This window comes from Adiantum capillus-veneris, chromosome 19 (assembly GCF_014529385.1).
Source record: "Adiantum capillus-veneris isolate H3 chromosome 19, ASM1452938v2, whole genome shotgun sequence".
Taxonomy (NCBI): Eukaryota; Viridiplantae; Streptophyta; class Polypodiopsida; order Polypodiales; family Pteridaceae; genus Adiantum; species Adiantum capillus-veneris.
In genome coordinates this window covers 146,526,084-146,640,957 of record NC_140949.1, presented here as the reverse complement: position 1 = coordinate 146,640,957, position 114,874 = coordinate 146,526,084, and the positions used below count along the sequence as shown (strand labels likewise).

General features: G+C 42.2%; 1 protein-coding gene across 1 annotated transcript; it reads right to left on the bottom strand.

Moving 5' to 3' along the window:
• Nucleotides 1-40,654: 40,654 nt before the first annotated feature.
• On the bottom strand, nucleotides 40,655-78,743 carry LOC147435032 (putative methyltransferase PMT11). Its single transcript, XM_086491388.1, has 9 exons — nucleotides 77,998-78,743; nucleotides 44,016-44,165; nucleotides 43,671-43,941; nucleotides 42,580-42,690; nucleotides 41,977-42,136; nucleotides 41,641-41,898; nucleotides 41,357-41,479; nucleotides 41,184-41,261; nucleotides 40,655-41,060 (listed from the first exon to the last, which is right to left on the bottom strand). The coding sequence occupies exons 1-9, from the start codon at nucleotides 78,610-78,612 to the stop codon at nucleotides 40,853-40,855; spliced, it is 1,974 nt and encodes a 657-aa protein (XP_086347514.1). The 5' UTR covers nucleotides 78,613-78,743; the 3' UTR covers nucleotides 40,655-40,852.
• Between the last annotated feature and the right edge of the window lie 36,131 nt (nucleotides 78,744-114,874).

Here is a 114,874-nt window from a genome sequence, read left to right as displayed (position 1 = left end):
CTCTTGGGCCTGAATTTTGACTAAGCGTGATTTTTTTGGCCTTATCTATAAATATTGACCGAGTGCTTCTAAAAGGGATTAAGTTCAATCAATTTTCTTTTGTCTCATTGTTTCATTCTAAGGTCGAATCATATTTTTGCTCTTATAGCATTTGTATTTATCGTATATTAGCTCATTTTTAGCACAAGTCTTGTGGACAAGAATTGCTTGGGCTCCTACAGTGGCAGATGCCAGGATTGTATTAAATTTTTGTCGCAATTAGATCGTTAAGAGGCTTATTTGAGCATGGGTTAAATTGTAGAAAATTTTGAGGGCCATTTTTGCATCAAAAAATAAACAATTCTCTTCTAGAAATAGCAAGTGTGTATCATATGATTGAGTAAGATGTGTGTGAACCTCCTCAAATCTAGAGAGTATAAGCATCATGTGAGTGTATTTTTGAGCCATTTGGGAAGCATGGAGAGTGCGTGTCTATGCCTACATTTATAATCTCATTTCACAATGCATAATCAGTTCCATTAGAGTAAGTCTACATCGTCTCTCTCTCTCTCTCTCTCTCTCTCTCAAGTGTGCGCACGTGCATACACACACACACACACACTGTAGTCAACGACAAATAAACTATAGTACGACCATATTTTGCTATGATCTTTGAACGTGGACATATACGCACACAGCATAGTCAGACAAAATTTAATGTTTATGGAGCTTTCTAACAAATAGGAAGGATACTACCTCTCTTAGGAGTTTTACTTAAAATGAAACTCAGATAAAAACCCGATTTAAAAAAAGAACAAACACACACTTCTTTTTATTACAAAGGAAAGTCCTCATAGGATATAAAGCCTCGCCATAAACTACAAATCTAGAGTTCGCAACTTCGTACCAGTTTTTAACAAACATTCTAAGTTCTTTTTCTTGAAATTACCAAAAGGAAATTTTTGATAAAGCACTAATTTGGGGGCGAAATTTCTCCCTTTCCCCTTAACTGCATTGGCCATTTTTGAAATATTAAAGGACACTATATTAAGCTGATACACAGTGGGAACCAATACTTGCCATATTGTGGTGTACACGGGATTAGGACCAAACTAGGCTTGCCTCTTGCATCCGAGAGCAGCTCCTTATATTAACTTGAGAGGTAGTTACAACCATAACATGTCCGACCACACTAGGTGGCCGGACTCTACCTGCACGATCACACACCACACCTCCCCCCTTAGGGAGAAAAAAGATGGACATCTTTTTTACAATTTGGGCTGAGAATGGACTCGACAGGAAGGGATCAACTCCAACGCCTCATCCGGGGGGAGTGATCATACAATGGCTTAGGGGCTAGAAACTGAACTTGGGGGCTAGACTCGACATCATGCCGATCATCGTCAAGGCACGGAACTCATACATCTCACTTATGCAAACATTAGGTCGCTATCCCAATGTAATGGACAAGACGAGGAACGACTAAGGACTAAATCCTAACAAAATAAATTTTTCGCGACATACATCCCTTCCCGAAGGAGTTTGGTGTGATGATAATGGTCATTCAACAAAAACTAAATTGCGACATGAACTAAAGATGAAAAGACTATCACTAAACACATAATGAAAGCTTGAGCTTCACGATTGTAGCACTGCTTCATGACCAGCAAGACTAGAAGGTCGGGCACCTCTGCAACAAAGCTGCAGCAACTCTCTACGATTCGAGCATGTTGAAAACAAGAACAACTGAAAAGCATCCGCAAACCAAGACATCATAATATCCCAAGAGAGTGGGATGCATAGCGGACTTTGACAGTACATTGTTGTACGAAACATTGACGAAAATCAAGGCATGATAACCAGTTAGCAACTCCTTGGCAAAGGGAAGCAGCAGGAAAAATTAGTCCAGCTTTAAGATTGAATTTCTCCTCATCCACTTCTTCGACTTCTTCCACTTCTTCAACTTCCTCAACTTCATCAACATCTAATGTTTCGTCTCCTTCCAAATCGTCTGCAACAGCATCCTCCTGATCAGGTTTGGCTTCTTCCACAATAGCCACCTGGTCCTTGGCCTTAGAGGTGTCAAGCTCAACTGAGGGGGTTTCCTCGTCCTTGGACGCTGCTTCTACAATTGCATCTTTGCCCGCGTCATCGGGGGCGGACGCAACAGCTTCACATGCTTCTTGAGTAGCAGCGGCATCGTTTGGCTTTTTCTCTTCCGCCTCTTTCACGACAACTTCCTCCTGCTCGACCTACGGCTGCTTCTTAGGAGCAGGGGAATCCTTCTTGACAGCAGTGACAACAAGCTTCTTTCCTTTCTTCTGCGCAACAGGGGTAATTGAATAGGGATGTTAATCAAAAGCAGAGGACTTGGAGGCAACATAAAGCTGTAGCGTGACAGATTTGAAGGAAAGAAGCTACGAGTAGCTAGAGTAAATGATGACTTGGCTCGGTGCTGCAAAGGCTCAACAGAATCGATGGCGCATAATACGAGCAGAAGGGGGATTCCTTGCCGATGGGGTCTCACACACTAGAGGTCTTTCATTGGTGATGGCGGGAGCAGAAGCGAGCAGAGGCAACAAGATTCTGCCCATAGCCTAGCCAGGGTCATGGGAGAGGAGCAACGCCATCACTACCAAAAAGCCAAGAAGCTAGTGTAACTACCAAGAAGTTGTGCCCGTCTCCTCCACCAATGTGGTGTACACGGGATTAGGACCAAACTAGGCTTGCCTCTTGCATCCGAGAGCAGCTCCTTATATTAACTTGAGAGGTAGTTACAACCATAACATGTCCGACCACACTAGGTGGTCGGACTCTACCTGCACGACCACACACCACAATATATATATATATATATATATATTTCATTCTATTGCTTGCGCTAAGTCTGAAATATAGAACTTAAATCACAATTTGCATCGAGTACAACTTACAGGATCCTGTAGGTTAGCAACCTGTAGAAAGAAACGGCTTGCAGGGGATTGCTTGTCTCTACCGGCTGCAAAGTAAACTACAAATGAAACGACCCTTGTCGTTTTACTTTTCTCTCTCTCTCTCTCTCTCATGTAGAGACACACAGTTCGGCTATATATTGGGCTTTCAATAACGCCTACTACACTTGCTATGTTGAATGCATTCTCTTTACACACTATGGGTCAAGGTCGCTTGTAGTTGAGCCTTAATACACACAGTTGACTTGCATAATTTCTTGCACAAGCAGCTTCTGTATAAACCCTTTCACACAAGCAATAAGCCTTCATAACTCTCGATACTTAGAAGCAGTAGTTTTTTTTAAAATTATTATTATTATTTTAAAGCTAGCTTTTTTTCCTACTCAACTTACTTATTATACAGTTGACTCAACTAATAGTATATACATCGTGCTGTTCAGAACATAGCAAAATTGTTGGTGGGGACACAGTTTTGCGGCAAGCAATATACATTTTACGTTGGCTATCATGGTGGATAAAAGGATGGATGCCGAGGCCGTGATTTCTTCCTCCTCTAATCAGGTGGACAAATATATATTTTTCACATTAATTTTTTGTTCTTCTCAGAACTTAGAAAGTAAGTTAATCAACTTAAGTATATTCAAATTACACTAATTTGGGATGTATTTAATGTTGTTTGACATAAAATACATAGTAGTTTTTTGTTTTTTCTTGCTTACCTACGGTCATAACAACTAGTTTGACAAAGGATAAACTATATACTAACAATTTTTTTACTTTACATAAAGAGTAAAAAATATATATACATCCTTTCTTCTAAAAATAACGTTGCATAAATAAAACAAGACCCTAAGAATGTCTTTTTAATGTAACTCTTCAAAAGTAGTTGTTAAAGTAACTTTTATGTGGTTATAGACAAATTTTTATAACTCTGCTAGACAATATGGTGCACTTGAGTTTTTCTATTAATAGAGGGATATGACATTTCTTACCTATACTTGACTAAATTATGAGGGAAAAACATTTACTTTTTTATGCTTTTTCAGTGCTTTAAGAATCCTCTCTATCAAGTTTTAATTGGGTTAGAGTAAATTAACCTTGCTATCATAAGTAAATAGAGCACTAAATAGAAATTTGAACAGTTCTGAATGCATGGATAAAAGGGACATGGATGACAACTGTCGGGTCCGTTCTATACGTGCATTCCATGACTAAACAAAAATACTAATGATTTTTTTGTTTGCATGATGGTTGCAAGTAAGGTTCCGACTTCTTTTATCTTAGAATTCAAGTGCTTTTCGAACAATTTTTGGCGGGGATACTTCTTCTACTGCTGTTACTACATTTTTATTTCTTAGATGTAATACAATTTCCAAATTTCATTTCACATTTACATAGTTTTTTTTAATAAAAATTATGTATGCAATCACTTTTATTAATCTTTGTCATATCTCTTTTTGAATTTATTGTCCAAATTGTGAATAAAGTATATAGATTAATATTCCAAAACACACACACACACACACACACACACACACACACACACACACACAGACAAATCTGCCTCCCTAGACACAAAGGGTATAGGCACACAAGACATCAAGGTGTAGACATACACACAAGCCTCCCTCGGCACAAAAGGGTAATCACAATCTTCCAAACACAAGGGTAGACACACAAAGCTTCCTTAACACAAATGAGAGCGACACACAACTGAGTGCACAAAGATTTATGTGGTTATTGTGTTGTTGTTTGTTTTGGAGGATTTTCTCCCCCGGAAAAATCTGCAAAACTTGCTGTACTTTGTTGTTGTTGTCTTTACCATATCTTGATGTTGTTGTCTTTCATTGGTCCGATTCGTTGAGGATGTTGCCTTCATGGCTAGTGTTATAATGCACACAAACATGTCAAATGTAGTGCTCATCACGTGTGTGCTCATGATTATGGGCGGTCTTACCATATACATAATATATAGGAAAAGTCTAGAACCCGTGTACATGGTGCTTTTGGATACAAATGTTGCGCACATTTCATAACGGGCTTTTTGCTAGGGAAGAATTTTTGACTCTACTCTTCTTTTGTGAAGCACCTTTCACCAAAAGAAAGTTTTTACTTATGTCTTTGCCTTTGCTTCGAATTTAGTGTTGTTGAGCAACTTGGCTTTTGCCGATCTCCTTCTACTTGCTGGATTTGGAGGCTTTGGAGCCTTAAGGCCTTGAGCTTGAAGCCTCTGCTCGCGGGGATTTCCCCTTATGACGGTGCTTGGAGCCTGCTTCTCTCGTGTAGTTTTGGTCTTGCATTTGGGGCATCACATTCAACTAAATCATCAATTTCTATTTGTTGGCACTTAGGATGCATGTACCAGCCATGAACCAACATGCCAACATTACACCACATAGTAGTAGAAGAAACTTTGCCATTGGTATGCACAACTGATTTGGTGAGCAATGTGTCGTTTGCTTCTCAAAGGCAATATTCATGATGGGTGTGTGACCTGGGGGTGATTGCATGGCTATAGCAACTTTGTCTCTATATGTGGATAAATTTCAAAATTTATAGGCTGGATTGCACTCAATCTAGCTAGCATGTAAGGCGCATATTGTTTGTTTGTGTACATCTGGGCACCATTGGCACCTTAAAATGTGAGGGCAATGAAAGCAAAAAAGTTCACTCAATCGTTTCTCTTTACAAGAGTTTTAGGCATCATGCTAAAAGAAAGAGCGTGCTGCAAAACACACACACACACACACACACACACACACACACACACACACACACACACACACACACACACATACACACACATGGAGTACACATGCACGTTATTCTTTGAAAGAGAAGACTGTATTCAACCATTCACATGCTTTCCCTTACCCATCTTTTATACCATAGCAGCCATTTGGCTTAGCTCCCACTCCCTTAAATGTGAGATAGAGCATTGAGGCACTACAGGAGAGTCCCTTTTTGTACGCGAATTATATCCCTTAACTATTTGAGAGTGCGACCATCATACCCTACATGAGTGCTCAGCTTTTGATCACATCAAACTTGCTTTACCCACATTTTAGCCCATACCATGGCCTACATACCTTTCTCTCCTAGCCACCTCATGGATTCAACTTGTTAGTGGCCACCCTTATATCCATAGTCTTCAAGCAATTTACATGTGGTACTTGGTCCCACAGGTCAATATGACCTTTAAGGATAATCTCTCTCTCTCTCTCCCCCCTGTTAACCTTTGAGGTCACTGTGATTGTTTCTATGATATTAAAAGTTATGTCCCCCTCTCCTTGTATAAGTATGTGAGCATGCAAGCCCTTGAGTTCAAGAATCAACGTTGGTCGGCTAAAATTTTTAGGTCTCTTGTGATATTCTTCTTCTTATTCTTCCCTTCTCTCTCTCTCTCTCTCTCTCTCTCTCTCTCTCTCTCTCTCGCGCGCGCGCCCGCTATGCAGCATGATGACTTGTTGCCAACAATGTTTGGATTGGATAAGGTTTGCCTAAACTTAATAGCTAAGAGTTGGGATTAGGTGGTCTCAAGAATAACGGGTCTCAAACCACGTCCCTATGAAGAAATCTCTCTCTCTCTCTCTCTCAGGCTGCATGTCTAGTTTGTAGTATTAAAATGAAGCATGTGAGAGGCTAAGAGCCTGGTCGCGTGTACCAGCAAGCCTGCTTTCTGCCCGGGCAAGAGCCAGATCTTCTCTCTCTACCTATCTAATTGTTGTAGTTAAGAGCCTCGAAAGAGACATAGCCTTTCACATGGTTGACTTTTGAGGCCCTCTCGGCTAGCAGGAACCTGCTCAAGATCTATCTCATCACTCACTCAAATCAAGCATTTATCTTTGAAGCCACTGATTTTCTTGACTTGCAAACAAAGCTGGAAGGCTATTTAGCCGTTCCAAATTGATCAGGCTCTAAATGAAAGCAAAATGACATGGAGACAGTCCTACAATGGAGGCACATGCATGTAGGCAGCCCTACAATAAGAGACCGGAGTCATCATTTCTAAGGGGAGGCAAAGGGCTCACATTAGGTATGCAACACCAAGGACGATTCAAATGAGTAAAGGATTGCTAACTCCAAGACCAAGGCCAATACCCTCGACTGACAATGATTATCCTCCAATGCAATCACATCAGTGTTTTGGAAAAATAATTTTTCAAACATACAAATTTGCTTTCCTTTAATTTTCCAATAGGAAATTTTGAAAATTAGGTTTATTTTGCAGGTTTCAACACTATTTTTCTCTATTTTGGGACATAATTTCTCCTTTTCCCCTTGCCCTCAACCGGTATTTTTGAAATTAAAAACGGCATGATATTAAGCTGAGACACATTTTTCCCAAACACTGAATTGAAGACCCGCCTTGCACGACTGTTGCCGTGAGCACTGTAGCATAGGCAATGCCACCTGTCCCCTTGCAGAACCCCTTTTTTCTTGCCTATGTCAGGAGTTTGAGATGTAAAAACTTGGGAAAGCTAAAAATCTTAGATGTTCACTTTGGACCTCTCAACATTGTAGCATCCGCTGACTTGCCAAAAAAGATGAAGAAAGTGTGGAGACGGATGTGGGACTCTCTCTCTCTCTCTCTCTCTCTCTCTCTCTCTCTCTCGGTGTGGAGGGCCGCAACTATACAAAACTGGAGTCCGTCGGGATCAAGGGTGGTGGACAGGCAGCGGTAGAGGAGTAGGTGGCTCAGCAAGCGCTTGTGACGAGTGGGACATGTATTGGATCCAAACTCTTGGCGTCCTGGCCAACAGAGGATTGAGGTTGTATAAGGGTGTGGGGCTTGTGGGGGATCAGCTGTTGGCAGCCAGGGGTGTTGATAAAGGATACTACATGAGGCTTGTTGCAGCAACATTTGAGAAGTTGTACATGAACTAAGTGGTGGGTTGTGTTCATGATAGAGTTTGGGGAAGGGGGGGGAGGGCATTCTCTGTCAAGCGCTAAGGCCAATCAATGGCACCCTCTCTCTCTTTCAAACAAAAATAGACACACACACTCCTCAGCATGACTAAATGGGATTGGTCCTCTCTCTCTCTCTGTGACACACACACATACAACTGCAACAAATAACGAAGATGTCTCTCTCTCTCTAAGATCTACGATCCACACGACAATGCCATAGAAATGAAACATGATCTCTCTCTCTCTCTCTCTCTCTCTCTCTCTCTCTCTCACACACACACACACACACACACACACACACACACACGCATGTTTGAGATGGACCAACTTATCGATGCGTGACATAGCTCGCTGCTTATTATTTTTTCAAGCTATAAAGTAGAGTCACCCTTTACAAAAACAAAAGTAATCACCCTCCAAAATTGAAGGCTAGCTTGCTAAAAAGTTTGCATACTATAAATATATATGTTTAGTACTAAGTATTGTGACTTTTTGTAAGAAGTAAAAAATAAGTCTTTTCATTTTCTACCATCCCAATACTTGCTACTTACCCTTCACTTTTACATTTCAAACCAAATGTTTCTTAAGGTTCTTGAAATGAAGGAGAGAGTGACACATGGATGCCCTCTCCTACCTTCCTTCACTTTTACATTTCAAACCAAATGTTTCTTAAGGTTCTTGAAATGAAGGATTTCAAACCAAATGTTTCTTAAGGTTCTTGAAATGAAGGAGAGAGTGACACATGGATGCCCTCTCCTACCTTCCTTGAAACTTTTAAGCTCAATTATATATAGTATAGAAGTATAGATATAGATGAAGTACTAAGGTTTTTTGACTTTTTGACATGACTCAGAAGTCAAAACTATGTCTTTTCATTTTCTACCATTTTCTACCATCACAGTTATTAGTACTTACCACTTAGCCTTCACTTTTGCATTTCAAACCAAAAGTTTTTTAAGGCTTTCTTTGAAATGAACCACAGTGGGACATGTGGATGCTCTCTCCTTCCTAGAAAATTTTAAGCTGTATTATATATTGTATAGATGACTACTTGCTGGCATAATTGGCACTAAGATTCTTAAGGTTGAGATGTTGAAAGTGTAGGTGCAGTCTACAATTTACTCGGGCATTGCCAAGTTGAAGGTTTTTCCCTTCTTCATAGATTTCTGAAGTTGTTAAACGTTCAACTTGGCAATGCCTGAGCAAATTGTACACCACACCTACACTTCAAAAATCTATGAAGAAGGGAAAAACCTTCAACTTGGCTTTTCTGTTTCACAAGAAGTTTTGGACAGATTGTCACAATAATTCCTACATTATGACTTAACTCAACATCATGAGCTTTCTGTGAGGGAGGCACCGCATACCTAGCTAGGTACGATTGGGGGCAAGGGACCGCCGACCCGGTGGGGGGGCTGATGGTCCCCTGCCCTCAATCGTACCTAGCTAGGTATGCGGTGCCTCCCGAGCAGAAGCTCATGATGTTATGCATTGTGTGATAAACACTGAAAAGGCTCCCTTTTCCTACATGAGAAAGTTTTTAAATCTTCTTGTGTTTCCTCACCTCCATTGCCGCACCTACCTTCACCTTATGTAGGCTATTGTGTGATTACCTCACCTTTTCCCTCCATGATTTTTTAAAAATAATAAAATGACTTTGGAATTTTGGTAAACCCAAAAGCGTCAAGCAATGCTATGGCCTTGCCCTTTGGGGAGGCAAAAAACATTCACTCATTATGTGCTAGGGAAAATTTCATTTGAATTTTTACTATCAAGTTAAAAAATGGATGCACAAAGGGGAAAAAAAACTTTTTACACTATAAACTTTTTTTGTTTAGCAACAATCAATTCAAGCCTAAAATAGGATAAACTTCATTTTTATATTAGCTTATATAATACACCCACCATTGTGAGTTGCCCCCCCCCCCCCCCCCCCCCAACAAAAAAAAAAAAAAAAAAAAACCACAAAAATAAAGAAGATGAACTTCATTTTTTGAGCACATAGGCAGAATATTCTTGAGCATAAATTCATACCTAGTTAGACAGGAATGTATGTAACTACATTAAAAACAACAACACTACCAATGAATGCACATTATTCAAGATCTACATGTATGACTTCAGCTTTATCCTTGTGTGTCGATGTAGAAATGGAAACGTATGCAAAGAATTGGTCGTGGGTGCTTCATTACACGTTGCATGGATGCTTAACTAGGTGAGGACTCATAGGTCACAGATGCATTCTTAAAAGAGAGAGAGAGTCAAATGGCACATAAAATGTTTAGAGAGTCCTTTGCACACTAAAAATACACACAAAGATGCAAGGGTGGAAGAAAGTTTCAGAACAAAGCAATCTTGGAATGCACACAAAGTGCTAGGTATCATTACCTGAAGCAAATTTGGAAAGCAAGGAACATTCACATGTTCGAGAGAAACTTTGTGGTAGCCCAATTCAAGGATATTGTGAGTGAAAGCAAATAACTTGTATTTAACATAGGGTCAAGAGTAGGGTCTACTGTGCAAGGCGATGAATGGAAACATGCACTAAGTTGTATTAGTGGTTCAAAATGGTGAATTCTACACCCCTTTTGTGGAAATGTTGTCCCCTCAAGCCCTCAAGGCACATGCATTGATTGAGGTTCATTGTACACTTTTGATTAATTAATATATAATCTCCACTCACAATTGTGAGTACGATCCAAAAAAAACAACAACACACACACACACACAAGTTGGCACGTCTATCTCCCTTATTCTCTAAGGCATGTTTAAGCATGTGAGGATGTCACATAGAAGGTGCAATAGAAAGATCCATTTAATATTTTAAAACAGAAGTAACATCTAAAGTAAGTCTCAATCATCACTATGAAAACATTGAAAATATGCCTAACTCAACACTCCTCTCTCCAAGGCTTTTTTTTAAAAAGAAGCCAAGCCAAAAGATTCTTATTTTCATTGAGCATATTGGGAATAACTTGGACAGCGCTTTGATTTGAGTTGCTCTTGATTTTGGGGAGTACAATTGAAATTTGAAGGATGTTGTTGTTGGGTATCGAACCTAGGTCTTTACCTTAACCCACTAGCCTACCTTGGCAAAGGACACACATTTCCTAAAAGGACTAAAGAAATACCATACATACATAGATACTTCAAGGGGGGAAAAACGTCAAGAATATAACTTTTGCATTTGAGTGCTCTACACATAATTGCACGCTCTTTTTGACATGGCTATATAAAGTTCAAAGGGCTTTTTTTTTTGGATGTTTTGATTTGCACACACAGCCTCAGCAAAAGATGAAGCAACTCCATCATCACAACAGACTGCTCCAAATATCCGCCTGCATTTCTTTGATGGTTGCAAGCCTCATTTTTCCGACGGCCCACGCAAAAAAATACACGGTCGGGGGCTCTCAAGGATGGAACCTTGGTGTGGACTATCAGAGCTGGGCTTCTCAATTTAACTTCCAACAAGGAGACACCCTTTGTAAAGTAACTCACCTTCTTTTGAAAAGTGAAATCTTTCTCTCTCTTTTCTTCCCTCCCCCTTTGGTTTTAGGAGCAAGTGTCAGCTACGGTAGCAATAGCCTAGTTCATGCACCTCTTAACAGAAATATGAAGGAAGAAAGTTTGGCATCATTAACTTGCCATCTGGCACTTATCGATGAGTTTTCTCCAACGGCCCCATAGTTGCTCCCATGAGTTCAATGCTTAGCTAAGGCCCTATTACAGTTGATTTCGGATGAGCACCCTTGCCCTTCAAATTCCCCACATTTTATGATTTTTGTGGCATTTCAATGTACTTTTTAAAGGATAACTCTCATTTTATCCCTAAAGAAAATGTAAAACACCCCAAAACGGGCAAAAATGCATGTCTAAAAGCAACCCCCAACCCCCCAAAAACACACACACACACACACACACACACAGAGTGTTCGAAAAAACCATTTTCGAACCTTACACAATTCCTCCCCATAGGTTTTCTAAAAGGAATTTTTGAAAAATTGAGCTAATTTTCAATCCTTTTACACTATTTATTGTCAAAATCTAGGCGGGAGTTTTCTTTTTCCTCTTGCTCTGCAAGGGCATTTTTGAATTTCAAAGCGGCACGAATGTAAGTTGAGACACACTTCTACCGAACGCTACACACATATTGCATTCATAGGCGACATAACACCTACTTGGTGCAAAAAAAAAACACTTGCTTTAAACTTGGAAAACTTGGCAAATTGATTGAAATGGATTGACTAGTTTGAAAGGTTTCTTAGAACTTAAGTAGATTTTCCAAAAAATTAATAGGACTTTCGAATTTATTTTCTCAAAGTTCAATAGGAATTTTGGAGGTAATTTGTGAAATTCTAATGTACACTAAACCTAGGTATGTCTTAAGCAATGACGTATATTTGTTGATTCCCCTTGCAATTTGTGCCCTTTTCATACATGAGCTCCATGGAATAAAATAAGCATCTTTTGGTATGAACAGACTTTAAGTACCAAGCGGGTGCACATAACGTCATGCAAGTTAGTCAAAGTGACTATAACACATGTACCTTCAAAACCCCCATAACCAAAGATGATGGAGAGGGGAATAGCACTGTTACTTTACAAAGCTCAGGATCCTTCTTTTACATTTGTGGAGTTCCAGGCCACTGCCCTGGCGGCATGAAGGTATCCATTTATGTGCGAGGCCAAACCGGTAATGGCAACTTGAGCAAATCAAACTCAACTAATTCAAGTAATTCCGGAAGCTTAAGCTCAAGCCTTGGCAACAATTTACCTCAACTGGGAGGTTTTGTACTTATGATGGCAGGATTGAATGCCATTAATGCATTCTTAATATAATGGCATGTGACAAAGATACTCGAAGGAGCACTACTGGCTATGTCTCACAGCTGGAGGTAGAGCACTAAGGGCACCAAATTAAGACTACGGTAAATTTTAAGATCTCTTTACCACGGTCGGATGGCTCCCATAATAGCAAATGTATACACTGTTGTATTTTGTCTCTGGGTTTTGGTTGATTGTCATATATGCTACCTTGATGCCTCGGCTCGGGTTGGTGGAGCTGTGAGTATTGCTTCAAAAATTAAAAAAAGACTACTGTAGATTTTAATATTGTTTCATGCTTTTATGATTTTACAAACATGGGCTATGCTAGTTAGTGCTTTGTGAATAATTTTGCTCACATATAAAAAGCATTTAATTGAATTTTCGTTATTACACCAAAAGAGTTTGTGGACGTTCCCAAAATACCCTAGAGTTTCAAAATTTCTCAAAATACAATTATCCTCGGATGTATTGCTCGAATTTGATTCCTTAAAAATAAAATTTGAATATATATATATCTTTCAGTGCCTTGTTCTCCAAGAAGCTCACAAGTTAGTGGCGTTTGTGTCTACAAAGAATAATTTTTTTCTTATTGAGATCCCACAACACCGTCTACAATCATCCATTCAAGGAAAGCCTAAATTAGATTCCAGCTACTGTAAAGTAGAAAAGGCTAAATTTTATAACTTTTCTTTCATAAAGAATCTAAGAAGATGCTTTGTGTAAAAGTTTGGGTGAAAGCTAAATTAAGTGAAAAGAAAGAAATGGATAAATCCATGAAACAATCTTAGAAACAAAAGTATGTTCAAACTTTACTTCCTCACGCACAAGAGTAATAGTTACATGATGCTTTGTTTACACAATGGCTCTAATGGGGTGTGGGTGTGTACACATGAAAATGTTTGTGTGTCTTGTATCAATGCAAATGTCCTTGCTTATGCAAACACCAAATGTATGTTGTGCATGGAGAGAGAGAGAGAGAGAGAGAGAGAGAGAGAGAGAGAGATTTGAAACTATTTGTGTTTGTAGTCCCACCAAGAATGCATGAAAACCTATTGGTATGCTCATAATTATTTGAAAAGGCGGTGGTAATGCGTGTGTTAGTCTCCACCCAACCGTGCTATCTTATAGCCTCCCTTTAGCGTACACACTGTTCGATCGTGCCGGTGACTTTGCCCATAGGACCCATGTCTTTACATTACCCCCTCTTTAGAGAATTGTTTTCGTCCTTGAAAACAAACGTAGGAAAACGTTTCTTAAGTGCGGAGACATTCTCCCATGTAGAACCTTCTTCAGGTCTATCTAGCCATTTTACCAACACCTGTCGTCTCATGATGTCTGGCGCGAAGCTCATGAGAATCCAAAATCTTTTCGGGCTCATGAGGGATGCTTGACGGTTCGATAAGGTCAACTAACACACCTGTGTCAATGACATTATCATTCTATCCTAGTTGTTTTCGTGAACGGCTAACATGAAAAACAGAATGAACTCGTGACTGCTCTGGAATAGCTAACTTATAGGTCACTTGACTTATACGTTTGAGAATGATAAACGGTCCACAATAGCGTGGTGAAAGTTTAGCAACTTTTTTTGTCTTCAGACTTTCTGAATGCTCCGAAACTTTGAAGAAAACCTTGTCTCCTTCTTCGAAAGTAGCAAGACGACGATGCTCATTTGCATACTTCTTATGTAAGGGAAATGGCCTATGAATTTTGAGAGTAGCGGAATTAGAAAATTAGATAAAACACTTTTGTGAGATTACTTTGTGAGCATAGCGGGTGAACATAATTGATGGTAGCAACATAAACATGGTACTTAGTTAACTTGGCATGAACAATACTTTTGCAAGAGAGAGAGTTTAGAGAACATGCCAATAGTTGACGACTGGATTCATATGGAGCCGGTCCCCCCTCCAATAGGCATTTGTATTATAGTTTCTCCCATCAAGAGAAACTTGGTACAATACAATCTTTGTGTTCCTTGTGACCTATGTGATACAATGAAGATGGAAAGCTTTATGCATCACAAGCATAACATAAACTTTGTAGAAAGTATTAACTATCCCAAGCCTCAGTTCCAAGGCCTCAAACACCTTCGAAGGTGGAGAGAGATAGCGCGGAATGAGGATAGGGAAGAGGAAGAAGAAACATTTCATAGGAGAAAGAAATAGTTCCTCACTTATCACCACTCTTCTTGCTAGCATACATAATAGGATAATAATGAAGATGGAGAAGATGGCAAGCTTAAGCATTGACGCATGGCTCTTGGTTGAATTTGCATTCCATAGCCAAGAGTGTTGGTGTAGGCTCTTACTTCTCACAAGCTTGGAGAAGGAGGTGGAGTTCCTCTACTTTCACCAAGTGAGAATAATCCACAAAATGAGTGTGTGTGTGTGTGTGGTGTATACCCCCCCAACACCCCCCTTGCTTGCTTGGGGCGAGTTGTAGCTTTTACACATGTTTCAAGCTCATTGGACCCCTCCCCCCCTAGACAATCACATGCTGCATGCATTCAAGTACATGGGTAGTCTTTGAACAAGTGTCCTCCTTACCCCTTAGAGAGAGAAAGCTTGAAAATATCTAGATATTTGTTGGATGGAGCTAGAAGCTCATTAGACCCCTCTTTAGCCCAACCAATAGCATTCAAGCACACCATGTGGTTAAGCATAGGGAGAGTCTGACATGTGTCCATGTACCCTTTGAGAAAAAGGGGTGCCCTTTGGGTCAGTGGAAGGTTAAGTCAAAGATTCCCCTAACTTTGGGACTTTTATGCACAGGAAGCTTCTGAAGCACCTTCCTTATTAAGTTTGTAGGGTTTCTTTTTGACTCAAGCACCTTACCCCCATGGGAAGCTTTTCAAGCACCTTCCTCATTAAATATGACAAGAGCCTCAAGTACCTTAGTCATCAAGCATGACAAGCACCTCAAGCATCTTAGTTATCACGCACGCACCTTAGTCATCAAGCACGACAATCACTCAAGTACCTTAGTCATCAAGTACGCACCCTAGTCATCAAGCACGACAAGCACCTCAAGCTTAGGTTGGGTTCCCACCTCAAGCTCTCCGCCCTAGCTTGTCTAAGGTCAAAGGACTTTTAACACTAACCATTGGAGGTCTTTAATGAAGCTAACCCTAAGGTATTTTAGGCTCCATTAGATGCACATTGCTCTTTGATAGAGTACCTCCTTTTGGACCCCTATTGAAATGTAACCATCTGTCCTCTTGGTTCCCTGTCGAGGTAAGTCTAGAAGCACTTATTGCATATTGCTCTTTGACATACCATCTCCTTTTGCGCCCCTATTGAGATGCAACCATCTCTCCTTTTGGTTCCGTGTTGAGAAAGGTCTAGAAGCACATGTCTCTATTCTAACTCTTGTTCCCGTTTATTCTCCCACATTAAATGATCAGTTTAATATGAGAAAATCATTTGGTAAAGTTAGATATTAAATTTTATGACATTACCTCTCTCTTGAAATCATAGTCTTCCTCGACTATGAGGTAGAGAAGATAAAGCCTAGTCATTAGTGCATGTTTCTTAGCGGGTAGAGGATCCCTTTTGACCCTACGACATCATTCTAAGATGGATGACTAGTCCATTTGGTGCTTGGAAGACGTAGCTGCCGCAAGCATGTCTGCTCTCTAGTCCATATCATACTTCCAAAGTAGAGTGACAAGTTCTACTTGGTGTTTGGGAGACGTCGTCACCACAAACATGATTCTAAGCATGCATACAATTTAAATTTTTGCGCAATAAAAAGAACCAATCTTATAAGACAAAAATATTTTTCATTTAAAATGCATTTTCATATGCTTACTCTAGTGCAACATTGTAAGCAGTGACAAGGTTTATATTGTCCTTAAGCTAGGTTCCTTGCATCCACTTAGCATCTTTAAAATGATAATTCTTTAACTGAATAAGATATTGTTAGATAATCTTACCGTTTCTTAATACCTTGTCTTCATGTCATAGGATGGACTTAGATTGAAGTACTTATTCTTGATCTTCGATTTTTGGAGGGTTTGCAACTATTGCTTCTTTTGATGGCGCTCCTTTGTAAGGGTTATGTAGGTTCTCATGGAAAACATTGTGCATGAGCCAATGGTTGGACAACTTCAATTGATTAGCCATCTCATTGACTGGCTTAATAATTTTAAGGACCATAGTATCTTTTTGATAGTTTAGCATCATACTCTTGGTGGTCCATCGGACTCTTGCCCGTAGTATGCCTCAGATAAGCCTTAGCAAGACCCAATCATTTTCCTTAAAGGCTAAGTCTCTTCTATGCTTATTAGTAGCAACCCTTTTTGCCTTTGCTTGAGATGGATATAACCTCTTTGATCTTTCGAAAAGATTCTTGTGAGTCTCGGCTATATTCATCAGTAGGCGAAGATCTTCCCATGTACTTTAAGTAGTAAGGGACTTTTGGATATTCCCTCTTTAACCTTGAAAGGTGCTTTCCTCATAGAAGTATGTACAATGTCATTGTACGCATACTCTATAAGAGGTAGGTACTTCTATCATTGAGAACATTGATCTACTTCCATGACGTAGGCTTTTAGTAGATTCAAGAATCGTTAGATTAGTTATTTCACTTTGGTCATCCGTTTGTGGACGATAGGCCAAAAGAGAAATTTAATCTATTTCCTAGATTCTCAAAGAGATCCTTCTAAAAATTAATGGTCATTCTAGGATCTTTGTTCGACACTATGGATGTTGGAAAGCCGTGATGCTTGATAATTTGAGATCTGAAGAGGGTTGCCATTTGATGTGCCTTAATAGTCTTTTTGACAGGCATAGAGTGTGTTTTCTTGTTAAGCCTGTCGAAAGAAACAATCCAAGTTGCTTTCCTCGATCAAATTTTAACTTTTGGTATACCACGCATTTTGAAACATACTCTTGTATGTTTACTTTTCATGGTAGACCAACAAAAATATATTTCTACTCCTTGAAGAGTAGATTATGGATTCCCTCTTTGCCCCCCATAAGGAGAAGTATGGGATTCATACATGACTTTCTTATCGTATGGGTGAGTAACACATAGCCTATTGCCATTTGGAAGATAACCATCCTTCAAGGTGAATGATTCTTTTTCCTTCCCTAATGCAAAGGCTCTAATTACATACTTAAAGTCTTGATCAGTAGCATACTCATCTATCATAAAAGATAGATCATTGTGAGTTGCTATAGACACCACATTTACCCTTGGTCGTTCTGAAAGTGCACCGACTACTTGATTGTGCTTGCCAACACGTGAGCAATATGAAGTTTAAATTGCAAAAGAAAAATTTTCCACCTAATTTGTTTGTCGGAGAGCTTGGTTTGCGTCATGAAGTTCTTGAGGCTTTGTGATCCATTTGTAGGATGAATGGAGACCCCAAGAGATAGTGTTTCCACGTGTTTAGGGCATATAGAATAGCTAGTAGCCTTTTTTTGTATTTGCCCAATACTCACTTATCAAAGTTGAGTCTTTGACTCACATATGCTATGGCATGCCCTTTTTGAAGCAAAACAACTCCAAGGCAATCACCACAAGCATCACATTGGACCTCAAATGGATTTGAGAGATCTAGTAGTGTGAGCACATGTTGAGAGATAAGCTTCTCAAAAGCTTCTTGCACTTTTTTAGTCCATGAATACTTAACGTTCTTTTTTTTATTAAGTCATGTAATGGGCCTGGTATTAGTGAGAATTTTTTCTATGAAGCATCTATAGTATGCACACATACCTATGCAGCTTCGTACCTCCTATAGATTCCTTGGATTAGGCCATCCTTTTATTATGTCTAACTTTGTTGGATCCATACGGGCGCCATCTTTAGAGATAATGTGACCTAAATATTGAATCTCTTGTAGGAAAAATTCACTTTTTTATATTATTAATGAAAAGCTTATTCTCTCTCACAACTTGAAAGATTACCTGGAGGTGTCCCTTGTACTCCTCAAGAGAATTTGAATGGCCTGAAGATTTTTGTCCATCATGAGTTTGAATGCGTCTTGAGCATTTGTTAGGCCAAAAGTTAAATGATCAAATAGATCTTCTATCCGTGGCATGAGAAATCTATATTTTATAGTGATCTTATTTAGTGCTCTATAGTCGACACACATGTGATATGTGTCGTCTTTCCTTTACACTAAAAGCAATGGTGAACAAAATGGAGAGGAGCTAGACCTCACCATTCCTTTTTCCACCAATTCATGCACTTGCCTCATGATCTCCTCTTGTTGAGTTTGTGAAACTCGATAATGAGGCTTGTTAGGCGGCGGTGAGCTTCTTGGTAGGAGCGCAATTGCATGGTCATCATCCCTCATTTTAGAGGTAGCTCACTAGCGATGTCATCAATGAGAACATCTTGGAATCCATTTAGAAAATTAGACAACTCTAATTCCTCTTGATTTCCTTTATTGCAGGGATAAGGTGTTCCCCAACTCATAAGCATCTATATACATGCTCTCTTCGCTGTAGGTGAAGTAGATTCTTCTTTTAGGGAGCTTCATGTTGGAAGCCATGCGGTTAAACCATGGCGTCCCAACGATAACATTCTCATGTTTTAGAGGGGAGATGAATAAATTATTTTTCTCCACATAGCTTTGGACATGAAGCCTTAATTTTCCAATTAAGGAAGTAACAGAGACGTCTTGTCCCTTGATATCTCCATTGGCTTTCAATGCATCTCCCATCTCATGGGCTTGTATGCCTAGCTTAGTGGTCAACTCCGTGGATATGAAGTTGTGAGTTGAACTAGGGTCAAACAAAATAAAGGCATCATGCTCTTCCATCTTTCCCCAAGCATAGGAAAGGGCAATGAGCATCCTCTTTTGGAGCTTCAAACATAGAGGCTCTAGGAGTCTCATTGTGGGCAATTCTCTTGGGGCAAGGATGATAACCATGGCCTTGCTTTCCACACTTAAAACATTTGTGGTCCTTATGAAAAGCTTCTAGCTCTTTAGGAGAGAGTTTATATTTACCTTTGTAAACTCCCTTCTCCTTGGACCGATTGTTGTTGTTGTTGGAATAGCTTTGGTAAGAATTTTGGGCATTGGTTTTCCTCTTGGCATCACTTTTGTCTTTATTTTACACGGGCTTAACATTCTATCCAGCCCCTTGTTGGAAATTGATGCACAAAGCAACCACGATCTGGTGGATTACTTCGGTGATGGAACCAGGCTGTTGAGAGTTGACATACTCGGCCATCTCTTTGGGTAATCTCGCATAGATTTGTTGCTTTTTCTCGGCGAAGTCTATCTTTTGAAAGACAATAGCCTTGAGATATAAACCCCAAAACTTGTCCACATATTTGTGGAAAGACTCATGAGAGAGAAGACTCAAACTCCGCCATTCGGTGAGCACTTTGTCCTTTGCATCGCTTGCAAGGAATTTCTTCATGATGGAAACTCATAGAGCTTTCCCTGTCTTTGGGCTTCGCCGTTGCCACGAAGGCTAGCCCACCATTGACCGAGTCAGTTTTTGGAAGTGCATAGATACATGGCGTAGCTTGGAGGACTCCGTGAAGCCCTCGTCTTCAAAGGCCGCATCAAATTGTTGGATGAAGGCCAATACTTTGTCGGTAGCACCAAAGGTGCCATCATAGGTGAGAAAAGAGATACTCTTTCCTCCCTCTTTGAACTTCTTTAGCTTTTGTGACCTTCGCCATGCAGGATAAGATTTGCGATGTCTTCCCCTCTTGTATTCTCTAGGAGAATAGCCATAGCTTTCATTGGTAGAGGAGGAAGGTGAAGAAGAAGGAGAAGGGGGTGACCTCTTTCTTGTCCTTTTCTTCCTTGGTTTCCTCTCTACCCTTTTAAAGTGACGAGGAGAAGGACTATGGGTTAACTGTTTCCTCTTAAGGAGTTGGTGATTGTTTAGTCCACCTTCTTCGTGGAGCCACATCTTCGGAGGAATTTAGGGATTCATTACTTTCTTGATCTTTGGATTCCTCCTCTCATATGGGAGAGAGTCTTATTTTGGGGTCTCATCAAGAGGCCTCCTAAGATCTCTCTCCTCTTGGAGAGGAAAGGAAATCCCATAAGCATGAAGTTGTTGAGTAACTTCGGCTTGCAAAGCGGGGTTGCCCATAGCTTGTTGCAACCTAGTGATAAGATAATTAACAAACATGGGGGCATCATCATTAGCACCTTCATGTGCAAAATCAAAGTTATCAATGTTCATTCTACTCTCTTGGTTATTGTCAGCCATGTTAACACTAGTTTGGTACTAAAACATGACACTTTAAGTGTCATTTTTTAACAAATTTAAATTAAATGCTACTTACATTAAACGGTTTATTTAAGAAAAACCTCTTGATATGCTTAAATATGTTAGCTAGAGGGTCTTTTAAAAATATAACTTTTCATTTTAGAATCTATCATGATCAAGAACTATACTCATCAAGTTAACCCTCGTAAGACTGCGATTGACGCTTTGAAGAAATCGCCTTTATAAGCTCAAAAAAAATTGAAGCGACCTTGTAGAAAATTTTAGGTGACTCTTCCACAATTTTGTTAGCGATAATTGAAAGTTTCATGTGCAAAAAAATTGACTTTGGAGTATATAAAATAATGGAAAGTTCTATGTGTTTGATATGGTCATTTCAAGCATATCCTTGTATACAAAGAAAAATATGTTTTTGATGTATTTGTGAGTTTTAGAAAGTGATACATTCTTTCCCTTTCCATTGAGCACTCAAGGTGGCAAGTAGAAGGGCTTTGGTATGCAACAATTATTGGATCAATTTAAATATTCAAAACTGCATAAGAGAAAAAATTCATATTTTCATTCTTGGCACATAAGCATTCAAAACCTCAAATAATATCAAACTTTCTATGTAGATCAACTAAATGTATCAAAGTAAATGGTACATACACAATTGGGGTGCCTAAAACCTTGGTTTCAATGTTCTTATGGAGGATTCAAGATTTTCAAGAGTTTTTGCACGATAAAAATTTCAAGATAGAGTTCAAGAAACGTGATTTAATTGAGTTAGGGAGCCCAAAAAATATGTAGTTTCTTGGTTTAAACATATAAAGTCATTTGTAATTGTCAAATTGCACTAGAATAGTACCAATTCCATGAGGGGACCTTTGGAAGACCAAACTTATGCTCTTATTTAGCACGTGCTCAAGTATGAAATATGTCTATAACCTGCATGTGACTTGAACACTTATCTTTGAAGTGCATTCCACTGCTTTGTAACACTAAATGCTAACACTTGGATTTTATAAACGTTAAAAAGGCCATCTCCATAAAAAGATATAATAGTTTTATGATCTTTTTGGCAAAACAACTTGAAATTTTACTAAAATTTATGTCTTAGAACTTAACCAAATTCTCTCGATACGGATTGTATTTTGATATGGAGAAAAATCCAGTGTTTTCTTTCCCTCATAACCAATCTATGGTCGAAGCAAGGTGTAAAAAACTTCTTTTTAGCTTGACAAATAAATTGCCAAAACTTGGTAGAAAAACAGGACACTTTAGTGTCTTGAGACACTTAAGTATCCAATTACAGAACTAGTGTTAATTAAACTTATGTGTTTACTTAGTGTATGCTTTGGCAATTCAAAACCCTAGTTGCTACTCCTCTTAGCCTTTGAAAATAGGCACTTAAGTATCTACACCCACAGCTCGAATTGGTTAATTATAGAGAGTAGTGGAGTGAGTCTAACATAGCGAAGTTGCCGAGAGATAGCTCCTTTCGGACTTCTTATGGTTCAATAATGGTAAATCCGTAGGCAAGTCTAAAAAGACTCCATTATTAAGACCAAATCTCTCGAGGTGTACACCATATCCCACATAGTGGGCTCAACAAAACCGATAATAGATCCCAGTCCCACTTACCCTATTATAATTAACAAAAACAAACATTAATAGGCTACTTAAGGACCTCTCTTCTTAAGCAAGAAAAGAGAAACCAAATGCTTTGATACCAATGTAATGGAAATGGCCTATGAATTTTGAGAATAGCGGAATTAGGAAATTAGATGAAGCACTTTTGTGAGATTACTTTGTGAGCATAGCGGGTGAACTTAATTGATGGTAGCAACATAAACATGGTACTTAGTTAACTTAGCATGAACAATAATTTTGCAAGAGAGAGAGTTTAGAGAACATGACAATAGTTGAGGACCAGATTCATATGGAGCCAGTCCCCCCTCCAATAGGCATTTGTATCATAGTTTCTCCCATTAAGAGACACTTGGTACAATACAATCTTTGTGTTCCTTGTGACCTAGGTGATGCAATGACGATGGAAAGCTTCATGCATCACAAGCATAACATAAACTTTGTAGAAAGCATTAACTATCCCAAGCCTCAGTCCCAAGGCCTCAAACACCCTCACAGATGGAGAGAGCTAGCGGGGAATGAGGATAGGGAAGAGAAAGAAGAAACATTTCATAGGAGAAAGAAATAGTTCCTCACTTATCATCGCTCTTCTTGCTAGCATGCATAATAGCATAGTAATGAAGATGGAGAAGATGTCAAGCTTAAGTATTGAAGCATGGCTCTTGGTTGAATTTGCATTCCATAGACAAGAGTGTTGGTGTAGGCTCTTACTTCTCACAAGCTTGGAGAAGAAGGTGGAGTCCCTCTACTTTCACCAAGTGAGAATAATCCACAAAATGAGTGGATGTGTGTATGTGGTGTATATCCCCCAACACCCCCCTTGCTTTCTTTAGGCGAGTTGTAGCTTTTACACATGTTTCAAGCTCATTGGACTCCTCCCCCCCCCTAGCCAATCACATGCTGCATGCATTCAAGTACATGGGTAGTCTTTGAACAAGTGTCCTCCTTAACCCTTAGAGAGAGAAAGCTTGAAAATATCTAGATATTTGTTGGATGGAGCTAGAAGCTCATTGGACCCCTCTTTAGTCCAACCAATAGCATTCAAGCACACCAGGTGGTTAAGCATAGGGAGAGTCTGGCATGTGTCCCATGTGCCCTTTGAGAAAAAGGGGTGTCCTTTGGGTGAGTGGAAGGTTAAGTCAAACATTCCCCTAACTTTGGGACTTTCATGCATAGGAAGCTTCTCAAGCACCTTCCTCATTAAGTTTCTAGGGTCTTTTTTTGACTCAAGCACCTTACCCCCCCATGCATGGGAAGCTTCTCAACCACCTTCCTCATTAAGTTTGTAGGGTCTCTTTTTGACTCAAGCACCTTACCCCCCATGCATGGGAAGCTTCTCAACCACCTTCCTCATTAAGTATGACAAGCACCTCAAGTACCTTAGTCATCCAGCATGACAAGCACCTCAAGCACCTTAGTCATCAAGCACGACAAGCACCTCAAGTACCTTAGTCATCAAGCACTACAAGCACCTCAAGCTCAGGTCGGGTTCCCACCTCAAGCTCAGCCCTAGTTTGTCTAAGGTCAAAGGAGTTTTAACACTAACCATGGAGGTCTTTAATGAAGCTAACCCTGAGGTCTTTTAAGCTCCATTAGATGCACATTGCTCATTGATAGAGTACCTCATTTTGGACCCCTATTAAGATGTAACCATCTCTCCTCTAGGTCCCTTACTGAGGTAAGTCTAGAAGCACTTATTGCACATTGCTCTTTGATAGACCATTGCCTTTTGGACCCCTTTTGAGATGCAACCATCTCTCCTTTTGGTCCCGTGTTGAGATATGTCTAGAAGCACATGTATTTATTCTTACTCTTGTTCTCATTTATTCTCCCACATTAAATGATCAGTTTAATATGAGAAAATCATTTGGTAAAGTTAGATATTATATTTTATGACATCTTATATCGATCTTGAGCTTGCTTAACATTCTGTTGAGCAACTCGAAGCATGTCAAAATGGTCTTGGAGAAAATCCTTCGCTTGTTGTATCTTCTTCTTAGCCAACCCCACCGAAACGGGCGATCTAGGTTAAAAATCCATATAAAAGCATAAATGGACTAACCCTGTAGTCACATGCTTTGAACTATTATAAGCAAATTCCAGTATAGGTAAGTAGTCTTTCCAATTGGTTTGCTTCTTGCTAACATACGCTCCTAGCATATCCTCTAGCACTTGATTAACTCTTTCGGTTTGACTATCTGTTTCTGGATGATCAGCCTTACCTAGATTAAGTTTAGTTTCCAACTTTTGAAACATAGCTCTCCAGAAGCGATTATCGAACTTTCGATCTCTGTCACTAATGATACTAGCTGGAAGACCGTAGAGTTTATATATATGCTCTACAAATAGCTGTGCTAATTCCGGTGTCTTAACCGTAGTCTTAGTGGCAATGAATCAACCCATCTTTGTGAGATGGTCTACAATTACCCATATGGCATCATGGACACGATTTGTAGTAGGTAGTCCTACTACAAAATCCATAGAGATACTCTCCCACTTACCTTGTGGACTCTCTAAAGGATGTAAAAGGCCACTACCTTGAGACGCTCTGCCTTATTAACTTTGCACTGTTGGCAGTTTAGTACGTACTCTTGAACATCATGATGTAAGCCCGACCAATAAACTGCCGTCGAACTAAGGCATACGTCTTACGAATTCCTGGATAACCAACACTTGGACTATTGTGACACGCAAATAAGATTTGGCGCCTAGTGTCTGATCCTTTGGCACGCATACTCTACCCTTGTGGAGTAAGTAGCCATCATCAATGGAAAAATTCTTCCATCGCTTAAGCTCTTCCTGAGTAGGGGTGGAGCTCTATGTGTTGGAGTTTTTATCTGCGCTTGCAAAGACATATGAGTTTGAGGGATCCCTTTTTAAAACATCACTCCACACTTTAGCATATGATTGATCACTTGCCACGTAATGACTCCAAAACTCCACTCTTTATTTCCATGAAAGCAAGTGAATTAATCTGAGGCATCCGACTCAGTGCATCCGCTACTACATTATATTACCCCTTGCGATATCGTAGCTTACAATCATAATCTTCAAGGATTTCTGCCCATCTAGCTTTACGGCCCTTCAAGTCCGTTTGAGTAGTAAACTACTCAAACTTGACACCATATAAATAGTGTCGACACTTTCGTAAAGCATGAATTATGGCATAGAGCTCTCTTTTATAGACATTATAATTCTGTTGAGCTCTATCTAACTTTTTACTTTCAAAGGCTATAGGTCTTCCCTCCTGGAGAAGTACCGCACCAATTGCTTTATCACTAGCATCTGTTTCTACCACAAACGGCTTAAGTGGGTCAATGATTGTTAGGATGGGAGCAGTGGCTATAGCTACCTTGAGCTGTTCAAAACTGGGTGTTTGGGCTTCTTCCCAAGAAAAGGTCTTACCTTTTGCTTTAAGTTGATCCGTCATAGGAACAATGATTTTGGCATAATTACGAATATATTGTTGATAAAATCCAGCCATGCCTAAAAATACTTGAAGCTCCTCAACCATGTTGGGATGTGGCCATCGAAGAATGGTAGTGACCTTGTCAGTTTCCATCTTGATGCCAGAATAAGAGATTACATTACCTCGAGAGATCACATGACCGAGGTAATGTATCTCAGTTTTAAAGAAATTGCACTTGCTTTGCTTAGCATACAATGCATGAGCTCGTAGCTGTTTAAACACTAATCGCAAGTGTTCTATGTGTTCATCTTCAGTCTTACTGTAAATGAGAATGTCATCAAGGAAAACCACAACAAATTTTCCAAGGTAGGGACGTAAGACACTATCCATGAGTGTCATAAATGTAGCTGGAGCATTGGTTAGACCAAAAGGCATAACCAAAAATTCAGAATGCCCGAACCGTGTTCTAAAGGCAGTTTTGGAGATATCTTGCAAAAGGATACGCACCTGGTGGTATCTTGAACGAAGATCTATCTTTGTGTAGTATCTTGCCCCATGGAGTTGATCAAACAACTCATCCACTCGAGGTAGAGGATACTTATTCTTGATGGTTGTGGATTTTAATCCGCGATAATCTATGCACATGCACATAGTACCATCTTTCTTTTTTACCAATAGAATTGGTGATGCCCAAGGCGAAGTGCTAGCTCTAATGAAACCACGGGCAATTTAGTCAGCCAACTGACTCTCAACCTCCTTGGCTTCTTTAGCACTCATACGATAAGGTGGTTTACTCACTGGTTTAGTGCCTGGCAAGACATCTATGCCATGTTGCACATCACGTATAGGGGGTAAACCTGGCGGTAAATCACTTGAGAATACATCACTATACTCCGTGAGTAAGTGAGTCAGCTTTTTCCGTGCAAAGGAGAAAGTAAACTACAGTTATGCTGGGATGGAGAATCTTGTAATTCCTGTAATGTTTGTTTTACAATAGTTGCACGTTGCTCTATAAAATTAAAATTGAGAGCACTTTGCCCATTAGATTTGTTAGCACTTTGTTTATCATTAGAATTCATTACACTTTGCATACCATTACTAGAATTCACTGCACTTTGCTCTTGAGAATTCACAAGACTTAGAGATAAGCAGTAACACAAAAAGACTTCATCTATTAAATCTGATTTCTGTAAAATAGAAAGATCGGCTGTACATATAAGAGGTGCAGATGGTATATTTTTCTCACCAGCAAAAGCACATGTGTTTCCTAAACCATGCAGCCACTTTCGTCCTAAAACTACATCAACACGGTCCATGTTCATAACTTGGAAGTCAAGGGTCATCGTATGATTTTGAACAATAAGCTCAACCCCTTGAACTACTGTGTCCCATAATTCTTTATCATTCCCAGACATTTGCTCCACCACATACTTGTGAGAGCAAGGAGTCTGTGTAAGCTTCAATTTCTTGACTAGCTTATAGTTCAAGAAGTTATGAGTTGCACCATCATCCAATAAAATACGAACACATTGTCCATTAATAGTACCATGCATGAAATCAAATCATGGGGGCCAAAGGTGGGATGCCACATTGAAGCAGGCACACAAAACTTGTGCTTTTCTTCCATATGAAGAACCTCTACAACACAATATTTAGGAGATAAATCTAATGTGAGGTGTTGCACCATGTGCATGGCCTTTTCTTTGCCTTGCAAAAGAGGCCAATATTTCTTGTTATGTTGGTCCAAAAGACATCTAAAACACAAATTGTGTTTCTTCGCACGCTCAAAATCAGCTCTGTTGAGAGACCCACGCGGAGTATTTCGTGATTGCTTAGGCTTCTTAGCCTCTTGTGGGCATGGAGAGGTAGATTGCCTCTTATTCCTCTTGGAACGTGTGGGAGATCTACCTCGCCATTGGCTCTTAGCCACAGCAAAACTAATCTTAGAGTAGGGAACATTTGCTTTCCTCTCTTGGTCATCATCATATCTTTGGGCATGATTGATGACTTCTTCCAAAGTTTTTGGATGTTGGGTCTTGACATGAAGACGATAGTCTTTGTCAAGAGCCCTATTAAAACCCCGTATCTTTCGGAATTCATGATTTTCCAATACTTCAAAAGGTACTCTGTGAGAGAGAGGCCAAACATGCGGCATGCATCCCATGCTAGCCAATTCTTATCTTTTTCATTGGAGTCCAAAAACTCTTTGGAGAAAGAAGCTTGAGATGCTGTCCAAGATGGAGGACGAGCATCTATTGGAGATGTCATTCACCATTTCTAGGCCTTGCCTTTAAGAGATAGACTTGTTTTCACAGCCGTCTTTATATCCAAGGTGTGTCTCAATCTATGAATATCACTCCATTTGTGTAAGAACGTATTGACCGCATTCTTGTTGCGATCACCCTCTTCCCTGTGAAACTCATGAATGGTGATATTCTTAAGTAACGCATTGCTACCTTTCGCATCTTCTGAAGCACTTGTCTCTTGGACTCCTTGAGTCGTGTGAGCTTGGTTCCCTTGAACCGTGCCACTTGTGGCTCCTTGAGCTGTCTGTGAATTCATAAATTTCACAAGTAACTCCGTAAGATTGGTAACATTTGCATTGAGTGCAGAGAGGTTGCGTTCAAGTACGCTTTGACGGTTTTCCAAAGTCTTGAAAGCAGCCATATCTACAAGGCCATGATCTCCTAGATCATCATCGTCATGCATATTAGTGTCAGCAGCACCTGTGGTGCCTTGATTTTGATCTACGTGCTCAAAATCAAAAGTATGTGTAGGTGGGATATCCTCAGTGGCCATGGAAACACACACTAATGTAAAGAGAAAGAAAAAAACGTCAACTTGTACCTTGTGAAATTGAAGTCTTTGTGTTTTGTATGCTCCACAATTTGCATTGCATGCAAACCTAGCCTTGCGAGAATTGTAGCGCTTCTTGTGTCGTTCGTCCGTAGAACACCTTTGTTGATTCTTCACAAAAACTCCTTGTTTTTGTGAAGGATTTTGTTCACTTTGAAGCTACTTCCTTGAGGGTGGTGGTAATGCGTGTCCAGCAAGTGTCCACCCAACCGTGCTATCTTATAGCCTCCCCTTAGCGTACACACACCGGCCTTGCCCATAGGACCCATGTCCTTACATTATTCCATATGTATACACAATGCCTCTAATGGGGTGTGGGTGTGTGCACATAAAAATGTGTATGTGTGTCTTGTATCGGTGTAAATGTGCTTGGTTGTGCAAGCACCAAATGTATCTTGTGCATGGAGAGAGAGAGAGAGAGAGAGAGAGAGAGAGAGATTTGAAACTATTTGTGTTTGTTTCTACCCACTCCCACCAAGAATGGATGAAAACCCAGTGGTATGCTTATAATTATTCTGTATGTATACACAATGCCTCTAATGGGGTGTGGGTGTGTGCACATGAATGTGTGTGTGTCTTGTATCTATGCAAATGTGCTTGCTTGTGCAAGCACCAAATGTATGTTGTGCATGGGAGAGGGAGAGAGAAAGAGAGAGAGAGAGAGAGAGAGAGAGAGAGATTTGAAACTATTTGTGTTTGTTTCTACCCAGTCCCACCAAGAATGCATGAAAACCCATTAGTATGCTTATAATTATTCCGAATGTATGCATCATGAGAGAAACTATGACAAAAACTAAAGGGAATAACAACTGTGATGGTGCCACATAGTAAGCCTTTCTTCGCCAAGGTAGTAAGGGTGTGACTAACGTGAGAGGAATAAAGGAGGTTGTGGTCCATAATATTGTTGGCTCTGTGGCTGTTGACCTACATGCAAAGAAATGCTTGGAGTTGTGAAGGCACAAAGCCTAGCTTAAAGCAAAGCTCTCCGAGATACAATCTGAGTTGAAGGAGGACCTGTAAACAACAAGAGATCCTTTGGGGAAATCAGAGTGTAAAGATTGACATTGTCTTGTCAATCAAAGATAAGCCTTTCAAACTCTCATGAAGAATCTGCCAAAGATGGTAGACATGCATACTGTCCGAACCTCCTACAATCATTAAAAGGAAGTTAGCGGCATTGGCTAGCTCTTCCTAAGTATTTGGATTTATGGATAGAGTTCCATCTAAAGCAAAGGTCATAAACTTGTTCTCACACCGTGCTATCCTTAACCATGGTGGGTTGGTGAACTACATCAAGTATCTAACTAAGGGTTTCTTCATGTTTCAATGACTGTGAAAGTCATGTCTAAAAGTTTTCTATTCCTCAATTGGTCTCCAATGTGCATTCTACCATTCGATCCTTCCTTCAAATCTCTAGAATCCTTCAAGGACCTGTGCCCACTATGGGTTGAATTTGTGAATTTTCCTATGTGCTTGTGGGACAATCTTAAAAATCTTGCAAGTACTTTGGGAACCCCACTATTTATACCAACAAGCAAAATCTCGGGAAAGCATCAAATAAAGTCTTTATTTATTGTGAGGTATGTAAGCCTCCATCAAAGAATATGGCAGTTAATGTTGTGGCAAGTTTAAAAGTGATGCCTTGTTCTTTGGAGCATGCTTTAAATGCAATGGCTTTGGCCACTTTGCTAGAGATTGCCATTTGAACTGCGCAAGTGGAACGACTTGTGATGCTATGAAACAGGTGCCAGTTGCCCTCACAAAGAGCAGGCGGCCTCCAATATGGATGTCAAAGTTGTAAAGCAAGGTGGAGAATAAAAGAGTGATGCTAGCAAGATAGTCTCTCATAAGCAATACCCTCAAGAACATCCCCAGTAGTGCAAGGAACAATTGATAACAGTATAAAGGCCATGCCTAGTTTCCAATTTCCCTTGTTCCCACTTTAAAAACGAGCTCAGCTAGCTTGTTGGCAGGTTTAAAGAAGTCAAAATGAAAGGTGCTCTATGTAAAATGGGTGTTGACAGACTTATGCACTATGGGTCCATGAAGTTGCTCACTTGGCTTATACAAAAGCCAATAGTTGATCATGAATAACTTTAACCTTCATAAGAAATAACTTTTCATAGCAGATAGTTGATCATGAATAACTTCAGCCTTCATAAGAAATGATTGCATGGAACTTCCTCATGGAAACTGGATGGCAAATAATTGTCCAAGAAGGGTTACTAGCCGCATTGTAGACTCTCAATCAAACATTCCAATGAGCTTGAACCACATATCATTGGTAGTCTTTAAAGTCTGAATGGCTGGAGAAATATCCTTTGTAAGAGATTCCACAATGGTCGACATTGCCTTCAATCAACACATGATTTGACAGTATCCCATGAGCCTTTCCATGAGAATCAGAGTCACATAATCAAATTCCAATAAGCGTGTTATTGCCGTTCAATTTTCCGCTAGCACTCCAGCAAGGGCAGCCATGTTGAAGTTGCAAGATATGCAAATCTGGAAAACCTTCTTGCACTCCAAGAGATGGGCACACTAACCAAGCCGATCCACTTGGTTGTTGCTTCCAAGTGGCTCTGCAAAATCCGTTGTCCCTCTCTTGAGCTCCACACTGCACTTCTCTCAATCCGCCACAATGCCCTTCAATAACTACCGCAAGGTTGGCACAAAGCCACTCCTCAAAGCTCAACACGGCCCCTTTATAGTCTCCAATCTCCTTGCTTTAAATCGCCACTCAAAGCTAGTGAACCCCTGTCACTGCTCCCAAAACCAAAAACAAATAAATCTTTCTCCAATGCCCTAAGCTTGGGCAAACTACACTCTCAACAGAGTCGACTAAGTCGTAGAAAATGCAACATGAAAGGGCGGGACGGGGGGGGGGGGGGGGGGGGTGTTTAAAACGCAATGGGCAGAGAGTGGGGGTTTGCCTTTACTTGGACTCGGCAACATTTCAAGATGCTAGGAGCTATAGTATAGTGCACCGACATCATCGAGGGTAAGAACGTCGTTGTTGTAGGCGTTTCAAACCGCACGCAGGGGAAGACAGCGGTGCCACCCAAGTCAAGCAAGCTGTCAATTGTGCGTTCTAAAATGCCAACACTTTGAGCGCTTGTGACAATAGCCAACAGAGGGAGGGTTGAGCGATGCCAATCTTCAACATTTTTCTTCTCAACTTGCTCCTCCTTCGCCAAGGTTCTTCAATGAGACGGCTCTAATACCATGTCAAAGTCGACGATGCGGAAGCGTAGACCAAGCGGAATGATATATATATATATATATATATATATATATATATATATATATATATATATATATATATATATATATATATATATATAGAGAGAGAGAGAGAGAGAGAGAGAGAGAGAGAGAGACTCCTGAACCAATCAACCTTGGCAATAAATAATTGAATGTGTAATACAATGGAGGCAAGGGGTTGCATATATATCAATCTCAGTAAATTTCCCTACCCAAACTTTGACAAATAAGTAAAATAAATACCTAAAAGCCAAAACAAATAATGGGCTCACAATATGCGGTTCACTTGAGATGCCAAAACTCTAACATCCCCTTCCCCTAAGTCCTCTTCGGAGATTAGATATAATGATCCATTGACTTTTACAACACCCTCCTTTTTGGATAAAGGGAAAGGAAAGCAAGATAAAGAAAGGGAAATGGGAAAAGGCAAGGAGAAGGACACAACAAAAGATGCCAGGATCGCTTCCAAAAATATGGTCAAAGTTCGTAATCCAGCTTCTTCCCGTAATTATGTGCCCCCCCCCCCCCCCCCCCCCCCCCCTCCCTGAAGGTTGGATCTCAAACAAAGCTACCCTATAATGACAATAAATCTCTGGTAGAGGCATGGGATAAGGTGGTGCATTCATGTAAAGGAAGCGATTACAGGTGAACTATCTTCCTTGCTAGATGCACTTCAAGCCATGTCTTCTAGTCCTTGTCATGATGTACATACGGTTACTTCTTCAACATGAGAGGATGTTCCATTGGACACCAATACTAAGTTCTCTTGTTCTTTTTCCCTTTGTACATATCGCATAGTATGCATAGTTCTTTGAGGTGCATTTCCTATAATGTACATGGGTTATGCAATCACAACAATTGGAATCTAACCTAGCACTATGGACAGGCATGTAAGAAAGATGTGGTAGCTCTTTAAGAGCATAATTAACATCAATCACCTGTCAAACATCTTACATTGCAGGATATTGGATAATTTATGCAAGAAATGCTAATATTTGGGATTGCTTATGCTTATTCGGCATGAATTACAGTCGAGTCTTGCTTTTAATGACCTAGCTAGTAGGTGGATGGTTGAATGTATTGTTAACAAGGAAGTCTTTGATTTCAGAGGAGTATATGATTTCATAGCCTCTAACGATCATGCCAGATTATGGAGTGATATCTTCCCGTATTGTTGGCATTCTTATGCATTCCTTTGTGGAGATTTTAATGATTCTCCAAACCATGTGCACAATACTATTGGTCAATCTCACATGTTGTGTGTGGAACGTCAAGCATGGGATCATATGATGCGCTCTTGTGACGCTTTGGACTTGTGGCTGCTTTTACATAAGGGAGATGCAAGATTCACTTTCTAGCACAAGGTTCAATCCTCTTACAGAACTCGCCTTAACCAATGGTATCTTTTTCATAGGCACGAGTATGATGCCTTTGTGTGTGATCTGAGGATTGATTATACTTTATGCCTTTCGGATCATGCTCCCGTATGTCTGACTTTAGTTTCGGCCCGTCATAAGATGCCGGTTTTTTTCCTAGGAGAAGGCTTTTACACGTCAATAATACATATCTAAAGCATGAAGTTTTTCGTAATATGATTATGGATATAATTCCTCCCTTGATCTCCCAAATGCATATTGATATGGATGATGCGTGGTTCCGCTTTGTTATGTGTGTCCAATGTATTGTTTTAAAGATTATGGCAAGTACTATATGTCTCAACTGCGGGGCAATGTTGAGCAAGCATGAGATGCATGTGAACGATTAATGCATATGGCTAATTCTCTCCCACTTTTGGAGGATGATCTTAATGCACTATTTTCAACCCGCACGATCATACAACAAAATGAGGAGTGAAAATTGGCTAAAGGGCAGATTTGTGCATGACAACATGATTTTGCTGACAAGGGTTGTGCCTCTAAACAGTGCTTCAAGCATTTTCATCATTCTCGGCAATCGCAGGATATTGAAAGAGTCAAACTTTCCTATGGGGAGTATACGTCTTCTCTATAGTAGTTAGGAGAGGATTTAGTTAATCATTTAGGGAAAATCTTCAAAGACCCGCCCCCTATTACATAAGAAGCCAGACAAGCACACAATCTTTTTCTATCGCATGTGACTCCAACCCTTTCCGTTCAACAAGAACAAAGGTTAGAAGTTGCTTTCATGGAGGTTGAGTTGCATGAAAGTTTGCTCACCTGGGTAGATGGAAATCTCTTGGTTGGGATGGGCTTACTGTCAAATTCTTCATCTTCTTCTGGGATCACCTTAAGCAACCATTACTGGTTATGATGAATAGGGCATGGGAAAAGCAAGATGTTCCCCTTTCTTTCAAGGAAGGGATGCTCAAGTTATTGCCAAAACACGCTCTCTTTGAGCAATTTTCTCATTGGCAGCCCATTACTCTTATGTCAGTGAATTACAGATTGATGGCCAAAATGAGAGTCAATCACATTAAAGATTACCTGCATCAAGGACTTCACCAATCTTAGTATGATTTCATACCACGTTGACACATTACTGACAATCTGGTAAATGCCATCATTGGCATGGAATATGTGAAATACACACAACAAGATATATTGTCTATTCAAGTTGACATTGAAAAGGTTTTTGATACTATGTTTTGGGATTACATTGCAGAAACAATGCATAGGCTAGGATTTAGGCCGAAAATATTACAGTTGGTCTTTCTCTTGTATGCCCAGAGCACTTCTATAGGTCTGTTGGGTGGTTCACTCACAAGCCCTTGGGCTTTGGGACGTTCAGTCGGACAAAGGTGTCCACTTAGTGCTTCTCACCCCTTATTTCGTCTTGAGGCCCCTACTTCTTTTGGCCATTTGCATGGTTTGGCATTACCCTTTGGGAAACAATTCATAGGATAGGCCTATGTTGATGATTCTACGTTCATGCTCATGAACCATAAGGAGGATGTACAACAGATTATGCATGCCCTGCATTTATTTGGTTTGGCAGATGGACTATAGGTCAACTTTCGTAAATCCAAGTTATTGCCTTTAACTGAATTTGAATGGCACAAGCTTCTTTGGCCAAGGGAGATTGCTCCTCTTCAAGACATAGTACGTCATCTGGGCTATCCGATTGGCTAGAATGTCTCTACGGCATAGAAGTTAGACTAGGTGTGCTCCAAAGATTGCAATTAAAGCTAAGCTATTGGAAATTATCAACTTGGCCATTACATGTGCGTCTCAGAATTGTCCAATGCATTATGTTGGACTATGTAAAATTCTATTCACCGCTTTTATCCTAGCCTCAACGATGCCTTGGGTCTCTTATGTCTGACATAATGGAGCACTTCTGGTGCACATCCACCCATAAGAAAGGGTTGCAAATTTATCCATGGATAAGTTATGCACCCCTGAGCGATTAGGAGGGCTTAATATTTTGGATTTACATTGACATGTTCTCACCAGGAAAGGCATGCTTCTGCTAGTTTTGGTGGAATAGAAACAACCCTAGACACTTATGGTTTCACATTTATGGAGTGGTATTGTCACGCCTTCCTTTGGTCATTGACACCCCTCGTACTGGGATGTCATCTTTGGGCAGCTTGAAGGAAACATTCCAGGATGTCCCTTTACTTCGTCCCTTGTTGCTGATTGGAAAGCTATTTGTCTTGGCATGGTCACCAGTCCTCTCAGGATAACACTCTCCGATTGGAGAGCATTTACTGGAGTAAAGTGTTCTCTCTCACTTTGGTTCAACACTCTCCTCAACAAGCATGCTTTCTTTCACATTAAGGTGTGTGCCAGGTAGATCAAGTGGTGGATGAATCAGGATAGGTTATCTCCTTTTGTAATGGAAACGGCCTATGAACTTTGAGAATAGCGGAATTAAGAGGATTAGAGTGAGCATTTTTTTTTGTGAGACTACTTTAAGTATTACAGTTATGTTGCTACCGCTAATTAAGTTCACCCTCTATGTATTAAGTTCACCTTCTATGTTCTCAAAGTAGTCTCACAAAAAAAATGCTCACTCTAATTCTCTTAATTTCGCTATCCTCAAAGTTCATAGGCCATTTCCATTACATTGGTGTCAGAGCTATTGGTTTCTCTTTTTTTGCTTAAGAAGAGAGGTCCTTAAGTTGTTTATGAAAGGTTGAACATGTTCATTGCAATAGGGTAAGTGGGATGGGGATCTATTATCTTGGTTGAGAAGTTCGAGGTACACTGTTGGGAACTATAGTCTTAATAATGGAGCCTCTCCAGGCTTGCCTTTGGCTTAACCATTGTTGAGCTACGAGCAAGATCAACAGGAACCATAATCAACCGAGGAATGTTAGACCCTCTCCACTAGTCTTTGCAACCAACAGTGTCTAAACCATGGGTGTGGTTGCTTAAGAACTAATTTTCAAAGGTAAAGAAGAGTAGCGATTAAGGTTTTTAAGGGTACCAAAGCACAAAGTAATTCTATACATAAGTTTAATTAGCATGGTTGACAATAACCAAGAGAGTAGAATGAACATTCATAACTTTGATTTTGCATATGAAGGTGCTAATGATGATGCCCCCATGTTTGCTAATTATCTTGTTACTAGGTTGCATCAAGCTATGGGCAACCCTGCTTTGCAAGCCAAAGTTACTCAACTGCTTATGGGATTTCCATTCCTCTTCAAGAGGAGAGAGCGCTTAGGAAGCCTCTTGATGAGACTCCCAAAAGAAGACTCTCTCTCATAAGAGAGGAGGAATTCAAAGAACGAGAAAGAAGCGAATCCCTAAGTTCCTCTGAAGATATGGCTCCACGAAGACGACAGTCGTTAACTCCTCCCAAGAGGAAACGGTCAACCCGTAGTCCTCCTCGTCATTGCAAAAGGGAAGAGATAAAACAAAGGAAGAAAAAGGCAAGAAAGAGGTAACCCTCTTCTCCTTCTTCTTCACCTCCTCTTCTTCTGACGAAAGCAATAGCTATTCTCCTTGAGAATACAAGAGGAGAGGCCATCGCAAATCCTACCGTGCATGGCTAAGGTCCCAAAGCTCAAGAAATTCAAAGAGGGAGGAAAGAGTATCTCTTTTCTTACCTAAGGTGCCACCGACAAAGTATTGGCCTTCATCCAACAATTTGATGCGGCCTTTGGAGACGAGGGCTTTACGGAGTCCTCTAAGCTACGTCATGTAGCTGTGCACTTCCAGAAATCTGTTCGTCAATGGTGAGCTAGCCTTCATGGAAACGGTGAAGTCCCAAAGACATGAAAAACTCTAGGAGTTTCCATCATGAATTCCTTGCCAAGCTATGCAAAGGACAAAGTGCTTATCGAATGGCAGAGCCTGAAGCTGCTCTCCCACAAGTCTATCCACAAATATGTGGACAAGTTTTGGGATTTACATCTCAGGGCTACTGTCTTTCAAAAGATAGACTTCGTCGAGCAAAAGAAACAATTCTGTGTGGGATTACCTAAAGAGATGACCAAGTACATTAACTCCCAACGGCCTGGTTCTATCCGAAGTAATCCACCACACTATGATTGCTTCGCGCGCCAAAATTCTTCCCAAGGCAATTTCAACAACAACAACAACAACAATCGATCCAAGAAAATGGGAGTTTACAAAGGTAAAAATAAACTCTCTCTGGAAGAGCTTGAAGGTTTTTGTAAGGACCACAAAATGTTTTAAGTGTGGGGAGCAAGGACATGGCTACGGTTCTTGTCCTAAGAGAAATGCTCGCAATGAGACTCCTAGAGCTTCCACAAATGAAGCTCCAAAAGAGGATGCTCCTTGCAAAGGATTACCTCTCTCCTATGCTTGGGGAAAGGTAAGGGAGCATGATTCCTTCATTTTTTTTGACCCTGGCTCTACTCACAACTTCATATCAACGGAGTTGGCCACTAAGTTGGGCATTCAAGCTTTCGAGATGGGAGATATTGTAACTGCCGCGATGGAGCTTTCAAGGGACATCAAGCCTCCGTTACTCCCTTGATTGGGAAGTTGAGGCTTCATGTCCAAAGCTACGTCGACAAAGAAGACTTTTTCATCTCTCCTCTCCAACATGAGGATGTTATCTTAAGGGCACCATGAGTCAACCACATGGCTGCCAACATGAACTTTCTTGAAAGGAGAATCTACTTCACCTATAGGAAAAAGAGCATGCATATAGATGCTAGTGAGTCTAGACGTACTATACCACTTGTAAATTCACCTGCTTTTGACAAGTCAATGAAAAGCTCAGTTTCTGCGTACATGATTTTTGTCAAAGAGTCTCTAAATGATGCTAATGTTTTAAGAAAGCAAAGTGCTAGAAATCATAGATTTGTCTAATTTTCTAAATGGATTCCAAGATGTTTTTATCGATGATATCCCTTTGGACTTACCTCCAAAATGAGGAGATGATGACTATCGAATTGAGCTCCTACTTGGAAGGTCACTGCCTAACAAGCCTCCTTATCGAGTTTCCCAAGCTCAACAAGAGGAGATCACAAGGCAAGTACAAGAATTGGTAGACAATGGGATGGTGAGGCCTAGCTCCTCTCCCTTTTGTTCTCCACTTCTTCTAGTGCAAAGGAAAGATAGTACATACCACATGCATATGGACTATCGAGCGCTAAACCATATCACTATCAAAAACAGATTTCCCGTACCACGGGTAGAAGATCTGTTTGATAACCTACAAGGTTCGACGTACTTCAATAGGATTGATCTTAAAAGTAGCTATCATCAAATAAGGATAGTGAATGAAGATATCCTAAAGACCGCGTTTCGTACAACATTTGGTATTTATGAAGATTTGGTCATGCCTTTTTGCTTGACTAATGTACATCCACATTCAATCGTTTGATGGGAGAATCTATAATACAAAAGCCTATGGAAAGGGGACCAGCTCCATATAAATCTGGTCCTCAACTGTTGTCATATTCTCTAACTCTCTCTTGCAAAGTATTGTTCATGCCAAGTTAATTAAACATTATGGTTATTTTGCTAATGCTAACTAAGTTCACCCTCTATGTTCTCAAAGTAGTCTCACAAAAAAAATGCTCACTCTAATTCTCTTAATTCCACTATTCTCAAAGTTCATAGGCCATTTCCATTACACCTTTCCCGCTGTCGCTCTTCGATATGAGCTAAGACCTCATTATTGCCATGTTGCAACAAATTAGACAATTGCCTGCTAGTCTTTCCCCAGTGTGTCCATTGCTTACGGATTGTCGGGTTTCAGATTGGAAATCTCTCCCATACTAGGTTGGCCAACATATCGGTTGGCTCAATTTATGCTTTGCTACATTTTGATGCATCGATTTGTGTCTCATGGAAATCAGTTGTGGTCACTCTCCAAGTCTCAATGGTAGTGGCAAAGAACATTATTTCGCATTTGGAAAAATCTTCTCCCTCTCAAAGAATGCATTTTCTTATGGAGATGTATGGTGGGTTCTCTAACTATTGGAACTTTGCTTCATGTATGGCATATTGCCTCCACTCATTGTGTTCGAGCAAACAAAATTGTGTTGCTTTGGAATTCCCGCTGCTCCACGGCTTTCATCAAGCAAGTGTCCTCTATGTTGCACCTTCATTTTCACTATGGAATCTTCCATATACAATTCTGGATTTTTGGAGTGCTCCAATAGTCACTCTTTGTTTGAGGTCTTCTTTAGTTGAGTTAGATTTTGGGTTATGTGGACCATATGGCACCACCATAACTCCTAGATGTTCCATGCCATGAAAATAGACCCTTTCCCCTACTTCAAGTTTTTGCTTATTCAAGCACTTCACTTTGTCATGATGCGAGAGACATCTCTCTTTAAGCTTATAAGATTTACTTTGATTGTTTCTAGCTTTCAAAGCACCATGTTGCTTCCTCTTTTGTACCTCTTATTTATAATGGGTTTTCCTTGGTTTGAGTTTTCCCACATGCAGATTTACAAAAAAAAGTGTGTGAAAGAGAGAGAGAGAGAGAGAGAGACGTGGACACTGCTACGTCTACATGTAAACAATAGGGCGGCACATGAGAAGACAGGTTGCCTCCTCTGCTGAAATCACGAAAGGTAAAGAGAGACCATCAAGTCTCTTCTTTTTCTCAAGAACGTCCTCACATACCCTCCACTGTTTTTGAAAAATGTCATTAAAGTAAGCAATTAAATATCCGGCTTCACATATGTAGCCATTATTGGTCAATGAAAACAAGGCGGCCCAAGGACAAACGGCACTACCGAAAGCAAGCTGTGAAGGCGTTGCTTAGAAGGCCCGCGAGCACAATATGAGAAAAGCCCTTGTTTCCTTCCAAAAAATTCCTTAAGGAGCGGATCAAACACAGAGTTCTATAATGAAGGCATACGAGCATCTAATAAGGGCAGCTTCTGGTACATACCACCATCACCAACAATAAACAAATGGTCTTAGGGGTGCCCACGTGTTATTGATATCCATTCTATTTGGGGGATTTAACGAAAACAGTAAGCCTCCCATGTTGTTGGGACCAGTGATGGCACCAAGAGCACATTACAGGTCTATCAAACACAATGTTCTCGGAAATTACAAAAGAGACTATGGAATTTGCTTTTGTAATTGAAAATTTTCAGCTTTCGCCTAGGCAAGAGAGTTTTCCTGTGTGTTCTTTGAGAGAGAGGGGGGGGGGGGGGGGGGGGGGGGGGGGGGGGGGGGGGGGGGGGGGAGGTATTCTTCTTGAAACAAAGAATGGATGTTTACAACCTTTAGTATACATTGACAAACTTTTAGTACAAAGATGACACGGGCTCTTCACAGGAGAAGTGATCTTTGCCATGGGAGGACACAAAAGGGGTGTCTATGCTCAGCCCTGATGTCTTCCAGCTAACTTCTTCCTAGCTCTCTGACCAAATTGTCTGACACCGACATTTATGCACGCCATAGAATTTTTTTGCAAGAAAGCAATCGATCCTTTCCATAAGGACCACTATCAGTCTGTAAGATGTGGGTCTTCCACTGCACTGCGCTAGCAATGGCTTCTATCTCTTGTATTACGTCAATGGCATCACGAATCAGAGCAGATCCACCGGGACGTAAGATACGGTCCATCTCCAACACGATACGGGTTGCGTCGCAGCTGAAAGAAGAAAAAAGAGTGTGGGTGGGTGTGATCTCCTGTGCAAGGGGAAAAAGAAAAGAAAAGAGTGCAACTAAGCTTGCCCACAAGCCTTGGGATCTAGCGGTCAAAGAAGTTCCATACCTGCGGTTTTCAAGAGAAAACAAGCCTGATGCATGGAGAAGATCATATGTACGAGGATAAGTATCTAATGACTCACACCTGCAGAGCATTTTGTTGAGATGTACTATTAGTAGCCAGACCTTGATGGTTTTGCAACGAGCCACACCATAAAAATAACTGGTTCTCATACTGACCAATCATGAGCTACACCTATGAGTCCTCGGTCATATATAACAGGCAGAGTGTTTGGTGCATTTATTGGTACCACATTCAGTACCCACCAATTAGCTTCTGAATCCACAACAGCTGCTGCAAATCTGCAAGTACAAAGCACGGAACCTAATCTAGGTTACTGTGATGCGTCACATTGCTCCATGAAGAGCTCATGCAACTATGACTTGCAATGGGACTCATGAGACATCACTGCCTTGATTTCCATATTTTGTATTTCATCCGAAAGGAAAAGGCAAAAGCTTACCCTCCATAGCCAGCATTCATGTCCATTACATTTCGGATGTCCGGTAATTTTAAACCCAGCCCACGTTGATAACTCCTCACAATCTCCTTCATGTAGCGCTCTTCTGCTATAAAAGCCTCTGGCTTGGCTTCCTTAGCATCTGTCCTCACGATCGATAATCGTTTAGGTGGAATGTGCAATCGAGCAGGCCATTCAGAAATATTACCCTGGTCCTTATCTAGAAGAGGAGGTGCAATGCATCCCGACATGGGGACATACCTGCAAACAGTTTCATTCAACGGAGCTCCCCAGGTGTAAATTACAGTATGTGTACAGCTTGAAAAGCTACAACCTTACCAAACATCATTTGGATCATCACTTGCATCGCAAATTGGTGGCTCTGACCCTGGTGGCCGGTCTTTATAGCAGGTATTGTCAGAAGGTTTCTGCCATATGGCTATATAATGCTCCTTTGCCACCAAAGTCCAGCACAGACGATCCGTGAGATTGAGCATTGCTATACAACAGAAGGAAACGGAATGAGATCTTGCAATGACCGATCAATACCCATTCATAAGCAGAGATGTTAGGAAAGAAGAGAATGTTTGAATACCAGTGGGGCAGTGTTTTTGTTTTCAATCTTATACCATAAAAGAACACCATATCAGAAATTTGACGAGTTATTTACCACACACATGATATTTTAATTTAGTTCTGGTAAATGATCGTTCACAACCTTCCAACTTGGTGTTCTAAAGCATCCTATACATAAGGAAAGTTCATGATTGATAAGTAATCATTCAACCTTCTAACTTTAAGCTCTCAAACAAATTGTAAATAAGGTCCCCAAAAGGCAGGTGAACACCATAATGGGAAGAATTAAGTATTTGGCTGATTCGCATTGTTGCTTCCTCTTTACCTCATACAAAGAGAGACAAAGAGATTCCTAAAGAGCTTTACCTTGCCACTCCTCTGGAAGATTCCCTTCATGCTTGTACACCGGCTGTGCAGCCCAGGCAAAGTAACCCCCACTTCTTAGTATACGGTCAACTTCAGCCAGGAGAACTCCCCCTGCAAGGTCAACAGGGGGTCCATTATTGTTAGTAAATTTCTCCAGCTTACAACAGCATTACAAAGTTATGTATAGCTATTGCTCTGTACATCCAATGCAAAACGGCACGGTAGCACACGCAGACAGTAGATACATTACATAATACAGATTGTTTACGGTATGACATGGGCTTTCGTACACCATACAAAAATACTGCAGAAACAACAATCTCTTCAATAACGACAAAACAGGTCCCTGTAAAATCACACTTCTGCTCTCTCTCAAGCCCATATCGAGTCCCAAGGTTTGAAAGTCATGCAAATATTCTACCCCTCTCTTAAAGTCTTTAAGAAGTAAACTAATGGGCTATTCACCGCTACATCATCCTACAAACAAGCTGGAAAAGCACAAAAGAAGCATGAAGCCTTCCCCTTGGCAACATATAGCTCAAGTTGTGAATAACTCAATACAACTAAGCTTCTAAGGGCAAGGTCCAAATCCAATTCTCTCCCCCGCACTTTTTATCCACTTGCTTTTTGGCAGCTGCAAGTTAGAGCATAGAATGATTATGGTTTTTTTCCAAAATATAAGCTTAAACCTCCAGAAGCAACCCCAGAGATACAGGCTTTCCCTTTATCAAAGTCCAATAATTCCCCTGTGCAAACCACACCTGTGCACCATATTACAGAGACCTAGATGAGTCCAAAAAAAGCCCAGATTCAACTATAAAGGAAAAGTGCCAGTAAAAGACTCATGGTACTCATTGACAAGACAATATAACCATCAGCTCCATAATGCATAGAATGACATGACATGTGCAGACCATCCCTAGTATGTGTGCATGGCCAACCCACAACCAAGGGGCAGAGCAAATGTGAGTAGAACATAGAAAATGAGGATAAGGCATCTGGAATGTGAACCATTAAAGACACATCCAACAATATTCACCAGGCAAAACAATGCATCCACCATTTGATGAGGAACCTGACATGCAATGTACCATCACGAGTCCATTCAATTCGACATCTTGAACAATGTATGATGTCAAAGGCCTGGCTTGGATACAAGAGACGACGTGTTGCTAGCACAGCTACCATAGCAGGGACGCCACGCTCAAGTGCAAATTGAATTTGATTCTCATGAACATCTTTTGGAGCGATGGATAGTGGTATAACGTTTCGAGACATAAGATAAGCTCCCCAGCTGGCTACTCCACACCCTATATCCAATGCAACACGAGTACGGCGACCGAAGGCAATATCTGGTACCATCTGCAAGATAATGACAATGTTTTTTAACAAAAACATGCAATCTCTTTAAAGAGCTTTACATATTATATTCATACCCTCTCCATTTCATCAAGATATTGGTCAGCTCCATGTGCAAACTGAGTCCCACCTCCGGGGAATATAAACTTATTTTTCTTGATTGCTATCCAGTTCTGTCCACCCTTGTCTTCGACCAACCGCATGTGAGGAACATTGCCATACCAAACCTGAAAAAAGCTAATTTGAAGGCAGATTGTGGGCACAATAATATTGGTAATGTAAAATTATAGTCCAATTACTGGCAAATCTATGAAAAGGAAACAAAGAAAATGGATTTGACAAGTTGGTAATACCAAGATGAATAGTCTCCATACAGCAGTGGTCCATGGATAAGTGTGACTGTGTGTGTGCGTGTGTGTGTGTGTGCGCGCACGTGCACGTGCGCACGTATGCATGCACGTGTGTATGTATGCAGGATACATGGGGTAGATTCACGTGAACCACCACTTCGGCTGAGGCGCTTTGCAATGGCACTAACACCTGCCCCATCAACGAAGTTGGAGGGACTATATGGCAAGGTGAATGAGGTGAGAAACAAAGTGGAGGTGACAATAGACTCCAACAGGATGAGCAACAACTTTTCACGCCACTGTTGAGGGGGAGATATCTATACATGCCTGACATGAGTGTAACAGGATTAGCTGAGGAGGATGAGAGGCTACTACAAACCTTACTCGGTTACCGTCAGAATAGACAGCGGAAGATGCAATGAAGAATCAGGAAGATGCATCCAACAGAAAAATACACATGAATACTGACGTATGGCAAGATCAAAAGATTCTGCTCCCAAACTCTACAAGAGAAGAGCAAGGTGCTAGAGAAAGCCACCAAATAGACTATCAATCCAAAAGATATAGGAGGTAGTCCCGGAAACTGCCTTCCAACTGTCTGGACTCTCAACCTGTGCAACTAGATCACCCAAGGTAGATGACTCGGAAAATAAACATGTGGCACATGGAACCAAATTGTTAGGTGCAGCAGAAGTTAATGTGGAACTTTGCTCAAGATGAGTGCTCCGAACTGTGCTCAAGGTTCCTTTTACTTACGGAAGGGAGAGCCTTCCGTTCCTTTAATGAGAGTGCAAGTAATCACAAACAAAGTGTCACGTGACACATCCAACCCTATGTGTCCGATAAGGGTTCAGTCAGTCCAGTCAGTGTAGATTAGAAGTGATCTGGCACTTTTGTGAGTCTATTCGTAGACCGTGCATGCCCAGTCACTTAGTGTAGATGCATATCCTCTGGTTGCACACAGCATGATCATCAGTATTCCCGTCAGAATCCATTAAAATCAGTTAGGGGATTTTTCCAGTGCATTTTCCCTATTTTTGACATTTAACACTTATTAATTTAAGTGACTTTCCAACAAAAGTAGGTAGGGCAATTTTGCTAAGTTTGTATATAAGCAAACCCAAGTTAGCACTCGATGGCAGAAGAGGCAGCAGGAGCACATGCTCAACAGGCACCTTCTCAACAAAAACCCATCAGCACCCACAAGCACCTGGCATTTTGGTCAACCCTCATAGCCGAGATTTCAGCCTAGCGTTTTTGTAGCCTCGCCATCAACCCCTAGCCTGGCGTTTTCAGTTTTGGCATCGCCTACAGTCCCCCTAGCCTTGCGTTTCAGCCCTGCTATCATCGCCACAGTCCCAGCCAGCTAGCGTTTTTACTAACGCTACCAGATCTGCCAGCGTTTTCATTTTCAGCCTTAAATGAAGCATTTGCAGCAGCGTTTTCAGCATTCAAAACAGTAGCAGATTCAGCCCTAGATGCATGCAAGATATCGTCATTTTCAGCCTTCAAAAACGCAGCCAAAACAGAATTTTTCAGCCAACCGAAACAGTCCCACATTTTCAGCCATAGCGTTTTTATGGACAGCACCGCAGATTTCAGCCCTTAAGTCGTCGTCGTCACCGGCATAGTCCCAAGTTGCATCAGTCCATTGCATCGGCATTGTACCACTTTGTGCAATCATAAGTAGACCACTCTCGCCGACGAGAGTGGGGCCTTCGGAGAGGGTTTTACAACGTCTCTGGTGTCGTATCTCTCTTCTCTCTCTATCTCTCAGTCTCATTCCCTTGCACGCACAGTGTCCATTCACTTTGTTTGTGATCATAGCATTTTCTCATTAAGAACGGAAGGCTCTCCCTTCCATAAGAACTAAAAGGAACCTTGAGCACAGTTCGGAGCACTCATCTTAAGCAAAGCACAAACATTCATTCCGCTGCACCTAACATTGGTATCAGAGCTTTGGCAGTGTTCTGTATCACTCAAGGAAAGAACCACAAGAATCACAATTTTTTTTTGCTTGTTGAGGTCGCACGAACCCAATTTCGCTTGGGCATGTCGATTCTTAATCGTGTTTTTTGAAGAGTGACAGGAATCCCAAGAAAGAAGGGCTTGTCCAGCCTCCCCTTGTGTCTCTTTTCACTCATTGAGAGCGGACCGTGCACTTGGTGGCCGGCCAATCGACGTGAGGTGGGAAAAAGCAACCTTGGTGTGAGCGCAAGGCCGCGAAGGGGTGCACCCGCGGAAAAGAGTAGAACTCGGGTGAAGAGAAGATCCTTCTCACAAGCGATTTGCAAGCAAAAGAAAACCTCAAGAACCTCAAGAACCTCCAGAACCTCAAGAACCCAAATTCCTCGTCAACTTAAGAACCAAAGATCATAGTGCATTGTCGTCACCCGAAGCGAATGGATACTTCGGATACAGGTGATGAGCATGAGAGAGGCGATGAAGGATTCTCCCCACCAGAAGACTTTTCCAACCCTCCCCCTTCGCCATCTATGCCACAAGTTGGACCCACGTCTATGGAGGCGATGGTCAAGTCGATGTTGGACATGATGACACAACAACAAGAATCGAATCGAGTTGCGTTGGCATAACTCGCAAGCAAAGCAAAACAATAAGAAGCTAAGGACCGTGAGCGCGACGAAAGAAACGCAAGACTTGCCGCACAACAAGAAGCCAAATCGCCTTGCTTTAGAACGCGAGCGCGACGAACGCAAAGAAAGAAAACAACAAAGAAAGGCGGAAGTGGCAGCACGAAGCGCGGTCTTTGAGGCCGAGCGTGCAGCTCAAAGAGTGGCCTTGGAGATCGAGCATGAGACTCAACGAGAACTACGCACTCAAGAATTGATTCGACAAGTGCTTGCCTCGAAATCCGAACCACCCAAAGATCGTGGGAGTTCCTCAGGTGGCGCAAGCCACGATGCGGATTCCAACAACCCAGTCACACAGAAGTTGACTATCAGTAAGTATGATGGTAAGATGGATGCTATGGTTATTCATTCTTGGTTGCATCAATTTAATGCTTATTTTGCGACAACTAAGAAGACAATAAATAGCAAAGTTTTGACGACAGCTATGTACCTTGCGGGTGATGCCATCAATTGCTACCATGCATGGCAAGAGGCACAGCTAGCCGCGCACCTAGAGGAAGCCGACGAATTCACGGCCCTTTCCTTCAATTGGGCTCATTTCCAAGACAAACTCAAGGCGAGGTTTATGCCACCTCAGTACGTCGCACGATTGAAGGACGATTGGCGCGCTCTCAAGCAAAATGGTATGCCGGTTATGTCTTTTTCTAATCGTGTTTTGCAGCTAGGTACCCAATTACGCAAATCGGATGATGAACGCAAAGAGGCATTCCTTTTTGGATTAGACGACTATATCAAGTTTGATGTAGAAGTCTTCGATCCAATCGATCTCAACAAGGCGGTAGCGACTGCTCTCGCACAGGAGATGAGACACAACAAGGGACAACCTAAGGAGAACAAGACTTCCACAAGTACCTCGCAGACTTCTCAGAACCCTCAGAACGGTAAGAACGGTAACTCTTCTAACCAATCTTCCAACAGTCTCTCAGAAAAGAATTCTTCCAATGAATCTAAGGGTAAGGCTAACACAATTGCTAAACCTAAGCTTACTCCAGATGAAAAGGTAGCACAAGGAATTGTAGGAGGATACATCACGTCGGAAGAGCAAAGCACTTATTCTAAGAAAGGTCGTTGTTTTCATTGTCACATTAAGGGTCACATAAAAAGAACATGTCCTAAGCTTGAATCGAATGAATCTAAAGAATCCACACAATCCACTTCCTCTGTCAATGCAATTAATGATAACACAAGTGTGCTCCAAGTTTCTCATGACCCTCCCATTGATGATTCTCTCATTAAATGTTATGGTCGTACGTCGGGGCATTGTTTTGTCATATTGTTTGACCCAGGTAGTATGCATGATGTGATCAGTCCCTCTCTTGTTGAGAGAGAGCCCGCCTCGAAGTTGGTCAGAGATCTCCTATCGAGGTCTCTGGCTTTCTTCCCGGTATGGACGCTCTCATCACGGAGGAGTGCCTTGATGTGTTGTTTGCAATTCAAAAAGCTGCCTTCACTAGAAAATTTATTGTTTCTCCTCTCTCAGGATGTGATATGATTTTGGGCATTCGATGGTTTCGTGATAATAACCCTGTCATTGATTGGGAGGCTAACACTTTCACTCTCAATGCCAAGAGTGATTCTCCCATTGTCATTCATGGAGAGAACATTATTCATTCTCCATCTCTCATTGCTAATATGCAGGACAAGATTGAACCGATTCATGACAAGGAGACTCTCTCAGTCTCTTTTTCTCCAAACCATGACACACCGGATTTGAATGATAATGATAAGCATGATGATTTGCATCATCAAGATGTGATTTCTCACAAGCATGATGATTTGGATGATAAGGACATGCATGATGAGTTGCATGAAGAAGATGTGATTGTTCACAAGGATGATGTGTTAGTCGATGCTTTTTCTAGCGAAGCTAACCTCGTTGCAAATTCGATCAATCACGAAGAACCGATCTTGGCTCTCGAGCCTAGGTCCAAAGAGCCTTCACAGGAAGTATTATGCATGATCGATACGCACGCATTGTTCGAATGTTTCATTCGTGATCGTTTCCGGTATTCTAGTCAACATCTTTATGTGATCCCTTTTCCTAGGCATGACATATCGTATGTTGAGTACGTTTCTCTCATGGATGAGCACGAATGTATGCGGATTTTTCATGAAAAGTTGAAAGGTATGTATGTAAGGAAGTCACAATCCATGTCTCTTCCTTGGCATGACACAGTTTCCGAACGAGCACATGAAAGTATGAGCACCAAGCGTGGGCATTTCCATTGTGTTTTGCCACAGTTGATTGCTCTAGATCATAAGAGAAAGATTCGATCTCATTGTTTGCATGTGTTTGATGAACCGGTTGTCACTCCGTCTCTATGTTTATCTACATTGCATACACAGTCTTTAGCGAAGACAAGATTTTTTCCACTCACTTTACATGGAATGGGTATGTTCATGGTTTTGTGTTGGAAATGGTTTCGCGAATTTTCAGCCATGGAGATTCTTGACGAAGAAAGAAGCATGACTAACGACGAAGTTAAAGCATCGAAGGAGCCACAAAAGACTTTGTGTCGCTTTCGGCGCGGCCCAAAGAAGCAAGCATTGCAGACCTTTATGAAGTTCAAGTACTGCACGACCCACACATCAGAGTGGGCCAGCGAAGAGTCCCTTCCAAGATTCCGGATGCTATTGGCGATCTCCCTCGACGCCATACAGTTCGGTACCAGTACCTCACTTTGAAAAGGAGGGGATGTCACGTGACACATCCAACCCTATGTGTCTGTGGACAAGCTACAGCATGATCAACAATCCAGTCAGTCTAGATTAGAAGAGATCTGGCACTTTTGTGAGTCTATTCGTAGACCGTGCATGCCCAGTCACATTAGTGTAGATGCATATCCTCTGGTTGCACACAGCATGATCATCAGTATTCCCGTCAGAATCCATTAGAATCAGTTAGGGGATTTTTCCAGTGCATTCAACCTATTTTCCCTATTTTTGACATTTTTCACTTATTAATATAAGTGACTTTCCAACAAAAGCAACTAGGGCAATTTTGCTAAGTTTGTATATAAGCAAATCCAAGTTAGCACTCAATGGCAGAAGAGGCAGCAGGAGCACATGCTCAACAGGCACCTTCTCAGCAAGAACCCATCAGCACCCACAAGCACTTGGCGTTTTGGTCAACCCTCATCGCCGAGATTTCAGCCTAACGTTTTTGTAGCCTCGCCGTCAACCCCTAGCCTCGCGTTTTCAGTTTTGGCATCGCCTACAGTCCCCCTAGCCTGGCGTTTTCAGTTTTGGCATCGCCTACAGTCCCCCTAGCCTGGCATTTCAGCCCTGCTATCATCGCCACAGTCCCATCCAGCTAGCGTTTTTACTAACGCTACCAGGTCTACCAGCGTTTTCATTTTCAGCCTTAAATGAAGCATTTGCAGCAGCGTTTTCAGCATTCAAAACAGTAGCAGATTCAGCCCTAGATGCATGCAAGATATCGTCATTTTCAGCCTTCAAAAACGCAGCCAAAACAGCGTTTTTCAGCTAACTGAAACAGTCCCAGATTTTCAGCCATAGCGTTTTTATGGACAGCAGATAGAAGACCGCAGATTTCAGCCCTTTAGTCGTCGTCGTCATCCCCGTCGTCGTCACCGGCATAGTCCCAAGTTGCATCAGTACATTGCATCGGCATTGTACCACTTTGTGCAATCATAAGTAGACCACTCTCGCCAACGAGAGTGGGGCCTTCAAAGGAGGGTTTTACAACGTCTCTGGTGTCGTATCTCTCTTCTCTCTCTATCTCTCAGTCTCATTCCCTTGCACGCACAGTGTCCATTCACTTTGTTTGTAATCATAGCATTTTCTCATTAGAATGGAAGGCTTTCCCTTCCATAAGAACTAAAAGGAACCTTGAGCACAGTTCGGAGCACTCATCTTGAGCAAAGCGCAAACATTCATTCCGTTGCACCTTACACAAAGTGGATAAACAATGTGAATGAAGGTGCTGAGACTGAGAGATAGAGAGAGAAGAATACGACACCAGAATGTTATCAAACCCTCCTCCAAAGGCCCCACTCTCTATGGCGAGAGCGGTCTACTATTAATCGCACATATCTCTACAATGCTTTGGACTTGCCGACGATGTCGACGACGATCAGGACGACAACGAGATGGACTGAAATCTGAAAACGCTAATGGCTGAAATCTGTAAATCTTTATCTGTTGAATTCTGACTCTATGTCGGTGACGACGGCGATGACGACGATGCAACGACGACGCCTGCAAACGCAGATGCTGAAATCTGCCTTTTCCGGGCTGAACCTGTAAACTACGCTGGATTTGACTGTGCGGCGAGGATCTGCTGCGGGATGGTGAGATCTGCAAGGTTTGGGACTTCTACTGCAATGTTTGAGTGCTGAAAACTGAAAACGATGGTGCTACTATGGATCTTGTCGCAATGGAACTGCAAAACGCCGAGGCTGATCTGCAAACCAAAAACTCTAGGGCTAGTTCTGTATTGCTGGAGAAATCTGCTAATGCTAGGGCTGATCTGTTGTGTTGCTGTGGAATCTGCTAACGCTAGGGCTGATCTGCTATGCAAACGCCAGGGCTGATCTTCAATGCAAAAACACTAGCTCTTTGCTGATGCAAAAACGCTAGCTTTGCTAATGGGGGGGGGGGGGGGGGGTCCCTGCTAAGAAGGTGCCTGTTGAACCGAAGTTCCTGCTGCCTCTTTTGCCTGAAAGTGCTAGCGCTAGGTTTGCTTATAAACTTGGCTACTGAATTTGCCCTACCTAGTTCCCAACAAAAGTCACTTAAAAATATTAAGTGAAAAATGTCAAAAATAGGGAAAATAGGTCTACGCACTGTAAAAATGCTCCTGATGGGTTCTAATGGAAATCTGATGGAAATCTGATGGTCATGTTGTGTGCAACCAAAGGATATGCATCTACTCTAAGTGTCTGGACATGCACGGTTTGCGAACAAACTCACAAAAGTGCAAGATCACTTCTTATTCTAGACTGACTGAACTGAACTAAACCCTTGTCATGAAGTAGCTTGTCCACGTACACATAGGGTTAGATGTGCACGTGACATCCCCTCCTTTTCAAAGTGAGGTACTGGTACCGAGCTGTATGGCGTCGAGGGAGATCGCCAAGAGCGTCTGGAATCCTGTGAAGGACTCTTCGCCGGCCCACTCTGCTGCGTGGGTCATGCGATACTTGAACTTCATAAAGGTCTGCAATGCTTGCTTCTTTGGGCCGCGCTGAAAGCGACACAAAGCCATATGTCGCTCCTTCAATGCTTCATCTTTGTCCATTGTCATGCATCTACCTTTTTCAAGATCTCCGAGGAGGAAAATTCTTGAAACCACTTCCAACACAAAAACATGAACATACCCATTCCATGTAAAGTGACTGAAAAAATTCTAGTCTTCTTTAAAGATTGTGCATGCAATGTAGATAAACCTATATAGAGACAGAGTGCCAAACCGTTCTTTCTTTGGCCTCCAAGCGTGCTTGCTCACACTCACGCTCTATGGAGTCTCTTTGCTACTGGTGGCAAGGGCCCGTCGTGCGTTCAAAAGGCGGGAGAGAGGGGAAGTGAAACCGGCTCGTGGGACGGTAGGCTTTGGCTTTCACCCGAAATTCTTTACTTTACTTCAGGCGCACACAGAGAGAGAGAGTACTTTGCAAAAGGAACCTACGGGAATTAATACTTAAGTACACACACGGCTCGAAAGCTAGAATGCTCCAAGCAAACGCCGACAACTTGTAGGCCCCAAAATTGGCGCCCCTTTCGGTATTTCTTTATTCTTTAGGAGGGTAAATTACAAAGAAGAGTCCTGGGAATCCTTTATCTGTATCGAGCTAGATACCACCTGTTTTGGCCAAATTTCGGCAACATAACAGCCCCAAAACTTTGTGCGAAACCAATTCCCCTACTGGAACTCACTTCCACTATAACAGACTTGGACACTCCAAGTCAAGAATCAATCGCAACAGCACCAAATAACCACTTCAAAACAATTCACAGATCACAATAGATTTGCATTGGCCTGGCGGAGTTCCGTACCTAGAGATATTGGCCCCAAAGACTAGCGCCCCTTTCGGTATTTCTTTTTGTATTAATCAATTCAAAGTACAAGAGAGCGGCTCGGGGTTCACTCTCAGATTCTGCGTCCAGACGCTCTGAGAAGTGAATGCCCAAAACCACTTATTTAAAGTTACAAGGGATGCCAAAAAGCAGAGCCCCAAAAGCTTTCAAATCAAAAGCAAAATCCCTCTCTCTCAAGCTCTCTTGGGCTTTAATAAAATAAAGCAAATATTCTCTCTCTATCTCTCTCAACTTGTGTCGCCAAAAGTTGAGATTTTCAGCCCGCAAAACCCACCGCGATTTCCGGAAATCCGTACGCCCTGGCCACGTGGCAGTTCAGCACTTTAGGGTTTCAGCCAGAAAATTAGGCTTAGGGTTTCCAAAAATTAGGGTTTGCTGAAAATTAGGGTTTTTGGCAGATTTTAGGGTTTGCAGGAATTTTAGGGTTTCTGTTGTCCGTAGCCACGTCATCACTTTGTGACATACCCCCCTCTTGAAAGCATTGTAATCGACCGCGATTACGCCTGCAAAACCGACAAAAGCCATAAACCGTCTTAGCAGACACTGACTGTTAGTACCTTCGTACTAGGAACACACATCTAGCACATGTACCAAATCGACAGTCCCTCACACGACATCACATGACATTCAACATTCATTCAGATCTTAAATCATGATTTATCGGCAATGTAGCTAGCAATCGCATCTAGGAGCAATCGGGACCTCATAGATGTCCGATTGACTAACCCCTATTGCAACCATGTCTATTCGAGATCAATCAGACCAAAATGCTGCAGTCATTTCATCTATCAGTTCCTGCACTCAAAAGAAGTGAAGAAACAAATCAGTATCATTATCAGGAATTCCATTTCATAAAATCATACAGCAAAATACTGTCAGCTCTCAGTATCCCTGAAGCTCAAAGAGACATCAGTGACTCTAGTATCTACATCAAGGTATCTGTTGACAAAGGAGCGGAGTGACTCCCCTCTTGTGCATCCCACTGCACCAGATCTCCGGCCAAGCTAAATTCTGGGTTCCATTTGGAGTACCAAAAGCATCGAGGTAAAGTTTCACAATCTGAGGAGTATCTGCTAGGTCCTCCTCCTCCATCCACTTCGCATCTAGTGCAAGATAATTCTTGAACTTAACCAAGAACCGCCTTCGGACTTTACCTTTAGTCTTCGTATCTTTATGTGCCAAAATCTGTTCATGAACAAGGATCTCCTCGTTTTCTTCCACTTCGGGTTGCTCATCAAGCTCCCCATCATTAGGCACATCACCTTTAAAAGGTTTCAAGAGACTCACATGGAATGCATTGTGAATCCTCCAAGTATCTGGCACTTTCAATCGGAAGGAGACATCATTTATCTTTTCAGTGATCTGGAAAGGTCCGTAGTATCACATACTAAGCTTTGGAAAAAGCCTCTCCTTTCCCTTTTTCTTTCGTAGGCGTGCCTTCTCAAAACATAAGAGCACCCAATCATCCTCCTTCAATTTCAGGTCGCGACGATGACGATCCGCTGCCTTTTTCTGTCATTCTTGAGACTTTTGCAAAGTCTGGCGAACCTTGGCAAAAGCCGTATCCAAATCTTGCGTATATTCATCCACTTCAAAGATATTATCTTTCGTGCTCAGGAAGGGTGGAACCTTCGCAGCACCTTCAACAATCTCAAATGGCGCCTTCCCCGTCGAAGAGTGTATCATGTTATTGTAGGCAAATTCCACCAAAGGTAAGAATCTTTCCCATTGAGTCTTCTAATCTGAGATATAAGACTTCAATAAATCTAAAACCACTGAATTTGCAATCTCAAATTGCCCATCAGTCTGCAGGTGGAACGATGACGAGAACTGCAACCGCGTGCCAATGTTCTCCCAAATTGCCTTCCAAAACAAACTCTTAAATTTGGGGTCTCTGCCAGACAATCGTCTCAAGCATGCCATGTAATCTGAAGATCTGGGCCACAAACAATCTTGCTAAGTGATCCGGCTTGACTGTTTTCTTCACTGGAATGAAATGAGCATGTTTGCTAAATCTGTCAATAACAGTCCAGATACCATCGTGACCACTCTGTGTTCTCGGGAGATCAAAAATGAAATCCATCGCAATACTTTCCCAAGGGCAGGTGGGTATGTGTAAAGGCTGTAACAATCCCTGTGCCTTATGCCTGTCAAACTTGACCTCTGGCATACTAAGCAACTGCGCACAAACTCTTCCACATCCTTTTTGAGTCTCGGCCAAAAGAAGTAGTTCTCTACCCCCTTCATGGTGGTAGCAATGCCACGGTGACCTATAAAAGGTGGACAATGGCATTCAGTCATAACCTTTTCCCTCAACGGCTGTGTAACGCACAACATAGTCTTTTTTATCAAGTAGCCTTCCCGAAGGGAGTATCCAGCTACTATCTCCCCATCTCGTATCCGTGTGAAAATATCTGCAAAATCTGTATCTGTGGCATACTGATCGACCATATCCTCGAAGCTCCTATGATGTATCGCGGAAATAGCCAGAACCAACGACTTCCGAGACAAAGCATCTGCCACCACATTCTTCTGTCCCTACACGTGGACAATCTCGAAGTGAAACTGTGACAAGATGTTCGCCCACCGCATTTGCTTTTCCGAAAGCTGCTTCTGTGACAAGAAGCAGCGCAAACTCTGATGGTCTGTAAAGACAATAAAATCCGCTCCGAGTAGGTAATGCCGCCACTGAGTAAGAGCATGGATAACCGCCAAAAGCTCTTTCTCATATATCTGTGTTGTCATCTCCGGCCTAGAGAACAATCGGCTCTCGTAAGAAATGACATGGCCTTCTTGCATCAAGAAAGCACCCAGACTACGACCACAAGCATCACAGTATACTTCAAATGACTTCTGCAAGTCCGACAAAGTCAGAACTGGTCCCGTAGTCAATTTCTTCTTTCAAGGTCCGAAAGGCAGTCACCTCTGTGGATCCCCACGAGAAAGGGAATCCTTTCTGTGTCAAGATATGCAAAGGGGAAGCAACCTCAGCAAACTTTCGTATGAACCGCCTGTAGTATGAACACAGTCCCAAGAAGCTTCTAACTTCATGGACATTCTTCAAATCGGGCCAATCACAGATAGTCTCTATCTTGGTCGGGTCCATTTGCACTCCAATTGCTGAGACAATGTGTCCCAAAAAGTGTATCTCTTGTAGAAAAAATTCACTTTTCTTTGCATTAATCACTAACTTGTGATCTCGTAATGCTTGAAAGACTTGAAGCAGATGATCTCTGTGTTCTGCCTCATTCTTGGAGAAAACAATGATGTCGTCAAAGAAAGTGCCAACAAATAGTCTATACTCTCGAAAAATCATGTCCATCATTTGGTTAAATGTCGCAAGAGCATTGGTTAAGCCAAAAGGCATCACCAAAAACTCAAATAACCCAAAAGTAGTCCAAAAGGCCGTCTTGTAGACGTCTCCCGGCGCGATTCGGATCTGATGATATCCACTCTTCAAGTCAATCCTGCTAAAGCACGAGGATCCCTGTAACCTGTCGAGTATATCATCGAGCCTAGGAATCAGAAATCTGTTCTTGATGGTGATTTTGTTGAGAGCTCTATTGTCGATGCACATCCTCCAAGATCCGTCTTTCTTCAAAACCAACAACACTGGAGAGCAATACGGTGAAGTACTAGGCTCGACAAGACCCTTTTCCAAGAGGTCTTTCACTTGGTTCATAATCTCTTCATTCTGTGCTTGGCTCACACGGTAAGGTGGCCGGTTCGGTGGTGTGCTTCCAAGTATCAGATCAATGGTATGATCTTCAGGACAAGCAGGTGGTAACTCTCCTGGTAGGCCCTCTGAGAAGCAATCGACGTGAGAGTGGAGAAAATCTTGGCGTTCTTTATCAAGTTTAGACATATTTGTCCTATGCTTATCGCTCAATTCTTTCATAAAGATCGAGTAAACAAACAGACTGGATTTCATTAATTTTGAAATGGCCGAAGCCGATACAATAGGGACAGACTCGCCCTTCAGTTTAATATCAAGTACAATTGTTCTGCCCTTTTTTGTAGTCAAAGTCGGTTTTCTCGCCCGATAATCGACCACGGCGTTGTTCTTGTGGTACCAAGGAATCCCTAAGAGAACATCACAATCCTCCAAAGGCATTACGAAGAAGTCCTCATGCCCCAAATACCCCTGACAATGCAACCGAAGTTTGCCAATGACACGTGTAATGGCTACGTCCTTGTCGGGTGCCGCTAGAACTGCCTCTACAAGTGGTCCCATCCGATCGGGAGTAATCTTGAGCCGTGCCGCCAATTCCAGTGAAATGAAGTTTGCCTTGGCTCCTCCATCAAAGAAAATCAGGGCCTCTTGATCTTTCGCTTTGCCCCAAGCTCGGGAAAGTTCTGTACTCTCATCCATGGTGTCGGGATCGGTACCCACACAATCTGGAACCAGTCCTGTTTTCATCTTTCCTTTTCGTCCACGTTCCTAAGCTACTCTCGAACTCTCACGCCTGTCGTCATCCTTATCATTCTGTTCTTTCTGTGCCTTTTTAGGGCACTTCGCGTAGATGTATCCCTGTTCCCCGCATCCAAAGCACTTCCCCTCTTTGATGAATCGAGCTCGCTCCTGAGGAGTAAGCTTGGGTCGTGCATCCTTTTTCTCTGGGTTGCTCTTTTTCTTTCTACTTTCATTCCCAGAAGTCTGTTCGGCTCGCGGTGTCATGTTCTCATCTGTGGGGTGAGTCAGACTGCCAGAGTGAATGGCAAAGCCCCGCTTTGCATGACTCATCAACTCCTGAATAGAAGCTGACTTCTGCTCCAAGCAGTGATCTTGGATCTCTGTAGGTAGACCCAAGGTGAACCGCTCAATCTGTTCTCTGAACGTGATCTTCTTGAATGAAGAGGCGGGTAGAAAAGAGCTCCATAATCTTTCACAATAAGCATTGATTGTATCTTTCTTGGTCATCCGAAGATGGTTCCAAGCAGCTCGTATATCTCGTTCATATTCTTGCGTCAACCAAGAAGAAATAAAAAGCTTTTTGAATTTCAGCCATTTAACTGGCGTAGTCTTGTTTAAAAGAAGCGTGGACCACCAAGTGCGAGCATTCCCCTTAAGGTAAGAGGTAGCTCTTTGAATCTTGGAGTGCTCTGAATAACGTCCTCCCGCGAAAGCAATGTCAAATTGCTGTATAAACGACAAAGCCTTCGAAGCATCTGAGTATCCTGAAAAAGTATCAAACTTGATCGAGTGGCCACCTTCCCTAAACTCTCGGACTTTCTTGCTTTTATCTTCGAGAAAGTCATACTGGTTGGCTTTGTAAAAATTCTTCTTGTTCGCATAGAAGTTTCCATCATCAGAATCTGAGTTGTCTGTAGACGAGTCCTCAGTAGAACTGTCAGGCTCTGGGCGAGATTTAGCCTTCTTTGCCTTTTTCTTGCCCTTTCCGAAGCTTTGTTTCTTGCTTCGCTTTTTACCTTTCCTGTCTTCTTCGCTCGAATCTGAAGAGCTAGAAGAACTGTTATAAGAAGAAGAAGAAGAAGAACTTCAAATCGAACACGCTTCTTCTGTTTCTTTGCCTTGTCAAAAGTCGACTGACGACCCAAATATCTCGGGAAGTCAGTGCTTTTCTTCTGCTTTTTGCCGTGCCTTTTGGCTTTCTTTTGCGCGTCAAAAAGTTGGGAAATCCGTGCATCAACCACCTCTTGTAATTCCTTCACTATTTGTGATCAAAAGGTTTCTTGAGAGCAGGTTTCAGTGGTGGTGTAGTGGTTTTCTGCCACTGTGCATGCACTTCCTGAAAAGAAGTCTCGCTCATATATTTTGCCAGTTTCGGATCCTTCGCAAAACTAAGCATCATCTTTGTTGCATCGCCGATCAATTGACGACGCTTCATCTCTCTTTGCTCCGCCTGAGTAGGCCGAGGCGGGCCATACTCTCTGTCAGAATCTTTGTTGTGATCCCTGTCTGCATCTCCAGATGCAGAGGGAGTCGACTGATCCTTGCATGAAGCCATAGGTGCCGCGGAAAAAATTTGGGGATTTGATTTCCCGTAGAAGAGAAATCAGCCGTGCTCTGATACCACTGTAACAGACTTGGACACTCCAAGTCAAGAATCAATCACGACAGCACCAAATAACCACTTCAAAACAATTCACAGATCACAATAGATTTGCACTGGCCCGGCGGAGTTCCGTGCCTAGAGATATTGGCCCCAAAGACTGGCGCCCCTTTCGGTATTTCTTTTTATATTAATCAATACAAAGTACAAAAGAGTGGCTCGGGGTTCATTCTCAGATTCTGCGTCCAGATGCTCTGAGAAGTGAATGCCCAAAACCACTTATTTAAAGTTACAAGGGATACCCAAAAGCAGAGCCCCAAAAGCTTTCAAATGAAAAGAAAATCCCCTCTCTCTCTCAAGCTCTCTTGGGCTTTAATAAAATAAAGCAGATATTCTCTCTCTCAACTTGCGTCGCCAAAAGCTGAGATTTTCAGCCTGCAAAACCCACCGCGATTTCCGGAAATCCGTACGCCCTGGCCACGTGGCAATTCAGCGCTTTAGGGTTTAGGGTATAGGGTTTGCTGAAAATTAGGGTTTCTGGCAGATTTTAGGGTTTGCAGGAATTTTAGGGTTTTCGGCAGAAATTAGGGTTTCTGCTATCCGTAGCCACATCATCACTTTGTGACATCCACTGGCATAAACCCTCTGATTCCTGACCAAAAACAGTAAATTCAGCACGCTGTATTTACTGGTTTTTGCCCTGTTTGTAGCCCCAAACAGTCCCCTAACTGTCCTCTGCCAGTGGGACACTATTCCCAATGGTTTTGGCAGCCGTATGGCTGAAAAACAGTCAATTTACAGCACATACACAGCGCTGAAAACGCACCTACCCCCGTTCCTGCTCAAGGAGGCTCTTGCCTCAGCACAAAAGCATGAACCCACACAGCTGTACATCAGTCAAATGAAGAGCCCTCTTGTGGGGCATCACATAATTGCACATAGGGGAAAGAGAGAGAAGTGTGTAGTGTGCAGGGCATCTGTACATGAGAGGGAAAGAAAGCACTCCATAGCTCTTAACCTGTGACAAAATGCAAAGTGAGGCCTCCCCCAGCTTAAATTTCAGCGCCCATTTTTCTGAATGAGGCAAGTGCATGAAATTCTGCCACTTGGCGTGATTACAAGCTTTTGCCCGTTTCGGGGTTGCCGCCTAAAAATCTCCCGACTGGTTGCCAGTTGACTTCGCGGCAGACTAGTAAAGTGTTCCCCTGGTCATACCGAAGGTAATGACGCGAACACATTTCACGGCCCAAAATAGCAGTTCCCTAATTTTAGGAGATGCTTCCGTTGGGCTCTCACTGATCATCTGACCATCTATCCTCATTGGGACCGCATCTAAAAGTTCAGTGTGGTCCAATTGTCGAATACTTTCTGTTGGTGATCCCACCTTGACTTTATACCTTTATTGAGTTCACTTCCTAGTATCCACCAACTTGCTAAGTGCGATGGGGGGACCTACATGACCTTGCATTGAGCCTAGACATCCTCTTACTATACGAATTCCAGTGCCGACCAACTTCCCGTCTGCGGGTGAAACTACCGTTCACATTGGCCGTACAATGTTCGACCATTCGCAACTTCAAAAAGAGGGTCTCAAAAATAAAACAAAAATCATTGGAAAGAAACCAACAGCTAAGGTTAGCAATTGCCACATCCTCGTGACATAGTTAACAGTTGATACGTCCTCGTGACATACCCCCCTCTTGAAATCACAAACGTCCTCGATTGCATACCATAAATACACGCCACTGATGATCTTGTGTTGTTAGCGCTCTTTTATCATCGCATGTATCCACAAGAAAGGTCATAACACATAGATACAAATGACTTAATGAGACCTTCATACTTTATGTCATTTCCATCTATTACACTGAATTCATATGTACATTTGATGTACTAGCCCTATCATTACCCAGTTGGGACATACGTAGGTTGTAACCCAAAGGCTTCAAGGTAAAGTTGCAATACATTTGGTGATTCTGACAGTTCATGCTCTTCCATCCACTTTGTATACATAGGCAGATAGTTCTTGAACTTCACCAAATAGCGTCTTGCAACTTGTCCTTTAACTTTTCTGTCCTTATGTGTCAAAACTTGCTCAAGTACTAGGATCTCATCAAGTTCCTAAACTTCTGGCTGATCCTCATCTAGAATATCTTTTGGCACATTATCCACGAAGAGACTCACGTGAAACGCATTATGAATCTTCCACGCATTAGGTAATTTCAGCCTATAAGCCACATCGTTGATCTTGTCAAGCACTTGAAAAGGCCCATAGTAATGCATACTGAGCTTAGGAAACCACCGTTCCTTGCCCTTCATCTTCTTTAACCTTGCCTTTTTGAACCTCAACAGAACCCAATCACCAGGTAATAACAGCAATTCACGATGACGATCAGCAGCCTTTTTTTGCTTTGCCCGAGTCTTCTCCAAGGCAACTTTAATTTTCTTATACATTTCATCCATGTTCTCAACATATCGATCTGCCTCAAAGATCTTGTCCTTTGTATGCAAAATGGGAGGAACCTTTTTGCCGCCTTCAACAATCTTGAAAGGTGCTTTGCCAGTTGACGAATGCACCGTATTATTGTACGCATACTCAAGCATAGGCAAATACTATTCCCACTTGCCCTTATTATCTGACACACAGCATTTCAGCAGAGCTAAGACAGTAGAATTAGCCTCTTCTAACTGTCCACCGGTTTGTGGATGAAACGAAGACGAGAACTTGAGCGTAGTGCCCATGTTCTCAAACAATCCTCTCCAGAACAAACTTGTCATGGAGGATCACGATCACTGCCAATTCATTGTGGCATACCATGGTACTTAAACACATTGTACATAAAATCCATACAGGAATGCCTCCTTGCGCTCCGCATCCCATTTGCGTAATTGAGTGCCGAGCTTCAAAACACGATTAGAGAAAGACATGACTGGCATTTTGCTTTAGAGCGCGCCAATCGTCCTTCAATCGTGCGAGGTACTCAGGTAGCATAAACCGCGCCTTGAGCTTGTCTTGGAAATCGGCCCAACTGAAGGAAAGGGGCGTGAATTTCGTCGGCTTCCTCTAGGTGCGCGGCCAACTGTGCCTCTTGCCATGTGTGGTACCAATTTATTGCATCACCAGCAAGGTACATGACTTCCGTCAAAACTTTGCTATTTCCTGTCTTCTTAGTTGTCGCAAAATAAGCATTAAATTGATGTAACCAAGAATGAATAACCGTGGCATCCATCTTACCATCATACTTACTGAAAGTCAACTTCTTTGTGACTGGGTTGTTATAGTCCGAATCTCGGCTTGCGCCACTTGATGAACTACCAACATCTTTGGCTCGCTCCGACTTCGAGGCGAGAACCTGGCGAACCAATTCTTGCGTCCGTAGTTCTCTCTGTGCCTCACGATCGGCCTCCAATGCCGCTCGTCTATCTTCGGCCGCCAAGCGCGCATCATCGCGCTCACGCTCCAAAGCTGCTTTTCTTTCTTTTCGTTCCTTGTCCGCCAAGCGCGCTTGTTCACACTCGCGAATCATCCGTTCCTTGGAGACTGCCTGTCGTTCTTGGCGCTCGTACTCCAAGGTAACGTGTTGCGCTTCTTGTTGAGCCATCGCAATGTCACGTGACACATCCCAACCCTATGTGTCCGTGGACAAGCTACACCACAACAGGGTTCAATCAGTTTAGTCAAGTCTAGATTAACAGTGATCTGGCACTTTTGTGAGTCTATTCGTAGACCATGCATGCCCGGTCACTTAATGTCACGTGCGCACTTCACTTGCGCTACGTGGACATGCTTCTGCCATAGTCTAGCATGAGTCTTAGCTTAGGACTGAGCCTGGCACCTTTGTGAGCCTCTAGCAAGACGTGCATGTCCAAGCCAGTCACACTTGCATACCCTCTCTTGCACAAGAACAGTCATTTCATCGTGCAAGCATTTTACTGCGCGAACCACCTCTTATAAGTCATTTCATTAAAAGTGACTTTTGGAATTCTTTTTGTAAGTTTGTTGGAAAAGTAGGTAGGGCAAATTGCTAAAGATCTATAAAAGAAACCCTTTGGGCACTCAGTAGAAGCAAAAGAAGCAAGGACACAAGGAGGCAAGCAGCACCTTAGCAGGATCCCTAGAGTTCTCTCAAGAAGAAGAAGAAGGCCCAGATCAGCCTGTCGTTTTCAATTTTCAGCCTTAACACCGTCATTGTCGACACCATCGATGTCGTCATTGTCATCGCGGTCCCTATCTTTACGACGACACCTTCGTCATAGTCATCGCAGATCCCTATCTTGACGACGACACCTTCATCATCATCATCGCAGTCCCGGACTTGACAACGACACCATCGTCATTATCGTCACAGTGACCATCGTCGTCGTCGTTGACATCATCGTCGTTGGCATAGACGGGCAGTACCCGTCGTCGACATCATCGTCTTCGACATAGATCCCGTCGTGGACATCCCGTTTTCGACACAGAACCATCGTCGACTTCACCGTCTTCGACACAACACCGTCGCCGACATCATCGTCATCGACAAAGACCCTTAGTACCTCGTCGTCGACTTCATCATCTTCGACATAGACCTAGTCGTCGAACTCCCCGTCTTCGACATAGAACCCGCAGTACCCGTGTTGGCATCATCGTCTTCGACATAGAACCTTAGTATCCCTTCAATACCTCAGTACCGAGTACCACAGCATCAGCATCTAGTCATTGTAGTAGCATTTGTGCAAGAATAAAGAAAGTACTTGCTCTGGCAACAGAGCCAGGGGGCCCTTGAGGGTTGGGACCCGACATCCTTGTGTCGTCTCTTTTTCTCTCTCTCTCGTCGTCTCTCTTTCGTACAATTCAATTCAGTTCTTTCAAGTGAAGTAAAGTGTCCCTTGTGTTTGTTTGCGGAGTACTAGATCCGAGCAAAATCCTTATTCTCTTCCGCTGCACCTGACATTGGTATCAAAGCTCTGTGCGTGCTTCGTCTTCGCGAACTCAAGGGAAGAACCATCAAGAACCTAAAGAAGAACCTCAAGAAGGAACCCAAGAAGAACCATCAAGCCCAAGAACCCAAGGAACCTCTCCCAAATTTTTTTCCCTGAAGAATCTGAGTCCCGACCATGGATTTACCAGATTCCATCTTCATTGCCATGTCTTTGAAAGAAGATCGACATCGGATACATGAGAACCCAGATCTTGAGTAACAAGATCTTCTAGCCTTGTATGCGGATATGGAAGGAGTTGGAAACAGGATCCCTAACCCAGAGTTACCGGGGAACGGCATTTTAGGGCCTTGGAACGCCGGAACGGCGTTCCGGCCGGCTGGAGGTTTCTAGAACGCGTCGGAACGGAACGGCGTTCCGATTGAAAGCTGTCACCGGAACGGGACCACTGGAACGGGACGGAACGGGCCGGAATAGCCCCAACGGCAGTTTTTGAAATTTAAAAAAATGACTGTTGGGCAGCCAACGGCCATTTTCAGCAGTGAAAAAAGTATATAATGCCCCCCTCCTCCCCCATTCTTCACACACTCATCAAGCCTCAAGGCCCATTATCCCTTGCTTGAGCCTTGCTCTCAACTCTCAAGCCAAGCTCATTCTCCCTAGCTTGCTCTCAACTCTCAAGCCATAGTGTGGCGCCGCGGCATGCCTCAAGGCTCAAGCTCTCAACCTCTCTCTCTCTTGGGCTAACTTCTAAGTTCTAACCCTCAACTTTCAAGGCTCAAGGCTCAAGCTCTCACGGAATCAAGCGGCAAGCCTCTCTCTCTCAATCCCTCTCTCTCTCTCAAAGTTCAAGATCAAGCTCTCTCTTTCACGGATAATCCATCATCCATGGCCTCTTCTTCTCGTTCAACCCCCTCCATTCATGCGGGCAACACTCAAAAGGCGAAGGAATGGGATGAAGTGACCTTGGAGGGCACCTTGTCTGCGGCGGGAGGTTCTCGTGCATGGGGATGCAAGCTATGCTCTTACACGCGGAAAGAGGGGCATGACAAAGTGAGGGCACACTTTCTTCGAGTGTCGGGACATGAGGTGAAATTTTGTGCCAACGTAACCATCGAGAAGAGGAAGGAGCTCGAGGAAAAGGATCGGCAATTCAACCATAAAGCCAAGCCGGCACGCAAAGGTATTGATCCAAAGACCCTCATTTTCCCTTCTTCCTCTCTACCCGGTGTAGGTGTTGGTGCATCTTCAAAAGGTCCAATTCGTCGCCAAAAGACCCTTGCCACCTCTTGGGACCCAAAGAAGAAGGAAGAGGTGGATGCAGCCGTGGCCCGATTCTTCTATCACGACCATATCCCATTTGTCGCAGCGAGGTATGTTCATTGTTTTATGATTCATCAATCTTCTCTCTCATTTCTTCCGTTATCGTCGTTTCCACTTTTTTGATACTAACCTCTTCTATGTTTGATCGAAATAGGTCGGAGTATTGGAAAGTCATGGTGCAACGGATAGGAGAGTATGGCACCGGCTATGTGCCGCCATCTTCAGAGGCTCTCCGAACCACCTTGCTTGATCGAGAGAAGGCTATCGTGGAGCAAGCAACCCTCAACATTCAGTGTCTTTGGGCAAAACATGGCGTTTCCCTCATTGCTGACGGGTGGAGCGATACAAGGAAGAGATCTATCCATGGTCTCGTCGCATACTCCAGTGGAGAGATGTACTTTGTGCACTCTCATGATGCCACAAAGAGTGGCAAGTCCGCCGATGTCCTCTCTGCAGAGTGGACAGCGGCCATAGAAACCATCGGTGAGCAACACGTGGTGGCCTTTGTCACAGATGGGGAGGCATCAAACAGGGCAGCAGAAGCTATCATAGAGGGCCACTATCCGCATGTGACAGTGTGCTTTTGCATAGCACACTGCTTGAACAACCTTCTAAAAGACATCGGCAAGCTAGACTGGATTGCTCCAATCATTGCTGATGCAGTGAAGATGGTTACTTTCATCAACAATCAAAACTTGGTTCGGAGTGAGTACCTCAAGAGGTCGGGCGGCAAAGTGCTTCTAAAGTATTCAGATACCCGCTTCGCATTCAACTTTCTTCTTGTACGCAGGCTGTCTGAATGTCAAAATGCGGTCCGACAGGTCTTTATCAGTGATGAGTTCACCACCTCCCCCTATGCAAAGACAGTTGCAGGGATTTTGTGCAAGGATAAGGCAGAGGATCTTGAGTTCTGGAAGGAGCTCAAGAGTCTAGATGCACAGGTAAAACCGGTGGTTCATTTGCTTCGAGTTCTGGATGGCATGGATCCTTGCATTGGCAAGATTTATGAGGCAATGGACCGCATGATTGAGCAGCTTGCACAGCTTGAGCCGAACGCAGAGCGATAGGAGGAGATCCATGCGCTTTGCAGCTCGAGGTGGAATTCATATGACTCTCCTTTACACGGGGCAACGTACATGGTGGATCCAGAGTTCCAAGGTGCAGGGCAAGAGACAGATAGGGAAGTCATGAACCAATTTACAGAGATCTTAAACAAGATGGTTCTAGATAGAGATGGGCGACGCATTGTCAGAGATCAGCTGAGACAGTACAGAGAGATGCGGGGGTCATTTGGCAGTCCAGATGCTCATATTGATCGCAGGAAAATAGGTTCAGTGCTTTGGTGGGAGGACTATGGCTATGATGGCCCTGAGCTTCAGAGATTGGCGATCCGTATTCTCAGCCAGTCAATTAGTACCTCATGCTTGGAGCAATTGTGGAGTACCTTTAGCCACATTGCTTCCAAGAAGAGAAATCGGCTTGGAGTGGAGAAGGCTAATGATCTTGTCTTCGTCAGCACAAATTTGAAAATGCTTTGCAAGAGTACAGACAAACAGACAGCTCCTTTTACACAGTGGGAGATGGAGCAAGAGGCTTCTCAGGCGGGTGGAGATGCACATCCACCAACACCAGGTACTTCATCTGTGGCTGAGATCGAGCCGGACCTAGACCTCGATGATGAGGAATGGGAGGATGTGCATGATTTACAGCCGGCTACTACGGATTGGGAGGCCTCTCAGGCTAGTGGCTCTTGAGTCTTGAGTCTTTGCCATTTATCCACCTTTTTGTATGGCTGCTTGAGCCTTGCCCTCTTTGCCATTTGTAGCTACTAGCATCTTTATGGTATTTGTCACCTTCAGTCTTTTGGTATTGTGGTCACTGAAGTCTGGTTTGAACTTTGCCCCCCTTTGGTTTTCTTGTAGCACCTTGGCCGCTGGCGGCCCTTGAGGCTTGTTACTATGTTAGCCATAATTAATTCCAAAGTGTTATCTTTGACTACTACTCTTGCAATTATTTGAGAGCATTGTGTATGTACTATGGGCATTGTGTTTGCTCATTGTTGTTCATCTGGCTATGTACTCTGGGCGCCTCACATCCCAATCAAGTCATAATAAGGTTAACTGGTCTTCGAATCGTGTTTTTTCAATTTTGTGGGTATTAGAGTCAAAGGACTCTAATACTACTTGTATTCAAACACATAACGCTAAAAAAAAAAAAATTTGGGTGTTTTTTTAGCCTGCCGTTCCGCGCCGTTCCCGTTCCGGGCCCATTCCCGTTCCCCCGTTCCGCAGGGAGGCCCGTCGCCGTTCCCGTTCCGCGTTCCGGGTAACTCAGCCCCTAACCTCTTCTGCATTCTCATTCGCATGTAGCGTGCATCCATTTCCCTCGTCACTGAACCTTTGGAAAGGACTCTGAAACCAAACCTCAGTCCATCAACACCGGTAATGTTTTCACCACAGTTAGTGTTCGGGAAACAGCTCTTGCTGCAGAGCAGCCAGAGTCAGCACTATCTGGTATAGAGCCCAGGTTGATATTCGGCAATCGTAGTAAGGCTGGACAGTGACCCTTACACGGTGTTTGCATCGCCAGCAATACCCACAACACCCGCAGTACCATCAGTCCCTAGTTTCGAAGGAATTTTCATTTGTGATGCATCCACAGCATCAGAAGCATTCATCAGTCGGCATGAGAAAAACAAAAAGAAGTTCGGCAGTTGTGCCTCACTTTTAACAGGGGGGGATGTCACGTGCGCACTTCACTTGTGCTACGTGGACATACTTCTGCCATAGTCTAGCATGAGTCTTAGCTTAGGACTGAGCCTGGCACCTTTGTGAGCCTCTAGCAAGACGTCCATGTCCAAGCCAGTCACACTTGCATACCCTCTCTTGCACAAGAACAGTCATTTCATCATGCAAGCATTTTACTGCACGAACCACCTCTTATAAGTCATTTCATTAAAAGTGACTTTTGGAATTCTTTTTGTAAGTTTGTTGGAAAAGTAGGTAGGGCAAATTGCTAAAGATCTATAAAAGAAACCCTTTGGGCACTCAGTAGAAGCAGAAGAAGCAAGGACACAAGGAGGCAGGCAACACCTTAGCAGGATCCCTAGCATTCTCTCAAGAAGAAGAAGAAGGCCCAGATCAGCCTGGCGTTTTCAGATTTCAGTCTTAACACCGTCCTCGTCACCACCATCGATGTCGTCATTGTCATCGCAGTCCCTATCTTTACGACGACACCTTCATCATAGTCATCGCAGATCCCTATCTTGACGACGACACCTTCGTCATCGTCATCGCAGTCCCGGACTTAAGACGACACCATCGTCGTCATCGTCACAGTGACCGTCGTCGTCGTCGTCGTCGTCGTTGACATAGACGAGCAGTACCCGTCGTCGACATCATCGTCTTCGACATAGATCTCGTCATCGACATCCCGTTTTCGACACAGAACCGTCGTCGACTTCACCGTCTTCGACACAGCAACGTCGTCGACTTCATCGTCATCGACAAAGACCCTTAGTACCTCGTCGTCGACTTCATCATCTTCGACATAGACCTAGTCGTCGAACTCCCCGTCTTCGACATAGAACCCGCAGTACCCGTGTTGGCATCATCGTCTTCGACATAGAACCTCAGTATCCCTTCAGTACCTCAGTACCGAGTACCACAGCATCAGCATCCAGTCATTGTAGTAGCATTTGTGCAAGAATAAAGAAAGTACTTGCTCTGGCAACAGAGCAAGGGGGCCCTTGAGGGTTGGGACCCGACATCCTTGTGTCGTCTCTTTTCTCTCTCTCTCTCTTCATCTCTCTTTCGTTCAATTCAATTCAGTTCTTTCAAGTGAAGTAAAGTGTCCCTTGTGTTTGTTTGCGGAGTACTAGATCCGAGCAAAATCCTTATTCTCTTCCGTTGCACCTGACACTTAGCATAGATGCATATCCTCTGGTTGCACACAACAGGATCATCAGAATTTCCATCAGAATCCATTAGCATCAGCTAGGGGATTTTCCAGTGCATTTAGCCTATTTTCCTATTTTTGGTTATTTTCACTTATTATTTTTAAGTGACTTTCCAACAAAAGTAGGTAGGGCGATTTTGCTAAGTTAATATATAAGCAAACCCAAGTTAGCACTTTCTGGCAGAAGAGGCAGCAAGAGCTTCCCGCTCAACAGGCAACTTCTCAGCAGTACCTCAGCACCTTGGCGTTTTTGGACTCCCAACCTCGCCATACCCCCAGACCTCCCTAGCGTTTTCCTTCTCTAGCAACAGATCCATCACCTTGGTGTTTTCCCGCGACCCATAGGCATCAGCATGAGCATTTTCCTCATGATCACCATCAGAAATTTCAGCCTAGACAGCAGATACATCAGCGTTTTGACCTCCCACAAGCAACGTTTTTGGCAAGAGATTGCATCAGCCAACGTTAGTGCAATTTCAGCCAAACTGCCTCAGATCTACAGCGTTTCTAGCCCTAGGATACAGTAGCAGATTCACCCCAAGTTGGTTGCAGATGATCCCCCATTTTCAGCCATAAAAACGCAGCCAAAACAGTCATTTTCAGCCACCAAAACAGTCCCGAATTTCAGCAAATAGAAGAACTCAGATTTCAGCCATCAAGTCGCCGTCGTCATCGGCATAGTCCCATTGCATCAGTCCATTGCATTCGCATTGTACACCTTTGTGCAATCAAAGTAGACCACTCTCGCCGACGAGAGTGGGGCCTTCGGAGGAGGGTTTTACAACCTCTCGGGTGTCGTATCTCTTCTCTCTCCTTCTCTCAGTCTCATTCACTTGCACGCACAATATCCACTCACTTTGTTCGTGATCATAGCACTCTCCATAAGACGGAAGGCTCTCTCCTTCCCTAAGAACTAAAAGGAACCTTGAACAATAAAGATCACTAATCTTGAGAAAATACAACATTCATCCGCTGCACCTTACACACAATGCAAGTCGCTTCTTGTTGTGCCATTGCAGCGCAATTCGCTTCTTGTTGTGTTGCCATCACAACGCAATTCGCTTCTTGTTGTTGTGCCATCATGTCCATCATCGTCTTGATCAAAGCCTCCATAGGATTTGGTGCAATCCCTGGCGTAGATGGCGAAGGGGAAGGGTCAGGGAAACCTCCACGGTGAGGAAATACTTCTTCATTACTTTCATGCCCATCACTTCCATGCGAAGTATCCATTCCGCTTCGGATGATGACCATACACTATGATCTTTGGTTCTTAAGTTCACGAGGAACTTGGGTTCTTGCGGGTCTTGGGTTCTTGAGGTTCTTGGGGGTCTTGAGGTTCTTGAGGTTCTTGCGGTTCTTCTTTCGCTTGCAATCTGTGTTACAGAAGGATCTTCTCTTCACCCGAGTTCTGCTCTTTTCCGCGGGCGCACCCCTTAGCAGCCTTGCGCTCACACCAAGGTTGCTTTTTCCCACCTCACGTCGATTGGCCGGCAGCTAAGTGCACGGTCCGCTCTCAATGAGTGAAAAGAGGCACAAGGGGAGGCTGGACAAGCCCGTCTTTCTTGGGTTTCCTGTCACTCTTCAAACACACGATTAGGAATCGACACGCCCAAGAGGTCTTGGGTTACGTGCGACCGCAACAAGCAAAATAAAAAATGTGGTTCTTCTGGTTCTTTCCTTGAGTGATAATCACTGGCAAAGCTCTGATACCAATGTAAGGTGCAACGGAAGTGAATGATGTTCTTTCTCAGAATGAGTGATCCGATCGTGCTCAAGGTTCCTTTTACTTACGGAAGGGAGAGCCTCCCGTACCCTTAATGAGAGTGCCAGTTGTCACAAACAAAGTGAATAGACACTATGCATGAAGGTGCTGAGACTGAGAGATAGAGAGAGAAGAGAATACAACACCAGGAAGTTGTAAACCCTCCTCCAAGGGCCCCACTCTTGATGGCGAGAGTGGTTTACTATTGATTGCACAAACTGGTACAAGACTCTGATGCTAGCTTGAGAGGCTATGATGCAATGAGTGGCTGACGTCGGTGAATCTAATGCTGAAACTGATGGTTGAAACGTTGACTTAATGGCTCATGAAAAACGCTGGCTGCAGGCCTTTTTCCGTCGCTGATTTGCTATCCAAAAACGCTGTTCTGCTGCCCTTTTTCCTTGCTGAATTAGCCTGCTGAAAACGCTGTTCTAGGGCTCAGATCGCTGCTGCAAAAACGCTGAAGTGGCTGAGTGTGCAGGCACTGCTGAGTGGCCGATGGCGAGGGGAGTATTTGCTGAAAATCGCTAGGCTGCAGGGACAGAAAACGCTGGATTTCCTTTGCTGAAAACGCTAGGCTGAAGAGGGGGGGGGTTGTCTTGCTGAGAGGAAGAGAGGGTAGCCTGTTGCAAGTAGATTGCCTGTTGCACCTTCTCCACTTCTGCCAGATTAGCCTAGCCCTAGGTTTGCTTATATATTACTTTAGGAAAATTGCCCTACCTAGTTCCCAACAAAAGTCACTTAAAATAATATACCTAGATGAATCCAGGATAAGCACAGATTCACTCTTAAAGGAAAGTGCAAGGTATAGACTCATGGTAGTCATCCACAAGACAATATGACCATCAACTCCATCATGCATAGTATTGACTAAATACCATGACATCCCCACTAACGTCGTCAGTGCCCAATAGTGGGTGTAGAACTAGGTACTAACATATGCTCCCAACACAACACACACCACAATCACACACACATGAGCATACATCAACACAAGGTTCAACGTGTTGAGTTTCTGTCATGACTCCGGAGATCAAGGGCATACTCAGCCATAAAGAAGCCTAGCACTAAAAAAAAAGACAATAAATCGAAAAAATTAGCACAAAAATGAGGTAGTTGATAGGGCATACGCACCACAAAAGATCGAAAGAATTAGCACATTATCAACTAGTCAAAACTCGGACAAAAACTTCACAATGTGAATTATGCATGTCCGCTATACGACTAAAAAATATACCTGGATGAATCCAGGATAAGCCCAGATTCACCCTTAAAGGAAAGTGCAAGGTATAGACTCATGGTAGTCATCCACAAGACAATATGACCATCAAATCCATCATGCATAATATTGACTAAATACCACGACATCCCCACTAACGTCATCAGTGCCCAATAGTGGGTGTAGAACTAGGTACTAACATATGCTCCCCAACACAACACACTCACACACACATGAGCATACATCAACACAAAGTTCAACGTGTTGAGTTTCTATCATGACTCCGGAGATCAAGGACAGACTCGGACATAATGAAGCCTAGCACTAAAAAAAAAGACAATAAATCGAAAAAATTAGCACAAAAATGAGGTAGTTGACAGGGCATACGCACCACAAAAGATCGAAAGAATTAGCACATTATCAACTGGTCGTAACTCGGACGAAAACTTCACAATGTGAAGTATGCATGTCCGTTGTACGACTAAAAAATATACCTAGATGAATCCAGGATAGGCCCAGATTCACCCTTAAAGGAAAGTGCAAGGTATAGACTCATAGTAGTCATCCACAAGACAATATGACCATCAACTCCATCATGCATAGTATTGACTAAATACCACGACATCCCCACTAACGTCATCAGTGCCCAATAGTGGGTGTAGTCACTTAAAATAATAAGTGAAAAATGTCAAAAATAGGGAAAATAGGTTTGATGCACTGGAAAATGCTCCTGATGGATTCTGATGGTAATGCTGATGATCATGATGTGTGCAACCAGAGGATATGCATCTACTCAAAGTGCCTGGGCATGCACAGTCTGCGAACAGACTCACAAAAGTGTCAGAACAGTTCCTATTCTAGACTGACTTGACTGAACTGAACCCTGGTCATGTTGTAGCTTGTCCACGGACACATAGGGTTGGATATGTCACGTGACACCCAGTCATAAAGCCCTGTACTACCCGAGGGACATTCACATCAACAGGAGGTACAGACTGACGTGGCCGTGTCACGCTCTCGCCAATCCATAGCAATTTTCTGTCTGTCCTTCAAAGAGGAACCCTCTTCCATACTGCCCTTTCCTTTGTCGGCCATAGTGTAATCCCGTGTTCCTGTACTCTGTGTCTTTACCCAAAACAACCGAGGCTCACTTCTTGAGGAAAAAGTGATTGATGTCCCAGCAACGGAACCTTGAAACAAGCCCATGGGGCGGTAGGCTTTGGCTTTCACCCGAAATTCTTTACTTTACTTCAGGCACAGAGAGAGAGAGAGAGAGAGAGTACTTTGCAAAAGGAACCTGCGACGGGAATTAACACTTAAGTACACACACGGCTCGGAAGCTAGAATGCTCCGAGCAGACGCCGACAACCTGTAGGCCCCAAAATTGGCGCCCCTTTCGGTATTTCTTTATTTTTTAGGAGGGTAAATTACAAAGAAGAGTCCTGGGAATACTTTATCTGTATCGAGCTAGATACCACCTGTTTTGGCCAAATTTTGGCAACATAACAACCCCAAAACTTGCGCGAAACCAATTCCCCTGCTGGAACTCACATCCACTGGCATAAACCCTCTGATTCCTGCCCAAAAACAGTAAATTCAGCACTCTGTATTTACTGGTTTTTGCCCTGTTTTCAGCCCCAAACAGTCCCCTAACTGTCCTCTGCCAGTGGGGCACTATTCCCAATGGTTTTGGCGTCCGTATGGCTGAAAAACAGTCAATTTACAGCACATACACAACGCTGAAATGCACCTGTACGGTGAGGTTATGACCCTCACCGGTGCCTGCTTTGGAGTAGCAGTTAGCTACCCATGTTCCTGCTCAAGGAGGCTCTTGCCCCAACACCAAAGCATGAACCCACACAGCTGTACATCAGTCAAATGAAGAGCCCTCTTGTGGGGCATCACATAACTGCACGTACGGGAGAGAGAGAGCAGTGTGTAGTGTGCAGGACATCACTCCTAGCACCACACTGTACATGAGAGGGAAAGAAAGCACTCCATAGCTCTTAACCTGTGACAAAATGCAAAGTGAGGCCTCTCCCAGCTTAAATTTTAGTGCCCATTTTTCTGAATGAGCCAAGGGCATGAAATTCTGCCACTTGGCACAATTACAAGCTTTTGCCCGTTTCGGGGTTGCCGCCTAAAAATCTCCCGACTGGTTGCTCAGTTGACTTCGCGGCAGACTTGTAAAGTGTTCCCCTGGTCATACCGAAGGTAATGACGCGAACACATTTCACGGCCCAAAATAGCAGTTCCCTAATTTTAGGAGATGCTTCCGTTGGGCTCCCACTGGTCATCTGACCATCTATCCTCATTGGGACCGCATCCAAGAGTGCAATGTGGCCCAACTGTCGGATACTTTCTGTTGGTGATCCCACCTTGACTTTATGACTTTATTGAGTTCACTTCCTAGTATCCACCAACTTGCTAAGTGCGACGGGACCTACATGACCTTGCACTGAGCCTAGACATCCTCTTACTATACAAATTCCAATGCCGACCAGCTTCCTGTCTGCGGGTGAAACTACCGTTCACATTGGCCATACAATGTCCGACCATTTGCAACTTCAAAAAGAGGGTCTCAAAAATAAAACAAAAATCATTGGAAAGAAACCAACAGCTAAGGTTAGCAATTGCCACGTCCTCGTGACATAGTTAACAATTGCCACGTCCTCGTGACAGGAAGCGTCACCAAAAGGGGGGAACACGGTGTTTCAAGACGCTTTTGTGTCGGGCATCCTCTCCCTACAGGGCTGCTGACTAGCAACGTTTCAAAATGATGCACACAGAAGCAGGTGATATTGGCGCCGCCAATGGGACTTCGCCAAAGATGGCACAAAAACGCACTAGCGTTCTGAAACGCTATTGAGTAGATATCATCCAATTGGGCAACGTTTTGCAATGCCGTCAGCGGAGGGGGGAGGGTTGGGAGACGGTGACTAGGTCGCCTTCTTCTCTTCTCAGGAGGCTTCTCCTCCATGTCAAGGCCTTCAAGTACGAGCTACACCAAGCTTTGATACCATGTCAAAGTCGACAATGCAGAAGCGTAAAGACCAAGGGGAGTGAGCGAGAGAGAGAGAGAGAGAGAGAGAGAGAGAGAGAGAGAGTCTCCTGAACCAATCAACCTTGGCAATGAATAATTGAATGTGTAATAAAATGGAGGCAAGGGTCCCTTATATAGCAACCTTAGTAAATTGCCCTACCTAGACTTTGACAAATAAGTAAAATAAATACCAAAAAGCCAAACTAAATAATGGGATCACATTGGGCAGTTCACCTAAGATGCCAAAACTCTAACAACTACGTCCAAGAATCCCCATTCGTAAACTGTGTACACATCACGTCCAAGATTTAACATCCGTCCATAATCCGGCCTACAACAATGGATCGTGCGCATATCCATAGTGTTTGTGTTTTGTAAACGTCACGTTGGTTTCTTGCCAGAGGCATGTGTCTTGAACTTCGACCCAAGGGTTCAAACATCGGTAACTTGAACTCGATACACGGGTCCAAAGCATGTATAGGGAGCTCCATTTGCCCCTCGCTGTTGCTCAAAAGCCTCTCTCTGGTTAAAGCATGTTGCAACAACGACCACCAGCCTATACACCTAGAACCGAGGCCATCGTGGCCACCACCATCATGTGTACCCTGTTGATGTCTCTAGTGCAACCATTCTCTTTGTTGTCCTCCTCAAGCTCGTCTTTGCCTTTGTCCTTTTGCGAGCCCTTGTAACAAACTGCTGACGTGTCAAAGCCTAAAGAATGGAGCCAACTTACAGATGCCGGCCGAGGGGCCTAAACCCTTAGAAGAACAAGTAACAGAAGAAGAAGTCCTACCAACTTATGGGGACCCCGTCCGATGGGGCCCAAGTGACAAAAGGATTAAAATAAAGCAGGACCCGCACACGCAAAAATTGATGACGTGGCAGATTTTTGAAAATTGCGCTGGCATGATGACGTGGCAAGCAGCACGGATTTCCGCGTTTTGCGTTGGCTGATGACGTGGCAACTATACGGATTTCCGTGATTTACGTTGGCAGCTTTTTGGCTTTGCTTTTTGGACCAGAAGCTTTTGAGTTTTAAAGGCTTTTCACTGTAAGTGCTTTGCCGGGCAAGGGCCTTTAAATATGAGGTTAGGGCTCATTCTTTGAGCATGCTTCCTGGAGAAGGTGCAGAGTCTCGAGTTCCGGCTTGTACTGTGTTAATTGCAATATAAAGAAATACTGAAAGGGGCGCCAAGGTTTGGGGGCAATACTCTCTGGGGTGGAATTCCGCCACTCCGTGTCGCGTGTTGTCTCTCTCTCTCAGTTCAGTTGTTATTGAAGTGCTAAAAGTTTGTTCAGTCTGTTCTTTTCTATTGGCACGTGGTGCCCGTCTTGTGACAGCCCTTGCACTTGCCTTTGGTCTTACAACACCGAGACCAATGGATATGCATCTCCCTCGAGGGCGTCGCGTGTGCTGAGGCAGCTAATTGAGTACAAGTCCAATCACTTCCATAGACGAGAGTTGGTTAAGAATCACCTCTACCGCTAGACATGCCAAGATCACACCTTGCATAGCAAAAGAAACCCCCCTTTGGAAGCATCTCAAAAGGCTACTCCTAGAGGGTGGGATAGTGCAAGCAATTGGAGGCCCTCTGGTCACCTTTACTGTTGAAGGCCACCCTTTTAATTTGCGTTTCAAAACGCAGTAATCCGGAGGCAAGGGACTGACAGTTCCATAGAGAAGCACAAGGCGAGACTTATGGCTTAGAGCTTTGCACAAGGCCCTGGGTGTGCACTGACCATACAGTCACTTGATTCGACTTTAGAGATGACTCATCTTGGGCTCCAACAATTATTTATGGGTTATGAAAGGGCACTTTCTTCTCTCAGCCAAAGTATCCATAGACATCCTTGACAAACTCACTATAAAAATCTTCCTAGGAGACTGTATCTTTACATGATCCCTCATCCCTGGTTAATCAATCTCTATATCAGAATGTTGTAAGCTGGCTTGTATGGTTGGCATACTCTCACCGAAACATTGCCTTTTCAAAGTTCATTCTCGAACAAGCCTCGGCAATGGCATAGGCAATGTGCTTTACGGTACATCTTTGGCACCTTGGAATATGGTATATTTTATGGTCGTAGAAAAAGGTTGCACATTGCGAGGTTGGTGCGACCAGGGCAGGGATGGTAACCCAAATTCACAACGCTCTACAAGAGTAGTTCTCACACTCGGTTGAGGACATCTCCTTGGAGCAACAAGCGACGACCAAGAGTGGCGCTTTCATCGACCGAAGCAGAGTTCAGAGCAGATTGTTTTGTGAAACAATCAGTGATTACTTGGAGAGTTGGGATTTCCTTAGATTGCTACAACGCTTCTTCTGTGCAACAAGCAGAGTTGCATTGCAATCGCCAAGAACCCAATGTATCATGCTACAAGATAAGAGGAGTTGAGTGGTCAAGTTTTTTTTTCCCTCTTTCTTTATGTAGTTCATACCAAGCTCATGGCAGCTTATTTGGAGGCCTTGTATATCTTTGTGAACTACTGTGGTCTCTAATCTGGGAAATCCAGGGCAAAATACCATAAATTGACCAAACACAAAAGGAGACAAGCTAAACCTAACCCACTCAAAGCAATGGTTTGATTAAATAGCCACTGCAAGCCTCAAGAATTCCACACTAAAAAGTCATGTTTGCTTTCCAAAAATTTGCAAATGAACCAACTAGAAAAGCAAGCAACAATCGATACAATAAAGTCTGGTTACAGACCAAATCACAGAGAAACAGGGATTGTACGTCCAAATAAAACCTCACCTCATCTCTGCTTTTTGGCCATCGTATGGGATATTGATATCCTGCTGGAGGAGGAACTAGACACTTCATGTAAGCATCATCACCTTCAGGGCAATGCCTTTCCCATTTCTCACCTTTCTGAAAAGAAGGAAGCTTCTTTATTGCATCCACATTGTCCAGACAGGGAATGTATTCTTTCATGCTAAGAGGGCAAGCCTTAAACTTTGCAATCTTCTTGACTTGATGTGTGCCCCAGTCTCTGTGTGTCACTGCCGGACTGCTGATGTTAAAGCTGCTACTATCTTCGTTACCAACCTCCTCATCCATGGGGAATTCTTTGGAGATGATGGAACCGTCATTCTGCAAGATGCCGGTAGGTGAGATGGTAACGTGTGGGGGCCTACCTTGCGACGGTGATCCTTCATGATATGTGACAAGGGCAACGTGAGGCTCAGCTTGAAGTGAGCTTGGGGATGACGAAGAAGAGCTGTAGACGATCAGCTCCTCATACGTGGTTGCCCATTTCTTGCCAATGTAGAAACACGCACAAGAAAGAGCCAGCAAGACAAGAGCTCGAAGAAACATGGGCCTCTGCATGAGCTCATCACGCAATATCTTCACAGCCGCTAGCGCCATGTGATAGTCGATCTCAAATCATAAAGAGCGGCATTGCACTTGCTCCCAAGCAAAGCAGGCTTAAGCAGTAAGAAGCGATCTCAGATCCTGGAGTGCGCTAACAAGCAAGCTCCAGAGTAATAAATAGGCGAGTACCACTGTTCTGCTACTCAAGTGTGACTCGCAATAAGTGTTCTTTTTTTTTTTGGCCAAACTCACAATAGTGAGTGAATATATTAAAATCTCAAAGAAATTACAAAACGACCTCAAGCTCAGGCCGAGCCTCCAGGTACTCAAGTTTACAATTTGGATGTCCTCTCCCCGAGGTTAACAAGAACACATTAGGTGTACTATAAAAGTACGCTTTTATCACAATATGCCAAAACGGCATGGGTAGCCCTAGACCAATCATTCGAGTCTTGTTTGTTTCCGAGCAGACAGATCGTCACTCTGCTTTCTTGGATGATCTCTAAGAATCTCGCCATAGCAAGGTCTCTTTCAAACACCCGACGGTTCCTCGTCTGACATATATGGCGGAAAAAGAAGTATCTAACATTTTGAGGGCAGATAAGAAGAGCCAGACTTCTCATCTTTTTATCACCAACGAACAGATCAATCTTGAAGAACTTGATCTGCCATGTCTTTTGTACCCACTTGCAAATCTTCCTTGCCAGGCCCCTGATTGACTGGCATTCCATGAAAAGGTGGGCCAGGTCTTCCTCTAGCTATCCTGGAACCTGAGCATCTATCGGATCCAATCCCTCTTTCTTGGATCTTTACGCCTCTTGGCAGAGCACCCCACATTACCTTCCACAAGAATACTTCATATTCTGAGGCCACTTTGGCTTCCAAATGTTCTCCATGACCCTTCGACAATCTCTTGGTTAGCCAACCGCGCGATTGGGACCTTGAGAGCATCCCAAAATTCTCTAAAAAATTCGACCGTCAGCCCATCCCAGTCAAGGGACTTTTCCTTGCCTAGAGCTTGTAATGCTAGTGAGAATTCGTCTTCGGAAAAGACTGCTTCCAGCTTCATCCACTTCCCACGATTGGGTCTCTAGCTCGCCAATAATCTGGCTAAGATAGTTAAGCATTAGTCCAACCATCGCATCTTGGTTTTGAACGGCATTCCCATTCTCATCATAGTGTGAGCGGACGTGGCCCGGGCTCTTCTTGACTTTGAGGGCCCTAAAGAATGTGCTTGATTAGAGGCCTTCAGTTGGAGGAAGGGCTCCCTGGAGATAAATCTTGCCTTCTTGATTTCTTCAATTTGTTTTTTCGCCAGGTTAGATTTAGCTTCAAGCCACTGCTTATGCTCATCCTCAGTAGCCAGCCCAACAGCCTTCCTCAAGGTTAACCGAGTCACCTCCTTTGTAAGATGCTTGAGGTTCACCTCACTGGCCTTTTTTATCCGAGGGCCCGAGCTTTTGATTGCTTTTTGTATGCTTCAAGCAAAAAGGTCCCAAGCATTATGTTTATTGAGATCCACATCTTTCTTGAGCTTACCCAATGCTTTCTTGGTGAGGTTTCTGTAAAGAGGGTCTTTGAACATGTGAGCCCCTGTTATAAGAAGATTTTTTTCCCCTCTCAAGGTCTGCTCCTCCCCTTTAGTTTTCTTGAGCTATATGTGCAAGGGCACGTGATCAGATAAACTTTTTGTTGAAATCACTTTCATCTCTAGCATTGACGGGATCCAGTCAGCTTGGTGAGAGCAATATCATTTTTCAAGCGTGGAGGCGGTGTGGGCATACTGGAGACTTGTGTAGGTGAACCCATGCATGTTATTCCATGGGCCTACCTCCCATAGGTCAATCATAGTCCACTTCTCACACAAGCTTTGGCATTTAGCCTTTTCTGTGCCAGCCATCATACTAGCGGAACCTGTTTTGTCCTTGCTCATGAAGTTGTCGTAGTCTCCAATGTGGGAATTATAATGAGAATTTATTGTGAGTCACTCACCTGAGAGTGACTCACAATAAGTTTTAACAAATTCCCATTGGAGACTACAAAAACTACTGATTCGAGGAGCGCATGCCCCCAACCATACGTAGCTAAGCATGCGCTCCCTCCCAAGAGCACTCCCATGCCCCCTAGCTAGGCATGCGCTCCCTTGCGAGGAGTAGCTCATGATGTTGAACCATGTACTAAAAAAACATGAGAAAAAAGCTCCTTTCTCACATTGGAAAATGTCAGAAACTTGTTGTGACTACGGGACCGCTTTATGAAACTAGAGCGCTTTGTTGGAGTTAAGCAACCAAAAAAAGGCTATAAAAGAAAGCAGTATTTCCGACAATATCCATGCATAGGCATCCTTGATTTCTTGGTATCCCAAAAAATCAACGATGCAAGTGTAGTGTTGTTTGCAGATTTGTGAAAATGACTTGCACGGCCAAAAGGATCAACAATATCATTTGTCTCAAAAAAGAAGGTTGTATCTCAAAAAGAGTAACCTTAATAGTTTAATAAACAATTGCCTAACATACACAAAGAAGGAAGGAATGAAGGAAAGAAAGTTATATCAACATCATTTCCCTCCTACTCCTCTTCCCACTACTAGGAACTCGTTATGATTTTCATTTCATTCTCAGATTCTTCTAGATTCCATTGTCCCCAAGCCTTCTACTAAAGGCTACACAAAATAGTAGGCTCAATGGATTTAAGCACAGACATCAAAAGTGACGATAGCAAATGCCAATCTACACCATGAAGACGAGAGCCCACGATGCTATTGAACAAAGTTTCATATATTAAAAAGATAATGGCCGCTTAACCTCCTGCTTCATCAATGACCTATGCACACCCTTCCAACTCCTACAACGTCTGTGACTAGCGCACGCTCCTTCCAGCGACCTCTCTATCCACGTGTGATATGTTGCTTCACCTCGCACACCTTTGCCATGCTCGAGGGGTATCTCAGTTTGATTCTACTTCATTTTCAAGTTTAGTCCATCCAGTACCCCCTACTAGACACAGTATGGCCAATACATAAAACGACAACTTGACAAGCCTTCAATTAATGGACCAAATGCTCTCTCATAAATTCGTTGATGTTGGAGGTATACCTATCTTGAATACAAAGGATTGTGCATTGTTAACTCCTATGGACCTTGGGCAAACTTTTCTCTACAAAGGAGTTTAGGTAAACTTATCTGAAGCGAATTGAAGTAATGCAGCTATCGACCATGTTCTTCTATCTAAGGAAACCTTGAGCGGCTTCTTTGCTTTAAAAATGGTTTTTGGTGCTTGCCGATGCCTCTCCATATCTTCCTTAGCTATTGTAGTAAAGGTGAAACATTGCTTTTGAATTAAAAAATGCATAGAAGCCCTCACAAATAGGGTGATAAGGAGGGTGCAAGATGTTTCCATCACATCATTGTGCAAACAAGAACAAGAGAAAGAGAAAGAGAGGAGAAGAATAATGATTTACAACACTAGAAGAGATCAATTCATTACCGACACCAAGTTACTAACGTCATTTGGCGAGTGTGAGTATATGCATTGCAGAAACTAGAGGGAGACTCAATTTTTTAAAAAATCACGTCCAATTAGGGGAATGCTTTTTGGCGAGCATTTTCTGACGAGAGCTTTTTTGGAATTTGATGACCAGATTCCAAAAAGATTCTTTCTCTCTCTCTCATAGATTTCTTTCCTTGGCGAGCACACCTACACAAGGACCAAAACACACCTCCATCAATAATTATGATCCCTTGAGCAATAAAGGTCTCTCTCTCCCTCTCCCTCTCTCTCCCTCTCTCTCTCTCTCTCTCTCTCTCACACACACACACACACACACAAGTCCTTGAGCTAAACTCCTGGCTTATTAGTAATGTGTATGTACAGTGTAATGGAGAAGTCTACAAGCAGATTAATGGGATCCCCATGGGACTTGCTTGCTCTCCCATTTGGTGTAATCTATACCTCCATGCATTGGAATATAACTACATACACTCAACCCTCAAAGATCCTCTTCATCGACACCACCTTCTCCAATTCAAAACTCCATTCAGATTCTTTGATGATATCTTTTGGGTCAATAATGATCATCCCAGGTATTTTACTATTACCAACCCGATTTACCTCCCTTGCCTCTCCATTGATGACAGCATCACCATTTTTAAAGATGGTACAGGAGTTAGCACAACCTTCCTCAGCATGCAGTTTGACGTACATCATGGGAAACTCCACCGGTCCAGGATTGACAAGAGTAAGGTGGTCCCTGATCATGTTCTGAAATTTATCCATAGAGGTAGCAACATGCCCTCAAACTGGTCTCATAAGGTCATTTTATCCCAAATCAAGCCCATTATCTTCTGTAACCATTCTATAGAACAAGCCTGCCTTGATATTAAAGCCCTTGTCCAAGCCTTTTGTGCCAATGGCTTTGAGAGAATTAGATTATGGAGAATCATCTATAAATATCTGGATGACACAGAAAACCTTCAATCATGTGCAAACTTCAAGGCAGTCCACTCTTGCCTCAGGAGGTGGGCACTAGGTCCCTAATGGGGGCCTAGTGCCCCCATTTGTGGGATCTCCTACAAACATCAACAACCTAGTGTAAAGAGGAGGATTTATTCCACACAAATCCATGGTGCCAAGCATGAAGCAACCATTGGAATTTTTACCAACCTTGGCATTTTTTTTTAGTAGTCTCTTTGAAAAATTAACAAAAGGGATTGTATAAATTTAATCATTAATGGAATACGTAGGGAACCTAAGCCTTAGGTAAATGAGGTAAGCCTCACCATATGGAAAGCACCTCTTGTCACATCCACATGCTTCCACTAACCCACTACTCTAGGCTTGCACCCCTGCATGGTGGGCATAGAGGGTGAGTTCTTTCAAAAGGAGAAACCCCACCAATTCTCCCATGTCGCCCATATCCCACCACCCCACTCTGCAAAAAAACTGACCACTCTCGCCTACTACTCTTTCAAATGGATAAGCTACCTATATATGTGAAGGTTGCTGTGTGGGACGCTGAGAGCTTGAGCTTGCAGGACTTCTTGATAGGACCTTACTTCACCAACCAACTTAACATGGAAGTTCCTACTCAGGTCCGGGCGGGCATCACAGAATACTTCCTTTTTCTTTCATTCATTTTTTTTGCTTTTAGCTATGGTGGACATCAATAACAAGTGTCCTTCATTGATGACACCTGCCTTCCGCTACTAACTCCTCTCTTTGTTGTTGGTTGTGATGGTGGCAGGTAACATTTGAAGGACTTGCCATATCTTACATGCAAATGGAGTATTGAGGATGTTTTTTCTTTGATTGTACTTTGCCCACATTTTCACATGATAAATTGGGATTTTTCTGGCATACCCTGGTTATTAGTAGATGATTGTCATCTTTGTGCTCTGATTATTGAAATCCTCCTACACACACGCACACAAGGACAAGTATACATCCAATTCATTTAACACCAAGATTAATGTTCACAACAAGATTTTAAATCTCTGTCTCTCTCTCTCCCTCCCTCTCTCTATACACACATGCATCCTCTATCTCTCCCCTCTTCTTTCTTTCTCTATCTCTGTATCTCTCTCTCTCTACCTATGCACACACACTCTCCTTTCTCTCTCTATCCCTCTTCCTCCCTTTCCTCTCTCTCCCCTCTCTACAACGCTAACGCTCACCAAATCTAGGTCAAACGCACTTGAAACATCATGAAACTCATAAGGTACACTCTCCTTGCCTTGAGATCAATATCCTATGGACTGTGACTGTATAACCCACCTCCAACTACCCCTTGCAACAATCGCGTATAAAGACAGGCAGCAAAATAAAAGTTACCATTTTTCATGGCGTATGGTCCTAACATGTAGTCCTACTCACCGTGAACCCATAGGTACAAAGAAGTCACCGAATGGACACCCGATTTGCAAGAAAACTCACCCGGAAGCTTGTAGACGCTCTCTTCGCGTTGTTGTCGAAATCATACACTATTGGCGTCGGAGGGAAGCCCTTGCAGTTGCTAAGGCGGTGGTAGTATCACTTCAGCAATGGGCCTTCCGTAGCGCGTGTCACGAAGAGATCAAGTCACTCTCTCTCTCTCTCTCTCTCTCTCTCTCTCTCTCTCTCTCTCTCTCTCTCTCTCTCTCTCTCTCTCTCAGACTCCACGCACAGAGATAAAATCGATTTGATTAATTCCAAAAAGTTGGGTTTAGGTTACAAAAACTGAATTATATACATTCCTCTACAAGCTCCTTTTTCCATCTCTCTCTCTCTCTCTCTCTCTCTCTCTCCCCTCCTCTTCTTTCTTTCTCTATCTTTGCATCTCTCTCACTCTCTCTATCTATACACATGCACTCTCCTTTATCTCTCTATCCCTCTTCCTCCCTTTCCTCTCTCTCCCCTCTCTACAAGTTCCTTTTTCCATCTCTCTCTCTCTCTCTCTCTCTCTCTCTCTCTCTCTCAGCCGTTCTTTGACCTAGTAGACAACAATTCACTCTTTTGATCATAACTTCTTCATTTGAACTCCGATTTAGGTGATCTATAGACTTTACATGTAGAAAACACAATGGTAATAGTGTGATCAACTATATGTTGTTTTCAGAAGCAACTTTAGAATGCATACAAAACTTTACACTTGGTGAATGGAATCTAGAATCGGATCATAGGATGTTATGTATTGACCTCAAGTGTGGTAAAAGACCCGAGCATGTAGCCTCCAATCATGATGTGAATCATTCGTACCTACGTCTAGACTTCAAACGAGCACTTATATATGCAGATATGGTGGACCAAATGTTAAGCATGACAGAGCATCAAGAGAGCCCAACATTAGAATGCAAGTGGAAAGTATTCAAATAAGTAATTTGCTCTTGTGGAAGGGAATGCTTTTCGGTGAAATACATGTCTTGCAAAAGGTAGCACCAAGAAGAAATGGTTTGATATGGAATGAAGTCAAGCCCGAAAACACTTGCTAAGGTTGGATGCAAGCAAAGACAAGTAAGGTTACTTGGAACATTCACACACACATACAAAGCACTTGTTCAAAAAAAGAGGAGAAGGTGGGAAGTAAAAAAAAAACTTCTTTTAGCGCCAGAGAAAGCAAATGCATGTGGCAAGTTTTGCCAAAATCTAAAAGGCAAGCGTGTTGAGAGCTTTGGTGACTTGACTCTTGAGGATATGTATACTCATTGCAAGAACCTCTATGAGCAACCCAATGTTGATGAGATGGAGTGTTGTAGCTCCCTTCGGTTTATGCCTCCCTTCTTTACCATTAAAGATGTATGTTGCGTGCTTGAGAAACTTGCTACCCGCAAGGCAGGGGACCTTCAAGGTGTCAAGGCTGAAATGATTAAATGGACAAGCAAGAAAACATGATATTGGATATGTGATAGGTTTAACCTTGCACTTCAGCATGACATGCCTCATGATTGGAGTGAAAATTGGATCAAAACTTTGCACAAAGGAGGAGATGTAAACAATGTGAACAACTATCGCACTATAGTGGTTGGTTCTTTGATGGAAAAGTTATTTGGATGTATCATGGAGATGAAGATAAGTGAATGGGCTGAAAATAACGGCAAATGTGCGTTAGGCCAATCAGGTTTTCGAAAGCATCATAGCACTATTGATCACCTTGTCACTCTTCGAGTTCTTATGGAAACGTCTCGATTGAAAGGAAAAAAGTTGTATTGTTGCTTTGTGGATTTCAAGAAAGCTTTTGATATGGTACCGCGAGGAATCTTTGGAGACGTATGCAAAGCCTTCAAGTGCCGAAAGAATTTATGCATGCAGTCTTTCACATCTACCAAAAAGTGATATGTCGACTACGTATGGGAGATGGAATTTTAGAATTTTTTGGAAGCACCATTAGTGTCAAACAAGGATGCCCACTTTCTCCAACCCTCTTTGGGCTACTCATTGATGAATTGGAATGCATGGTTCTTGATTTTATGCAACAAGAAGGCATAGAAGAGGTTAAGATCGGAAATGCGGTGATCATGCTTTTGCTTTATACCAATGATGTAGTGCTCTTGGCACATACATTAGATGATGCACAAAAGCTTATGAGTGTCTTGGAACACTTTTGCCCACATAGCGGGCTGATCGTGAATGGATCCAAAACCAAGGTTATGCTTGTAAAGACCCTCAATGATGAAAATCCATGCATTGTATACAACAATGAGCAACTTGAAGTGGTAGATAGCTTCAAGTACCTTGGCCTTGAGGTTCCATCCAATCATAGATGGAAGGATTGCGCAATGCGTTGCTTGGAAGCCGGAAAGAGGGTTTATTATGCATTTGAGAACACGTGCAATGTTGGAGATATCAAGTGTTGGGATCTCAAAAAGTACCTCTTTGACACATTGGTGACACCGGTGCTTCTTTATGGGGTGGAGATGTGGGGTGGTAGCATCGGGAAGTCTACTTGGAAAGAGTTTGAGAATGTCCAAAAGCGTTTTTTCACTAACTTTCTCCAAGTCAAGACACAAACACCCTACATGCTCTTACTTCTTGAGTCCGGATCGCTTCCCATTGAGGTCTTGGACATGCAAAGGGTTGCGGAGTACATGCTTAAGACACAACATAGCTCTTTGTATCGACTTCCTAAAATTGCTTATGAAGCAAGTGAAAAGGTCCAAAAGACATGCAAGAGTAAAATACTAAGTTCGGGGTGGATGCTTGACATCAAGAAATGGTTTGGAAGATGGGATGCATGTCACTTGGTCAAGGATGCGTCGATTGACTCCCAAGTTAATGAGGCTTTCTTACAACGCCAATGTATCACGGCTTGGGAGAAATCTGGAGGTTCTCGCTTCAGCCATTACACCACACACATTGCCCCAAACTACAAATCTCTCTTCTTCTCCGAGCGTGGTAACCGAACCCAGCCCTACATCCTTGAGCCCATCCCATTGAGTGTGATATTCACCATTGCCTCCATTCATCTTAGCACCCATTCTCTACGCTGCGAGATAGGACGTTGGGGCACTGGCGAGGAGTCTCATCGACTTTGCACCTTATGCCCTCATCAAGTGCGAGAGAGTGAGTACCACACACTACTTGAGTGCTCAGCTTTTGACCATATTAGGTCCTCTTTTCCCCAGATATTCAGCCATGAGCTCTCCCTACATACCTTCCACTCCCAACCACAATGTGAACTCTCTATTGCGATGCTCATTTCATCCATTTTTGAGCATCAAGAGTCACTTATGACCTCCACTCACACCATGTGACATGTTCATTTGGTCCCATAGGTCATATTTGACCTCCGAGGACGATAATAGAACTATCTATCTCTCTCTCTCTCTCTCTCTCTCTCTCTCTCTCTCTCTCTCTCTCTCTCTCTCTCTCTCTCTCTCTCTACCTGGGGCCATCCACAGCCCACGTGGCTAGCAACGAGGACTGCCATGTAGACGGGACTATCCGTGTGGCAAGTCATAGAAGACTACCACGTAGACGAGACTATCCGTGTGGAAAGCCTATGTGCTTGCCACGCGGATAGTCCCGAATTCGTGGCAGTCCTCATGGTTGTTCACGTGGGTTGCACGCGACCAACAGTCCACGTGGACGGCCCCGCAGGCGAAGCAATCCGCACGGTGAGAGAGAGAGAGAGAGAGAGAGAGAGAGAGAGAGTTCTATTGTCGTCCTTGGAGGTCAAATATGACCTATGGGACCACCTTCATATACTGAGGCCACCTTGGATTCCAACTGTTCTTTATGACTCCCTCCCACCGTTTTTTCGTCCAGTGCCTCTTCCATAATTTGTTGAGGGGGCTACACCAATTAGCCTCGTGCATTAATGCATGGTAAATGCCTTTAGAATGTGGTCTCCAAAAGAGGGTATTCCCGGGCCATCTCCAAGCGTCCCATTCAAACTTGGATTTACAAATTGGCAAATGAACATGTCACATGGTGTGAGTGGAGGTCATAAGTGACTCTCGATGCCCAAAAATCACTGAAATGAGCGTCGCAATAGAGAGTCCACATCGTGGTTGGGAGAGGAAGGTATGTAGGGAGAGCTCATGGCTGAATATATGGGAAAAAGAGGACCTAATGTGGTCAAAAGCTGAGCACTCAAGTAGTGTGTGGTACTCACTCTCTCACACTTGACGAGGGCATAAGGTGCAAAGTTATATGGGGAAAAGAGGACCTAATGTGGTCAAAAGCTGAGCACTCAAGTAGTGTGTGGTACTCACTCTCTCGCACTTGACGAGGGCATAAGGTGCAAAGTCGATGAGACTCCTCGCCAGTGCCCCATGTCATGTCTCGCAGCGTAGAGAATGCGAGCTAAGATGAATGGAGACAATGGTGCGGATCGCACTCAATGGGATGGGCTCAAGGATGTAGGGATGGGTTCGGTTATCGCGCTTATAGAAGAAGAGAGATTTGTAGTTTGGGGCAATGTGTGTGGTGTAATGGCTGAAGCGAGAACCTCCGGATTTCTCCCAAGCCGTGATACATTGGCGTTGTAAGAAGGCCTCATTAACTTGGGAGTTGATCGACGCATCCTTGACCAAGTGACATGCATCCCATCTTCCAAACCATTTCTTGATGTCAAGCATACTCCCCGAACTTATTATTTTGCTCTTGCATGTCTTTTGGACCTTTTGACTTGCTTCATATGGATTCTAGGAATTCGATATAAAGGGCTACGTTGTGTCTTAAGCATGTACTCCACAACCCTTTGCATGCCCAAGACCTCAATGGGAAGCGATCCGGACTCAAGAAGTAAGAGCATGTAGGGTGTTTGTGTCTTGACTTGGAGAAAGTTGGTGAGAAAAAGCTTTTGGACATTCTCAAACTCTTTCCAAGTAGACTTCCCATTGCTACCACCCCGCACCTCCACTCCATAAAGAAGCACTGGTGTCACCAATGTGTCAAAGAGGTACTTTTTGAGAGCCCAACACTTGATCTCTCCAGCATTCCACATGTTTTCAAATGCATAATAAGCCCTCTTTCCGGCTTCCAAGCGACGCATTGTGCAATCCTTTCATCTATGATTGGATGGAATCTCAAGGCCAAGGTACTTGAAGCTATCTACCACTTCAAGTTGCTCATTGTTGTATACAATGCATGGATTTTCATCATTGAGGGTCTTTACAAGCATAACCTTGGTTTTGGATCCATTCACGATCAGCCCGCTATGTAGGCAAAAGCGTTACAAGACACTCATAAGCTTTTGTTCATCTTCTAAGGTATGTGCCAAGAGCACTACATCATCGGTATAAAGCAAAAGCATGATCACCGCATTTCCGATCTTAACCTCTTCTATGCCTTCTTGTTGCATAAAATCAAGAACCATGCATTCCAATTCATCAATGAGTAGACCAAAGAGGGTTGGAGAAAGTGGGCATCCTTGTTTGACACCAATGGTGCTTGCAAAACATTTTGAAATTCCATCTCCCATACGTAGTCGATATATCACTGTTTGGTAGATGCGGAAGACTGCATGCATAAATTCTCTCGGCACTTGAAGGCTTTGCATACGTCTCCAAAGATTTCCTCACGGTACCATGTCAAAAGCTTTCTTGAAATCCACAAAGCAATAATACAACTTTTTTCCTTTCAATCGAGACGCTTCCATAAGAACTCGAAGAATGACAAGGTGATCAATAGTGCTATGATGCTTTCGAAAACCTGCTTGGCCTAGCGCAAGTTTGCCGTTCTTTTCAGCCCATTCACTTATCTTCATCTCCATGATATATCCAAATAACTTTGCCATCAAAGAACCAACCATTATAGTGCGGTAGTTGTTCACATTGTTTACATCTCCTCCTTTGTGCAAAGGGTTTGATCCAATTGTCACTCCAATCATGAGGCATGCCATGCTAAAGTGCAAGGTTAAACATATCGCATATCCAATATTGTGTTTTCTTGCTTGTCCATTTAATCATTTCAGCCTTGACACCTTGAAGGTCCCCTGCCTTGCGGGTAGCAAATTTCTCAAGCGCGCAACATACATCTTTAATGGTAAAGAAGGGAGGCATAAATGGAAGGGAGCTACAACACCCCTTCTTATCAACATTGGGTTGCTCATAGAGGTTCTTGCAATGCGTATACATATCCTCAAGAGTTAAGTCACCAAAGCTCTCAACATGCTTGCCTTTTAGATTTTGCCAAAACTTGCCACATGCATGTGCTTTTTCTTGCGCTAAAAGAAGTTGTTTTTTGACTTCCCACCTTCTCCTCTTTTTTTGAACAAGTGCTTTGTATGTGTGTGAATGTTTCAAGTAACCTTCCTTGTCTTTGCTTGCATCCAACCTTAGCAAGTGTTTTCGGGTTTGACTACATTGCATGTCGAGCCATTTCTTCTTGGTGCTACCTTTCTTAGATCTTTTGCAAGACATGTGTTTCAATGAAGAGCATTCCCTCGCACAAGAGAAAATTACTTATTTGAATACTTTCCACTTGCATTGTAATGTTGGGTTCTCTTGATGCTCTGTCATGCTTATCATTTGGTCCACCATATTAGCATAAATAAGTGCTCGTTTGAAGTCTAGACGTAGGTACGAATGATTCACATCATGATTGGAGGCTACATGCTTGGGGTCTTTTACCACACATGAGGTCAATGCATAGCATCCTATGATACGATTCTGGATTCCATTCACCAAGTGTAAAGATTTGTATGCATTCTATAGTGGCTTTCGAAAACAACATATAATCGATTACACTATCACCATTGTGCTTTCTACATGTAAAGTCATTGGTGCCTTGCCATAAAGATACACCATTTGCAATGAGCATTTCGGTACTATTGTACATATGTAAAAGTGACTTTCCATAGTGATCCAATTCTTTTGCATCATTAGAACTTCGATTATACATGTATGAGTCATCCATTCTTCTTGACACATACGGCATGTCAACTTGTTGTGTGTCGTGTTGTAACCTATTTGTGTGAGCATTTATGTCTCCAAAGACAATGACTTCACCTTGGTCCTTGTAATGAGCAATGTCTTCCTCTAGTTCAACAAAGGGCTGATCTCTATCCATATCCAAGCGAGCATAAAAGTTGGAGGCATAGTGAGGAATGTAGCAACCAACCACAAACATGACTTGACCATTGGGTAGGCTGATTTTCAGCCATAAGTAGCGTTTATACTTATCTTCTTTGACAATGGAAACATCTTTCAAACCCTTTTTGATCATATATGCTATACCTCCTTGGCCTCTACGTTGCTTTGCATTTTTGGTCCACTCAAAGAATGCACATCATATTTGTCAAATCCAAGAATTCATTGCGCATCATGCTCCCATGTTTCGACAAGAAGTATCACATCGGAGTCATTGGTAAGCTCATCAATGTCAATTCCCGCATTCCATGGATAGCAGTTACAATTCCAAAAGCTTATTCGCAAGCGTGAGTTGGTCTCATAGATCATGTGTCCCTATTTGTTGGGTGGACTTGATCCTCCTCAAGTGACTTTTCTTCTTGAGATGACACCTTGACCTTCTTGGTTCTTCTCTCATATGCTTTGCGACGTACATTTTGTTGCATAAGAGTGCGATCCGAGGTAGATCCAACTATTGTCAACTATGATCTTTCTCTTTACCTCATCAGCCATAGTACATACAATAGGTCTTTCTCCCAAGCAAGGGACTCCTTGTTTTCCAACTCGATGTGCACCATAAGCCATGATTCTAGACATGCTAACGTGTGTAGCAAAAAACTCTTCAATAGCAACCGCAAGAGATTGGGGTGTTTCCATGCTTTCCTCCTTGATTCCACGAATAACGATGTTCTTCGAGCATTTTTGCCGTTCTTGCAATTCTTTGATGTCCACATTCTCTACATTCTTTGCTTGCACAACGGCATGTATGATAGGAGATGTAGAAACCACATTATCCTTACATATATCAGCCCATGATTTGGATGCATTTCTCATCTCACATACATCATGTTGTATAGTATACCGTTTCCTCTTTCAATACACAATCACTCTCAGCTTTGCTCAAGCGCTCTTTCAATACAATCATGTCCACAAGAGAGCGCTTACATTCTTGAACTTCATTCTCAAGATGCACCAAGCATGTTGTTTGCTTTCAAGAACCTTCTTAAGGTGCTCATTCTCGACAACAAAAACTCTTAAAGTACCATTCTCCATTGCAAGTGCGCGCAACTCTTCACCTTGCTTGTTGACGGTTTCTTGTAATGAGATCAAGTAAGCCATGATCATTGATTCCGTTGTTGTAGATGATGTGGTTGGATTAGCATCCAAATTCCTTGGAGATTTTGCATCATTCTCCATGGCGAGTGTGGATTTTCCACCCTTGCGAGTTTTGTCTGACATTGCCTTCATGTCGGCAACAAAAACGCAAAGTTTTGACAGTTTTTTCAGTTCTGAGATGCTGCTACAGCAAAGCCTTCCATTGCTCAAAAAAATTATGTCTTTATTTCAATGCATAGAGGGATTCGTGCTCTTCAATTGAAGCTATAGATCACCTAATTCGGAGTTCAAATGTAGAAGTTATGATCAAAAGAGTGAACTGCTGTCTACTAGGTCAAAAAACGGCTCACAGAGAGAGAGAGAGAGAGAGAGAGAGAGAGAGAGAGAGAGAGAGAGAGAGAGAGAGAGAGAGAGAGAGAGAGAGATTATTATCGTCCTCGAAGGTTCAATTATGACCTATGGGACCAAAGTTACATGTGATGTAGTACGTGTATGGCTCATGAGTGACTCTCGATGGGAGTCGCAATGGAGAGCCCACATTGTTGCTAGGAGAGGAAAGCATTAAGGTCTAAGTCATGGCTGAAAATATGGGAGAAGCAAGTTTGGATGTGACCAAAAGCTGAACACTCTAGTAGTGTGTGGTACTCAGACTCTCAAACTTGCAATAAGCATAATGTGCACAATTGATTTGACTCTTCTGTGTCTCGCATTGAAGGGAATGGAAGCTAAGCCGAATGGCTACGATAGTGTGTATCATTGACAAGGGGATAGGCTCAAGCATGTAAGTGTGAGTATGGTTTCCTCTTTTAGCGAAGAACAAGGTTTTGTAGTTGGGGGCAATATGGGTGGTGTAATGTATGAAGCGTGACCCACCGTTTTCTCCCAAGCCGTAATACATTGGCATTGTAGAAAAGCTTCATTCACTTGGGAGTCAATTGAAGAATCATGTAGAAAGTGTAGTGCATCCCATCTCCCAAACCACTTCTTTATGTCTCGCATCCATCCTGTGCTCAAGATCTTGCTTTTATGCGTCTTTTGAACTTTTTTTGCTTTCTTCCCATGAAATTGTAGGAAGTCGATGTGAGGGGTTTCGATGCATCTTTATCATGTACTCCACAACCCTTTCCATGCCCATAACCTCAATTGAAAGAGATCCCGACTCAAGAAGTAGGAGCGTATATGGTGTTTGTGTCTTAACTTGGAGAAAGTTTGTAAGAAAACGCTTTTGGACATTCTCAAACTCTTTCCAAGTAGACTTTGAGATGCTCCTGCCCCACACTCAACTCCATAAAGAAGAACGATGTCACCAATGCATCAAAAAGATACTTCTTGAGAACCCAACAATTGATGTTTCCCGCATTATACATATTTTCAAATGCATAATATGCTCTCTTTCCCGTTTCCAAACGATGCATAGCACATTCATGCCACTTGTGATTGGATGGAACCTCAAGGCCAAGGTACTTAAAGCTCTCAACAACTTCAAGTGTCTCATTGTTGTACACAATGCATGGCTTCTCCTTATGGTTGGTTTTCACAAGCATAACCTTTGTTTTGGATTCATTCACAATCAGCCCACTATGCAAGCAAAAGTTCTAAGGGACAACCATAAGCTTTTGTGCATCTTCTAAAGTGTGTGCTAGAAGCACTACATCATCTGCATACAACAAAAGCATGATTACCACATTGCAAATAGTGACCTCTTCAATGCCTTCTTTTCGCATAAAGTCAAGTACCATTTGTTCCAATTGATCGATGCATAGACCAAAGAGAGTTGGTGACAACGGACATCCTTCTTTAACCCCAATAGTGCTTACAAACAATTCTGAAATTCCTCTTCCCATGCGCAATTGACACATGACATTCTCATAGATTCGAGAAACCGCAAGCATGAACTCACTTGGCATTGGAGTTCTTCCATCCTTCTCCACAAAGTGTTACGTGGAATCATATCGAAGGCTTTCTTAAAGTCCACAAAACAACAATACAATCGCTTGCCTTTCAACCGACTTTCCTCCATAAGAACACGAAGAGTGACAAGATGATCAATGGTGCTATTGCATCGACAAAAACTTGCTTGTTGTCATTATCTTCAGTTCAATAAATCAATTTCATCTCCATTATGCACCCAAACAACTTTGCCACAAGAGACCCAGTCATTATAGTCCGGTACTTGTTTCTATTCTTTACATCCCCTCCTTTATGCAAAGGCTTAACCCAATTAGTACTCCATACGTTATGGTTGCTAGTATGGCAGATCAATAGAGTAAGATAAATCATGTCTATGACGTTTTTTGGTTGTTCATTAAGTTTTAATCCTTCTAAAGTATCAATCCTCTCGTTGCTATTGTCTTAGTAATGTGTGTGCTAACTTATGGTTATGCCATTTCAATATTTTTTCCTTCATATTTCTTGAAGCAAGGAGCTCTCTAAAGTTGTAAAACTTATCTTATTGATGATCCTTGGTAACACATATACTACATCATTATCACAACCAAGAATTGCCATATGAAATTCTAACATCTACTCGCCCATCTAGCTTGACAAACCCTCAAGTCTAGTTGGGTGAAAAAGTACTTTAAAGTATGGTGATTTGTATTCACTTTAAACTTTCCACCATAAAGGAAATGACCCCATTAGCATCTATCTCTCTCAATGGATCCTTTTTTAATATAAAGAAATCATTTGTAGGATGGATACTATTGTGTGTGTGTGTGTGTGTGTGTGTGTGTGTGTGTGTGTGTGTGAGAGAGAGAGAGAGAGAGAGAGAGAGAGAGAGAGAGAGAGAGAGAGAGAGAGAGAGAGAGAGAGAGAGAGAGAGAGATTAAATATGCATTGCGATGCATGCATGCCTCTATATGTAGTTTGTTTTGATGTTTTTCTTTCAACTCCAAGATTTTGACCTTTTAACTTGGACTGATGCGTAAGCTATGATATTTTTTTGAATGATTGTGGTAGTGCTAAGGTGGGGAGACCACCTTGAAATGCTAGGTGGTTGCCTATTAAACCCATACGGGTGCGAGAAAAGGGCAATGGGGTTATATATGACACATTATGGTCTCTCTCCAAGCATCACAAGGAGCTCCTCCAAGGGAGAGGACGGCGATTAGTTGGTGGGCTTGTTGCGCACACGGTGATGGCGAGCTGCTATCTTGGTTGTGGTCATTTGTTGCCATCGACGGTTGGGCCATCGTCTTGCCTACTTAACAAGGGGGTTGTTCCCATGTTGAGCGCCCAAAAAGGGCCTAATTACTTTTGAGGTATGAGTTGAGAGGCAATGACACACTTGCCCATCGTTGGAAGTCAAGTAAAGTGGAGCCCTAAATTTGATTTTATATATATTGCATGAGCATGCAAAGAAGATAAAAACACACATTTTGCGGGTAGATAAAGGAGAGATTCTTGTTGGAGGAAGAGGAGCACATGTGTTTTGCTAAGTTTTGGGGAGGGAGAGTGTGGGAGAAAATGGCTCAAAGATGAAGTAGAAGAAGAAGAAGATGATGATATGTCTTCCCACAATGTGTACACTTGTTGTTCCTATAGCAATTTTTTGAAATGTGTCCAAGCTTCATATGAGTGGCATTTTGTGAAGTTATCTAGAACTTTCTAGCTGTCATCACATGCAAAGTTTATGGTTGCTAGGTAGTGTCCCTACATGGTAGTGCACCTTGGTGCAATTTTTCTTGCATAGTATACTAGGTTTTATGCGATGCTTTCTTTTAAGATTGTCTTCATACCCAGATTCCTGCATCATAAAGTAGCACTTGTAACCATAATAGCTCACATGTTGGCACTACATCCGTCATTAATACAATTTGTGCTTGATCAAACAATCGTGGGTTGCTACTTCCTACTCCCAAAACTATGATGAGAATGGGCTCTAGCCTATGAACCAACCCTTAAGATACACACAACATGAGATTACATGAGATGAAACGATATGATATGCAATGGTCATTTGGTGCATGTATTGACTTCCCAAATGAGCCCCTAAATCTACCCTCTTTCTATGTATACTCCTGCACATGCTTGTGAACTCTTGTGATTTGGACTTCTTCTTTATCAAAGCTCATCTCGATGGATGTGTAGTATCCCATACTTTCATCAATGGCTAAAAGGTGTGTTTGATTAATCTTGATACGAGCATTTTCCTATGCTTTAAATTACTACATTTTCTCACGTGCTTTAGCTTCAATTTTGATTATCATAATCAACAATCATTTTGAGCTTCACTTGCATTACTATGTGTGTGATTAGTGCCTCTAACATCATCTTTTATTTGAGCAACTAAGGGTCGAATTCACACTCGATTATCCCTTCTTAATTGCCTTATTATTCTAAGGTGTGTGAGAGTCCTTGTTTTCTTATAATGAAAATACTTATTTTAGGTCCCTGTCTGTATGCTTTGTCGTACGTGTCGAAGCTGGGAACTTGCCTGTGCACTGTGTGTGAGCCTAGAAAGGCTACAAACACACAACTAGTAAGAGCCTAGCAAGCTCAAAGGGGCAGGGGTGTGTCACTCACCATTCAATGCTTCCATCGTGAAGGATCCTGTGCTGCAAAGAAGAAGGAGCCACCGTCAATGCCGCGCTCAATCGCCTTGCTGCCGCCGCAATGCTCGATCACTCACTCTCTCTCTCTCTCTCTCTCTCTCTCTCTCTCTCTCTCTCTCTCTCTCTCTCTCTCTCTCTCTCTCTCTCTCTCTCTCAAGCACACACACACACACACACATACACACACACACACACCTGTGAGCACACGAAGAAGAAGGAGACAGAGATGGAGCAAGAGCACTCCTTAGCTTACACCTCAGAGAATGAGGATCCTGTGCTGTGAAGAAGAAGGAGCCACCGTCAATGCTGCGCTCAATCACCTTGCTGCAATGCTCGATCACTCACACACACTCTCTCTCTCTCTCTCTACCGCAATGCTCGATCACTCACTCTCTCTCTCTCTCTCTCTCTCTCTCTCTCTCTCTCAAGCACACACACACACACACACACACACACACCTGTGAGCACACGAAGGAGAAGGAAACAGAGATGGAGCAAGAGCACTCCTTAGCTTACACCTCAGAGAATGAGGATTTTTAGGTCAAATGGACCTTTTATAAGAGTTCGATCCATTCACACATCGGTGCCCACAGTGGGGCCGGTCATTGCAAAACTATTTTAAAAGTAAGATAAATGGTGCGCCTCTCATCAGTGATCACCTACACACCTATTGGACCAACAAGTCCGGTCCATGACTCAATCAAATAAATAATATGCGTCCGTCGAAGGTGATAGGGTGTCTGTGAGGGTTAACATGTCCCCCTTCCTGATGTAGATTCTATCCTCGGAAGCTATTGAGATGAAGCCCGTTCATCGAGGTGGAAGAGCATCCGAGATTGAATGTCCATAGCCTTCTTCAATCACTTCAAAAATCAACCAAAATTGGCACAGTAATTGTATTCTCATATACAATTCAAAAGCATATGCAGTTGTAAGCACACAAACTGATTGGTAGCAGAATGTTAAACAATTTGTCAACAGTAAACATTAAACTATAATATAATCAAACTCATAAACAAGTCTAAAGGTAAAAAATTAAACAAGTCTGTGGTCGCTAATGGGTCGCTAATTTAACGGTCGAAAGGCACTAGAGGTCAACTATTAATACCATGGGCAAGCTTCTCAATTTTCTCTGGTCAATTAAACTATTTAATTGCGAGAGCCAAGAATTTCATATCCGAGGGCTGGACTAGAAACTATACCTAGAAGACCTTGTAGTTAAGCTACTATTTTAGGAATTACTCATGAAATCATCGCTTGACTTATTTTCTTTTCTTTGACCCCCCAAAGGATTTTCACATTGATTCAATTTTGATGTGTGTGCTTATTTTGTATGCCTTGGGTTTTTTGCTTTTCAAGGAAAAGCGGCCACACTGGGAACCTCTAAGGCTCTAGTACCATAGGCGATACATGTAGGTGAAGTACCAGATCAAGCTGGGATTTCTCTTCTAGATTAAGATTTTACATTGTGGCACTTTTGGTTTTTTTTGTTTGTTCGTTTTTAGCATTTTGATTTTGTAACATAGGGACTTAGCCCACTAGAAAGCCCTAGTACATTGCACACAATGCTGCCTAAATTGGATTAAGAACCTAAGTAACCATTGATTATTAGGAAGGCATTCCCCATGGGATTAAGAGAAGATCTCTAATTCCTAACTTGGTCAAACTAGCTTAGTTAGACTTCTTGATTCTGAAACCTAGACAAGGGATTATGACAGGAAATTACATAGAATCTAATGTTTAATCTAAGAAAATGTGTGCAATATTGTGCTACCAATCACATTTAAAGCAGACAAACATGGATGCAAAAACAAAGACAAGGGACAATGCTAATGGTCAAGAAACACCTGTTTGTGTTGATGATCGCGCTTGATTTGAAGAGTGAATGAGAGAAAGATTCAATGAAGTTTCAAATCCTAACAACAACAACACGTTCCTGTACACACTAGAAAACACAAGAAATACCTCTAGAAGGCACATCACTGGGAAGAGGCACCAACCTTTATTGAACACAATCAAACAACATGAGGAACCCTAACCTAATTATTTGCACTCCCCCTAGAGAGCCAAGGGAACATGATATTATAGAGTGTAGAGGTAACCCTAAGTCTAAACCCCTATCTTCATCATCGTCGAGAAAAACAAATTCATCACCCGTGAGATCATATGTGCCATCCGTGTAATCATGTAAATCTTCTTCATCAGTAGAGGCACCAATGTTTACTAAGAAGGTCACTAGACATCTATAATCATCTTGGTCAAAAGGGTAGTCTTGTGCAATGGGAGAGACGCTCTCTACTAAGTATGGATCAGTCGTGGTCAAGAGACGTATCAACCATTCTAACTCCTCGAAATTCCTCTCACATGCTACTGTACCTACCAAATCCCATTCACAGGCAAGCACCGGAAAGACTATGTGAAACACTTGTGAAAAGTAAAGAGGGTACCTCTCACCCAAGGTAGGAGTGGATGACTCTAGAGTACTAGCCATATTTGTACACACAGATAGATGATGGTTAGAGTACAAATATTATAAGGGTTGTGTCAAAAGGTGGTGTCCTTGTGCATATTGTGTTTTTATGATTTTGTGTCATATGTAGAACTTATAAGTTTCCAGATTATTGTTTGGTGGCTCTTGATCTTTTACTTTTTTGTCTTGTTCTTGTGAGTATAAGGCTTTATATATACATTCCCTAAGATTGGGGGATTGAGAGGTCATGGAGGAAGGTTAAGAGGGGAGTGAGTGAATGATGAATGTCAGCAAACACTCCCCCCTTCCTTGGGTAGATCATACCTTTTGGAATGATGTCGTTACCTTTTGAAACCAATTGTTCAAAGTCGTCATGGGTGAAGACTTTGACCAATATTTTTCGACCACCCTAAGCATTTTATGTAGTTGCAAGGGTGGTAAGGTACTCTCCCATGATTTTATTTGCAACGGAGGTGAAAACTCTTTCTTGTTTGTATGGATATGTACAATGGTAGGTGGAGGTTGTGTCAAAGCTTCTATTTCTGTATAGAACTATATGAAGAGCAAGAAGCTTCATTCGTTGGTTGAGCTGAGCAAAACCAGCCTTTCTTGCTTGGGAACCCATACTAGCTTTGGATCCAGTGTATAGTGTTCTGTGATTTTTCCTTTCCCACGATCTTTCATCGGCTTTGTCATCACAGGATTTGACTCCCATGGGTCAGGTGACAGGTAAGAACACAATTTACATTTTGGCACCCAGATTTGATCATTTCCTTGATAGTAGCCTTGGGCTTCCAATAGTCATTTAGGAATCCAATGACACATTTTCTTACATTTCTAGGAGCAAGTGGGGCGTTTCTTACAAGGCTCCTGTTTTTTTAGCATTAGCTACGATCGCTAAAGAAGCTTTAGGACCCACTTGTATGTTTTCTTAGTTATTTTGCGATGGGTCTTATGTGTCTCAAGCTTTGTTTCAACTGTAGAAGTTGAAGCTCTAGAGAGTTGGGCTATAGGGACATATGGTTCAACCTCCTGGACATGCACTATTTTGGGTTTTATTTTCTCAGGAGGTAATATTTCAGGGACTATGGCTTGAGTGACAGAACTAAGAGTTTGCATCTGCGTTGTGACACTCCCTGTCTCCCAATCAATAGTGCATTTGATTGCTATCATCCACGTGCATCCTAGGTGTATATTACCTTCCATAGTTTCAACAGATAAGACCAAAAAGTCTTGGGCTACAACCCCGTGGTCATAACTGATAGAAGTGTGCCAGATACCAAAAATCGTAGTTTTTTTCTTGTTGACATCCTTGACTTGGATAGTATTCTCAGATAGAGATGGATTTCCCAACTGACACCACACCCCATATGACAACAGATTATATTTAGCACTCGTGTCTAATAAGGGGTTATATAGAACTTTCCCATAGGTGTTATTTAGTTCAATAGGGTATCGTAGAGGTGTGACAGAGTCCAACCAATCATTCTCTGTTTCAAAGTGGAATGCATGTGTAGCTCCAAGGTTAGCCTCTCGTTGGCGTCTTATGCGTTGTTGTCGCTCCTTAGCCTCAGCTTGAGCTTGTATCTTCTTCAATTTTGTTTGTGCCTTGGCTGCCTTTTTTTTAATGGATGGCACGTAGCTCCTCTTGGATTAAAGGATCATGATATCTTTTAAATTTGCTCCCATTGAGGAATCCAACGATTTGTTGGGGGTTCCATCGTTGCGTAGCTCCAATGACCAACAAAATTATCAATTCGGAGGGATGAGCTACCGGGCTAGGGCATGGAAACACTCGCACGATTAGTGAGCTAATCATGGCAACACGAATGGTTAACTCTATGAAGTGAGCTTCTCGGCCTATGGAGGAGCTAAGCCACATGAAGGGCAATCTCCACATCCACTTCTCTTCAACTCTAATCACCTCTAATCAACCCAATCACACACACTAACAATTGCAAGATGCACACAACATTAATCCTATCATGCAACACACTAATGGCAAGCACACACACACAGATCTATCGAGCATCACACTCCAATCAAACCTACATGCATACACAAGCAAAAGAGGGCAATCACACAAGATTAGAGAGGGATTAACCACTAATTAGTTAAGATCTAGCTAATCAAAGCATCATAGGCAATCATAAGAAGCATGAGAGAGGCATAGTGAAAGAGAATTACATGTTGATTAGTGTTAACCAAGTCACATGGGCAAGGAGAAGCTCAAGGACTGCATAGACACACACCTCAAGAGCTCTCACCAAAGAGTGCTCTCAACAAATGAGCTTGAGAACCCTAATTACTTTTATACACTGCCTTATATACCTAGGTTAAAAATATGCAATGTCCAGGCATCCAAGGCCTTTAGGACTTCACCACTACTGAATCTGTAACATAGGCACACTAACTGACCTGTTCTTTATAGCTTGGAACTCCCATTGAACTCGTAACACATGAAAATACTATAATGGCTTGAAATAAATCGGGAATTTACAATACATGACCATTTTGAAAAAATGGGAACTCCAATCTTTACTGCTTCTTTATTTTGATCTTCAATGTGCATTCGTACGTTTTCGGTCTTTAGCAGCTTCTGTTAACTGACGTTGACTCAGTTAACATTCCCCCCTTCTGATTTTAGTGCCCGTCCTTGAGCACTGTTGAAAAGTGTCCGTGGAGGTTGTGGAAGGTTTTGATTGGTTGTTGATGGGGTGGTCGTCTTCATTTTTCGTTGAATTTGTTGATGAGGTTCAATTTGTTGCAGCATTTTCATTGGTCCAAATATGTCTGTTGTGAGAGATGATGTTGCATTTGTCCGTTGTAATAGCATAATGATGAGGTTGTATTTATAAAAAGTATGTACAAGGGAAGTAGAATGATGAGGTTCTAAATTAGGGTCTAATACCTAAATGACCAAAGGGAAAAAAACCAGTGGAAAAAAATTCCTTTGGGATACATGCATTATTGGAGTACTTATTAGCATGGGAAATATGAATAAAGTACTCAAGGGATTATTTCCTCATAGATATGGAATTAAAAAGGCAACAAATATGGGAGGGTAGCATGATGGAACATTGGTTTTCCTATTGTAGTCCACTCAAGGTGCATAGGTGGAAGCAAAAAAGAGTGTCTAATGCATATGTCCAATGATGGGACATCCTATTTATGCATACACAGAAATGCATGGAAAAAAATATGCTGTGCAAGAAGGATTTTGAGGGGTTCTTCACAAAGATGGTATAGCTATAAAAGCACATGACATGGCTTTGCAAGCTGGCACCCCTTTAAGAATGGTTTTCGTTGAGACGAGGATATGTGCTCTCATCTTACTGTGCACTATGCGTGAGTGTTGGACTCTACGACACTCCACCAATTGTAAGTTAATAGACTTCGACTCTTATGCTTATCTCATCCAGCATGAGAAACATGACTTAGATATGCTCAACTCTTCCAGCTTGAGCGTAAGCTTAATAACTATGACTCTTAGCACATAGTTTATTAAGACACGAAGCTTTGGGACTAATGCTTTGCTCATTTTATGGCTCAGCAGCCCGACTTTGACTATGCCAAAGAGTGTTTTTTGCACCTTGGCGACTTGACTTTTTACATTCTTGTGCTTACTAGAAACATTTCTTCAGGTAAAAGTAAGCTTGAATCCTCAAAAAGAGGATTAGTGAAGGACCAAGTTGGCATTGAAGATTTCTTTTGCCATACCTGTTTTATCATCTTTGAATTTGCATTTGCATTGGTTGGGTTGTCCTTCTTTGACTGTGAAGACTCATTATCTGTTTGATTCTCCAATTAGGCCTACTGATAGGAGTCTTTGATGTCTTTGTTCACTGTCGGCATCTGGATTTTGACTAGGAGCATTGGGAGACTTAGGAATTCAAATCTCTAGATGACCTTTGTATCTCCCTTGTTGACTTTGCTTAGCTCTAGGTCTTGTTGAGCTCTTGAGATCTTTGAGCAGGTCTGGTGTAGTTGTAGTTGGGCTTGTGATTGACTAATAGCCAAATCTTTGTATAGCCTGTGTAGAATCCTTGTCCAAGAGGAAGATTCTTTGAGATCCATCTCTGTTTTGTATCCTGTTGAAGACTTTCTAGTATCTTTCAATGTTGTTATGTTGTATACCTGCTTCTTAGGTATCCTAGGATATTGCGAAGTTGATACCTTGTGGGCCTTCTTTCTTGGGAGGGTTTTGATGTTACTTCATATGCTCTAACCTGCGGTTTTGGTTCCCATATCTGTCTGTTATCTCCATAGTACTCCTGTTCTTTTAAGCTCCATTGGGATGCTATCCATCCCATGTGTTTGTCTTTCTGTGTTGATTTCCTGTCTCTAATCCAAACCGGATCATTGACTTTGACTAAACTGCTCGGAACAAACACTTGCTTGACTTTCCTTTGCTTTCTTGAGTACTTTGGCAGATATACCTTTGCTTTTCTGGGTGTCTCCTTAGAGGTTTCCGTTGATGGCCTTGGGAGGGTGGTCTTGATGTTACTTCATATGCTCTAACCTGCGGTTTTGGTACCCATATCTGTCTGTAATCTCCATAGTACTCCTGTTCTTTTAAGCTCCATTGTGATGCTATCCATCCCATGTGTTTGTCTTTCTGTGTTGATTTCCTGTCTCTAATCCAAACCGGATCATCGACTTTGACTAAACTGCTCGGAACAAACACTTGCTTGACTTTCCTTTGCTTTCTTGAGTACTTTGGCTGATATACCTTTTCTTTTCTAGGTGTCTTCTTAGAGGTTTTTGTTGAGTCAGCAACTAACTTTAAGTTTTGAAAGCCTGACATGTGCTTGAAGAAGCTGATTCATGAGGGTTCTTTGATGTAGAGGCATATGCTGTCACACTTTCTGTGCTAGTCGGTGGAAGGTCCACTGTAGATTTACCTTTGTCTGCAAGATTTGTCTTTGATTCTTGTGACTTCTGCAACTTTGAATCTAGCATTAGCGGTATTTGTAATTGTTGCTTGCTACCTCTTGGAAAAGAGATTATTAGCATTGTACCTTCTTTGTTAGGCCTTGTGTTGGTCTAACCATTGATCTCCAAGGATGACATCTGCATGCATGTCTTTTGAAGGCTTCACGTGAAACTTTACCTGCTCTTCATGATTATGGATGCTAAGGGTAGCAACCATCTCTTTTTGACTTGTAGCCTTACACATCATTTCTCTATTAACTGGCTGACAATGAGTAATCTCTAGAATGCTCTGGATGTTGTCTGCAACCATATTGTACTTTGCTTTGTTATCTAGTAGATCATTGCATCTGACACTTGCTCCATTTGTACTGCTGAGAACTATAGCTATTCTCATTGTTGGCTCTATTGAAGATTTCTGTACTGCTTTTGCCATGGTCTCATCTTGATCTAACTGTGTCTCTATGGAGGGTGGTTTGAGACTTTGTCTTCCACTCTGACTTACATCAGCTGATTCAGCTGGCAATGAGTGATTGATCTTTGGACTTCCAATTGTTTCTTGGTTGTCTGCGACCCCATTTTTCTTAACTTCTAGCTTTGGTGGCATTCTCTGCTCAATAGCTATTGTGGTTACCCTTTGCTCTGTTTGATTTGCACTTGTTGTTGCTTGATCTACTTCTAGCTCTTCCAAAGTTCTGTTTGATGGAGATGAATCATCTTCAACAAGCTTTGCTTTGGCATCAATCTCTAATTTAACTTTGCTTGAGGACTTTGTGCTGTCGTCCGCGGGTGACCAATCTTGGTTTTGATTCTTTGTTGTTTGTGATGACTACATCCTGTTTGAATTTTGTACCTCTGATGTCTTCTTAACCATTGGCATTCCCATTATGATGTCATTTGGCATATCCTTTGCTGTGATCACATGAAATTGAGCTATGATGATCTGTGAACTTACTTCAATGGTGGTGGAGATGATTCCCCAGCATTCTGCTCGTTTGTTTCCTGATATGCTCACAAATTCAGGAGCATCTTCCAGCTGTGGTTGGCCACATCTTTTCCAAGTGTGAAAAGACATGAGGTTTTTGTCTAGTTGAAAATTAGCTTTACTTCTCTTGACAGCTTTTCTTCGTTTTCACCAACAATGTTGCACTTGATCGTCTCAGGATTTCTTTCTGTATTGATAGCTTTTGTTGTGGTAGCATCCTTTGGTTGAATTTTTTCTGCATTTTCTTTGCTTTGATCACCTGATTCAATCGATGTTGGCTCTATTGGCTATAATATTGCACCTTTTTGCAATTGTTGAGCATTGTCCACCTGCATCTGAGTAACCTTTGACCTTTAAAGTTCCACTGTACTTTCTGGCAGAATCTGTCTCTTTGGAGGAGATTTTGGTGGTGACCTTTGTGTATCCTTCTGGACTTTAGCTTTCGTTGATTTTGACTTTTTTGTCACTGTTCTGGCAGCTTGAGGCTTTTCATCATCTTCAGAGAGTCTTTGACTTCAATCTTACCATCCATAGGGGTTTGTACAAGGTCATGATCTTGCTGATATTCGTTACCATGTGCATCTTGATATGCATATGTGAGCTTGATCACATGTAACTGTTTGAACACTATTGGATTTGTTGGTTTTTGACTTTGACTTTTGGAGATCAGTTGAAACTTTTGTCCCTAATGATCTTTGTAGAAGCATTTGTCTGTAGAATCTGATGGAATCTGGGTCAATTGGAAACTTCCAACAACCATACGATCTTTTGATGGTTTCTGCCTTGAAGGAGTTTGTTGGATAGAAACCCTAGGGCTTCTAACTGGTGTAGCATTTCTTGGTACATAAGCTGAGCTTGATGGATTTGCAGCTCCCCCCTTCCTAGGGTAATCACTATAGTCTGCTTCATTGTAAGAGTTCAAAATTGTTTGGCTCTGGTTTAGTCTCACCTTCTGGGACTGTGAAGGTACACTTTGGGTAGCATTGGTGACATTTGGCATCTGTAAGCCTTCTGCATAGTTTCCTATGTATCTCCTTGAAACATGACAAATTATTCCCCAAATCAAGCTGTAAATAGCATTATCTTTGCCCTGATATTGTCTATCCCATGGGTCTCCTATGATATGAAATTTTGTGTTTTTAGGACCCAAGGCATCATAGATGCTAGACTCTAACCTATATCTACGACCGTTTGGTCAAAGTATATGCTCGTTTGGTCACAACATCAAAGCTTAATTTCCAATGGAGGAGAGTTTGGCTCTGAACAGATTTTTGGGTTCAATCGGGTAATATTCTTTAGCTCTAGAGAGGATGGGCTATAATAGATTCTTTCCTCTGAAATGAACCACCCTTTCTGATCTATCACTGAACGCACTTCTATGAGCTGGTATGTGGGCCGTTCAAACACTGGTTGATCCTTTTTGTACAATTTTTCTTTTTGGCCTACATAGTGTGCATATGAATGATGTGTATCACACAATGCGAACATCATTTTGTTTGATGTATCCCTTAGACTCGTGAATGATTGCACACTTGTGGCAGTGGATGCAAAATCATTTGCAAACCTAACAATCTTTTCTACAATCTGTGATATATGGACATCTTGACCAAATTCATGAAGGAATTTGTTGTTCAAAGAATTAATTTGAAGCTTTTCAGGTGCCTGTGCATCTTTATGATGATTTTGAACTTGCAGTGTTTTTACTGGTGCTTCTAACGATAATAAAGAATCATCTAATTGCATTAAAAATGACAAGTTAGATGCACTTACATCAAGATTCGCATTTCTAATTTGCTATGTACCTTGCTTGGCAGTTGATGTGTCCCTGTTGTCTAGATTTCGTGGACAATCTTCAAAAAAATGTCCACCTTTTCGTCCACAATCTGAGCAATACGTCATGACTGGTGGTATTTCATTTGGCTCTATCATGTCAAGCTCTAGCTGAGGAGCTTCTATTTCTGTGCTTGCCAAGTTGTCGGCATCTTCTTTTAGAACAGTAAGCATCAAGCTATAGACTGCTCCATCTTGACCTTTGTACCGTCTTTGGCTTGGTTCCCCAATTAGACTGGCTTCTATTGGCTGATCTGTTGGATCTTGCAATTTTGGTTCTCGAATATAAATTTGACCACTGTAATCCATGTACAATGACCTTGATTGCATATGCACCAACTGTATGTTTTGCTGGCTTGTATAGATTTCTAGATAAACATTTGGGTTGACTTTTTGAACTTCTATCTGTACTTCATCTTTGAGCTTGCAATACCTGGCTCCATTGAATTCTGTGAACATCTGGGAGTTGTCTAAATCTGGCTTTACCCTGATCAATAGGATCGTGGCTCTTGTGCTTCTTTTACTGCTCATCAAGTATCTATGGCCTTTTGTATCTAAGTACAAAAATTTATCCCCATTGTAGCCATAAAGCTGTAAAATATGCTCTGTTGCAGTTGCGCATGTGTTGCCACTAATACTAGCTTGCTATGTTGTACTTGGATTCTCAGCTCGATTTGAGTCTATGTCAGCGAGTTCTGTAAAAACTGTCTCCTAGCAGATTTTGATTTCGATTAGTAGAATTTCTACTACTCGTACTAGCCTAATCTGCAATCACATGTGAGTTGTGCCACTGTTCGTTCGATTAGAAGCTCAATTTGCAATGCAATTGCTTGCACTTGCCAATTTCGGTTTGCACAATGACTTCTAGTCCCTAATGTTCTTTGTCTGAACTGTGGGAACACTGATCAGAACTGTGCTGACCTCGGCTCCAATGATCACCAAAATTGTTTTCGCACTTCTCGATGTTTTTTTCTAGTGATTTTTTGTTGTTTCTGGCTTTTTCGTTGTTTGCTCGGTGTGTGACTTTTTTGCTTTTCCACCTCTTTCGACGGCTTTTTTTTTTAATTAATTTTTTTAATGAAAATTTGAATTTTCTTAATTTTTTAGTATTTTTTGTTTTTTAAAAACTTTTGATTTTTTACAATTTTTTTGATTGCTTTGTGAAATTTTTATTTTTTATGGAATTTTTTGAAGATTTTATGAATGTTGTGATTTATTTGGATTTTTTGATCAATTTTTGAATTCTAATGAATTTTCTATAATTTTTAGGGATTTATCTATGAATTTTTAATGAGTTTTTTCTTTTTAATAAATCCCTTTTTTGATTTTTTAAAATTGTTTTTGTGATTTAAAAGGTTTTTTTGTGATTTTTTTTTGTCTAATATACAAATAAATGAAATGAAAGTGAGAGAAAAATAAAATAAAATGAAATTGAATTGAAATGAAATGAAATTTAAAAGGAGTGAAAACAAAATGAAATTGAAAAGAAACAAAATGAAATGAATACAATAAAAATTCAATGACACAAAAAAAGGAAAAAGACAAAAGGCTCCATAGGTAGCCGTTCAAAAAAGAGAGAAAGAAGACAACATAAAAAGAGAGCCCCCCCTTTTTTTTTTGTCTTCTTGTAGGTTAATGAATTGTGTGTGTAGGGGTGCATTCACGCAAGTGTGTGTGTGTGGTGGTTGACGGCGTTCATGCGTACAGAGGAGGGAGACAAGAGAGAGAAAGTTACAGATAGAGAGATGGTGCGTCCATGCAGTAGAGAGAGAGAGGGAGAGTTAATTATCGCGATTCGAGAGAGAGAAAGAGGCGATTCTCACTTATACACACCGTCGGGAGTCCCTTTTTTGCATCTGAGCATAAAACTTTATCGCAGAGTTCGCACGACCGTCGAAAACATGCCAGAACGTACCCTCACGCTCGTGATAAACCAGCTGGCTCTCATCGAAACTAATTTTTTTATTTTTATTTTCTTAATGCCCGAAAAAGCCACATTTTAGTCCGAAAACTAGCCGAAACGCTAAAAATCACCCATAAATAAAAAAAATCACTAGAAAAATCCAAAAATTCATGGACAATTCTAGAAATCTTAGAAACTTATTGATAATCACAATCTAATATTTTTGACACGCATAAGCACACCAAAAATAGCAGATTTTATCGAAAATGCCAAGTCCGACAAGATTGTTAACCCGGTCCTCGAAAATAGTAAAACGTTCAAAATTTGGCAAACGAAAGCCCAATGTGCTCGAAATCAAACCAAAAACACACTTCGTAAAGATCGCAAGATATCAAATTTTTTATGAAATTAACTGAACATTAATGCAAAAATTAGCAAAAATCTACCAAAAATTCGTAAATATTATTTGAAAAATACCCAAAATTTTTAACAAAATTCTCCACACAGGGGATTAGTGCAGCCAAATAAAATCACAAAAAGCACATCAATTTAATTGCCAATCAGTTTGATCAATAAAATCCAAAGTAGGTAATTAAATCGATAAAATTAGGTCAAAATTTGACGCAATTTGAGTGTGTAAATCTCTGTTTTGAGCTCAAAAATGCAGCAATTAACCATTATAGATATCAATTATGCGATCAAAACATTGAATTAATCATGAACATTAAGCACTTTTTAAGCGCGCGCGCACACACACACACACACACACACACACACACAAAATTGACAGTTTTTACCAATCTTTAGGTGCGCACACAAAAGGGTTAATCTTGTTGAAATTGCAATGTGATTTTAAAAATCATTAGTTGGGCATGACCACAACACAAATCAATCATCACAATTGAAAACTCATTAAGCACACATTGATTTTTAGGTGCACAAACAATGACAAAATAGTGTACACACACCTAAAATTAGGCATATACACACTCGATTAAAATATACACACACTTGATTTTAGTGCACACACACTTGCAATTGACCATTCAAGCATGCAATTAACTCAATTAGACACCCAATTAGCAATGTACAATCACCAATTAGCAATTGAAAGTTGTCAAATTCATACGTCACCAATTCTTAAATTTTTTGGCATTACAACGGTATGAAAACGAACAATCCAAAAATTTTCAATCCAACATTGAATTGCATCAACATTACATTGCATCTTCATGGTGGAGTCTCTACACAATTCTACATATCTTTAGATTCTAGGGAGGTTGAGAATCCCACCTTGATTACCTTTCCAATGAAGATCGGTTGAACGGTTGAAAGCTCCAATCCTTCGTAGAAAATTAGTGTATAATTTAGCAAAATTAGTCAAATTAGCAAGGGGTTAGTGTGAAATTAGAGTGTGTAAACACACAATTGGCAAGATACAGTGGCAAATTAGGGAATTATAAACACATTGCTTCATGCACACACATCCAAAATCCACAAAACCATAAACACACAAGTGAAATTAGTAGTGAAGTTAGTGAGAAAACACATACGATTATGCCACAATTACATTAGCGTAAGCCATCATCCCCTGCGAGCGGCACCGAATGTTGGGGGTTCCATCCTTGCATAGCTCCAATGACCAACAAAAATTATCAATCCGGAGGGATGAGCTACCCGGCTAGGTCATGGAAACACTCACACGATTAGTGAGCTAATCATGTCAATAGGAATGGTTAACTCTATGAGGTGAGCTTTTTGGCCTATGGAGGAGCTAAGCCACAATGAAGGACAATCTCCACATCCACTTCTCTTCACCTCTAATCAACCCAATCACACACATTAATGATTTCAAGATACACACAACACTAATCCTATCATGCAACACATTAATGGCAAGCTTACACACATAGATCTATCGAGCACCACACTCCAATCGAACCTACATGCACACACAAGCAAAAGAGGGCAATCACACAAATCACAAACTTCATTGCAAACACTTGGTCAAACAATGTCCTCAGACGGAGATCACCCGAGTGAATGCCTATTGTTTAGATTGTGGTGCCATTCACTTGATCCCCGATTATCCAAAAAATCAAAACCAAGTCAGAAAGATCACGACAATTGTCTCAAGAATTGTTCAGCTACCTAGTAGCTCCAAAAAATGAAAGCGTTGTACCAGTTCAAGTAGTTATGAGAGCGCAATCTCAAAAGGAAGCTGCTGAGAACCCAGAGATAGAGAAAATGAAAACTGACGCGAGTCCAAAGACAGGTGAGCCAAAGACCGATGCACCTAGTCTAAAAACCAAGAGCAAATGGAACAACTCGAAAGCTAGAAAGGCTAGGATGAAAGCACGTAGGGAACGAGAGCAGAAATCCCTGGCTGAAAAGCTTACCGAAGCTGAAGAGAAGATAAGACAACATGAGGAAATGGTTGCACCTTCTCTTATGCAGATGTCTCAACCTTCAAAAGAACCATCAATGGAAAGTGAGCCAAGAAGTACTAGTTCGGGAGGATTAGTGTTGGTCGAGAAGGTTAATGAGCATTTAGACGCCCTCCTAAAAGACTATGAAACATGGCTAAAAAACAACCAAACCCAAGAAAAAAAATGGATGACATATCCATACATGGAACTAGAAAAGGATAGCCTTGAAATGTGCAAGAAAATGATTCAAAAAGCCCAAGCTTTACTAGAGCCACAAAGTGGAAAACCTGAGGGTGTGATCCCTGCCCCACCTTCACCAATAATCTCACCAAATTAGGAACGAAAAGAAACAGATTCCAGTCATGAGCACGGACAAAATCTCAAGGACCCCGCATTAGATCTACGGATAGTGTTGAATATAATGGATAACTCTTTCAAGGGATTTCACATAACTATACCTGACAGCTGTAAAGAAATAGATGGTCTTGACAAATTGTGGAAACAAGTCAGTGAGGCCAATGAAGCGAGTGAGCTCAGCAGACAAGTAAACCAAATGAGTGATGGAAGAGGAGCGTCTCTTCCACAAATAGAGGAATTTGATGTTGGATCTCAAATGAATCTAGAAGTGGAATCATATTGAGGAGACAAAGGATCTGTACAGTCTATGGACAGTTAATCCCATTCGCTAAAAACACTACCATCTTATACGGGAGAGTACGAGGCCAAGTCAGAGGTTGTTGCAATCCCATCACAAAGACTGTCTCCCAACAAGGTCATCAATTTGAAAGGGCTGATAGGCATTTTGTCAACACCAGTCACCTGTACGATGACGTTAGCCGAGTTGCTCAAAATACGACCAAACATGTGGGCTACTGTGGGAAAATTCCTAGAGAAATTTGGTGTTAAAAAACCAATGACTCAGATCGTGGAAAGGATCAAATAGCTTGAAAGTCCTCAGCTAAACACCCGGGTCAGTGCCAGTAAACAAGGTAGGTGAGTACTATGAGGGAGAAGATGGGAACATCACTCTTCCTGTGGAATTTCAAGGTGTAAAAACCATTGCAATTTTTGATAGTGGAGTCGGCGTTTCCATCGCAACAAAAGAGGTTTGGAAAAATGGGAAAAACCAGCAGTGAGGGCTACAAGGATGAAACTGCAACTTGCAGACGGACACATGGAAAGGCCCATAGGACTACTAGAAAAAGTAGTTGTTACTTCTTGTGGAATTGAATATGAGCAAACCTTTGCTATTGTTGACTTTGGCAAGAAGCACAACTATGACATCATTCTAGGAAGACCATTCATGAGACAATTGAAAATGGTCCAGGACTCGGGTTATGACCATATCTACTTGAGACATATGGACACCACGACAAAGATAATTCTTAAGGACCATAGTTGAAGGGATGTGATGAGAACACCTATGGAGGAGTTTGATTCTGCTATTGTATCAGGATCAGAACTTCCAGCATGGTTGGGTAAGCTTAAAGAACAATAGATGTGTGGAGCTTTGCAATATGGAAGCTTAAAGCAAGAGGAAGGCATCCTAGAAAGGGCAATTGAAGATGAGGATTATATCCCAGAACCCTTTCTTGAGGAAGAATTAGAGCCACTTGAATGGGAACACATCTTGGCTACTCTCGATGTGTGTGCTATTCAAGACGATCCAACAACGAAGTTTTGTGATGAAAATGGCTATGATATTGTTCCTTACTTTGCAGTGATTGTAATCCAAGAAAACGAAGATGAAGAAGAAGACGAGTTCTATGAATCTGTAGAACACTTGGAGCTTCAAGAAGATGCCGACAACAAAAATCCGGACGGCCCAGCAGGTGACAAGAACAAATCTTTAACTAATGCACGATTATATGATTGTCCAGATCAAAGACCCATGAACCAATGTCACCGATGCAAGAATAAAATGCTTCAAAAGTGGATTCCAAAATCTTCAATGGAAATACAACTGCAACAAGCATCCTCATACATGGCTCCCATACATGAAGAAAAGACTCAGCCGAGAAAAACACAGCCATGTCAACGAGCTACCAACTCTCTAATCAAGTGGATACCAAAGTCATCCCAAAAACAGCAATCCAAGAGCAAGCAAAAAGTCACTTTCCATAACCAGTGAAACCACAAAGGGAAAGTGCTAGAATGCAACCTTGTTGAGGATAGCAGCAACAGTGATGATTCTTATGACATCCCCTACCAACAACTCAGATCATCACGATCACTAGCAGCTTCAAGCATAACCAAGAAAATCCAAAAGAAAAGAACAACGAGTCGAAATCAAAAAGTTCGACAAATCTGGATACCAAAGAGCCAGATTGGCCAAAAGCAAGTATGGATCAAGAAGACAAAGATCTTTGATGAAAAATCACAAGATTCAATGCCAACAAAAAAAAATCACATCTAAAAAATCCCAAGGTTGCAAGCTTCCACAACTCAGATTTGGGTTTCAAAGAAGTTGATTGAAGCACAAAGAGGTCAAGAATTCATTTGAATTCCAAAATAGTTAGAGCAACAACTCCCAAAGTCTAAATCTCATCGCCAACCAAGAGTATTAGAGCTGAAGCAAAGACCACTGAAGACTCACACAAAGACAAGGTGGATCCCAAAGAAGTCTCTTCAAACACAAACAAAGCAGGAAAAAGTGTGGGTGCCCAAATGAGTAGCACCAACGAAACAACCAGAAATCACGAACAAGTGGGTTCCAAGGAAACCAAAAACACTGCTGTTATTGCACCGTCACTTGAATTCTTTCAATTCCTCCTATAGTTACAGTGCATTAGTTAGAAGAGACACTACAAGAGGTACTTCACATTAGCGATGCTCGCAGTGCGACGCTTAAAAGTGAAAATCCACGGCGTCGCTATGGTTGTCGCTAGTTTACTTATAACTTAGCAACACTCATAGCAACGCCAATAGGGGTAAAAAATAAACCGAGAGTGCCCGAAAACTCAAATCTCAGATCTGAGTTTTTGGCACTCAAGCAAGCAAAGGTAACCCGTGCTCTCCCTCTCTCTCTCTCTTTCTTCTCCACACACACACA

Bases quoted from the DNA above. Each gene is read 5' to 3' on its own strand.
- LOC147435032 (XM_086491388.1), bottom strand. From the start codon at position 78,612: ATGGCGCTAGCGGCTGTGAAGATATTGCGTGATGAGCTCATGCAGAGG. The intron at 41,262-41,356 runs GTCAGTATGAGA...AATGCTCTGCAG, and splicing joins ATAGGTGTAGCTCATGATTG to GTGTGAGTCATTAGATACTT. The intron at 41,061-41,183 runs GTATGGAACTTC...TTCTTCTTTCAG, and splicing joins TTTTCTCTTGAAAACCGCAG to CTGCGACGCAACCCGTATCG.